This window comes from Moschus berezovskii, chromosome 1 (genome assembly GCF_049115385.1).
Source record: "Moschus berezovskii isolate FMDL1 chromosome 1, NW_MosBer_1.0, whole genome shotgun sequence".
Lineage (NCBI taxonomy): Eukaryota > Metazoa > Chordata > Mammalia > Artiodactyla > Moschidae > Moschus > Moschus berezovskii.
In genome coordinates this window covers 17,141,813-17,285,991 of record NC_142460.1, presented here as the reverse complement: position 1 = coordinate 17,285,991, position 144,179 = coordinate 17,141,813, and the positions used below count along the sequence as shown (strand labels likewise).

Sequence of the window (144,179 nt, the reverse complement as noted above, 5' to 3'; positions counted from 1 at the left end):
TCCCTCTGTGACTACTGCAAAAACCATAGCTTTGACTGTACAGACCTTTGTCGGCAAAGTGATGTCTTTGCTTTTTAATACATTGTCTTGGTTTGTACCATTAATTAAGGTAGTACCATTCATTTGAAGTGTTTTTAAAACCATGGTCTCTAGAACACACAATATTGCCATGCACAATTAAATGTAAAATAAATGCCATAAATGTTGTTAATAAAATATTTGTATGTTGATGAAAAATAATTATTAATAAAGTTCTTATGGAATACAGAATATGTAATAGAGATTGAGTGAATCAAAGTAAGTAATACTAGAAAATTAGCAAGTAGGAAAAATGAGACACTAGTTAAGGTCCCTTCATGAATGGCAATGAAGTGTAAGATATAATAAACTCTGAAGGACTAGTGAGTTTGAGGGGAGAGGAGGACATGGAACTGATTCTCTGAAGAAAGACTGTACAAGCTAGTTAGAGTAGCATTCTTACTGACATTCTAATAAATGGAAGCTTTGTTTTCAGATTTTTCCGATTCCGATTCTCCTAGTTTGAGCCTCAACAATGAGACTTATCAAAGAGCGGGGCATTTAAAGGTTGATCAGTGTCCACTGGTGTCATAATCAATGACCAAAAATCAGTCAGCATCCACAGAATGTGGACAGATGACTGTAATAGATAAAATATGACTATTGGAGCGGTGTTTCTGGTAGGGAATTACACGCTCCATGACCTGTGCCAGTCTCAGCAGCCAGAAAACAGAAAAAGCAAACAAGGTAATGTAGAGGCCCAGGGCACTCAGCCGTGCGCCACCTGGGCACGGCCTAACCGTTATTCTGGTGGTTCCAGATTAGATTTTGCGGCAAAACCCACCTTGCGCTGACTCCTTTTATGCAACCTACAGCCAAGCAGTAGCTTTTAGCGAGGTGTGTGCAGTCTCCCTCTGACCAAAGTAATACAACAAATACAAAGAGAGTTTGGAGAAAGTAAGTTTGTTTAGCCTAGTATTTAGCATACCCCTGAGAGTGGGTAGCAGGATTATGTTTAGAACTCTGGGACTAGTTGGGAGACCTTGTAGACATCTTCGAGATTGCCTTCTCAACATGTAACTTCATAGCAATACTGAAAGAGTGCTGTATCATTTAAAAGCAGTATATAGAAAGTCAATTCTGATTCTACTAGGATGCCCAGTCTATTGAGTAACCATGTTTAATATGTGTTGTCCATAAATACCAACTAATTTAGCACCTTTAATCAGTCCTATGGCCAGAGATACAGTAAGAAATCATATACTGTTTCTTTTTTTCACTCCTAGATTTTTCTTTTCTTTCCTCACCTATAAGGTTAACTTTGCATTTACAAAAGATTCTGTTATTTCCTAGAATAGTGACTACAAGCTATCAACTTGAAGTGTTTTGTTTTTTTTAATCTATGGAAGTGACTTCTTTGCCCTTATTTCTCCATTAGCTTGGTATGTCCACAAAACACAAATTCAGATAAAACCTATCCAGTCCCTTCGTGAAATAGGAAAACTACAAATAAATAGAAGCAACTTCAGATCATTCATGTAGATCATTTCTCATCTCAGATGATACCTTTTATAAGGTAACCAGCAGAGTCTACTCCTTCGGGGTCCCTGGATTTGTACATTTATTCATTTCATAAAGATTTATTCTATACTGGACTCAGAACATTTTATATCCTAAATATTTCTGGAAACGCTCCCCCAGTTCAGGCCTGCATCACCTTTGTTTTTTTCCATTAATAATGCCTTCAGATTCATCTCCCTCCATTTGTTTGTATGCCCTTGTATACAAGAGTTGATTCCTCTTGTAGCATTTAGAGTCACCTCTCTCAAAAGCAAGTGTGACTGTGAACCACTCTTCAAATCACATTAATGTCCAGGCATCATAAAGTGACACGTGAGGCTTTCATAATCGGACTTCTGCCTGACTCTGCGTCTCTCGCCCTTTCTGTCGTTTGCTATGGAATTCTGAATTGCTGGTGATGCCCTCCTGACCTGTCTCTGTCCTTTCGACAGATATTTACCCTGTTGTGTGTGTGCTTCTCTCTTGTCTTCTGTCTTGTTACAGCCTTGCATGCCTTCCCTCTCCTTCCCTTGAACTGTGTAAGTCTCCGCTCAGGCATTATCTCTAGAAAAGCATTCCCTGACATCTTTTATCTACATTTTTCTTTAAGCTCCAGTGTCTAGTACAGAGCAGAAAGCTGATAAATAATTACTGAATAAAATAAATAAGGACTATTTATACAAAAGTGACTTTTAAGAGCTTGTCCTGTGCAGTTAAGGAGCCAAGAAGAGAGACATGTGAAGAAATGATTTACAATTCAGGTGATGAAGATACACTCGAAAAATCTATAAAGTGCTAAGGTAGCTACAAGGAAAGGGATAGCTGTTTATCTGGGGAAAGAGAGCTGTAATCAAGGACAACTTCCCAAAGCAGGTTGAGTCTTAAAAGATGAAAAGTAATTTGTCAGAAGAGTACAGGGTAGCATTTCAGATTAAGGAATGGATAAAAGCATAAAAAGTAAGAGGAATTTTGTAAGCCATGAATAATGCTGCAGTTGAAGCTTGGCATGTTGTTAAAAAGGTACTGTTATGAAGTGGAGAAGAGAATGCATTGTGACTTTATATGTCTGTCCTGTATTTTGAAAGTTTGTTTGGTTTCTGATTGTTTTGTTCATTGATGTTTGGATGATTTTGTGAATGAATCTTTGAGCTGTTTGTGTGCCTGTATCCTGGTGACATCTGGTATTTTCCAAATTGTTTGTTGACATGTTAGATCATTGGAAGTATTTCTTAAAGAAGTAAATATTCAGCTGAAGATTAAGATTGATTTAAGATGTCACTTGATACAGTGTTTTAAATCTATGTTTTAAATCAAAATTATGTCTTTTATCTAAATATGCTAAGTAATTTTAACTAAACATACAGATTTGTCGGCAGAGCTAGACTTAGAAATGACATTAGAGGAAGAAGAAGAAAGACCTGTTGGAGATGAAAATAACCATTCCCAGGTAGGTAAAAATGTAAATTTAAATTTCTGGTTTCATACTGTTTCCTATGCTTCAACAGCATAATACAGTGTGTAACAGAGGTCATAGCAAATAAAATTACCTTTCAAAATTAGCCGTTTAGAGTCAACAGATAATAATTTAATAGTTTTTATGGCACCTTAACTATAAAACTTCAAATATTGTTAGAATCTATTATATTTATAGTTTGTTTTTGGAATTGAGTGAAAAAAAAATTTCCTGACTATTGTTTACTTCTTCCATTTTTATAACTTCATTACATGATTATGAAGGTGATATCAAATACTGAATTGCAAGAGTAAACAGTTGAAATTATGAACAATATGACAATGATGATCCCTGACCTAGACACATGTAGAGAGAAGTCATTCGCCGTGGTTCAAGGTTTTCCATTGAATTAGCCAGTCACAGTGATGCCAAGATGAAAGATTCATTCTGTCTGTGATCTCGGCGTAATTGATTAGGAATGTACATTCAGGGAGAGAGTGGGGTCATAGAGTCAACCCAGTTACCTATTGAGAGAATCGAAGCTTCCAGGTTGAATCTTTGTTGTTAGGGCACAAATAATAACTTTCTAGTTTATCTCATTTTGGGGTGAGAAATCAGTAAATATTACTAAAAATGCTTTATCCACTTTCATTGGTAGATATTAGAATATAATATAACGGAATGTAGGGGCGTCCTTGGTAGCTCAGCTGGTAAAGAATCCACCTGCAATGCAGGAGAACCCGTTCATTTCCTGAGTCAGGAAATTCCCCTGGAGAAGGGTTCGGCTACCCACTCCAGTATTGTTGGGCTTCCCCAGTGGCTCAGATGGTAAAGAATCCACCTGTAATGTGAGAGACCTAGGTTTAATCCCTGGGTTGGGAAGATTCCCCTGGAGGAAGGCATGGCAACCTACTCCAGGATTCTTGCCTGGAGAATCCCCGTGGACAGAGGAGCCTGGCGGGCTACAGTCCTTAGGGATGGAAAGAGTCAGACATGACTGAGCACACACATAACTGAATGTAAGCAGGTAATATGTGTTGATGAATAACAATCTCATAATATATAATTTACGTTAAAATTTAGGGATTTGTTCCTCTTTCTGATTGTTGTTAATTTGATTTTGGCTCCTGGTAAAAGCAGAGACATTACTTTGCCAACCAAGGTCCGTCTAGTCAAGGCTATGGTTTTTCCTGTGGTCATGTATGGATGTGAGAGTTGGACTGTGAAGAAGGCTGATCGCCGAAGAATTGATGCTTTTGAACTGTGGTGTTGGAGAAGACTCTTGAGAGTCCCTTGGACTGCAAGGAGATCCAACCAGTCCATTCTAAAGGAGATCAATCCTGGGTGTTCATTGGAAGGACTGATGCTAAAGCTGAAGCTCCAATACTTTGGCCACCTCATGCGATGAGTTGACTCACTGGAAAAGAGTCTGATGCTAGGAGAGATTGGGGGTGGGAGGAGATGGGGACGGCAGAGAATGAGATGGCTGGATGGCATCACCGACTCGATGGACATGAGTTTGAGTGGACTCCGGGAGTTGGTGATAGACAGGGAGGCCTGGTGTGCTGTCATACATGGGGTCGAAAAGAGTAGGACGCGACTGAGCGAGTGAACTGAACTGAACTGAATATAAAGTTTGTCTGTTTTGCACGTATTAGTCCTTAAAAAAATCTTACAAACTCCTTATTTGAGATATAGTGAGGTGAACTATTTTTAAGTGAGGACGCCTTTATAACATTAAAAATCATCTAATTAATTTTTAGTAGATTTAACATATATGAATTACTTAATTCAAACAGTGACAAAATTGGGTTTGTGAGTTCATGTTTTTCCCCTATTTTAGGTTATGGCAGAAAGTGAAGAGGAGCTCAAAAGCCTCTTGATGAAAGTGAAAGAGGAGAGTGAAAAGGTTGGCTTGAAGTTCAACATTCAGAAAACAAAGATCACGGCATCTGGTCCCATCACTTCATGGGAAATAGATGGAAAAACAGTGGAGACAGTGTCAGACTTTATTTTGGGGGGCTCCAAAATCACTGCAGATGCTGATTGCAGCCATGAAATTAAAAGATGCTTACTCCTTGGAAGGAAAGTTATGACCAACCTAGATAGTATATTAAAAAGCAGAGACATTACTTTGCCAACCAAGGTCCATCTAGTCAAGGCTATGGTTTTTCCCGTGGTCGTGTATGGATGTGAGAGTTGGACTATGAAGAAGGCTGATCGCCAAAGAATTGATGCTTTTGAACTGTGGTGCTAGAGAAGACTCTTGAGAGTCCCTTGTACTGCAAGGAGATCCACCCAGTCCATTCTAGAGGAGATCAATCCTGGGTGTTCATTGGAAGGACTGATGCTAAAGCTGAAACTCCAATACTTTGGCCACCTCATGCACCGAGTTGACTCACTGGAAAAGACTCTGATGCTGGGAAAGGTTGGGGGTGGGAGGAGAACGGGACAACAGAGAATGAGATGGCTGAATGGCATCACCGACTCGATGGACATGAGTTTGTGTGAACTCCGGGAGTTGGTGATGGACAGGGAGGCCTGGCGTGCTGTGATTCATGGGGTCGCAGAGAGTCGGACACGACTGAGCGACTGAACTGAACTGAACTAGGCTAAGGCAAGTTTTTTTTCACTTCTTACTTGTGATCCGGTCATTGGTGAGTAGCTAAGCATAGATTAAGAAGTTTAAGAGTTAAATTTTAAGAAATTTTAGATTTCCAACATGGACACTTCAGGATATTTTTAATGACAAATACATGTCCTCCCTTCCCTTTATGTATTTAATAACAAATTTAATAACAATACATAAAATAAACAATAGAATAAAGAATACAGAACAAATTAAAAAAATAAAAAATTTAATAACAAATACATGTACTCCCTTCTCAATACATGTATAAGGCTTCCCTGAGGCTCAGCTGGTAAAGAATTTGCCTGCAGTGCAGGAGACCTGGGCTCGATTCCTGGGTTGGGAAGATCCCCTAGAGAAAGAAAAGACTATCCACTCCAGTATTCTGGCCTGGGGAACTCCATGGTCCATATAGACCATAGGGTTGCAAAGAGTTGGACACAACTGAGTGGCTTTCACTTTAACTTTCACATGTACTCCCACATATTCTTTAACCGTCACTTGCAGATGTTTCTTTTGAGACAGACTTTTCCATTATGTTGTTGACTAAAATGTAGTATGTTTTGACACATGTGATTTTGTCACATAGGTAGTATAAACTCCGAGCCCTCAAAAATTAAGTCTTCTCTCCAAAGGAGAAAACTGAGTATTGAGATGCTGTGAGATTTTTCTTCCTTCCAGTAATACATTTTTAAAGTTCTTTGTTTGCTTGTTTGCTCTTTTGTGTAAGAGGTGCCTTGACTGAGTTTTAACAACAGACAAAAATCTGTAGGTATTCTCCTTTAAAAGAAAAAGGAGATCAGCCCTATCCCCAGCTAAGGCATTAAATTACTTGGGCAAAGTCACGCTTTTAACTTATCTGATTGATTTGATGAATTCATTTGGTAATTTATAAGATTCAAGGTTACAGAATTTTATCATCTCTTTTGGTGCGATAAAATGCTAGGGAATGCCACTTTAGGGGCTTTGAAGAAATCATTTAGTTTATCTTTGTGTATGATGTTAATAAGGGTTCTAATTTCATTCTTTTACGTGTAGCTGTCCAGTTTTCCCAGCACCATTTATTGAAGAGGCGGTCTTTGCCCCATTGTATATTCTTGCCTCCTTGGTCAAAAATAAGGTACCTATAGGTGCATGGGTTTATTTCTCAGCTTTCAGTCTTGTTCCATTGGTCTATATTTCTGTTTTTGTGCCAGGACCATACTGTCTTTGTGACTGTAGCTTGGTAGGATAATCTGAAGTCAGGAAGGTTGATTTCTCCAGCTCGATTGGATTAAAATGGATTAAAGACCTAAATGTAAGACTAGAAACTATAGAACTCTTAGAGGAAAACATAGGCAGAACACTTGCTGACAGAAATCAAAGCAAGATCATCTGTGACCCACCTCTTAGAGTATTGGAAATAAAAACAAAAGTAAACAAGTGTGACCTGATTAAACTTAAAAAAGCTTTTGCACAGCAAAGGAAACTATAAGCAAGGTGAAAAGAAACCCTAAGAATGGGAGAAAATAATAGCAAATGAAACAACCGACAAAGGATTAGTTTCCAAAATATACAAGCAACTCATACAACTCAGTAGCAGAAAAACAATCCAATGAAAAAGTGGGAAAAAGACCTAAATAGACATTTCTCCAAAGACAACATACAGATGGCTAACAAACACATGAAAAGATGCTCAACATCGCTCATTATTCAGTTCATTATTAGAGAAACACAAATCAAAACTACAATGAGATATAACCTCCCACCAGTCAGAATGGCCATCATCCAAAAGTCTACAAGCAATAAATGCTGGAGAGGGTGTGGAGAAAAGGGAACACTCTTGCACTGTTGGTGGGAAAGTAAATTGATCCAGTCACTATGGAAGACTGTATGGAGACTCCTTAAAAACTAGGAATAAAACTACCATATGACCTAGCAATCCCACTCCTAGGCATATACCCCGAGGAAACCACAATTGAAAAAGACACATGTATCCCATCATTCACTGCAGCACTGCTGTAATAGTTAGAACATGGAAGCAACTTAGATGTCCATCAATAGAAGAATGGATAAAGAAGTTGTGGTTCCTATACACAATGGAATATTACTCAGCCACGAAAAGGTACGCACTTGAGTCAGTTCTAATGAGGTGGATGAAGCTAGAACCTATTATATAGAGTGAAGTAAGTCAGAAAGAGAAAGATAAATATCGTATTCTAACACATATATATGGAATCTAGGAAAACAGTACTGAAGACTTTATTTACAGGGCAGCAGTGGAGAATCCTATATGCAGGTCAGGAAGCAACAGTTAGAACTGGACACGGGACAACAGACTGGTTCCAAATAGGAAAAGGAGTACGTCAAGGCTGTATATTGTCACCATGCTTATTTAACTTATATGCAGAGTACATCATGAGGAATGCTGAGCTGGAAGAAGCACAAGCTAGAATCAAGATTGCCAGGAGAAATAACAATAACCTCAGATATGCAGATGATACCACCCTTATGGCAGAAAGTGAAGAGGAACTAAAGAGCCTCTTGATGAAAGTGAAAGAGGAAAGTGAAAAAATTGGTTTAAAGCTCAACCTTCAGAAAACTAAGATCATGGCATCTGGTCCCATCACTTCATGGGAAATAGATGGAGAAACAGTGGAAACACTGTCAGCCTTTATTTTGGGGGGCTCCAAGATCACCGCAGATGGTGACTGCAGCCATGAAATTAAAAGACCCTTACTCCTTGGAAGGAAAGTTATGACCAACCTCGATAGCATATTTACCAACGAAGGTCCGTCTAATCAAGGCTATGGTTTTTCCATTGGTCATGTATCGATGTGAGAGTTGGCCTGTGAAGAAAGCTGAGCGCCGAAGAATTGATGCTTTTGAACTGTGGTGTTGGAGAAGACTCTTGAGAGTCCCTTGGACTGCGAGGAGATCCAACAAGTCCATCCTAAAGGACATCAGTCCTGGGTGTTCATTGGAAGGAATGATATTGAAGCTGAAACTCCAATACTTTGGCCACCTGATGTGAAGAGCTGACTCATTGGAAAAGGGCTTGATGCTGGGAAAGATTGAGGGCAGGAGGAGAAGAGGACGACAGAGGATGAGATGGTTGGATGGCATCAGTGACTCAATGGACATGAGTTTGGATAAACTCCAGGAGTTGGTCACGGACAGGGAGGCCTGGCGTGCTGAGGTTAATGGCGTCGCAAAGAGTCAGACGCGACTGAGAAACTGAACTGAACTGAACTGAGCTGAGCTAATGGTTGTGATTATCACATGTTACATTTTGCTAGGGATATAGTTATTTGTATTCTTTTGTCCTTTAGCCATAATACTAAAGTTAATTTCTTAACATACCACCATATTACAGTATTAGAGTATTTTGCATTTGACTGCCTACTTGCCTTTACCAGTGTGTGGTATATTTAAATATATTTTATGTCACTACTTAACATCTTTTCATTTCAGTTTGAGGACTTCCTTCAGCATTTCTTATGAGACAGGTCTAGTGGTGAGGAACTCCCTCAGCTCTGGTTTCTCTGGGAAATTTTTTATTTCTCCTTCATTTCTGAAACATAACTTTTCTGGATAGAGTATTCTTGGTTGGCAGGTGTTTCCCTCATATCGTTTCGAATATGTTCATGGATGGAAGCCAAAATGTTATTGTTGGTGGGGGAACAGATGAGGTACTGGTCTTTCAGCCATAATGCTGAAATCACCCCATCATGTGGGTGGTTTAAAAGTAAGCTGCCTCGCTGCCCCCCCCCCCCGCCACTAAATATTCCCTTGATTTTTTCTTTCATGGTATATGAGCCTCATGTCATTTAAAAAGTCATCCAAATTAAGCGTTACTCTTTTCTTTGAGGTTTTTTTTGTTTGTTTTGTTTTTTTCCTTTTGGCTGTGCTGGTTCTTTGCTGCTGCCATGCTTGGGCTTCTCATCGTGGTGGCTTCTCTTGATGCTGAGCACAGGCTCTAGTGAGCTGGCTTCAGTAGTTGTGCAGCATGGGTTTAGTTGCCCCATGGCATGTGGGATCTTCCTGGACCAGGGATCAAACCAGTGCCCCCTCATTGGCAGGCAGACTCCTAAGGACTGGACCACCAGGGAAATCCCTAAATTAAGCATTATAGTATTTGAAAGCAAAACAGAAAATATAGTGTAAATCTAATTATGACTCCCATGGGTAAGAGTCATTGTGTTTAGGCAGTTAACTCCAGGTTTCCAGTGTAGCCCTTGAGGTTCTTCCCAATGTCTTTCCAAAGATGCATCTCTCTGCTTTCTTTCATGTGTTTCGTATTTTTCCTTCCAGGTTCCTAGGAAATAACCTAGATGCCACGTACCTGATCTTTGTGCTCATATTCTAATCTCCAAGTAGAATGATTTTCTCCCTTTTTTCTTCTTTGTAACCTTCTCTCTTCACTTCTTCTGTAAAGCCTTCCTTATTTCACTGAGAGCTTTCATATATCAACTCTTACATATCACATCATATCATAATTGTATATCTATCTGTCTTTGAGGCAAGAATTTGTGTTTTCTTGCATATGGTTGGTACTTCATAACTATTTTGTGAATTAATCAATGATTTAAGATGGGCAAGAGTTGGAATTTTACAAGAATTGTTTTTTTATTCTTTATCAGTTTAATTATTAGAAAACATTGGCTTTTTTGTGGATTTTTTAAAAGTAGCGTTCCTAGCATGCAGAGGAAGGAAATAAAGAAAAAGGACAATGGCAAATGGACACCAGAAAAATGTGTGATTGCACCAATATTTGAAAAGACCGATTCACTGACTGGTGGTCTGCTGCATTTTCTTGATGACAGCATTTTAAGTGAAGTGGATCGGGATGATGACAGGTAATATCTACAACTTCTTTATTTTCTAGAGGAAGAAATAAGCACTGAATACTTCTTCTGGAAATAGAGCAGCATAATATAGTGTACAGGCCAAGCCAAGAGATTCCTCAACTATAGTGGACAAACACTGCTGGAAGATTAAAGTGAGGACCAGTGCCTTTGGCCAGAAATCGTTTCAGTAAATAGTCTCCTTGAAAGCTGAACTGTAGTGAATACATGTAAACAGCCCTGTAAGGAATATTTGCTGGGACAGACAATAGAAAACTAGATGGTAACTGAAGAGGAATGTGGAGTTCAAAGGAGTTTCTTGTTGTATGTTAAGATGGGAACTTTTAGAGTGTGTATGCTGTTAGAAATGAGCCAGCAGAGGATGTGCTTATTGAGTTTAATCTTTTTTGCATTTCCATTATTAGAAAGCTTATTGATTGTTTGACATTATCTTTAAACTATGACAGTAAACTAATTGTACATAATACTTCTGTTCATATATAGTTTTATGGTAAGGGCTTGTTTGTTGGTGCTGAAGTGTAATATTCCTATGTAACTGCATGTGTCGATGATTAGTTCAGTTAATTCTATCCTACGTAGATTTAAAAAAACTATATAATCATGAACTTACCGGCACTTAGGCTATACTGAATAGGATCTGTTCATTCCTTGGTGATTCTAGTTGATAGTAACATCGTGAGTAGCTATGATTTTGTAAGGTACTCTGAAACATTACATCATATCAGCTTCATAGCTGTTTATAGATTCCAAGGAAAAGGGAAAATTTCTGTTTATATTCAATAGAAAAAAAAAACTACTAAAAATCTTTCACAAATTATTAATTTTGGTTTATAAAGTTCTAAAGTAGACAAACTATGCTTCCCATAGTAAGAGTGTTATTAACACATATCGTGTGCTTAATAAGTGTATATCAGATTCATGAATAAACAGCAGAATGGTTGAATGAATGCCTGCTGATAAATTTCTTTACAAATGCAAGCCTTTAGTGAAAGTAGATTTCCAATATTGCCTACCTCTAAAGTCTTTTTATATTTTGAGAGACGTGTTAAGACTCACAAATTATTATTTATAGTTATAACTGGACATGGAATAATAATATAGATTCATTTGCCATCATATTACTTAAGAAGACTTATTTAAATATTACTTTCTCAGCATATTTTGGAACTGCAGTGTTGAAGCCAGATTTCCTGAGTTTGAACTCTGGGTCTGTTGGTGACCTGCTGTGTGGGCTTGGGCAACTTACTCAGCCTTTCAGTGCTCCATTTCTTCCTATGTAGAGGACCTAATGTATTACCCATCTACCAGAATGTTTGTGAGGATTAAAATGCTGTTAAGACATATAAAGTGCTTATAATAGTGCATAGCATTTGCAAAGGTAGTCCTCAGAAGGCTAATATCATGGTTGTTAAAAATGGGTTTCTTTCTTCAAAGGACTTAAGGAATACTTCCCAGATAGGCTTTATTGCTGTAAAACATAGTTCCTATTGAAAATGACAACTGCAAGAAATCCTGGTATACTGGCTCCCTTCACATAATGCAAGTAATGCTATGTTTTTCCTTTTCTTTGATCTAAATTCAATGCTTTATTATTATAAATATATTTTATTTGTCCTTTAATGTTTTAATCCTTTTATAAAAAAGTACTTACCAATGCAAATGCAAAGGTTTTATATAAAAAACAAAGTTTAGGTATTTGTATTTTTAAGTATTTAATATTAGCCTGAAAAGAATCATTTGCTTTTTTAGGCCTGCAAAGAAAACATCTAATGAAAATAACAGGGTAGAGTCAAAAAGTTAACTATAAAAAATATTTCCCTAGTAAAAAATACTTTGTAAAAGGAATAGTAGCAAAATATAAAATCTTCCTTTGTTGTAGAGACATATACTTTGACAACTTAATTTAGAAACACTACTGATAAGGTTATCCTTTTGATAAAAACATCTGTCCTCTTAAAAAGTGTGTTTTTGCTTTAATGAAGAGATATTTATCACCTTTGTACAATTAGTATGCTCTATAAATATTTTAAGGACATTATGAAATAGTATTATTTACGTGTAGGTCAAAGAACAGATTAATTCTGTGGATGACCTTGATGACTTAACTCAGTCATCTGAAACAGCTTCCGAGGATGGCGAGTTGCTTTACTGTAAGAAGTCCATGTTGCTAATTGAACAACTTGACATGGGGTGTAAAGGTAGGACTGCAGTGTAAATATAAATACAGTGCCTGTTTGTGTATGGTGTACTAGTAATATATGTACACCTTGTCTAGAGCCACGGATAAGTGATACTGCTATGCATCTCAGAAGTAGGTTCTGTATTAAAAGAACATGAAAGTGCGTGTATACTCTGAGCCACCAGCCTATGATCCTTCTCACTCACTGAACCTTCTGTTGACTCTTCTTTCCTGTGTCTTCACCCAAGGTCAGGTTAGCATCACTTTCCTCCTAGAATAACTGAAATAATCTCAGAACTTCTTTCCCTGCCGTTCTACCTCCCGGGACTTCAGTCCACACAGCAACTATAATTATTATCTATTTTTAAAAATTCAGATCTCATCATGTTACCCCTGTGCTTAAAGCCCAGGTGTTGCTTCTCTTTGCTTCATGGTTAAAGGTCATAATTGTCTAGCTTCATCTTGTTTTATTTTTTACCCTTCTTTCCACATGAATTTTAGAATCAGCGTGTCAATTTCCTAAAATGTCTGCTGGTCTTACGTTTTCGTTTTCATTCAGTTCAAAATACTTTGTAATTCTTCTTTTCATTACCTCTTTGATCCAAGGGTTATTTAGATCCGTGTGGTTTCGTTTCCAAATATTGAGAGTTTTCCAGAGATCCTTCTGTGCTCTTGCTTCTTATGATTTGATAGGTGCATCCAGAGGGACCCTGGGGCTAGGGCTGATTATTTCCTGCCTTGGAGGCAAGACGTTACTGACTACCTTGTTCGTTCTACTGTTCAGTTCAGTTCAGTTCAGTCGCTCAGTCGTGTCCGACTCTCCGCGACCCCATGAATCACAGCACGCCAGGCCTCCCTGTCCATCACCAACTCCCGGAGTTCACTCAAACTCATGTCCACAAAATCGGTGATGCCATCCAGCCATCTCATTCTCCGTCGTCCCCTTCTCCTCCCGCCCCCAACCTTTCCCAGCATCAGAGTCTTTTCCAGTGAGTCAACTCGTCTCATGAGGTGGCCAAAGTATTGGAGTTTCAGCTTTAGCATCAGTCCCTCCAATGAACATCCAGGATTGATATCCTTTAGAATGGACTGGTTGGATCTCCTTGCAGTATAAGGGACTCTCAAGAGTCTTCTCCAACACCACAGTTCAAAAGCATCGATTCTTCGGCGATCAGCTTTCTTCACAGTCCAACTCTCACATCCATACATGACCACGGGAAAAACCATTGCCTTGACTACACGGACCTTGGTCGGCAAAGTAATGTCTCTGCTTTTTAATATACTATCAAGGTTGGTCATAACTTTCCTTCCAAGGAGCAAGCGTCTTTTAATTTCATGGCTGCAATCAGCATCTGCAGTGATTTTGGAGCCCAAAAAAACAAAGTCTGACACTGTTTCCACTGTTTTTCCATCTATTTCCCATGAAGTGATGGGACCAGATGCCATGATCTTTGTTTTCTGAATGTTGAGCTTCAAGCCAACCTTTTCACTCTCCTCTTTCACTTTCATCAAGAGGCTTTTGAGTTCCTCTTCACTTTCTGCCAGAAGGGTAGTGTCATCTGCATATCTGAGGTTATTGATATTTCTCCCAGCAATCTTGATTCCAGCTTGTGCTTCTTCCAGCCCAGCGTTCCTCATGATGTACTCTGCATATAAGTTAAATAAGCAAGGTGACAATATACAACCTTGACGTACACCTTTTCCTATTTGGAACCAGTCTGTTGTTCCATGACTGGTTCTAACTGTTGCTTCCTGACCTGCATACAGGTTTCTCAAGAGGCAGGTCAGGTGGTCTGGGATTCCCATCTCTTTCAAAATGTTCCACAGTTTATTGTGATCCACACAGTCAAAGGCTTTGGCATCGTCAATGAAGCAGAAATAGATATTTTTCTGAAACTCTCTTGCTTTCTCCATGATCCAGCGGATGTTGGCAATTTGATCTCTGGTGCCTCTGCCTTTTCTAAAACCTGCTTGAACATCTGGGAGTTCACGGTTTACATACTGCTGAAGCCTGGCTTGGAGAATTTTGAGCATGACTTTACTAGCGTGTGAGATGAGTGCAATTGTGCGGTAGTTTGAGCATTCTTTGGCATTGCCTTTCTTTGGGATTGGAATGAAGACTGACCTCTTCCAGTCCTGTGGCCACTGCTGAGTTTTCCAAATCTGCTGGCATATTGAGTGCAGCACTTTCACAGCATCATCTTTCAAGACTTGAAATAGCTCAACTGGAATTCCATCACCTCCACTAGCTTTGTTCGTAGTGATGCTTTCTAAGGCCCACTTGACTTCACATTCCAAGATGTCTGGCTCTAGGTCAGTGATCACGTTATTGTGACTATCTTGGTCGTGAAGATCTTTTTTGTACAGTTCTTCTGTGTATTCCTGCCACCTCTTCTTAATATCTTCTGCTTCTGTTAGGTCCATATCATTTCTGTCCTTTATCGAGCCCATCTTTGCATGAAAAGTTCCCTTGGAATCTCTAATTTTCTTGAAGAGGTCTCTTGTTTTTCCTATTCTGTTGTTTTCCTCTATTTCTTTGCATTGATCACTGAGGAAGGCTTTCTTATCTCTCCTTGCTATTCTTTGGAACTCTGCATTCAGATGCTTATATCTTTCCTTTTCTCCTTTGCTTTTCGCCTCTCTTCTTTTTACAGCTATTTGTAAGGCCTCCTCAGACAGCCATTTCGCTCTTTTGCATTTCTTTTCCATGGGGATGGTCTTGGTCCCTGTCTCCTGTACAATGTCACGAACCTCCGTCCAGAGTTCATCAGGCACTCTATCAATCAGATCTAGTCCCTTAAATCTATTTCTCACTTCCACTGCATAATCATAATTGATTTGATTGAGGTCATATCTGAATGGTCTAGTGGTTTTCCCTACTTTCTTCAATTTAAGTCTGAACTTCGCAATAAGGAGTTCATGATCTGAGCCACAGTCAGCTCCTGGTCTTGCTTTCGCTAACTGTATACAGCTTCTCCATCTTTGGTTGCAAAGAATATAATCAATCTGATTTCGGTGTTGACCATCTGGTGATGTCCATGTGTAGAGTCTTCTCTTGTGTTGTTGGAAGAGGGTGTTTGCTATGACCAGTGCATTCTCTTGACAAAACTCTATTAGCCTTTGCCCTGCTTCATTCCGTGCTCCAAGGCCAAATTTGCCAGTTACTCCAGGTTTTTCTTGACTTCCTACTTTTGCATTCCAGTCCCCTAGAATGAAAAGGACATCTTTTTTGGGTGTTAGTTCTAAAAGGTCTTGTAGGTCTTCATAGAACCGATTAACTTCGGCTTCTTCAGCATTACTGGTTGGGGCATAGGCCTGGATTACTGTAATATTGAATGGTTTGCTTTGGAAACGAACAGAAATCATCCTGTCGTTTTAAAGATTGCATCCAAGTACTGCATTTCGGACTCTTTTGTTGACCATGATGGCTACTCCATTTCTTCTAAGGGATTCCTGCCCACAGTAGTAGATATAATGGTCATCCGAGTTAAATTCACCCATTCCAGTCCATTTTAATTCACTGATTCCTAGAATGTCGACGTTCACTCTTGCCATCTCCTGTTTGACCACATCCAATTTCTCTTGATTCATGGACCTAACATTCCAGGTTCCTATGCAATATTGCTCTTTACAGCACCGGACCTTGTTTCTATCATTGGTCACATCCACAACTGGGTATTGGTTTTTCTTTTGCTCCATCACTTTATTCCTTCTATAGTTATTTCTCCACTGAGCTCCAGTAGCATACTGGGCACCTACTGACCTGGGGAATTCCTCATTCAGTATCCTATCATTTTGCCCTTTGTTACTGTTCATGGGGTTCTCAAGGCAAGTATACTGAAGTGGTTTGCCATTCCCTTCTCCAGGGGACCACATTCGGCTGTGGTCCATGTGATTAGATCAGCTAGTTTCCTGTGATTATGATTTCAGTTTGTCTGCCCTCTGGTGCCCCCTAGCAATACCTACCGTCTTATTTGGGTTTCTCTTACCTTGGTCGTGGAAAATCTCTTCACAGCCGCTCCAGCAAAGTGCAGCCGCCATACCTTACCTTGGACGAGGGGTATCTCCTCAAGGCCGCCCCTCCTGACCTTGAACGCGGAGTAGCTCCTCTCGGCCCTCCTGCGCCCGCGCAGCCACCGCCTGTTGGACGTGGGGTAGCTCCTCTCGGCCGCCGGCCCTGGCCTCAGGCGTGGGGTAGCTCCTCACGGCCGCACCTCTTTGCGTGGTTCGTTGCTCCCGGGCCTGGCGTCTCTCGCGTCGCGTCTGCGCCGCCGGGGCCGGCGTCTCTCGCGTCGCGTCTGCGCCGCCGGGGCCGGCGTCTCTCGCGTCGCGTCTGCGAGAGACGCCGGCCCCGGCGGCGCAGACGCGACGCGAGAGACGCCGTTCTACTGTAAGGAGATGTTTTTCCAGCCCAGCTCATGAGAATAGATAGAATTCCTGGGACTAAGTGAGCACCAGGCACAGGTTCCTGTAGTCTTTTCAGATGGTCTCAGGTGGTTTCCCCCCAATGGGCGCTGTTCGCTCCTCTGCTGAATACCCGAGGGGCTCCTCCTCAGATCTCCAGGGTCTTTTTTTCTGTTCCACTCTCTCCTCTCCGCGGTTCTGATCTGTGATCTCTGCCCACTTTGGTTTCACCAGACTGTCAGCTTCATCACCTCCTGTCAGGGAGTCTGGCTGACTCAGCTTCTGTTCCTTCTCCCCGTGTTGGGGCCTGGAAATTCTCTCCAGGCAGTGAGCTGGAGCGTTCCTTAGGTTAACCTCCTGTGTTTCCAGGATCATTGTCCTTCAGTCCCTGAAGTCCTTTGTCGTGAAAATCATTGTTTAATGTCTTTTGTCGGCGTTGTGTTTGCTCGCTGCACTCAGGAAGGTAAATCGGTAGCTGTTCCCTCTGTCTTGGTTAGAAACATATGGCAGCTGGAGACTGTCCACAGGGTTGTTCCTCCTGCTCCGCTTACTACTTCCTGCTCCTCCTTCATTTCTCAGTGTGACATCTCTTCCCCAGGGAAATCTTTCCTGGACCCAGTCTGTCAAGTTCTGTTTTGTGATCATAGAACTCTCTTTTCTTGGAGTATCCTTCTGAGTTCATAATTATTTTATTTATCTTTCTCTTCTACTAGACTTCAAGGTAAACAAGAGCCAGGGGCGTCTGTTTATCTGCAGAGCTTAGAATAATGTCTTCCACATTATAGACACTTAATGCTTGTTCAGTGCGTGGGTGCGTGAACGTGAAAGGCACAGTCCTTTATACTAAAATTACTCACATAATTTTTTTGGTTTGTTTTTCTCTTTGTTTTCTTCATCATGTAGATTATGTTAGCTTGTTGAAAATCCAGGATACAGTTCTTTCATATGAAAGATTCAGTTCAGTTCAGTTCAGTTCAGTTCAGTCGCTCAGTCGTGGTTAGTAGAACTTAAAAAAGGCCACTGTGGACTGCTTAGAGGAAAGATTAAAAAAATGGAAAGTAAGGTTAGTGGGCTACAGAAAGAGCGGTCAGAAACAAAAGAAGTGAAATCATAGAGCATCAGAAAGTGGAGTGGGAACGAGAGCTCGGCAGCCTGAGGTACTGTACATCTCGCTTTTAAAGAAATAGTTGAACTGTTACTTACTTTAATACTGCAGCGACATAGATGTGTTATAATTACTAATTTGCCCTCTGGGATTTTACAGGGGAGAAAACGTCATTAGTATCGTGGAGTGTGATTTTCTTGGAAATAGTATAGCAAGTTCTTCACAGTGAATGCTTCTAATAACTTAACGTATAATTTTCAAAATCATCATTTTCATGTCCATACCGAAGTCCACCATAATGGAAACCTTATTAATTATTTAGCAAATTGATTTTCAGTTGTTTTTCACTTTTCTGTATTATAGTGAGTACTACAAGAAACGTTTTTTCTATAAATTCATTTCAAACTTTCTAATTATTTTGAATGCATTTTCTTTAATAATATCGTATTATTTGGTCAAAGTATGAGAACTTAAAAAGGTCTTTGATCTATATTTCTAAACTACTCTTAAAGAAGTTTATATTACTTTACATTCTCACACACAGATGTATAGAGTAGTCATTTTTCTCAAGACAGAAAAAAAAAAAGTTTATGCAGTTTTATTCTTAACCCTCTGCATGAAAACTGTGAGAATTATTAAGTGTTTCTCGTTATATTTTCCCCTATATTACTATTTTAAACATTATGCAGAGGGAATGAAAGTTATTGCATCAGGGAATAATCTCGTGATTTTCTAAGAAGAACTGTATAAATTTTGCAGATTCACCTTAAAGCAAGAAGAAGAGCATTAAGAGATGCTGATATGTTGTATGAAAAAATTAGGGAGCAGTTAAGAAGAAAAGAAGACCAATATAGTAAAGAAGTTGAAATGAAACAGAAACTTTAACTCACTCTCAGAGCACTCGAAATGGAACTGAAGACTGTGGAGTATCCCTTTAATTTAATATGTTTTATTTAGGTTTCTTTTTTAAAATTTTTATTTAATAAATGGTACAAAGCACAATGCCAAAATCATTAACAGTTAAAATTTCACCAAATGAAAAAATGCTATAGAGTACACAGTTGTAAAAAGCTACATTAAGTTATTTTACAACTGCCTCAAGCTGCAAAAAGAAAAAAACCCAGTGCCATACCTAAGTTATCCCTCTCTCAAAACAGTGCCATTTTTGTTATAAACTATGAGCACCCCATCAAAAGACGGGAACTGCTTTTGTTAATTCATATATATACGTATGACTGTATCACTTTATTATACACCTAAAACAAACACAACACTGTAAATAAAATATAGTACACTATAAAATAAAAATAAGTAACAGACCTTTGGGGCTTCATACCGAGTTAGAGTTCCTATCAGAGGGATAACAGCACCACAGCCGCACTGAATCCTCATGAAGGAGGCACACGAATGACTGGATTACAAGAGTTACAGGAATGAGAGCTGCTCACTTCCCAGAAACTACAGCTCACAGAAAACCAACAAAGGCACGAGATACAGACCATTTACTTATGAATGTGTGAAACTCAAGAAAGTCCACATTATTCCTACAACATGTTGAAAGTGCTTCAGAATTCACACAATACTAATTTTCTTTTGGTTCTGGTTAAATTATATATACCAGTTTATAACAAATGGTAAAATCTGTAACTCTGTTCAAAGTTTTAAAAGATTACTTAAGAATAGTTCCTTGTATTTCTCTGCCACCTTTATAGTTCTGGTTTCTCATTTATTAATTAGTAAATTCAGCATGCAGGTTCTATCCCAGGCTAATTTAGACACTTCTGGAAGGAACGGCCTCTTAAATCCACAGAGTGTTGAGGTGGGCAGCCCCCAACCACGACAGATTCGTTTCACATATGATAATGTCCATGTTTCAATCCATTCTCCCAAATTATCCCACCCTCGCCATCTCCCACAGAGTCCAAAAGACTGCTCCACACATCTGTGTCTCTGCTGTTGTCTTGTATACAGGGTTATCATTAACCTCTTGCTATATTCCATATATATGTATTAATATACTGTATTGGTGTTTTTCTTTCTGACTTACTTCACTCTGTATAATAGGCTCCAGTTTCATCCACCGCATTAGAACTAATTCAAATGTATTCTTTTTAATTGCTGATTAGTACTCCATTGTATAAATGTACCACAGCTTTCTTATCCATTCATCTGCAGATGGATATCTAGGTTGCTTCCATGTCCTGGCTATAATAAACACTGCTGCAATGAACATTGGAGTACATGTGTCTCTTTCAATTCTGGTTTCCTCGGTATGTATGCCCAGCAGTGGGATTTCTGTGGGATGCCCAGCAGTGGGATCTCCACACTGTTCTCCATAGTGGTTGTACTAGTTTGCATTCCCACCAACAGTGTAAGAGGGTTCCCTTTTCTCCACACCCTCTCCAGCATTTATTGCTTGCAGACTTTTGGATAGCAGCCATGCTGACTGGCGTGAAATGGTACCTCATTGTGGTTTTAATTTGCATTTCTCTGATGATGAGTGATGTTGAGCATCTTTTCATGTGTTTGTTAGCCATCTTTATGTCTTCTTTGGAGAAATGTCTGTTTAGTTCTTTGGCCCATTTTTTTGATTGGGTCGTTTATTTTTCTGGAATTGAGCTGCAGGAGTTGCTTGTATATTTTTGAGATTAATCCTTTATCAGTTAATTCAATTGCTATTATTTTCTCCCATTCTGAAGGCTGTCTTTTCACCTTGCTTATAGTTTCCTTTGCTGTTCAGAAGCTTTTGATTTTAATTAGATCCCATTTGTTTATTTTTGCTTTTATTTCCAATATTCTGGGAGGTGGGTCATGGAGGATCCTGCTGTGCTTTATGTCGTAGAGTGTTTTGCCCATGTTCTCCTCTAGGAGTTTTATAGTTTTTAGTCTTACATTTAGATCTTTAATCCATTTTGAGTTAATTTTTGTGTATGGTGTTAGGGAGTGTTCTAGTTTCATTCTTTTACAAGTGGTTGACCAGTTTTCCCAGCACCATTTGTTAAAGAGATTGTCTTTTCTCCATTGAATATTTTTGCCTCCCTTATCAAAGATAAGGTGTCAATAGGTGCATGGATTTATCTCTGGGCTTTCTATTTGGTTCCATCGATCTATATTTCTGTCTCTATGCCAGTACCATACTGTCTTGGTGACTGTGGCTTTGTAGTAGAGCCTGAAGTCCGGCAGGTTGATTCCCCCAGTTCCATTTTTCTTTCTCAAGATTGCTTTGGCTATGCGAGGTTTTTTGTATTTCCATACAAATTGTGAAATTATTTGTTCTAGCTCTGTGAAAAACACCGTTGGTAGCTTGATAGTGATTGCATTGAACTTATAAATTACTTTGGGTAGTATACTCATTTTTACAATATTTATTCTTCCAATCCATGAACACAGTATATTTCTCCATCTATTAGTGTCCTCTCCGATTTCTTTCACCAATGTTTTATAGTTTTCTATATATAGGTCTTTTGTTTCTTTAGGTAGATATATTCCTAAGTATTTTATTCTTTTCGTTGCAACGGTGAATGGAATTGTTTTTTTAATTTCTCTATTTTCTCATTATTAGTGTATAGGAATGCAAGGGATTTCTCTGTGTTGATTTTATATCCTACAACTTTACTATATTCATTGATTAGCTCTAGTAGTTTTCTGGTAGAGTCTTTAGGGTTTTCTGTGTAGAGGATCATGTCATCTGCAAACAGTGAGAGTTTTACTTCTTCGTTTCCAATTTGAATTCCTTTTATGTCTTTTTCTGCTCTGACTGCTGTGGCCAAAACTTCCAAAACTATGTTGAATAGTAGTGGTGAGAGTGGGCACCCTTGCCTTGTTCCTGACTTTAGGGGAAACACTTTCAGTTTTTCACCATTGAGGATAATGTTTGCTGTGGGTTTGCTATATATAGCTTTTATTACGTTGAGGAATGTTCCTTTTATTCCCGCCTTCTGGAGGGTTTTGATCATGAATGGATGTTGAATTTTGTCAAAGGCTTTCTCTGCATCTATTGAAATAATCACATGGTTTTTATTTTTCAATTTATTAATGTGGTATATTACATTGATTGATTTGCAGATATTGAAGAATCCTTGCATCCCTGGGATAAAGGCCACTTGGTCATGATGTATGATGTTTTAAATGTGTTGTTAGACTCTGATTGCTAGAATTTTGTTAAGGATTTTTGCATCTATGTTCATCAGTGATATTGGCCTGAAGTTCTCTTTTTTTGTGGCATCATTGTTAGTTCAGTTCAGTTCAGTTCAGTTCAGTCGCTCAGTCGTGTCCGACTCTCTGCGACCCCAAGAACCACAGCACACCAGGCCTCCCTGTCCATCACCAACTCCCGGAGTTCACTCAAACTCATGTCCAAAGAGTCGGTGATGCCATCCAGCCATCTCATTCTCCGTCGTCCCCTTCTCCTCCCGCCCCCAACCTTTCCCAGCATCAGAGTCTTTTCCAGTGAGTAAACTCGTCGCATGAGGTGGCCAAAGTATTGCAGTTTCAGCTTTAGCATCAGTCTCTCTAATGAACATCCAGGATTGATCTCCTTTAGAATCGACTGGTTGGATCTCCTTGCAGTATAAGGGACTCTCAAGAGTCTTCTCCAACACCACAGTTCAAAAGCATCGATTCTTCAGCGATCAGCCTTCTTCACAGTCCAACTCTCACATCCATACATGACCACGGGAAAAACCATTGCCTTGACTAGACGGACCTTGGTTGGCAAAGTAATGTCTCTGCTTTTTAAGATACTATTAAGGTTGGTCATAACTTTCCTTCCAAGGAGCAAGCGTCTTTTAATTTCATGGCTGCAATCAGCATCTGCAGTGATTTTGGAGCCCAAAAAAACAAAGTCTGACACTGTTTCCACTGTTTTTCCATCTATTTCCCATGAAGTGATGGGACCAGATGCCGTGATCTTTGTTTTCTGAATGTTTAGCTTCAAGCCAACCTTTTCACTCTCCTCTTTCACTTTCATCAAGAGGCTTTTGAGTTCCTCTTCACTTTCTGCCAGAAGGGTAGTGTCATCTGCATATCTGAGGTTATTGATATTTCTCTCAGCAATCTTGATTCCAGCTTGTGCTTCTTCCAGCCCAGCGTTCCTCATGATGTACTCTGCATATAAGTTAAATAAGCAAGGTGACAATATACAACCTTGATGTACACCTTTTCCTATTTGGAACCAGTCTGTTGTTCCATGTCCAGTTCTAACTGTTGCTTCCTGACCTGCATACAGGATTCTCAAGAGACAGGTCAGGTGGTCTGGGATTCCCATCTCTTTCAGAATGTTCCACAGTTTATTGTGATCGACACAGTCAAAGGCTTTGGCATAGTCAATGAAGCAGAAATAGATGTTTTTCTGAAACTCTCTTGCTTTCTCCATGATCCAGCGGATGTTGGCAATTTGATCTCTGGTGCCTCTGCTTTTCTAAAACCTGCCTGAACATCTGGGGGTTCACGGTTTACATACTGCTGAAGCCTGGCTTGGAGAATTTTGAGCATGACTTTACTAGCGTGTGAGATGAGTGCAATTGTGCGGTAGTTTGAGCATTCTTTGGCATTGCCTTTCTTTGGGATTGGAATGAAGACTGACCTCTTCCAGTCCTGTGGCCAGCGCTGAGTTTTCCAAATCTGCTGGCATATTGAGTGCAGCACTTTCACAGCATCATCTTTCAAGACTTGAAATAGCTCAACTGGAAATCCATCACCTTCACTAGCTTTGTTCGTCGTGATGCTTTCTAAGGTCCACTTGACTTCACATTCCAAGATGTCTGGCTCTAGGTCAGTGATCACGTTATCGTGACTATCTTGGTCGTGAAGATCTTTTTTGTACAGTTCTTCTGTGTATTCCTGCCACCTCTTCTTAATATCTTCTGCTTCTGTTAGGTCCATACCATTTCTGTCCTTTATCGAGCCCATCTTTGCATGAAATGTTCCCTTGGAATCTCTAATTTTCTTGAAGAGGTCTCTTGTTTTTCCTATTCTGTTGTTTTTCTCTATTTCTTTGCATTGATCACTGAGGAAGTCTTTCTTATCTCTCCTTGCTATTCTTTGGAACTCTGCATTCAGATGCTTATATCTTTCCTTTTCTCCTTTGCTTTTCGCCTCTCTTCTTTTCACAGCTATTTGTAAGGCCTCCTCAGACAGCCATTTCGCTCTTTTGCATTTCTTTTCCATGGGGATGGTCTTGGTCCCTGTCTCCTGTACAATGTCACGAACCTCCGTCCAGAGTTCATCAGGCACTCTATCTATCTAATCTAGTCCCTTAAATCTATTTCTCACTTCCACTGTATAATCATAAGGGATTTGATTGAGGTCATATCTGAATTGACTAGTGGTTTTCCCTACTTTCTTCAATTTAAGTCTGAATTTCGCAATAAGGAGTTCATGATCTGAACCACAGTCAGCTCCTGGTCTTGTTTTCGCTAACTGTATACAGCTTCTCCATCTTTGGTTGAAAAGAACATAATCAACCTGATTTCGGTGTTGACCATCTGGTGATGTCCATGTGTAGAGTCTTCTCTTGTGTTGTTGGAAGTGGGTGTTTGCAATGACCAGTGCATTCTCTTGACAAAACTCTATTAGCCTTTGCCCTGCTTCATTCCGTTCTCCAAGGCCAAATTTGCCAGTTACTCCAGGTGTTTCTTGACTTCCTACTTTTGCATTCCAGTCCCCTATAATGAAAAGGACATCTTTTTTGGGTGTTAGTTCTAAAAGGTCTTGTAGGTCTTCATAGAACCGATTAACTTCGGTATTGAATGGTTTGCCTTGGAAACGAACAGAAATCATTCTGTCGTTTTTAAGATTACATCCGAGTACTGCATTTCAGACTGTTTTGTTGACCATGATGGCTACTCCATTTCTTCTAAGGGATTCCTGCCCACAGTAGTAGATATAATGGTCATCCGAGTTAAATTCACCCATTCCAGTCCATTTTAATTCACTGATTCCTAGAATGTCGACGTTCACTCTTGCCATCTCCTGTTTGACCACTTCCAATTTGCCTTGATTCATGGACCTAACATTCCAGGTTCCTATGCAATATTGTTCTTTACAGCACCGGACCTTGCTTCTATCACTGGTCACATCCACAACTGTGTATTGGTTTTGCTTTTGCTCCATCCCTTTATTCCTTCTATAGTTATTTCTCCACTGAGCTCCAGTAGCATACTGGGCACCTGCCGACCTGGGGAATTCCTCATTCAGTATCCTATCATTTTGCCCTTTGTTACTGTTCATGGGGTTCTCAAGGCAAGTATACTGAAGTGGTTTGCCATTCCCTTCTCCAGTGGACCACATTCGGCTGTGGTCCATGTGATTAGATGGGCTAGTTTCCTGTGATTATGATTTCAGTGTGTCTGCCCTCTGATGCCCCCTATCAATACTTACCGTCTTATTTAGGTTTCTCTTACCTTGGTCGTGGAAAATCTGTTCACAGCCGCTCCAGCAAAGTGCAGCCGCTGTACTTTACCTTGGATGAGGGGTATCTCCTCAAGGCCGCCCCTCCTGACCTTGAATGCGGAGTAGCTCCTCTCGGCCCTCCTGCGCCCCCGCAGCCACCGCCTGTTGGACGTGGGGTAGCTCCTCTTGGCTGCCGGCCCTGGCGTCAGGCGTGGGGTAGCTCCTCTCGGCCGCGCCTCTTTGCGTGGTTCGTTGCGCCGGGGCCGGCGTCTCTCGCGTGGCGTCTGCGCCGCCGGGGCCGGCGTCTCTCGCGTCGCGTCTGCGCCGCTGGGGCCGGCGTCTCTCGCGCCATCTTTGTTAGGTTTGGCTATTAGGGTGATGGTGGCCTCATAGAATGAGTTAGAAAGCTTACCCTCCTCTGCAATTTTCTGCAAGAGTTTGAGTAGGATAGGTGTTAGCTCTTCTCTAAATTTTTGGTAGAATTCAGCTGTGAAGCCGTCTGGACCTGGGCTTTTGTTTGCTGGAAGATTTCTGATTACAGTTTCAATTTCCATGCTTGTGATGGGTCTGTTAAGATTTTCTATATTTCCTGGTTCAGTTTTGGAAAGTTACACTTTTCTAAGAATTTGTCCATTTCTTGCAAGTTGTCCATTTTATTGGCATATAATTGCTGATAGTATTCTCTAATAATCCTTTGTATTTCTGTGTTGTCTGTTGTGATCTCTCCCTTTTCATTTCTAATTTTATTGATTTGTTTTTCTCCCTCTGTTTCTTGATGAGTCTGGCTAGTGGTCTGTCCATTTTATTTACCCTCTCAAAGAACCAGCTTTTGGCTTTGCTGATTTTTGCTATGGTCTCTTTTGTTTGTTTTGTATTTATTTCTGCCCTAATTTTTAAGATCTCTTTCCTTCTACTGACCCTAGGGTTCTTCATTTCTTCCTTTTCTAGTTGCTTTAGGTGTAGAGTTAGGTTATTTAGTTGGCTTTTTTGTTGTTTCTTGAGGTATGCCTGTATTGCTATGAACCTTCCCCTTAGCACTGCTTTTACAGTGTCCCACAGGTTTTGCGTTGTTGTGTTTTCATTCATTTCTATGCATATTTTGATTTCTTTATTTCCTCAATGATTTGTTCGTTATTCAGCCTCCATATGTTGGAATTTTTAATAGTTTTTCTCCTGTAATTGAGACCTAGTCTTACTGCATTGTGGTCAGAAAAGATGCTTGGAATGATTTCAATTTTTTTTGAATTTACCAAGGCTAGATTTATGGCCCAGGATGTGATCTATCCTGGAGAAGGTTCCGTGTGCGCTTGAGAAGAAGGTGAAATTCATTGTTTTGTGGTGAAATGTCCTATAGAGATCTATTAGGTCTAACTGGTCTATTGTATCGTTTAACTTTTGCGTTTCCTTATTAATTCTCTGTTTAGTTGATCTATCCATAGGCCTGAGTGGGGTATTAAAGTCTCCCACTATTATTGTGTTATTGTTGATTTCCCCTTTCATACTTGTTAGCATTAGTCTTACATATTGTGGTGCTCCTATGTTGGGTGCATATATATTTATAATTGTTATATCTTCTTCTTGGATTGAGCCTTTGATCATTATGTAGTGTCCTTCATTGTCTCTTTTCACAGCCTTTGTCTTAAAGTCTATTTTATCAGATATGAGTACTGCTACTCCTGCTTTCTTTTGGTCTCTATTTGTGTGGAATATCTTTTTCCAGCCCTTCACTTTCAATCTGTATGTGTCCCTCGTTTTGAGGTGGGTCTCTTGTAGACAACATATATAGGGGTCTTGTTTTTGTATCCATTCAGCCAGTCTTTGTCTTTTGGTTGGTGCGTTCAACCCATTTACATTTAAGGTAATTATTGATAAAAGTGACCCTGTTGCCATTTTCTTTATTGTTTTGGGTTCAAGTTTATACACTCATTCTGTGTTTCCTGTCTAGAGAAGGTCCTTTAGCATTTGTTGGAGAGCTGGTTTGGTGATGCTGAATTCTCTCAGCTTTTGCCTGTCTGTAAAGCTTTTGATTTCTCCTTCATATTTGAATGAGATCCTTGCTGGGTACAGTAATCTGGGCTGTAGGTTATTTTCTTTCATCACTTTAAGTATGCCCTGCCATTCCCTCCTGGCCTGAAGAGTTTCTATTGAAAGGTCAGCTATTATCCTTATGGGGATCCCCTTGTGTGTTATTTGTTGCTTTTCCCTTGTTGCTTTTAATATTTGTTCTTTGTGTTTGATCTTTGTTAATTCGATTAATATGTGTCTTGGGGTATTTCGCCTTGGGTTTATCCTGTTTGGGACTCTCTGGGATTCTTGGACTTGGGTGATTATTTCCTTCCCCATCTTAGGGGAATTTTCAACTATTATCTCCTCAAATATTTTCTCATGGTCTTTCTTCTTGTCTTCTTCTTCTGGGACTCCTGTGATTCGGATGTTGGGGTGTTTAAAATTGTCCTCTCCTCAGAGAAATAAAACACCACGAGATGCCACTTCATACTTGCTAGGATGGCTGTACTCACAGCGACAAGTAATGACTAGTGTTGACAGGAATGTATAGAAATTGGAACGTTTTACATACTGTGCATAAAAATATAAAATGATGCAGCCATGCTGGAAAACAGTATGGCAGGTGCTCAAAAGGTTAAACAGAGTTGCTGTGCAATACAGCAATTCTATTCATAACTGTATTCCCAAAAGAAATGAAAAAATATATTCACATGAAAACCTAGACATAAATGTTCACAGCAACATTACTGACATAAGCAAAAAGTAGACCCCCGCCCGCAAAGGTCCATCAGAATGAATGGATAAATAAAATGTGGTACACCCATACAATAGAATATTACTGAGCAACAAAAAGCAAGGAAACACTGATACATGTTAGATGGACCTTGAAACTATTATGCTAAATGAAAGAAGGCCGTCACAAAGGATCCCATACTGTGTGATTCATTGACACAAAATGTCCAGAAAAGGGACATCTACACAGTCAGGGAGTAGAGTCATGCTTCCCTCAGGCTGGGAAGATCAGGCAGGGAAAACTGACACAGAGTGATTACGAAAAGCTGTCAGGTTTCTTTGGAGGGTGATGAAAATGTTCTAACGTGGTAATGCCTGTTCAACTCTTTAAACACAGCAGCTACTGAACTGTAGAGTTTAAATGAATGAACCTCATGGTATGTTCATTAGATTTCAACAAACCTGTCACCGAAAACAACGGATGATTTGGGGTCATTAATGCTGTCCTGCTCAGCTTCAGACCACCAGCCAGGGTTCAAGACAGAGAGAGTCAAGAGTGTGCCCTTTTTATCTAAAAATGGTATAGGGAAAAGCTGTCTTTTTCAATAATGTCCAACCTAAAAAATTAGTAGACAAATCTGTGTTTCACTGCTCAAAGCATGGAATGATTTACATTTCCCCAAATTAAGAGACTTGGGGGTTCTAAAACTGATTAAAAATTACCTTATGTTTTCGCATATTAATTTGAATAGCCATTTCAGTTGGACTGGTTTTTAAATCTCCATGGAAACTAAGCTCTCCATTTTCATATTCATGTAACTTTTTTCTTGTCATTTTTAAGAGTTTCTTAAATCTGTAGAAATGTATAGAATGAGTAAGTTCTTTAAGAGCAGATATTTAATAATTAAACAGATATATGTTCTATCAGATAAAACAAATAAATCTATAAATTATAATCCTTTCTCATTGTTCAAATTTAATATTCCTTGAAAGCATAATAACTAAATTCTAATCTTAGATACATATTATGAAGAAAAGTTTTGTCACATTTCAGTATACTGTGTGTGATATATGTAATGTATGAGTTCTTATAAATAAGTTAACGTCAAGTTTTAGTATGCTAGTGTGAAATATTGTTATTAAATATTAGTTATAAACCAGAGAAAAGTATTCAGAAGAGATATGATATATGAATGTTTTTTGAAAAGACACAAGACACGTTTGTTCCTACTGACCACAGCCTCTACAAAAAGAAAAGAAAGCAGATACAAAAAATCCAACAAGATTCTCATTCAAAATTGAAAAAGAAACGAAAAGTCTTTGGAGCCTGAGTTAAGTGGGAAATAACCCAGGATGAGAGTTTTAGAAGGAAGGAAATCAGAAGAGAGAGAGTGTGTCCCAGTCTCTTCAAGACTGTTTTAAGAGATGTAGAAATCTTGCCCAGAACATTGTTAACAAAATGCAAAGCAATGTAGAGAAAATTAAAAGAAAAATATTAATGAGAATCAGAGAAGAACCCTTTGTATAATCATCCCTTGGCATCCACAGAGGATTGGTTCAAAAATCCCCCAACACTCCGTGGATACAAAATCCACGAATGCGCAAGTCTCCCTACGCACATCTTCCCTATACTTTCAGTCATCCCTGGATCACTCACATTAACTAATACAATGTAAACGCTTTGTAAATAGTTATAAATACAATGTAAACACTATGGAAACAGTTGTCAGCTTCAGACCAATCCAAGTTTTGCTTTTTGGAACTTTCTCCAATTTTTTTACCTGAATACTTTTGATCTTGGGTTGGCTGAATCTGTAGAAGATGAGGGTTAACTTACTCAGCAAAAAAACAGAAGCAGTTTTTTATCTTACTGTTCAAAACATGGTCACTAATTTGATTATTCTTTAAGTTACACATAGATTTTTGTATGTACATTTTACAACTAAAATTTGGGGGCAAAAAGAAAATATAAGCCAAATCAAGATACTGTTTAATATTGTTCAACAATAACACAGGTAGGTTTTTAGATAATAAATTACTTGAATGATGAAGGGAAGGAAAACAATTAAAAGAAGGCAGGATTACCAAAAAGAACAAAGATAGTTTGCAGAAGTAAAAATTCAGCATAGATGATGAGGAACACAGTGACATTACTATATGCAGAGGCACGGCTGTTACGGTTTTAGAAACCATTACAGATTTGGAAAACTCAGCAGTGGCCACAGGACTGGAAGAGGTCAGTCTTCATTCCAATCCCAAAGAAAGGCAATGCCAAAGAATGCTCAAAAAACCGCACAATTGCATTGATCTCCCACGCTAGTAAAGTCATGCTCAAAATTCTCCAAGCCAGACTTTAGCAGTATGTAAACCGTGAACTCCCAGATGTTCAAGCAGGTTTTAGAAAAGGCAGAGGCACCAGAGATCAAATTGCCAACATCCGCTGGATCATGGAGAAAGCAAGAGAGTTTCAGAAAAACATCTATTTCTGCTTCATTGACTATGCCAAAGCCTTTGACTGATCACAATAAACAGTGGAACATTCTGAAAGAGATGGGAATCCCAGACCACCTGACCTGCCTCTTGAGAAACCTGTATGCAGGTCAGGAAGCAACAGTTAGAACTGGACATGGAACAACAGACTGGTTCCAAATAGGAAAAGGTGTACATCAAGGTTGTATATTGTCACCTTGCTTATTTAACTTATATGCAGAGTACATCATGAGGAACGCTGGGCTGGAAGAAGCACAAGCAGGAATCAAGATTGCTGGGAGAAATATCAATAACTTCAGATATGCAGATGACACTACCCTTCTGGCAGAAAGTGAAGAGGAACTCAAAAGCCTCTTGATGAAAGCGAAAGAGGAGAGTGAAAAGGTTGGCTTGAAGCTCAACATTCAGAAAACAAAGATCATGGCATCTGGTCCCATCACTTCATGGGAAATAGATGGAAAAACAGTGGAAACAGTGTCAGACTTTATTTTTTGGGCTCCAAAATCACTGCAGATGCTGATTGCAGCCATGAAATTAAAAGACGCTTGCTCCTTGGAAGGAAAGTTATGACCAAGCTTGATAGTATATTAAAAAGCAGAGACATTACTTTGCCAACCAAGGTCCGTCTAGTCAAGGCAATGGTTTTTCCCGTGGTCATGTATGGATGTGAGAGTTGGACTGTGAAGAAAGCTGATCGCCGAAGAATCGATGCTTTTGAACTGTGGTGTTGGAGAAGACTCTTGAGAGTCCCTTATACTGCAAGGAGATCCAACCAGTCGATTCTAAAGGAGATCAATCCTGGATGTTCATTGGAGGGACTGATGCTAAAGCTGAAACTGCAATACTTTTGCCACCTCATGCGACGAGTTTACTCACTGGAAAAGACTCTGATGCTGGGAAAGGTTGGGGGCGGGAGGAAAAGGGCCAACAGAGAATGAGATGGCTGGATGGCATCACCGACTCTGTGGACATGAGTTTGAGTGAACTCCGGGAATTGGTGATGGACAGGGAGGCCTGGCGTGCTATGATTCATGGGATCGCGGAGAGTCGGACACGACTGAGCGACTGAACTGAACTGAACTGAACTGAACAGATAAGTATAACACTGCTGCACTCAAAAACATGTCAGATTGTGCTGACTTTCCACAGTAGACTTTGAAATAGGATGATGTGTTTAATTATGAAAACACACATAAAAAATAAACTTGTGCCTAAGGTTTTAATAAAATAAAATTATACTTTAATTAACAGTTGAGATTATCAGAAGTATTAAAACCTTACCCAGTAATCTCTTTTTCTATACTTACTATTTTTCTTCTTTTCTTGGTCCAAGCTATTTTCCAGTGATTGTTTTAATTCAATATATTTCTCTAATTGTTCCTTTTTGTCTTCAGACTCAGAAGAAAAATTTAAGAAAATTATTTGTAAACACCTAGAGAGACTTATTCTTTCTTAAAAATATTGTTTCTCATGAGTTCACAAGTTAATATGAATTTATAGTAAACATAGTTTTTAAACCTAGTTGATGCCAATAACAGATTTCAAAATGGATGACTTTTCTTAAAACAATTTAAAATGATTTTTCATTTCATCATTTTTCTGGAATTTAAATTCCCAACATTTTTTGGTTTAAAACAGAGACTTTTACACATAAAATACTAAATGTTAATGAAAGTTTTTAAAAGAGGGCCTATATTTACATTTTACTTTCTAGAGATGCTCTAAAATAATTTTCATCAATGGTTCAAGATATTCCAGGTTTTGTTAAGTCATATCTTAGTAAAATAATCTTTGAAAAATTCCCATGCAACCCCCATCTCTTAAAAAAAAAATCCAACAAATGAAAAATACATTCGTTCAGAAAAATGGTTCTGTGCAGATGGAGTATTCATTCTTAATGAGGAGAACAAACTACAATATTTAAAATGATTCATTCTCAAAAATGTCACAGAAAGATTTGGATTACAAAAGAAACTCAAAATTCTCAATCAAATCATTACTCAAATTTCTGGACTCAAATAGATGTCTGTGTACCAATGTTCAAAGCAGCATTATTAACAATAATCAGAAGGTGGAATTCCATTGACAGAGGAGTGAACAAACAAAATGTGGTCTATATAAAATATTGCTTTTGGACTGCCACAATTTTTTAAATTAAAATCTTACTACAAAAATCATTAATTTTATGAATTCAGTCGACTTCTTCTATAAAGAGGAATCACAGTACTAGTAGCAAGCAGTATCAATAAAAATCACTATAAGCTAATCAATGAGACTTGTCATAGTGTCCAAAATAGTCTTATATATTACTAGTAAAAAAATTAAAATCCTTTCTCAGTATGACAGAAATTAAGAGGTTGATTTACCAATCTTGTACTTAACAGGTTTTTCTGAAGCTGTTCAATTTTGCCCTCTTGCTTTTTGACTGTAGTTTCTAACTCGACATTTTCCATTTCAAGCCTAAAATGCAGATTTTAAAATAATTATTTTACACATGGGTTTTTTTTTTAAGATTTTTTTTATATAGACCATTTTTAAAGTCTTTATTGAATTGACTACTATATTGCTTCTGTTTCATGTTTTGGTTTTTTTGGCTGTGAGGCACATGGGGTCCTAGCTCCCTAAGCAGGGATCAAACACACACCGTCTGCCCTGGAAGGCATAGTTTTAACTCTTGGACTGTCATGGCATTCCTTCACACATAGATTTTTAAAATACCACACTGTTTTTGAACAAATGTCTGCTGGTTCAATTACACAGGTTCTTAGCACTTTGAAAAGTAGATGATTTGGCAACTGTACTGTTTTTCTATTTGTGACTAATCGCCTTCCCTGGTGGCTCAGATGGTAAAGAATCTGCTGGCAACACAGGAGACCCAGGTTTGATCCCTGAGTCAGGAAGATCCCCTGGAGAAAGGAATGGCAACCCACTCCAAGATTCTTGCCTGGAGAATTCCATGGACAAAGGAGCCTGGAGTGCTGTAGTCCATGGGGCTGTGAAAAGTCAGACATGACTGAGCAATTAACACCTTCACTTTTCCCTTGTGGATAATGTGCAAAATATGGAAATAATGGGGGGAAATTATCGATCTCAAAACAGCTCAAAGCTGAAACGTTACACAGCTTCACGATAATGTGTCTATTATCACTATTGATCTATTCTCATATTATACTGTTTATCTGCTTTCTACGTACTTTCTACGCTGCTTTAAGTCGTAATTTTCGACGTGATCCTGTGTTTTCTCAGCACATCTCACAGCCTCTGTAAGTTGATCCTGTACTTCTTGCAACTAAAAAAAAAAAAAAAAAATAGAAAAAACAACTGTTTAAACTACTAATAACCTAGTAAATCCACCGTCATTGGTTTTTGTCTCTTTTGTCTGCATATGGTAAACAGCTGCTTTCCTGACATACAGCAGAAATGAGTTGTTACAACAGACACCTTGCAGTTCACAAAGTGAAAATATTTCCTGTCTGCCCTCTACAGGTTACTGACCTCTCCTCTAGCACTCAAACACGATATCATCCATGCTTTAAATCAGAATTTCTCAAATGAACACACACATTTGTAAACTACTCAAATGGGGAAAGACAGAAAACTACCTTATGGTAAACAATTTTTTTTTTTAATCCAGGCTCCACATCTGCCATCACTTTAAATATCCACATATCTAAATGACCACAGATCTTCCAGTGGTTAAGAGAGCTAACACTGCTGTTGGTGACAACCGGATGCTTCAGGAACTAGTGTGAGAGGCAGTAGCTACACAGGAGCCAGAATGCGTGCGCCTGTGTCACAGTTCCATCAGTTCTGAGCTGTGTGTCCTGGAGCTAATCACTTAACCTTTCTGTATCTCAGTTTCTCCATCCATAAAATGGAGATAATGGTAGCAACAATCTCAGTGGAATCTTTGGAAGATTATACTGCGGAGTTTCCATAATGTACTTTGGAGAAGGAAATGGCTCCAGTATTGCCAGAATGAAACCCACTCCAGTATTCTTGCTGGAGAATCCCATGGACAGAGGAGCCTGGTGTGTGGCTGTTCATGAGGTCACAAAGAACTGGACATGACTGAGTGACTAACCACATACATAAACTATTTAGAAGAGGACGTGGCACAGAATAAGAACTGTTTGTAATTGGCCTTATTACAGTCGCTGGATTTTATCTCCAAAACAATCTGATATATCAGGCAGATTTCATGCCAACAGAAGTGGTCTTCAACACAAGTCACACTGAAATCACTCTCCATACCGTTGCAAGTGGCAGTAAGGGGGAGCATGAGGCCCAAAACATATGTATCCAGTACTTAAAAAATGTTCACTGACTCCACCAACCAAGTAGCAGTATTCTCCACTTATAATTTGCAACTTACTTCCTCTACGTATTACTCAGTGGAAAACAACCACGGGTTAATATGCAAATAGCACCTCCTGGATGGAGTGATACAGAACTTACATGACCATCAGAGTGAAGTCACTGCCATGGAAATATTCAGTTCAGTCGCTCAGTCGTGTCCGACTCTGCGATCCCATGAATCCCAGCACGCCAGGCCTCTCTGTCCATCACCAACTCCTGGAGTTCACTCAAACTCATGTCCATCGAGTCGGTGATGCCATCCAGCCATCTCGTTCTCTGTCGCCCCTTCTCCTCCTGCCCCCAATCCCTCCCAGCATCAGAGTCTTTCCCAGTGAGTCAGCTCTTCACGTGAGGTGGCCAAAGTTTTGGAGTTTCAGCTTTAGCATCAGTCCTTCCAATGAACACCCAGAACTGATCTCCTTTAGAATGGACTGGTTGGATCTCCTTGCAGTTCAAGGGGTTCTCAAGAGTCTTCTCCAACACCACAGTTCAAAAGCGTCAATTCTTCGGTGCTCAGCTTTCTTCACAGTCCAACTCTCACATCCATACATGACCACGGGAAAAACCATAGCCTTGACTAGACGGACCTTGGTTGGCAAAGTCATGTCTCTGCTTTTTAATATGCTATCGAGGTTGGTCATAACTTTCCTTCCAAGGAGTAAGCGTCTTTTAATTTCTGGGCTGCAATCAGCATCTGCAGTGATATTGGAGCCCCCAAAAATAAAGTCTGACACTGTTTCCCCATCTATTTGCCATGAAGTGATGGGACCAGATGCCATGATCTTAGTTTTCTGAATGTTGAGCTTCAAGCCAACTTTTTCACTCTCCTCGTTTACTTTCATCAAGAGGCTTAGTGGACAAACCTGTATTCAAATGATACTAATTGATCCTTAAAATGAGAATTATGAGCAAAGTGTTTGTTAAAATGCTCTAAGTAAATAGCATAAATAGCAGTGGAAGATTAAATCAGGAATAATTTGGCTAAAGCTCACCACTTGAGTCCCAAATTATGATTCAGTGACAAATAGATGCCTTTAAAGAGTGGAGAGGCCATAAGAAAAAATGATCAAGGCTGAAATTTTCCCAAATTAATTCAGATTGGCATGAATAAAACTAAAATTATACCAACAAATATGACAAAAAGGTATGACAAGCTACTGAAGCCAAAGTACAATATATAAAATATAGCATCTGGGGAACCTGGAATTGAGTGTCAAGATAATCCATGTAACTTGAAGCTTAACTTCAAAATATTCATTTTAGGTTTGAGCATTTCATTTATCTGCTTCACCATGATACTGAAATGTGATAACATAACGATTAAAATGATTATAATAATAGTAAAAGAGTAAATTACTGACACTATCTATATTAATAATTTGGAACTGAATCTCTTAACATTTCATAAGCAATACGATGTCTCTACTCAAAGTAAAGCATCTCTTGGGTCTAATTTTTATTTGCTGGATACAGGTGTGCTTTTAGGCTGGTTTAAAGACCATAGATTCCCAGCCTATGTAGTTTTATATTCAACTAGATTCAACACTTAGCCAGAATCAAGAATCACTTTGAACTTTCTTTCAGGAAGTCTGAGAATTTCTTCTTTTGGATACTCACTTCTCTTTCTGCTTTCTCATTTTTGTACTGATACGTTCTCTCTTAAATGATTCCATTCCTTGATTAACTCCTTGCTTCTCTCCTGCAGCATCAGACCTTGTCCTCAAAATATTTCTTTTCCTTTTCCTGGTTCAGATTTTTCACTGCATCTATCTCCAGTTTTAGCATGGCAATTTCATCCTGCAGCATGTGGCTTTCGTGCAACAGATCTTTTGCTTCTTCACAACTATCAGAAACCTAAGTGAAACAAAGGAGACTTCTAGCTAGTACTCAATAAAGTGACATTTCATGATTTCCTCTGAAAGACTAACCTCTATGTTTATACAATGAAAAGAGTGCACCAAGAGTGTTTCCAACTGGAAAAAATAAGACTTGATACAAATCTCAGACTTTATACCAGCAGAAATACCCAAAAGTTCAAAAATTTAATTGAAGACAACGAATCCGTGAAAGTAAAAAAGAAACCCCAAGAGACTTTTCAAGAAGCTCAGAACTGGAAAGGCTTTTCTTTGAATTAAAACGACCTTCGGCAGGCTTAAATGAAAGATGTATAGATCTGACTACACTTAAAAATTGCATCCGCTTTTCTTACCACAATGCAGGAAGATTAGATCTCAATTCTGGGAGAAAAACTATTAAAAATGCCAACATATGGAGGCTGAACAACACACTGCGGAATAATGAACAAATCATAGAAGAAATGAAAATATGCATAGAAATGAATGAAAAGAAAAACAAAACAACCCAAAACCTCTGGGACACTGTAAAAGCAGTTCTAAGGGGGAAGTTCATAGCAATACAGACACACCTCAGGGAACAAGACCTAACTCTACATCTAAAGAAACTAGAAAAGGAAGAAATGAAGAACCCCAGGGTTAGTAGAAGGAAAGAAATCGTAAAAATTAGGGCAGAGATAAATGCAAAAGAAACAAGAGACCATACCAAAATCAGCAAAGCCAAAAGCTGGTTCTTTGAGAAGGTAAATAAAATTGACAAACCACTAGCCAGACTCATCAAGAAACAAAGGGAGAAGAACCAAATCAATAAAATTAGAAATGAAAATGGAGAGATCACAACTGACAACACAGAAATACAAAGGATTATTAGAGAATACTATCAGCAATTATATGGCAATAAAATGAATAACCTGGAAGAAATGGACAAATTCCTAGAAAAGTACACCATTCCAAACCTGAACCAGGAAGAAATAGAAAATCTGAACAGACCCATCACAAGCACGGAACTAGAGGCTGTAATCAAGAATCTTCTAGCAAACAAAAGCCCAGGTCCAGACGGCTTCACAGCCGAATTCTACCAAAAATTTAGAGAAGAGCTAACACCGATTCTACTCAAACTCTTCCAGAAAATTGCTGAGGAAGGGAAACTTCCAAACTCATTCTATGAGGCCACCATCACCCTAATCCCAAAACCTGGTAAAGATCCCACAAAAAAAGAAAATTACAGGCCAATATCACTGATGAACATAGATGCAAAAATCCTTAACAAAATTCTAGCAATCAGAATCCAACAACACATTGAGAAGATCATACATCATGACCAAGTGGGCTTTATCCCAGAAATGCAAGGATTCGTCAATATCCACAAATCAATCAACGTAATACAGAACATTAACAAACTGAAAAATAAAAATTATATGATTATCTCAATAGATGCAGAAAAAGCCTTCGACAAAATTCAACAGCCATTTGTGATAAAAACCCTCCAGAAAGTGGGAATAGAAGGGACATATCTCAGCATAATAAAAGCTATATATGACAAACCCACAGCAAACATTATCCTCAACGGTGAAAATCTGAAAGCGTTTCCCCTAAAGTCAGGAACAAGACAAGGGTGCCCACTCTCACCACTACATAGTTTTGGAAGTTTTGGCCACAGCAGTCAGAGCAGAAAAAGACATAAAAGGAATCCAAATTGGAAAAGAAGAAGTAAAACTTTCACTGTTCGCTGATGACATGATCCTCTACACAGAAAACCCTGAAGACTCTACCAGAAAACTACTAGAGCTAATCAATGAATACAGTAAAGTTGCAGGATATAAAATCAACACACAGAAATCCCTCGCATTCCCATACACTAATAATGAGAAAATAGAAAGAGAAATTAAGGAAACTATTCCATTCACTGTTGCAACGAAAAGAATTAAATACTTAGGGATATATCTACCTAAGGAAACAAAGGACTTGTACATAGAAAACTATAAAACACTGGTGAAAGTAATCAAAGAGGACACTAATAGATGGAGAAATATACTGTGTTCATGGATTGGAAGAATAAATATTGTAAAAATGAGTATACTACACAAAGTAATTTATAAGTTCAATGCAATCCCTATCAAGCTACCAACGATATTTTTCACAGAACTAGAACAAATAATCTCACAATTTGTATGGAAATACAAAAAACCTCGAATAGCCAAAGCAATCTTGAGGAAGAAGAATGGAACTGGGGGAATTAACCTGCCGGACTCCAGGCTCTACTACAAAGCCACAGTCATCAAGACAGTATGGTACTGGCATAAAGACAGAAATATAGATCAATGGAACAAAACAGAAAGCCCAGAGATAAATCCACGCACCTATGGATACCTTATCTTTGACAAAGGAGGCAAGAATATAAAATGGAGAAAAGACAGTCTCTTTAACAAGTGGTGCTGGGAAAACTGGTCAGCCACTTGTAAAAGAATGAAACTAGAACACTTCCTAACACCATACACCAAAATAAACTCAAAATGGATTAGAGATCTAAATGTAAGACCAGAAACTATAAAACTCCTAGAGGAGAACATCGGCAAAACACTCTCTGACATAAATGACAGCAGGATCCTCCAAGACCCACCTCCCAGAATATTGGAAATAAAAGCAAAAATAAACAAATGGGACCTAATTAAAATCAAAAGCTTCTGCACAGCAAAGGAAACTATAAGTAAGGTGAAAAGACAGCCTTCAGAATGGGAGAAAATAATAGCAAATGAAGCAACTGATAAAGGATTAATCTCCAAAATATACAAGCAGCTCTAGGCCATGTGGGAGAAGAGACAGGCCCTGCAGATCTTAGAGGAAGCACATGTTTACTAGACTCACTGTACCTCCTTCAGAAACTCCTGAGCAAATACGCAATCTCCCCAGAGCAAGCACCTCTGTCCCAGGGGAGAGGGCAAGGCCAGGAAGCAAGAGCTGCAGGGAGGCCCAGGGGCGGCGGGTGCGTGCGCCCCGGCCCCCCTCGCCCCACAGTGACACCACACAGGCCACCGAGCATCTCTGACGAGGTCAGTCTGGATCGAGGTGTGCAGCATAAACTCTGCAGTGATCTTAAAGACCGGGTTCCCAAAGAGGGATGCAAAATCACTTAACACGTGATTATATTGAGTACATGTTGAAATGGTGACACTGTGAAAGTAATGGAGTAAATAAAATGTTATTAAAATTAACGTCACTCATTTCTTTTCACCTCTTTTTTTCTTTTTACCTTTTTTAATGTGACCACTGGAAAAGTTGGAAGTACACGTGTGACTGTTATTTTTACTGAGCAGTGCTGATATGGCAGGAAACACTGACAGAATCATTTCTACCCAATACCCTGCCCCTCCAGTGGTTCCTTCTGCCCCTCAAACGGCTACTGTAAGACCATACACATGCTCCACAAGTTCAGCAGAGCCAGAAAACAGGTCCTTAAGGTATGATGCTAGGCAGACTTCTCTGTTCTAAGCGCCTAAGGATGACATGCACTGTCCTGGGTCCCAGCCTGTCCATCCAGGGTGCATCCAGCAGGGCTGGGAAGCCATGTACCTGCTTTCGTGTGGGTCGCACGTGAATTTGGGGGTGCGTGTGGATGCTGAAGGAAGTCACAGGGTGTTGCCCCAAGAGCCAGGAAAGGCAGCAAGTCCACTGAACACAGCGAAGCCCTATGTCTGAGGGCTCTGGAACCTTCGAGGCTTCTCTTCGCATGAGCGTCAGCAGGAGAGGTGAGCTCAGCAAGAAAGCAGGAGAGGGTGGGTTTTCAAAAGCAGCTCGGAAAGCACTGCAGAGGAAGGCGGCGCCTGCCACGCTAAGTCAGCACATACAGAGAGGCTGGCTGCCCAGATATTTGCAACTTTGTGTATTAGAAATTATTTTGAAATAAAAAAAATTTTTTTAATATTCTCAATGGTAGTTTGAAACAGCCAAAAATATCCCCCCTAAAGATGGGAATTCTCTAAATAAGTCGCACCAAAATGAAAAATTCTTTTCCCAAAATTTCAAAAAGTAACGTTTCAAGAATCAAAAGTGAAATGAGTAACAACAGTTAGGTGACAGTCATGTGAAGAAAACAAAGGGGTTGCACCGGTATGAAAAAATTCAGGCGCAGCAAATCAACGGATTAACTGCTGCTCAGTCACAGGTGCTCAAAGTGAGGCAGAAAACACAGCAGGAAGGAGAGTTCCTTCCAGAAAGTTAACCACAAACCCCACACACCACTCGGTCTCTGAGAAGGGTTACATAGGTGACCACATACAGGACTGCAGGGGCACCAGGATGCGGGGTGTGGCAGGCAGGAGGCAGGGGTCACGTCACACTGCAGACCAGCACAGGCTCACCTTTATCCTCTGGTGTGGCCAAAGCATCACGTGCAGAGAGACAGTTCTTACATTAATCGGGAAGGAAACCATTAAGAAGCACATGAATACTAGACCCTTACCTCCAAACAATCATGTTTTATCTGCCGAGTCCGGGCCAGTCTCGAGGGAGTAACGGAGTGTGATCTGCTTCCCAGCAGTGACTGTTCACCACCCGCCCCTGCTCTGCACGGTGGCGATGCCAGCTGAGTAGGCTCACATGTAGGTTTGGCCCAGGAAATGCACACACTCAACCACAGGAAACAAGAGGAGGCCCTACACGGTGCCTGGACACAAACGGGGCCTTGGGACTGGGCTGGGCAGCCTGTGTGGGGCCAGGCACAGGTGTTGGGCAGGCAAAGCCCCATCTGCCTCCTTGCAGAACATGAGGCTCGGGAAATTCCCCAGCAGTCCAATACTGAGGACTCCATGCTTTCACTGCCAAGGGTGTGGGTTTGATCCCTGGTCGGGAAACTACGATCCCACAAGCCATGCAACACAGCCAAAAATCTTTGAAAAAACAAAAACACGAGGCTCAGAAGACCTCAACTGAAGAAGGCAGCCCACATCAGAGGACATGCCCGCCTGGGTCACGTAGGGACGCTCCTGTGGACCCGGGCTGGGCCTCCCTCCACGTGGAGGCCAGGAGGTGGGGCCACCCAGTCCTCAGCAGACAGCCCCTGAGGTTCCCTCGGGCAGAGGGCCACTTACCCGGCACTTAAACTCGTATTCCTTTAGGATCTCTGAGAACCGCTCCTCCTGGGCCAGGAGTTCTGTGCTCTGAGGCTCCAGCTGAAAGCCAGAGGCAAGCAGGAAAATGAGGGCCAGAACCTCAGGTCAGGCAGAGGGTGGGCTGTCTCCCCCTCATACTGCCCCAAGACGCTCAGCATCTGCAGGCGCAACCAACTGTCCCGCCTCTTCCTCCCCACCCTTTTGTTTAAGAGGTCTCAGGGCAGAATGATGTTCGGAATGTCAGGAGGGTGGTCATGCTCCCACCGGGACCCTGGGCTGCCTTCTTGCCCCGGCCACCTGGGAGGTCCCTGCACGGAACCTGCACCTCCCACCACTTCCCTCCTCCTCTCAAGGTGATGGAAAGGGCCAGGTCCCAAGTGCTCCTCACCCCAGCACTGGGGTCTGTGCAGAAGTTTCTGACTGCTCCAGGCCTTGTGGAGCAACATGCATGTCAACATGCAGGGCATCACTGGGGTGTCACCTGTACCCCTGCACTGCCTGAAGGGGAGGAAAATACGGGCAAAGTAGCCTTAATAATTTCCTCTCCATTAGAGAAGTTTAGGTTTCCCAGGTGGCACTAGTGCTAAAGAATCTGCCTGCCGATGTAGAAGACGTGAGAGATGCAGGTTCAATCCCTGGGTCGGGAAGATCTCATGGAGTAGGAAATGGCACCCACTCCAGTATTCTTGCCTGGAAGATTCCATGGACAGAGGAGCCTGGCGGGCTACAGCCCATGGGGTCACAAAGATTCGGACACGACTGAGTGACTGAGCAGCACATGGAATTTTAGCAGAAAAACCTAAGTCCGTCTCCTGTGTATTCTCCATCAAGACCCTGATGCCCTTTACCCAGAACCCACAGGCGCTTCTCTGGGGACTCAGAGTCAGCAAGAGGACTTGCCTTGTCCTTCAACACAAACTCCAGGTCATTCTGCAGCTTCAGGACTAGCTTCTCTGAGTCTGAGAGCTTCTCCACGATTTCAGTCATCTTCTTCTGCAATCGACTATTTTCCTAGGAGACAGAGGTCAGTGGTTGGCCAGCTCTGGGGATGGAGGAGGGAGCGAGAGGCAGGGCACTGGAGCAGGATCTCTGGGGGAGGCGCTCCCGCCACCTGAGCTCTCCAGAAGGTCATAAGCAGCACGAGTGGAAGGGGGTGACAAGCCTTCCCGAGCCGTCTTTAAAGGACAGATTTGAAGCTGCACCTCAACAGCCCAGGAGTCCACCGGAAGGAAGGCAGTGTCCACAGACACAGGAAACAATCAGAAGGCAGGCCCGGCTTCGCCTCTTGGGGAGGGAGGCGGGGGTGGCAGGGCAGGTGTGGAAGAACCCACCGTCCTGAGTCAGGGAAGGAGAAGCAGGTGGGGCCAGGGCCACCTCACTGGAGGCGAAGGCAGGCGGGGAGCAGGTCAGGGACGCTCTGCACAGCCCGGAAGAGCGCCCCGCGTCCGGTCACACGGTCAGGGCTGGGGGCAGGTGACGCTTCTGTCTTTGGTCTAGTTCTCTGGGCCCAGGGAGGCAGCCGAGGCGGCAGCTGCTGACCCAGAGAGGGAGAGCCCCGGGGCCCCATCCTGCTGCCCACACGGCTGCAGAGGAGGGCTGGGTCTCTCCTAGGGAAGCCAGGACGTCTCTGCCGGCTGAGAAATGGGCCCTGTGGCTACAGAAAACCTTCTCTGCCATCACGCCCCCAGTGCCACGGCGAGGATTCAGTCCTGGCCCAGGAAGATGTGGGTGTGGGGGACAGACCCCAGGCAACGTGGCCTCCCTCTTTTCGAGTGGGGCGCCCTGATGAGGCACCCTGCAGCACCCGGAACCCCCTACCTTCAGGGCCAGGGCCAGCTTCTCACAGAGGCCGATCTCCTCCGCCTGCAGGCACCGCAGGTCCTCCTCCAGCCAGGCCCTCTGCCGCCGGGCCTGCTCCCGGAACAGCTCACGTTCCACCTCCACTTCGGACCGCAGGAGGCTCCGCCTCCCCCGGTAGCCCTGCTCCAGGCGTCTGCAAGCACACGGCTCGTGGTGCCTTGGGCTCCCCAGGGGCGCCACCTGCACCTCTCCCTCCCCGGGGTCTCCGTCGGCACACTTGGCCTCAGCACTGGGGACTCGTTTGTTCCCTCCTGATAGACACGTGAGTTACAGTGTGGTGGGGCAGCGGAGGCCTCATGAACTGCCCCCCTCGGGGTTGGCAGAGGTGACCCCACACAGACAAGTGAGCCAGCGGGCCCCTCGGCCCATGGGGCGAGCTAGCAGGTGACCTCTGGTTGGGTCTCTGGCACCCCTTGGCCATTCAACCTTCTCCACATCATCAAAAAATGCATGAGTAAATAAAGGCAGCATCAGGGCCCTTAGGGGCTGAAGGCGCAGAGAAGTCAGCCTACACCACAAGCGCTGGAAACCTAGCACACAGCGAATCCCAAGGCAGACAGAGGACAGGGCGGGGGCCCTTCCCCTCAGACTCTGCAGTGATCTTTCGCAACAACCATTTCTATTCTATCAGCAGGGAAAACAGTGCCAAACCTCCGCTTTATCACTAAAGATAGTGGAGCTGAGCTATTTAAAATGCTAAAAGATGATGCTGCTAAAGTGCTGCACTCAATATGCCAGCAAATTTGGAAAACTCAGCAATGGCCACAGGACTGGAAAAAGTCAGTTTTCATTTCAATCCCAAAGGAGGCCAATGCCAAAGAATGTTCAAGCTACCACACAACTGCACTCATTTCACATGCTAGCAAAGTAATGCTCAAAATCATTCAAGCCAGGCTTCAACAGTATGTGAACCGAGAACTTCCAGATGTACAAGCTGGATTTAGAAAAGGCAGAGCAACCAGAGATCAAATTGCCAACATCCACTGGGTCACAGAAAAAGCTAGAGAATTCCCCGAAAAACATATACTTCTGCCTTTAGTTGACTACACTAAAGCCTCTGACTGTGTAGACCACAACAAACTGTGCAAACTTCTTAAAGAGATGGGAATACCAGACCACCTTACCTGCTTCCTGTGAAACCTGTATGCAGGTCAAGAAGCAAAAGTGAGAACTAGACTGAGTACCACAGACTGGTTTACAATCGAGAAAGGAGGACGTCAACGCTGTATACTGTCACCCTGCTTGTTTAACTTATATGCAGAGGACATCATGAGAAATGCCAGGCTGGGTGAAGCACAAGCTGCAATCAAGACTGCCGGGAGAAGTATCAATAACCTCAGATATGCGGATGATAACCACCCTTAAGGCAGAAAAGGAAGAAGAACTAAAGAGCCTCTTGATGAAAGTGAAAGAGGAGAGTGAAAAAGCTGGCTTAAAACTCGACATTCAGAAAACTAAGATCATGGCATCCGGTCCCATCACTTCATGGCAAAGAGACAGGGCAACAGTGGAAACAGTGAGAGACTTTATTTTCTTGGGCTCCAAAATCACTGCAGATGGTGACTGTACCCATGAAATTAAATGATGCTTGATCCTTGTAAGAAAAACTATGACCAACCTAGACAGCACATGAAAAAGCAGAGATATCACTTTGCTGACAAAGGTCCGTCTAGTCAAAGCTACGGTTTTTCCAGTAGTAACGCATGGATGTGAGATTTGGACGATAAAGAAAGTTGAGCACCAAAGAATTGATGCTTTTGAACTGTGGTGCTGGAGAAGACTCTTGAGAGTCCCGTGGACTGCAAGAAGATCAAACCATCATAAAGGAAATCAGTCCTGAATATTCAAGGAAGGACTGATGCTGAAGCTGAAACTCCAGTACCCTGGCCACTTGATGCAAAGAAATGGCTCATTGGAAAAGACCCTGATGCTGGGAAAGATTGAAGGCGAGAGGAGAAGGGGACGACAGAGGATGAGATGGTTGGATGGCATCGCTGATTCGATGGACATGAGGGTGAGCAGGCTCCGGGAGATGGTGGAGGACAGGGAAGCCTTGTGTGCTGCAGTCCATGAGGTCGCTAAGAGTCAGACGTGACTGAGTGACCGAACAACAACATCACTGAAACAGCTGCTTAGCAGGATTCTCAAACCCAGTATATCTAGAGTGAAGATGAGTGGAAACTCTTATTTCAGCAGAGCCTGGCTGGGTCCGCAATCAACTGACTGTGGTGGAAACCAGAAATGACTGGCTCGGCCTCCCTCGGACTCACCGCAGAGCTTTGGGGCACGAGGGCAGCTGTCACTCAGGGAAACAGTTTGATGAGCACGATTAACCTAACAGCCTGCAGACGTTGGGGCAAGTTTTACAAACTTGATCACATCACTTCCCTGTTTAAAGGGGAAAGGTGCAGTAACATATGTCAGAGCCACGTGACGGGTGCTCAGAAAGGATATGCAACATTACAGCAACGACACCTCTCTGAAAGCAACCACGTGCACAGGAAGAAGCGAGCGATTGGTGGAAAAGGTTAGGAGCAACGACCTCTGTGGACCTGAGGGCTTTGCTTTCATTTCTCCCTGTGTGTGTATTTTCTAAGTTTTCTACAATGAACATGTATCCCTCAATACTTTTCTGTTAGAGTGACCTAACACAACTGCAAACGCTATTTCTAAATATGTACCAATGACACCGTGTTACTCACGGAGCAAAATTCCAGCACCCACATGGCCCTCAAGGCCTTGTGTCCCCCAACCAGATTCTTGGGTGGAGATAACGAGTCTCCGGCTCTCTGATGCAGAGAGAACTGAGTCCCTGCGGGGTGGTCGGGAGAATCAGGTCAAACAGGCTGAGACCAACGCAAATCCATTCTCAGCTCCCCGACTGACGGCCTGAAATCAGTCGCCGTCGGCTTGTGGGAACTTGGGGAGGGCAGTGCTGGCCGCAGAGGAAGGGTGTGTGCAGTCAGGCTGCCCCCCAGCGAGGAGCCCCACGGAGCCCCACAGGGCACAGCCCCATGTGTGTCCAGGGGGACCTGGCGCCGCCTCTCCTGTCTGGGATGGGGCTGAACGCGGCCACGGCAAAGGACCACAGGGAGGCAGTGGCACACCGAGAGAGAGGGGAAGACTTTCATAAAGGTCAGAAATGCTTTCCTCTGGTCTGTCCGCAACCAGCCGGGCTGACTCTGTGCGAGTCTGCTCAGCCCACTGCATGGGTGATGCCTGGTCTGCGGGCTCCCTGCTGCGGGCTCAGGTGAGACAGCAGGGCTTCAGCTGGCAACAGCTTGTGTCCACCATCCGCCCCGGCCCCAGCAGGACCCCAGCAGGACCCCAGCAGGACCTACCTGACCTTCTCCTCCGCGAGCTGCTCCAGGGTGGAGTGCAGGTCGTCCGTCTCCTTCAGGTTCCTCTGCTCAGCTTTCTCCAGGTCTTGCCTAGCCTTATCTCGCTCCCTGGCCATCTGCTCCACCTGCTCCCTGCAGGAAGGAGGGCGGGGTCAATGGGGACACTGCTCTGGGCCTAGCGAGCCGGTCTGAAGGAACAAACTCAGCTGGCCTAAGAGTGCTGAGCCGTGGCCAGCCCTGAGCTCTGATCCACCTCCCGTGCATGCGTGCCAAGTCGCTGCAGTCATGTCCGACTCTGCGCAATCCTATGGACTGGAGCCCTCCAGGCTCCTCTGTCCATGGGATTCTCCAGGCAAGAATACTAGAGTGGGCTGTCATGCCCTCCTCCAGGGGATCTTCCTGACACAGGGATTGAACTCGCATTTCTCACACCTCATGCATTGGCAAGCGGGTTGCACTAGCATTGGCAAGTGGCTTCTTTACTGCTAGCGCCACCTGGGAAGCCTGACCCTCCTCCTACCAGGATGGTTTCTGCAGTTATTGAGTCTGTTTTACAGAAGTACATACAGCAAGAGGCCAACTGGCTTGCAATGGGGTTTCTCGCAGGTTTCTGAACCAAGAGGGTCGAGCCTGGGGCGTGAAGTGTTCACCCCTCCAGACGGCCTTAGAAGATGTGGGAAATTATCCATGCTCCCTCTTGCCTGCAGCTGGGCCTCAGGCCCCAGGGATCCCCAGCACGTAACCTGGGACTGGACGCATGAAGGGGAGAAGGCAGACCACCCATTATCCTGCCTGGTCACAGCCTTGCCACCTGTAGCCAGGCGCCTAAGTGCCAGGGAGTTGCCCAGAGCAGAGGAGACGCTTGTCTCTCTCCGATCACCACACGCCCTGCCCAATGCTCAGGGCACCAGCTATCTTGATGCCTGTTTCCCTCACTAGAGAAGCAACAAACTTGTGTCCCTTCGTCATCCTCCAAAGCAGTCTTCCTCTGGGCCCATCTGCAGAGTTGGCTGACGTCAGAGGTCTCACCTGTCGGTACCTAACGAGATGCAAAGTCTTGAGGATGGAGATTGGAATTACTGCCAACCTTTTCTGTAGTTTCAGAGCATCAATAAAAACACAATAACAATCTCTATGCCAACCGGCTCAGTAGACGGATGGCCTGAATATCCAGCTCAACTGGAGCCAAACCCTGTTAAAACGGAGCGCATTCTTGGCCTAATTGCCATGCCGTGCTTTGTGACCGTGCTGGAAGCACCCTTTCTCCTCCTGCAGGCTGCCCACGCCCTGGGCGAGGCGGCCAGCCTGGCCAGCGGCACCCTATGCCCCCCGCCCCCAGCGGGGCCCTTACTGGCAGAAGCTCAGCTCCTGGCGGTAGCAGGCCAAGGCTGCCTGCTGGGTGGCCCCGCCCACCATCATGAGCTCCTTCTCCAGGGCCCAGGTCAGCTCCAAAAGGTTCACCTTCTTGTCCACACTGAAGTCAAGGCTCTGAAAACAGCAAGGCCCATCGGGCAGGTAGGATGAGCGGGTCTTCAGACATTTGCTGGCTCCCTCAGGCCCAGACTTCACTGGCCCAGTCCCTTCCTTTTCTGTCTGCAAAGCCTCCACCTCTTGAGTGGAGCCTCTCCCCTGCTCCCGTCCCTCTGGGGTCCCTCTCCCCAGGTCCCTGTCCACACTGATGTCCCCCTCCCACTGTCAACATACGGCTCCTCCCCTCACTGTCCCTGCCTCGGAGGTGGGCATGACCCAGGCTGGACAGAGTCCCCCTTCCTGGGCAAAGGGACAGACACAGAAGGGGGCATATGCAAGCAGAGGACTTTGGGGATTGATAGGGACGCTGGAGAAGGGCTTTTTCTCTGCCAAATCAAGCGTTGTCCAGGCCACGGGGTCTTGGGGAGCCGCACGAGGGTGCTAGACCTGAAGCCAAGACCCAAAGGCCAGCAGAGTCCTGACAACCCCCAGAGCCGGGACCCCCAAGCCTAAGCATCCTCCTTCTTCCCCCGCTGATCACAAAGACCCCTGATGGCCTCTTGCTCAAGCCAGTTTGAGTGGAGTTTGCACCATTTCAGACACACAGAATCCTTAATATATCTCTAAACAGCACGAACAGACATAGGAACAGTGCGAGTTCTGTTGGGGGAAACATGATCAATAGAGCCATGAGCCACAACCACGCATTTCCGAGCGTCACGGCCACTCCCTCTTGGGGTTGGGCAAGGTAACATGAAAAGAAGAGAAACATCGTGCTTTCTATATTTTACCACCATAAGGAAAAGAGTAAGCTGGGGATGCCCATGCACCTGCCGGCTGCCTAGTGATAACACTGGTGCCCTGGCTTGCTCTCTCAGTGTTTGGTGCTTGTGACTACAAGTTGCAGACACACGGGTGGGGCAGGCACATGGCAGGGCCCACGGGGAAGCCCTTGTGTGACCCGGGAGACGGGGACTCGAATCTCCATGCCTCTCCCGGGCCCCGAGGGCTTCTGGGAGAAAAATGGCAGGACGCTAAAGCATGCGGAGTGACCCGGAAGCGGCCGCCAGGCCATGCTGAGAGCACGCTGCCCAGCAATGAAATCACGCTGGGAGCAGAGGACAAAGAGGTGTGGGCAGCAGCTTCCAGATTAGAAAAACCGCGCGACACGTGTGGGCGCCGCCTGCTGGTGTCCACGCCCGCGTCCTGCAGGCACTAAGGTGCCTTCCTGTCCTCCAGGACCGAGGATCGGCTCGGAGGCCGACACACGCTGCGGGCTGAGTCTGAGTTACTGAAACCTACCCTCAAAAGGATTTGTTCCAGGCTGTGGGCTTTCTCTGCTGTTTACTTATTATGTTTTTAAGTTAAGATGTCCTACACATTGATATCATAAAATAAAGCAAACTGAGGGTGACGGGTCTTCCCTCCACGGGGCCTGTGTCTGCGAGGTGCTCTGTCCAGCCTCCCTCATGGGCAGCGGCTCCCGCTAATCTCCCTGCCCAGACGCCTCTGCTGGGGCAGTCTTGTTACCGTCCACACCTGCAAGACCTCCCTGCCATTGTGAACGCCCTCCTGAGCCCACAAGGAGATGATCTGCTCCGGGAAGGCGAAGCCGCTGCCATCATCCACACTGCAGAAGAGGCGGGGGCCCGAGCACACGGACACGAGGGACGACGTGGTGGTCTGGCCGACACTCTCCTACGGGACCTGCACGCGGGGACCAGTGCCATCAGGACCGTGGCCTCCTCACGCACCTCCCGTGACCTCACCACCTGTGCTCGGTAGTGCGGCCTCCCCAACTCCTGCTGCAGGGAACAGGGTGCCCGGAGGACATGTGGGGACTGCAGGCTCCGCGAAGACAACCCGAGCCCAGGTTCAGGGCCGTCTGCCTGAGGGGCTCCAGCACCTGCGGGGCGCCCGGGGTAACCTTTCTCTGAAAGAGCAACGGCTTCCCGCCTGTCCTCCGAGAGGGAGAGCCTGGGAAGGCACACGCCAGCCGAGGGAAACCCAGTCTGTGCAGAGAAAGCCAGGATGGGCTTCAGAAGAGGCGGGGCGGCCCGAGCGGAGGGCAAATGACCTCAGCATTCAGGGCTGGTGACAAGGGCAGAAAAACCCCTCAGCTGGAAAGCTGACGGGCGAGGCTGAGGTGCGGCCAGGAGGCTGTGCTTCCCACCCCAGGGAGGGCCCCTGGGACATGCATTTGCTGTTGGGACCAGAACAAGGAGGAGCAGTGGCCCCCTCCTCTCTGCTGTCCCCAGACCACCAGACCCAGGGGCTCCCCTGATGGAGCAGGAGAACCTCGGTCTGCTGTGCGAGGCCTCACACCCGCAGCCCGGCCACACCGGTGTCCACACGCACACAGAACATGGCCCCGTGGGCACGTCAGCGCTTCCTGGGCAGCGACGAAGGGCCGAGGCCCCTGGGAGGAACCCTCCTCCGCGGGCTCTGGGCACCGTGCGGTCCCTGCCCTCAGGTGGCTGGGCACTGTCCTCAATTCCCTGACTCCTTCCCTGTCTCAGTAGCTTCAGGGGTAGAAACCTGATTTTTGGACGAGCCCAGCCCAGCAGAGAACAAGGTCACTGTTCCTGCACTGCCGCCCACAAACTACGGGATCAGCCACGTTGCCAAAGAGGTGGCGGCGAGACTCCCCAGGACAACCGTGCCCTGCGGTGGGAGGAGCCCTGACCACCCCGAGACAGAGATGAACCAAACGCACCGACCAACAGCACAGTGTAAATGAAGTCCGCTTGACTCCAACTGGCCTCGTGCAGGATGAGAAATGGGAAGAACACAGCTCCAGGAGAGCCTGGAGGGGAATCCCGGGGAAGGCGCAGCCCTAACAGTGACTGTGCCCCCCAGGGAAGAGGGACCGGGTGCTCCTGGTGGAACGATTGTGCCCCAGGGAATCCATGGAAGACCCCTGTGAGGTGCGTCCACTTTACAGATGAGGACACTGAGGCTCAGATAAGGCGAGCAGCTCACCAGTGGCGCTCAGCCAGGCAGAAGCGGTGTCAGGTGAGGTCACTCCGAACACCTCCCGCCACCCACTCTGGGGACCAGGCAGAGAGCACAGGCCTTCAGGAGAGTGACGGCAGTCACCCTGGGCTTCAAGAGTTAATCGGTCCCACCGTACCTGGTCCGCTGGGTTTGACAAGCGGGGCCAGTTCCAGCGGTCGAGGGGACCCATGATTGAACAGGCCAAGCTGGAACTCCTGCAGACTCACTCTACCATCCCCATCTTGGTCCAGCTTGTTGAACAGGTCTTCAATTTCCTAAAGAAAAGCGCCTCAGGCATCTGCTCAGAGGCTGCTTCCAAGAAGCCTTGACCGCCCCGCCCAGGCCCGGCCCCCACCCCACCAAGCAGGGGGCTTGCTATCGCAGCACCGGCTTCCTGGCTGTGGCTTGTGAAATCCACACGCCTGGTCAGTTTCCACCCGGCTGTGAATGGTCTCCTGAGCATCCCGCATCTCCCAAACACCCACCCCGAGTCTGCTGTGACAGAGTATGCTGGACAGTGGGACATGTATTCGTGGGACACGTGTGTACGGAATCCCAGCGGTTCGGGGTCAGCAAGGCAGGGCCCATCCCATCACACTGCCCCCTCCTCTCCTGGGCCCTGAAGGAGGGAAGGGCTGAACACAGCTGCCGGGGTCAGAGCCAGATGCTATGGGCACCCCCCTTGGGCTGGGCGGTAGGCCTAGGGAGACCAGAGAGGGGAGAGAGCTCCAGGCAGAGGAGGGTCCTGAGTGAAGGTGGCCCGAGTCGGACCATCAGCACTAGCCCTGGGAGTCAGCACAGGATTTTAGGCCGGACAGTGACGACTGAATCTGTGTCTTACGGTGAAGGGGATTTCCAGGCCTGGCACCAACCACAAAGACTCAGCCCTTTGGGGCAGTCCGTCCCATCCCCTCTCACCTCCTTCGCCAGGCCCTGGAGCCCAGTGCTCTGGCAGATCAGGGCCAGCTCCTCCTGGGTGAGGTGGCCGCTGCTGCCCACACCCAGCTCTTCCCAGAGGCCCCGGACCCAGCTCTCGGGGGTGTCAAAGGAGTGGCTGCAGGACTTCCGGGGGCTCCCGAAGACCTCAGAACCCCAGGTTGGCAGCTGGCCTAAAGCAGGGGAAACACACCAAGGTGGTACTTTACTCTGAAATCAGATGGACTGAAAGATGGCCAGAGGGACATGTGTGAGAGTCAAGCTTCCGACGGTGGCTACACGGGGCTCACCATGCATTCTGCCAACTTAATTCTATGCAAAAGTTCACAATACAAGGGGGACTCTGCTGCACGAGGGGAAGGCATGTCTGAAGGGAGCCTCCAGAAGCTGCAGCACTAGGAGCATACCTGCAAGCTTCGTGCTTAGAAGCAAAAGGCCCGGCTTGAAAAATTAATGTCTAGAAGGTCTTCAAACCTGCCCAAAGCGCAGAGAACGTCTCGCAGAGGCCAATGACCTGTCCCTTGGGCAGCCTCTCGCCCTGGCTTCATCTGCCCCTGTGTGTGCTTGCCCACTTCTTTTCTGTTTCTGTGCTATTTATTTGGCTGCTCTGGGGCTTGGTCGCTCGCTGCATGTGAGATCTTTTTAGTTGTGGCATGCAAAAGCTTAGTTACAGCATGGGGGCTCTAGTTCTCAGACAAGGGATGGAACCCGGAACCCTGCAATGGGAGTGCGGAGTCCTAGACAATAAATCACCACAGAAGTCCCCGGCCCAAGTATTTGAAGGCAAATCCCAGCTGCCGTGTTCTCACCCCTGAGTGTTTGGTATGCACTCCTGACCCCAGTGCGACGATGGCCCTACAATCCAACAACGACGTCCCAGTTCTGTCCAAAGTCTCCTGACGGCTGATTTCTTCAACTCAGCATCAATGCAGATTCCTCCCTGTGCGTGTGGCTACTCCCCCAGAGTCGCTGGGTCAGCTCCCGTCCGCCCCCCAGTCCCCGCCCTCCTGCCCTTCCATCCCTAACATCTCCTGGAAACTGGAACTGAGCACCAAAGGCTAGTTTGGATGCAGGTTGAGTGTCATCTTTTTTCTTTTTTTCCCAGCAAAAACGACTCAAGGTGGGCTGTTTTCCATACCGCCTCACATCAGGAGCCACAGGGGTCTTTGAGATGCAGACTCAGCAGCGAGTCCGGGTGACAGACGGCCAGGTTAGCCAGGTGGCTTACTGAGGTTTCTGAAGCTTTGCCAGAGAAACACCCTTTGGGAGAGTGTTTGGGCACCTTAGGGTGCCCACAAAGAGCTCTCCTTAGATAAGCAAGGCTTCAAAGCAGGGCTCCCTCCACGCCCAGACTGCACCACCCTGCCCGACGCAGGACGAGGGTCACCTGCACCTGACCAGACTCCGGCTCACGCGGTCAGTGGTCTGGAGCTCTCCAGAGAGGAGTCATCTTGGCATTTACTGTGATAACCCAACCAATAATCAGAAAGTCCTTTCCTGAGTAAAGCCAGACCTCCATGCTCATGAACGATGCTGTACATCGGGTTGAGGAAAACACAAGCAAAGGGCCATTTCCAACACCCCTTCCAGCTTAAAACATCTGAAAGTTCTATGGAAAAATGGAAAAACAGGGACTTCTCCGATGGTCCCATAGTTAAGAATCCACCTTGCAATGCAGGGGACTCGGGTTCGATCTTTGGCTGGGGAACTCAGATCCCACGTGCCATGGAGCAACTAAGCCTGTGCCCTGCAACTAGACAGAAACCTGCGCACTGCAATCAAAGATCCCAAATGACGTGTGAAGATCCTGCATGCTACAACTGAGACCTGACACAGCCAAATACATACATTTTAAATTAAAAATAAATAAATAAATAAAAGCAGGAACCAGACAAAGGGAAAAGCAATTCTGACAGCAGGGTGTGTGTGTTCTCAGGGCTGGCAGAGAAGGTAAATAAGTCCTGAGAGGTCTGACGTTAGTGTCTGTGCCTGAGTGTCAGTTCTAACCCGGATGGAAAGAAGAACCCAAGCAGTCTCTGGGCAGAGAGCCCAAAATCACTCAGTGAATAACCTCCCCGGAGCCCTTCCTCTCGTCCCCTAGATTGACTCTGAGTCCAGGGAATCTGGGAAGTGATTTTTGGACACAAAGAGGTCCATCTGCTTCATCCAGTAGCACAGACACTTGGCTCATTCGCCTGACGTCCCCACGCTCAGCGCTGAGCCAACAACAGCCTCGGCCCCTAAGGGCCACAGTCTGGACGATGCTCAGCACCAGTGCAGACCTCTCGCTCAGGAGCAGCTCTCGGTGGCGTCTGGTCTCCCGCTGGAGCCATGGTCCTGCACATTCTGCCCTGTGACACACGCTGGTGAGAGGCGTCCTTAAGGAACCCGCACACCCACATGCTGATGCACCCAGCTTGGCTAAGCACACCTGTGACTGCCTTCCGGGTGCTCCGCCAGGTTCCCAGGACCAGAGCCACGTCTCGCCCTCCACTTGGGGCACATGCAGGGCCTCTGCTGAGTGGGGAGGCTGCTGGCCCAGGCCTGGCACATTAGGAAGGAGTCCCCTGGCCCATGCCTGCCGGTCGGGAGGATGACTGTGACCCTAGCCAACTAGCTGCTTTCTTAGCCAGCGGCACCTGCCCAAGGGTCTGACCTCAAGAATCTCAGAGCTGGGACCACCCAGGAGAAGGGCACCCCAGAGAGACCACCCACACTGGGCACCTCCCAGGAAATTCTCTTTCGCTGGCAGCCTGCTGCCTGCCGGCCCAGCACTGACCAAAGGGGGCATTCACCACAAGGCCAGGCTTTACCTTGGGCTTCAAACAATTCATTCTGAGGCTCCTTCGTGCTGTCGGCTTCTTCATCAGACTTGAGACTCTGGAAAAACAGAAAGAGAAGGACGTCAGCCACGATTAAACTGCAGTGGGTGGATCTGCCCCATGGATGTCCTTTCTGACACCAGAGCCTGAAGGCTTCCGCAGTGGACAGCTCAAGGAGTCTCAGAGGGGGCCCCGGAGGCATCATCACGAGCCCGCCAGGTTGTGCAGGGTGAGCCTTGGTCCAAGTGCTGGATGTGGCTGACCGTGGCTGTGGCACACCTGCCCTTTCCGCTCTCAGCCGACTAACCTTCCCCTCCTCCTGCAGGGCCAGGGGAGGGTGGTGGTGAACAGGGGATGCTCCGAGGCCCCCGTTTCTGAAGGCGGATGCTCTGTGGCCAGAGCTGCCCTGAAGACATAGACCCAGAGACCCCTTAAAGCCAAATGTAGGTCCCCGAATAGCCCCTCTGCCAGCGATGAGATGCCCTCTCCCATCTTCCTGTGTCATATCACGTGAGCAGTGACTGGGGAGGTGCCGAGGGGGCCTCCAACCACCTCCATGTGTTCTAGGGACGCCGAGCGGCAGAGCTGGCTCCTTGCACTGGGTCTGGCCGGCTGCTCCGGGAGACCTGGGGCTCCACCTGCAGCGCCACAGGGCTCAGGCTGGCTCCGACGGCCGTACCACTTAGAGCCGCTCATGTACTTTGGGGGCACCGCCCAGGAGGCAACTGGAAAGAAAATGGGAGGCGTGGGGGGCTCTTTAAAACAGACTCTTGGTCCACTTATGCTTACAAAGATGCAGATTGGGGGGTGTGATGTGGCTCTCGGGGACAGACAAGGAAAATGCCAGAAGAACACAGGGAACGGACAACGAGGGGCTGGGGCTGAGACAGCTAGGCTGGGAGACAGAACTTTCCATCCTAAGTTCTCGCTGTTGTTTCAGTGTTTCCAAGCAAAATGTGCTTTTGTTATGTGATAGAAAACTAATTTTAAAAAATAGCTTTTTACACAAAGAAATAACCTTCCAATAATCCAAGTGCTCTAGAGAAAAGAAGGTCATTTCCCACCCTCCCGACCCCACCCCACCTGGACAGGACACAGAGGCAAGGACCTCATCACAGTCAGGGAGGCTCAGACTCCGCATGAGTCTAAAGTCAGGGGCAGAGGCAGGTGTGGACTTCAGCTAGCGATTCATGAGGCTCCCTTAAGCCCTAATACACCCCTGCACTTCCTGCTTCCCTCCTTACCTGCCCACATCTGTAGAGCAATGGGGACTCCCCAAGCAGAGAAGAAATGACGCTGGCTCTGCAGGAATCTGCCTGGCCAGAGAGACTGGGGAGTGGGGGTGCGGCCGGGACTGTGACCAGGAGAGAACACGGGTTCAACGGGAAGGTCCCAGAAGGGGCCAGTTGGAGAGAAAGGCATAGGGTCCCAGGAAGCAAGGCCGGGCCAGGAAAACAGACCGTTTCACACAGGTGGGTCATGCTCCCAGGGAATGAGTACCACCTCCCTTCTCTCCTCTTCACCAGAAACTGGCCCGCCGCCCCTGACCTTGGGAGCATCAGAGGAGGAGGCTGGGTCCAACCGGGCCTCCAGGAGAAACAGGGATGCTGGCAATGCAGAGAACCTGAGGACGAGGGAGGAGTCTGGGGAGGAAGATGCCGAGTTCCCGGTGACAGAGGGCATCTAGGGCAGGCTGACCATGTTCCTGGACCCTGTGAGGTTATCATGGGCAGGGTCTGGCCCTGTAAACTCTCCCCATGTGGGAACTCCCGGGGCTGCTGGAGAGGAGGGGGGCGTTCCCACTGACAGGGAGGAAACGGGAGGCTTGAGCACCCCATGCAGGGAGCAGGGGCCTGCACGCAGGCTCCGCACCTGCTCTGGTTTCTGTCTACACACGGGCTGAGGCTGGTTGCTGAGAGGGGAGCAGTGGGAAGAGAAAGGCCATGTCAGCTGGGAGTGGGCAGCGGGGACACACTCGGGAAACCAGGTGCGCCTGACAGCATGCAGACCCCTGCCTGGGGCTCAGTCACTCGCCGCTCATCGGAGGTCGTGAGCCAGCACCACATCTGCGCCCTTGGCCTGACTGGGCTCCTGCGCCTCAAATCCTGAGATTCCCCCGGCCCGCAACTGGAGGCCCACCTGCCCTTGATGTGGTCCCCACTTTCTTCATTGTATCGGCTTCTCAGCACTTTCCTCAGAGCAACGAGACGCCCAGAAATCACACGCACTAGGACCGGTTCATATTGTTCTCCGAAAGTGTCACCTCCTCCCTCCACCAGGAGGAAATGCGTCTCCAGAAAAAGTGTCCATGCGGCAAATCAGGCCAGGAGGAGTCAGTGTCTCACCACCCACAGAGCACAGAGCTGTGGCCTCTCCCTGGAAAGCTCCGGGGGGGTCACGGCCAGTCCCCACCCGCTGCCCAGATGGCCGGCAGACCTCAAGGTCAGCCGCGCCCTGTGCCTCCTGTGTGTGCGTACTTATTCATACGAACAGAATGCCAAACTCTACAAGCTAAAAATATGTCGGTTTAGGATCTCCCTGGTGGTCCTGTGGTTAGGACTCTGTGCTGCCAGTGCTGGGGGCAAAGGTTCAATCCCCAGTCAGGGAACTAATATCTCAGCATGCTGAGAGGCATGGCCAAAAGATGAAACAAGAAAAAAAACAAACAAACAAAAATAGTTTGGTTATATGTTCTGTGATGGCCTTCACTGAAAGAGCAGAACTACTGAAACGCAGAATGTTCTTCAAAACCCCAGGCATTTGGCCCCAGGGTGCCATGCACTTTCCTGGAGCATCAAAGCACGTATTTTCAATCATGTGGCGTGAGTTGTTGGGAAGGACCAGCAGGCAGAGTAGAAAGCCGGAGACAGGGATGCCGTGGACTGCCCGGGGAAGCAGGGCCTTCTGGGCTCTCACAACAGGGGCCGCCTCTGTGCACCGGCCCTGGCCGAGCCACTTCAGACAGGCCTATGACTGACCACCAATTGCCTAGGTAATTGAGGAAAGCTCTGAAAATTGAAAGAAGAGGAAAACAATACAAAACAAACCCGGGGTTGGAACAGAAAACCACCAGTCACAAAGAGGACACAAGTTGCCGACTCTCAGGAGTTCCAGCACAGAAAAGGGAGCGATGACACGGGCATGGGCTTCCTCAGGCGCCTTCATGCCCAGGGTCACACGATCACACCCCAAGTCGGGAAAGGCAAGTGGCCTTCTTCCCACCTCATGGAAGAGAAACGCCTTGAAGACCCTGGAGAGCATCACAAGGCGTTGGCAGTGAAACCACCTCCTGGGAAAAGCAGGAGGCTCCAGCTCGTGCCTCGCCTCTGCTGCTTGCTGATAGGAAATGAACAAGTGTCTGCCAGGTGCCACTGCTCTGTGATGAAACGGGGGTGTAGACCAGGTCCATTTCCTTTGCTGTGCTGTCTGCAGCACTCCAAACCCACCTACCTGGATGCTCCTCTCTATCTCTGACTGATGGCTTGTAATTAGTCCCCAGCACATTTCTGCAGGGGAGCGAGGCTTCTTGTCAAAACCACCTGGGTTCCAGCGAGTAGAAAATTACAACATCTAAGAGGAAAGAATACAGGGATTGTGTCTTGGGGAAAATGGGATGGTTTTGAGTGAGTCTTCGTGTTGGAAAGGGTGTTGAGAAGGGAAAAGCCATCTGTGCAAATTACTTTGGTCACCCTCTTTAAGAAGACCTGCTTGATGGTTCATCTAGTGGTTAAGAATCTGCCTATGACACAGGTTCCATCCCTGGTCCAGGAATATTCCACACGCTGCCGGGCAACGAAGCCTGTGTACCCCAACCTCTGAGCCTGTGCTCTAGAGCCTGAAAGTTGCAGCGTCTGAAGCCCACGCATCCCAGAGCCAGTGCTGCACAGCCAGAGAAGCCCCCACAATGAGAAGCCTGCACACCACAACCAGAGTGGCCCCCACTTGCCGCAGCCAGAGAAGGCTCATGTGCGGCAGCAGAGACCTGGCACATCCCAAAGTAAGTACGTAAATAATAAGAGTAAAGAAGATAATAAGTCTTAAAGAAAGATTTGAGACCACTGAAAGATCCTTAGAGATTCCAAGGAGACAAAAAATGATTATGAAATAAATGCTTAACCACTGCTTGTTATACTCAACATATTTTAAAATTAATTTTTATTAGAGTAGAATTGCTTTGCAATCTTGCTTTAGTTTCTGCTGTACAGCAAAGTGGATCAGTTATATGTATACATATATCCCCTCTTTTTTCAATTTCTTTTCCTACTTAAGTCACCACAGAGCATTGGATGGAGTTTGCTGAGCTATACAGTACGTTCTCATTAGATATCTCTTTTATACATCAGTAGTGTACATGTGTCAATCCTCAACATTTTTATTTTAGACAAGGTGGCTGATGGTATTGTGTACATTATTTATATCCCTCCCCCGCCCCCCCGACTTTGGATCTACTTCTATTACCTGTTAAGAAACTGATGTTAAAATTTCCATCTGCTTTCTAGCTTTGGTTCCTTCAGTTTTTGCTTTGTTTGTTTGGAGGCTCTGTTGTTAGGCATGTGGATATTTATGACATGGCTTCCTGCTGAATTATCACTATGAGAAGTCTATTCTATCTCTAGAAGTCTAGAGACTTCTTCAATATTCTTATGTTTAAAGTATGCATGAGATGGGTTCTAGCCAGTTACTTTTAAAAAAATTGCAGCTTTACTTAAGAAAATGACAGTTTTATTGAGATCCAATTCACATCCCATCAGTTCACCCATTTAATCTGTATAATTCAGTGGCTTTTAGTATATTCACAGGGTTGTGCAACCATGGCCACAACAACTTTCAGAACATTTTCATCATCTCCAAAGAATCCAACATTAGCAATCATTCCCCATTTCATTTGGACACCCCACCCCCATTAGCCCAAGGTAACTACTAATTTATTTTCTGTCTCTATAGATTTGCCTCTTCTAGACATTTCATATACATGAAATCATACTATATGTGGTTTTCCTGACTGGCTTCTTTCACTTGGTATAATGTTCTCAAGGGTCCTAAGTATTATAGCATGTCTCAGTATTTTATCCAACCATTTTTTCTGTTTTCTTCAAAAAAATTAATAGACTTTATTTTTTAGAGCACTTTAAGGTTTGCATTAAAATTGAATAGACAATGCAGAGAGTTCCCACATATTGGGTTAGCCAACAAGTTCGTTCATGTTTTTCTGTAGTATCTTGTGAAAAAACCCAAACAAATTTTTTAGCCAACCCGATACTTCTCCCACCCCATAGCTTCCACCACCACCATCCCTCACCACTGTGGTTATAGTTGACAACTCTACATTGATACCATGATCACCCACAGTCCAGAGTTTACACTACGGCTCACTCCCTGTTTTACCCTTTATGGGTTTGAGAAATGTATCATAACATGTTTGCACCTTTACAGTATCATGCAGAGAAGTTTCATTTCCTTAAATCCCCTGTGCTCTGTCTGTTCACCCATGCCCTGTCCCCATCCCCAGCAACCACTGATTTTTTCTATTGTCTCAACAGTGTTACTTTTTCCAGAATATCATATATTTGGGGTTATATACTATGTGGCCTTTTTAGATTGTCTTATTTCACTTAGTAATGTGCATTTAAAGTTCTTCCAAGTCTTTTCATGTTTGCCAGCTCATTTTTAAAAAGTGGTGGATAATATTCTGTTGTATGGATGTACTCCAATTTATCTCTTTTTTGGCCATGCTGTGTGGCATACTGGATCCCAGCCAGGGAGTGAACCCATGTCCCATGCATCGGGAGCATGGGGTCTGAAACACTGTACTGCCAGAGAAGTCCCTCTATTCATTTAACGGAGGATATTTAGGTTACTAACAAGTTTTGGCAATTATGAATTGAGCTGCTCTAAAAATTTGTGTGCAGGTGTTTTTGTGGACTTAACTTTTCATAATTTATTTGGAATTAATACTCTGCCACTTCACATGTGATATAGAAATCCTGCAAATGTGACCCCCATCTCACCCATTTTGATAGTATAGATGTTATACATATTGCATCTACATATCTCACAAATTTGACAAGACAGTGTTTTTTTTTTTAACTTTAGTTGTATTTTTTCCCAGTTTACAACTTTTTTCTCTCATTTTAATCAGATATTTGGTGTTTTGGATTCTGTTTATTCCTTGCTAAAAATATAAGTTTCCATCTGGCATAATTTCTCTTCAACTAAAGCATTTCTTTTAGCGTTTCTTTTAGCACAGGGCTACTGGCATTTCTCTCAGTTTGTTTTTTTTAATTGAAAGTGCATTTGGGGACTTCCCTGGTGGTTCAGAGTCTGAAGCTCTGTGCTCCCAATGCAGGGGGCCTGGGTTCCATCCCTGGTCAGGGAACTACATCTCACATGTCATAGCTAAGAGTTCGCAAGCTGCTAAGAAGACAAGATCCCTTGACGGATATTTTTGGTGTACAGAATTATAGTTGGACAGAGTTTTCTTTCTGTTGTTGTTTTTAAGCATGTTAAAGATGAAGTTACACCGTCCTCTGGAGCCAATTATTTCTGAGAAGTCAACAATCATTTTGAATTGTTGTGTCCTTATATGTGATATGTTGTTTTTCTTTGGATGTTTTCAAGATTTTCTCCTTATGTTGCTTTTCATCAGTTTGGCTCTAATGTACCTGGGTGTAGTTTTATTTACTTTTACGCTGAATGGGGTTTTACTGAGTTTCTTGAATCTGTACATTTTTGTTTTTCACCAAATTTGGGATAATCTTTGCCGTTTGTTCTTCAGTCCGTTTTTCTGCCTAATTCCCTCTTCTCCTCCTAGGACGTATGCTAGACTTTTGAAAATTATCTTTTTAATCCCTAAGGCAAATCTTTAAATAGTTTCCTTTTCTCTGTTCTTAAGATTGGATGATTTCTATTCATCTGTCTTCAAGTTCTCTGACTTTTTCCCTCTATCATATACATTCTGCTATTAAGACCCTTATTTGAATTTTAAAATTTCAGATATTATGGGTTTTTTTAGTTCTCAAATTTCCATTTGGCTGTTTTATTGTTTCTGTTTTTCTGCTGAGGTTTTCTATATGTTCATTCATTAGGAGAATCTTTTCTTTCACATTCTTGAGTATAATTTTGCTGGCAAAGGATTTTAAGGCAGCTAATTCCAACATCTCACTCATTTTGAGGTTAATCTCTGGTTTTGATTCCTCTTACTCTTTCCTGGTTCTTCATTTTTGTGAGTGATTTTGAACTACGTCCTGGGCATTGTGAAGGTGTATCATGGAGAAGGAAGTTTCTGTTATATTCCTCTGAAGAGTGTTCATTTGTGTTTGTTTGAGTAGGCAGTGCTATTGGATTCATACTGAAAACTCTGCCTCTGGGCAGCAGCTCAAATCTCATTTCAGTTCTTTTATTCTTTTTTTTTTTTTAAAGTACTTATTTATTTGGCTGTGTTGGTCTTAGTTGTGGCATGCAGGATCTTTCACTGTGGCACACACGCTAAGTTGCCCCATGGCATGTGGGATCTAGTTCCCCGACCAGGGATCGAACCCAAGTCCCCTGCATCGGAAGGATGACTCTTAACTCCTGGACCACCAAGGAAGTCCATTGGTTCTTTTATTCGTGGCTGAGCTGCTTGGAGGCTGCTCCACACACGCATAGTCGGGTTGTCTGGTGAATTAGGTAGCATTTGCAGAATTTGGGGCTTTCTGTCTTTCCTTCTTTTTTTCAGGATTCCTCACTCATTTTTCAGTTGCTGTGGTTGCCCCAAACTCGGCAAGCTATCAAAACTGTTTTTTACTATCAAAGTTTCAGCTGCTCCACCTGGTGTGTGAGTGAACTGGAACAAATTGGCCTTCTTGGGAACCAAACAACATTTGTATTCATCTCAGCCTGTGATTTTGACTTAGGATGTTGTGAGCAAGCTGAACTATTAATATTTGCAAGGCTGTAATAGCTTATGAAAGAATTAATTATAGAAATAAAAGCTGTACTAACTACCGTTAGCTTGGTGGATATGTTTAGCGTAGAATAGGCACCAATGACAAGAACATTAGGTTTTGACGTGAAACATCCAGCCCTTCTCCACTGAGGCACACACGGTCGGGGTGCACAGCCTGTGTTTTTCTTTCAAAGATCGAGGTCTTATCCTGGCTTTCCTCATGACTCATGTTTTCGTGTGAACCCAGCTGGATTTACTTCAGGCCAGTTTGCACCGCCACTGAATCAGAGGCAAATATCTTTGCCATGGGATGATTCTTTTTTTCAAAGTTGTCTCTAACTTGACTTCCCTGGTGGTACAGTGGATGAGAATCTGCCTGCCATTGCAGGGGACACAAGTTTGATTCCTGGTCTGGGAGGATCCCACATGCCGAGGGGCAACTAAGACTGCAAGCTGTAGCTACTGAAACCCGTGAATCTAGAGCCTGTGCTCTGCAACAGGAGAAACCCTGCAATGAAGAGTAGCCCCTGATTGTCATAAAAAGCCCCTGATTGCCATGCTGCATGTGGCATCGAAAACCCAGCACAGCTATCGATTAGTTATATATAAAGTGTCTCTCATTGTAAAGGCAATGAGAAAGTACCTTCCCTGTTGTTGCCCACAGGCCACCAGTTAGGGACACAGATGCTCAGAGCAGTCAGGACACCTGTGGCCCGTCAGTGCACGGGATCCCTTTAAAATGCCATTCCTCAAGCCTCAGATCATGCACGTCTTTTCCCAAAGTACTTCTGAGGCCAGTTTCTGGCGTAGGGATTTCCCAGGTGGTCTAGTGGTTAAGACTGAGCTTCCGATGCAGGGGGCCCAGGTTCGATCCCTGGTCAGGGAACTAGATCCAACATGCCGCAACTAAAGATCCTGAGCACCGCAATGAAGACTGATGATCCCACGTGCCGCAACTAAGACCCAGCACAGCCAAATGAATAATTTAATAATAATAATAATTAAAAAAAAGACATTCTATCATAAATCAAGGATGGGAGATAACATCCGACAGCAGGAAGGCACGGCAGGTGCCCGAGGCCCGCATCCCCCCATGCAAAAGTGGGGAGCTGAGTCAGTGTGGGGCTGCCCTGTTTCAGGGGGCTCTTGTCAGAGGTGAAGGTGCTCATTCGCTGGGTCCCCAGGCTAACAGTGCCCCAGGGGGGCCCTTCCCAAACCTGCCGTCGAAGCTGTGAGGATCGACCAGAGAACTGGTTTGAATTCCTCTGTGCCTCCTTCCTTTTCCCAGGACCTGCTTGTGCCCTGTTCATCTCTCCTGGGCGTAGATATTTCCAGGGAGGCCTCTTCCAGTCTTCTGAGGGGGCTTTGCAGGCTCGGCTGAGTAGACTCCAACACAAAGGCCGTAGCCGGGCGTGGAGGCCTCCTGATTCCCACAGAAGACCGTGGGCAGGCTCTCTTGGGTTGTGCCAACCCAGCTGGAATAAAACCTCTGGCTCCATTCAGTGTTTGATTAGTAGGGTAGAGGAGCAGTCGGCCTTACAAACCCAGAGGATTAGACGTTACATTTTGCATATTACATATTCTTCTGGTAGACTTTTTACTTAAGTGGGAGAGGGAGAAAAGAAAAGGCTTAAGGGCAGTAGCTTTGTACATTCACTTTTCTGTGTCTGTTGGGCAGTCCCTTTTCTTTCTTTCTTCTTTTTAGACTCTTTTCTTTTGAGTAAATGTGATATGTTCCAAAGTGTTTGGAAAAGAGAGACCAGTGCCCTCTGTTACATTATGCCGGATTGTTTATGAATATATGTTCTTTTTCACTGTTCTATCAGCTTTGATTCCATTTCTGATCCACATCATTTTCATCTTTGGCTACGTGTTTGTGGATGGTCACGTGTACGGTGAGCTGGGCTAGAGTCTTATAAATGCTGTTGTTTGTGTCCTGAGACTGTCCTGGCTTTCAACATTTTCCATGTAGGCACATTTTTAAAAACATTTCAGCGCATTTAGGACACTGTGAAGTTGGTTGGAAAGAATGACACAAATGTAGTTGACCAGGCGACTCTGGAGCTCTGACGTGTCAGGGCATTTCCCTATTGCTGTTTAAGACAGGTCTGCTTGGCCACCGTGCACTGTGCTCCAGTACCTCTGGTTATGTAATTGGTTTGCTGCTAATGGTGCATAGTGTACTTCTGCCAACATTTGCGTGGATGTCAAAGAACAATTCATGTTGCCCAGAAAAAGAGAGGGAGAGAGAAAGGGAGACTGAGCAGATGTTGACCGAGACTCCGTGCAAAGGCCAGAGGGAGACAGGAGACAGTGTTCCAGGGTTCTAGGTGTAACAAGTGTGGTCCCTGAGGCCTGTGCCTCTGAGACCTCATTCCCTGGATTCCTGCTCAGTGATGAATGGAGCCCTAAGATGTTGTGATGGACCTGAGAGAACCAGGATGTCAGAAGATGAAGGTGCCTTGGGCCGTGAGGTTTGGCCTCCTTGTTTGATGTCTCAGGAAGCCCAGGCTCCAAGAGCTGAAGCACTTTAACTGAGGCCTCACAGCTGCTTCACGACCAGGCCTACTAGCTGGGTCATCCCAAGAGTGGCAGCAGAACTCCTAAGGACCTTGTGCTTTGGACTTGAAAGGTCCTCTGTCCGATAAACTGTGGATGTCTCCGTCGTTGTATCTGGGGTCTTTCTTTGGTCCCACAGCTGAGCTACAGGGCTTGTTGACCTCCAGGTGCAGCCCAGCAGGTGGCCCTGGTCCAGTGTGACTGTGTCCTTGTAAGAAAAGGAGATTAGGATCCAGACACATACACAGAGGGATGCCCACGTGAGGACACAGCAGGAAGGACAGACATCCCAGAATAAACCAGCTCTGCCAGCACCTTGATCCTGGACCTCTAGCCTCCAGGACTGTGAGAAAATACATTTCTGTTGTTTTAAGTCACCCAATGTATAGTACCTTGTTGTTGTTGTTTTTTGTTGTTGTTGTTCGGCATTTATCTTCTGACTTTATTCTTTTGTTCATAGAAATTTTGACTTTTAAGCAAACTCCCCAAACTTCCCACTCTTTTAAGGATGATGCAGAAGCTGTATTTCCTTCTAGGTGTTTCGTAGATTACTTTTTTTTTTTTTTGGTTAAAATTTCTGATTCTTCTGGAATTTGCTGAAAAGGATGAGATGGTTTTTTTTTTTTTTTATGAGTAGTCAATTTTTTGGATAGCGTTTTCTTCCTGTTTTTTTTGGTCAGCGCTGAGTTTTCATTGCTGCTAGTGGGCTTTCTCTAGTTGTGGTGAGTGGGGGCTATGCTCTCTAGTTTCAGTGCTCAGGTTTCTCGCTGTGGTACCTTCTCTTGTTGCGGATTATGGGCTCTAGGGCATGCAGGCTCAGCAGTTGTGATGCATGGGCTTAGTTGCCCCGTGACATGTGGAATCTTCCTAGATGAGGAACCGAACCCATGTCCCCTGCAAGGAAGTCTCTTCTTCCGTCAGGTTTATGAGATTGAGGTTGTTATGTAGCTCATTCCTTTCCATGGCTTTACAGTTTCCCAGAATATGCCTCAAATTACTTATTTTTACTTTTGTTTGTTTGTTTTTGGCCACATGCCTTGCAGGACCCTAGTTCCTCAACCAGGGATTGAACCCATGGCCCCTGCAGTGGAAGTGCAGAGTCCTAACCACTGGACTACCAGGGAAGTCTCCACTTATATTTTTACTATTGATGGGTGTTTGGATTGCTTCTAGTTTAGGGTACAATGAATAATGTTGCTTAAGAAAGCATGTCTTTTGGTGCACAAATGTATGGTTTCTATTGAGTTGGAACCTCGGTGTTGAGTTGCCATGTTGTAGGGTGGGTATGTGTTTCGCTTTGGAAGATAAAACTGAGCAGGTTTTTAGAGCTGTTGAGCCAGTTATACCCCTACTAACAAGTTCTGAACATTCCAGTTGCTCCACGTCCTATCAAAACTTGATATGATCAGTCTTCACATTTTAGCCAGTGATGTGGTGTGCTAACAAAGCGTTCCCACTGTCCCCCAGAGTCCCACTTTGAAGCATTTTCCAATGACAGTGGTGTAAATAGTCCTCCCAGAGCAGATTTTAACCTACTAACTTGATGCCATTGAGACAGCGAATGGAGCTGTGAATAGTCCGCATGAGCAGCTGCAGCTGCCTGGGTTTAACCTCATTGGTACATCTTGAAAACCATCAAAGTCTAAGACAGGAGAAGAAGACAGAGGGGAACCCATGGGGGCTGCTCCTTGATCACTGAGCTGTGTACACCGTGCATACAGTTATGAGCATCGGCAGGGAGTACCTTAAGGAAGCACCACACACTTGGAATGGCAGGAGATGTTCCCTTCCCAGCCTGCCTTTGCGCCTGTCTGCTCCATCCACGTTCTTCAGCCAACTGAGGAAATCTGCCTCTGTGCTTAAGTGTACAATATCAGGTCCTCATGTGTGAAATGGGGTGATTGAATGGCACTCTTTGGGACCACCCTTTTCTGACTCTGATATTCTGTAACATTATTCTCAGATTGAGGGTCACAGGCAAAGCAGCTTATCCTTGGGAAATCTGGATTGAATAACAAGGTTACAGAAATCACTCATAAAACAGCCAATAAGAGTCCAAGTGAGGAAGACAGCAAGGGTGGACTGTGACTGCCAGACCTGCTCGGTGTTGAAAATTCAAGTTTATACTTATTGAGATAATGAGCTGTTACTTACTACATTGGTTTAATGTCCATCTGCTATAACAAATGTAGCTAGATGACAGATTTCTTTAAAAATTCATTGTGTCCCTGCTGGGGATACACACTGAGGAAACCAGAACTGAAAGAGACACAGGTACCCCAGTGTTCGTTGCAGCGCCGTTTACAATAGCTCGGACATGGAAGTAACCTACATGAATGGACAGGGAAGTCGTGATACATACACACAATGGAATATTACTTAACTATAAAAAGGAGCACATTAGAGTCAGTTCTAATGAGGCAGATGAAACTGGAGTCCATTATACAAAGGGAAGTAAGTCAGAGAAACAGCAATACAGTATACTAATGCACATATATGGAATTTAGAAAGACGGTAATGACGATCCTATATGCAAGGCAGCAAAAGAGACACAGATTAAACAACAGACTTTTGAACTATGTGGAGAAAGGTGAGGGTGGGATGATTTGAGAGAACAGCAATGAAACATGTGCGTTACCGTATGTAAAATAGATGACCAGATAAGTTTGCTGCATGAAGCAGGGCACTCAAAGCCAGTGCTCTGGGACAACCTAGAGGGATGGGATGGGGAGGGAGGTGGGATTGGGGTTCAGGATGGGAGGACACATATGCACCCATGGCTGATTCATGTCTATGTATGGCAAAAACAACCACAATACTGTAAATCCTCCAATTAAAATAAATACTTTTTTGTAAAACCTTGAAAAAAGTCATCATGTTGAGGGAGATTGGGCAGCAATGATTAAACTGTGTAAAAGTTATTTTGGGGGTCTTTAGAATCAGAAGTCTGTTCTAACAAATGCCCTTCCATTGTACTCGTAGTGGTACCTTCAGGAGGAAAATCTATCACTGCTTATTCCATGCAACTGCTGTTTAATATTTGGGTAGAAGTGCAGAGAGTTAAACTTAGAAAATTCTAGTATAGAATCTAGCAGTTAGGACTCTGTGCTTCCATTGCAGTGGGATCAGGTTCTATCCCTGGTCAGGGACCTAAGATCTCACAAGCCGTGAAGTGCAGGCAAAAATAAATTAAGTGGACCATACTGCCTTAAATAAAAAAGGAATTCTACTGTAAAAAAGACTGCAGTATATGTGTGTCTTCGTATGCTCTGTAAGTTTTGATTGAAATCTGGACATTCTGATTCTCCCACACCTCAGACATTAATGATTTTTATTAGTTGACGTGAGAGACACCGGCCCCGGAGCAAGAAACCACGCAAAGAGCTGCGGCCGTGAGGAGCTAGCCCACGCCTGAGGCCAGGGCCGGCGGCCGAGAGGAGCTACCCCACGTCCAACAGGCGGTGGCTGCGCGGGCGCAGGAGGGCCGAGAGGAGCTACTCCGTGTTCAAGGTCAGGAGGGGCGGCCTTGAGGAGATACCCCTCGTCCAAGGTAAGGTACAGCGGCTGCACTTTGCTGGAGTGGCTGTGAAGAGATTTTCCACGATCAAGGTAAGAGAAACCCAAATAAGATGATAGGTATTGCTAGGGGGCATCAGAGGGCTGACACACTGAAATCATAATCACAGGAAACTAGTGGATCTGATCATATGGACCACAGCCGAATGTGGTCCACTGGAGAAGGGAATGGCAAACCACTTCAGTATACTTGCCTTGAGAACCCCATGAACAGTAACAAAGGGCAAAATGATAGGATACTGAATGAGGAATTCCCCAGGTCGGTAGGTGCCCAGTATGCTACTGGAGCTCAGAGGAGAAATAACTATAGAAGGAATAAAGGGATGGAACAAAAGCAAAACCAATACCCAGTTGTGGATGTGACCAGTGATAGAAGCAAGGTCCGGTGCTGTAAAGAGCAATATTGCATAGGAACCTGGAATGTTAGGTCCATGAATCAAGGCAAATTGGAAGTGGTCAAACAGGAGATGGCAAGAGTGAACGTCGACATTCTAGGAATCAGTGAATTAAAATGGACTGGAATGGGTGAATTTAACTCGGATGACCATTATATCTACTACTGTGGGCAGGAATCCCTTAGAAGAAATGGAGTAGCCATCATGGTCAACAAAACATTCCAAAATGCAGTACTCGGATGCAATCTTAAAAATGACAGAATGATTTCTGTTCGTTTCCAAGGCAAACCATTCAATATTACAGTAATCCAGGCCTATGCCCCAACCAGTAATGCTGAAGAAGCCGAAGTTAATCGGTTCTATGAAGACCTACAAGACCTTTTAGAACTAACACCCAAAAAAGATGTCCTTTTCATTATAGGGGACTGGAATGCAAAAGTAGGAAGTTAAGAAAAACCTGGAGTAAGTGGCAAATTTGGCCTTGGAGCACGGAATGAAGCAGGGCAAAGGCTAATAGAATTTCGTCAAGAGAATGCACTGGTCATAGCAAGCACCCTCTTCCAACAACACAAGGGAAGACTCTACACATGGACATCACCAGATGGTCAACACCGAAATCAGATTGATTATATTCTTTGCAACCAAAGATGGAGAAGCTGTATACAGTTAGCAAAAACAAGACCGGGAGCTGACTGTGGCTCAGATCATGAATTCCTTATTGCGAAATTCAGACTTAAATTGAAGAAAGTAGGGAAAACCACTAGACCATTCAGATATGACCTCAATCAAATCCCTTATGATTATACAGTGGAAGTGAGAAATAGATTTAAGGGACTAGATCTTATAGATAGAGTGCCTGATGAACTCTGGACGGAGGTTCGTGACATTGTACAGGAGACAGGGACCAAGAGCATCCCCATGGAAAAGAAATGCAAAAGAGCGAAATGGCTGTCTGAGGAGGCCTTACAAATAGCTGTGAAAAGAAGAGAGGCGAAAAGCAAAGGAGAAAAGGAAAGATATAAGCATCTGAATGCAGAGTTCCAAAGAATAGCAAAGAGAGATAAGAAAGCCTTCCTCAGTGATCAATGCAAAGAAATAGAGGAAAACAACAGAATAGGAAAAACAAGAGACCTCTTCAAGAAAATTAGAGATTCCAAGGGAACATTTCATGCAAAGATGGGCTCGATAAAGGACAGAAATGGTATGGACCTAACAGAAGCAGAAGATATTAAGAAGAGGTGGCAGGAATACACAGAAGAACTGTACAAAAAAGATCTTCACGACCAAGATAGTCACAATAACGTGATCACTGACCTAGAGCCAGACATCTTGGAATGTGAAGTCAAGTGGACCTTAGAAAGCATCACTACGAACAAAGCTAGTGGAGGTGATGGAATTCCAGTTGAGCTATTTCAAGTCTTGAAAGATGATGCTGTGAAAGTGCTGCACTCAATATGCCAGCAGATTTGGAAAACTCAGCGCTGGCCACAGGACTGGAAGAGGTCAGTCTTCATTCCAATCCCAAAGAAAGGCAATGCCAAAGAATGCTCAAACTACCGCACAATTGCACTCATCTCACACGCTAGTAAAGTCATGCTCAAAATTCTCCAAGCCAGGCTTCAGCAGTATGTAAACCGTGAACTCCCAGATGTTCAAGCAGATTTTAGAAAAGGCAGACGAACCAGAGATCAAATTGCCAACATCCGCTGGATCATGGAGAAAGCAAGAGAGTTCCAGAAAAACATCTATTTCTGCTTCATTGACTATGCCAAAGCCTTTGACTGTGTCGATCACAATAAACTGTGGAACATTCTGAAAGAGATGGGAATCCCAGACCACCTGACCTGCCTCTTGAGAAACCTGTATGCAGGTCAGGAAGCAACAGTTAGAACTGGACATGGAACAACAGACTGGTTCCAAATAGGAAAAGGTTTACGTCAAGGTTGTATATTGTCACCTTGCTTATTTAACTTCTATGCAGAGTACATCATGAGGAACGCTGGGCTGGAAGAAGCACAAGCTGGAATCAAGATTGCTGGGAGAAATATCAATAACCTCAGATATGCAGATGACACCACCCTTATGGCAGAAAGTGAAGAGGAACTCAAAAGCCTCTTGATGAAAGTGAAAGAGGAGAGTGAAAAGGTTGGCTTGAAGCTCAACATTCTGAAAACAAAGATCATGGCATCTGGTCCCATCACTTCATGGGAAATAGATGGAAAAACAGTGTAAACAGTGTCAGACTTTATGTTTTTGGGGCTCCAAAATCACTGCAGATGCTGATTGCAGCCATGAAATTAAAAGACGCTTGCTCCTTGGAAGGAAAGTTATGACCAACCTTGATAGTATCTTAAAAGGCAGAGACATTACTTTGCCAACCAAGGTCCGTCTAGTCAAGGCAATGGTTTTTCCCGTGGTCATGTATGGATGTGAGAGTTGGACTGTGAAGAAAGCTGATCGCCGAAAAATCGATGCTTTTGAGCTGTGGTGTTGGAGAAGACTCTTGAGAGTCCCTTATACTGCAAGGAGATCCAACCAGTCCATTCTAAAGGAGATCAATCCTGGGTGTTCATTGGAAGGACTGATGCTGAAGCTGAAACTGCAATACTTTGGCCACCTCATGCGACGAGTTGACTCACTGGAAAAGACTCTGATGCTGGGAAAGTTTGGGGGCGGGAGGAGAAGGGGATGATGGAGAATGAGATGGCTGGATGGCATCACCGACTCTGTGGACATGAGTTTGAGTGTACTCCGGGAGTTGGTGACTGACAGCGAGGCCTGGCGTGCTGTAATTCATGGGGTCGCGGAGAGTCGGACACGACTGAGCGACTGAACTGAACTGAACTGAACCGTTATCTTTGTGACTTTTCTAAGCTATTTTTGCAAAGTGTGTTCTGTTTTGTGCATGGTGACTGAAGTTTCCATCCTGCTATGTCTGCAGTCAGTCAGTGACCTGACAAATGTCTCCCCCACAACGTCTTGCAGTTTGTCTTAGCCTTCGAGATGCTCTTAGGGCTTCCCTTGTGACTCAGTGATAAAGAACCCGCCTGCCAATGAAGGAGACACAGGTCCCCTGGGTCAGGAAGATCCCCTGGAGAGGGAAATGGCGACCCAGTCTAGTATTCTTGCCAGTAAAATCCCATAGGCAGAAGAGCCTGGCAGACTACAGTCCACGGGGTCACAAAGAGTCGGACATGCTGCCAAGTTGCTGCCAAGTCACTTCAGTCGTGTCCGACTCTGTGTGACCCCACAGACGTAAGCCCACCAGGCTCCCCTGTCCCTGGGATTCTCCAGGCAAGAACACTGGAGTGGGTTGCCATTTCCTTCTCCAATGTGTGAAAGTGAAGTGTGATAGTGAAAAGTGAAAATGAAGTTGCTCAGTCGTGTCCGACCCTTAGCGGCCCCATGGACTACAGCCTACCAAGCTCCTCCATCCATGGGATTTTCTAGGCAAGAGTACTGGAGTGGCTTGCCATTGCCTTCTCCCCTGGGTCAGGAAGATCCCCTGGAGAGGGAAATGGCGACCCACTCTAGTATTCTTGCCAGTAAAATCCCATAGGCAGAAGAGCCTGGCAGACTACAGCCCATGGGGTCACAAAGAGTCGGACATGACTGAGTGACAAAACAGCAATAACAGAGATGCTCTGAGGGAAGCTATTGTAGCCCAAGGAAGCCGGCCCCAAGGCCAGAATCTGCTCCAGGTCCTCAGTCACCAACAAAACACACAGTCCCAGATTTTGGGTGACATGGTCCAGATAGCCCGCTCTGGCTCCAGCCAAAGGACTCTGGGCCGCTGTCCTCATGGCTTCGGTCCCCACGGCGTCGAGAGTAGTGACTGGCTCCTGCTCTCTTACAAAGATCAGCAGCCTGTTTTCATCACGTTGCTGTGTCTGATCTGGTTCTAGAGTTACAAATAGTTCCTTCCAGTCCCTCTTTATGGCTGAATTTTGCACTGGTGGAGTTTCCTCCCTGCCACTTTGCATGACATCACCGTTCCCCACTGTTTCTCATTTAAACGTCTTTTTTTTTTTTTTTTGGCCTTGCTATGTGGCTTGTGCCCCCTGCATTAGGAGTCTTAGCCCCTGGACCACCAGGGAAGTCCCCCCTCAACTGTTTTTAATCATACATTGGTGATCTGTACCCTATCCGCTATGACACGAGGGATTCAAAGTTGTATTCCAGTTCTGTCATTTCTTTTACACTGTTACTGGCTATTTTTAGTAAAGAAGAGAAACTATTGCTTTCTTTATGGTAGAATTTTCCAGTAGAATCTAAGGTAGAAGCTGATACTGATACTGAGAGTAAGGTCTTCTGTATTTGCATACATACAGTGATGCACATAGAGAAGCTCATTTTTATATGTGGGACCTTATGTGGATAACCTCATGTATATAACCAACTAATCATGTAGATGTTGTATAACCACTGGGCCTATGGCTATAATCCCAGCACGAATATAAGTACATGTGATTATAAAAATCTTTAGGGAGACTTCCCTGGTGGTCCAGTGGCTAAGACTCTGCTCCCAGGTCCAGGGTGCCTGAGTTCGATCCCTGGTCAGGGAACTAGATCCCAAATGCTGCAATTAACAGTTCCCACGTGCCACAACTAATACCTGGTCCAGCATTAAAAAAAAAATCTTGAGGAAGCACGAAGGTTTTGCCCAGTCTAAATGCCTCCTTTGTAGGAAGAGCAGAGACTACGTTAATCGCCAGTTAAACGATGCATCAGCCTATTTTTATATTGTTGGGATTGGAAAATCCCTTTGATACAAGTGATGGCCTCTCAAGCTTTATCACTGAGATAGGGCTGACCTTGGCAAAGTAAGTGAATAGTATACGTTTTGAAAAATAAGGAAAAAAATCCATGAAAACAGCTAATGCAGAGATTAATCCTTAAAGCTCAGAACTGCTGAATTGTGAAGTTTGATTACCAATCCCGAGGCTATTTGGCATGGTGCCCAAACCTGCTCTTCTGGAACCCAAGGCTGGGCTTCAGTACTTAGTCAGAGTTGTAACATCTTTCCAGATACAGAACATACCATCTAGAATGCGACCTCGGTGCTGCTTGTTCTGGGTCAGCATGCTTTTACAGGGTGGAAAACCTTGTTTTACAGGGTGGAGGACCTTGTTTGGAGTTGTTCTGGGTTGCGGTGCTCTGGTTCCACACAGCACACCCAGTTGCTTGTGAGAGGCCATAGTTCTTCTCCCAGTCTTGATACCCAGCAGGTTTCCAGGGCCATGGATTAAATTCCTTCATCGCTAGGCATCAGTTAAATGCAAACCTACACCTTCCCTTGTGGCCTCCAGAGGGCTACATGGTCCTGCAGAGCACTGGTCAACCACGTTTGTTTCTTTCTTTTTTTTTGTTAATTAATTTATTTTTTATTGGACGCAAATTATTTTACAATATTATATTGGTTGGTTTTGCCATACATTGACATGAATTCGCCCCGGGTTCACATAAGTTCCCCCTCCTGAACCCCCCTCCCACCTCCCTCCTCCCTTTATCCTCCCTCTGGGTCATCCCCGCATGCCAGCCCCGGGCATCCTATAACATGCATTGACCCTGAACTAGTGATTCGCTTCACATATGACAACATACGCGTTTCAATGCCATTCTCCCAAATCATCCCACCCTCACCCTCTCCCATAGAGTCCCAAAGACTGTCCTATACATCTGTGTCTCCTTTGCTGTCTCGTATACGGGTTATCATTTGCATCTTTCTAAATTCCATATATATGCGTTAGTATACTGTATTGGTGTTTTTCTTTCTGGCTTACTTCACTCTGTATAATAGGCTCCAGTTTCATCCAGCTCATTAGAACTGATTCAAATGTATTCTTTTTAATGGCTGAATAATACTCCATATGTACCAAAACTTTCTTATCCATTCGTCTGCAGATGGACATCTAGGTTGCTTCCATGTCCTGGCTATTATAAACAGTGCCGCAATAAACATTGGAGTACATGTGTCTTTTTCAATTCTGGTTTCCTTGGTGTGTATGCCCAGGAGTGCGATTGCTGGATCATATGGCAGTTCTATTTCCAGTTTTTTGAGGAATCTCCACACTGTTCTCCATAGTGGCTGTACTAGTTTGCATTCCCACCAACAGTGTAAGAGGGTTCCTTTCTCTCCACACCCTCTCCAGCATTTATTGCATGTAGACTTTTGGATAGCAGCCATTCTGATTGGTATGAAATGGTATCTCATTGTGGTTTTGATTTGCATCTCTCTGATTATGAGGGATGTTGAGCATTTTTTCATGTGTTTGTTAGCCATCTTTATGTCTTCTTTGGAGAAATGTCTGTTTAGTTCTTTGGCCCATTTTTTGATTGGGTCATTTATTTTTCTGGAATTGAGCTGCAGGAGCTGCTTGTATATTTTGGAGATTAATCCTTTCTCCGTTGCTTCATTTGCTATTATTTTCTCCCATTCTGAAGGCTGTCTTTTCACCTTACTTATAGTTTCCTTTGCTGTGCAGAAGCTTTTGATTTTAATTAGGTCCCATTTGTTTATTTTTGCTTTTATTTCCAATATTCTGGGAGGTGGGTCATGGAGGATCCTGCTGTGATTTATGTCGGAGAGGGTTTTGCCTACGTTCTTCTCTAGGAGTCTTATAGTTTCTGGTCTTACATTTAGCTCTCTAATCCATTTTGAATTTATTTTTGTGTATGGTGTTAGGAAGTGTTCTAGTTTCATTCTTTTACAAGTGGCTGACCAGTTTTCCCAGCACCACTTGTTAAAGAGACTGTCTTTTCTCCATTTTATATTCTTGCCTCCTTTGTCAAAGATGAGGTGTCCATAGGTGTGTGGATTTATCTCTGGGCTTTCTCTTTGGTTCCATTGATCTATATTTCTGTCTTTATGCCAGTACCATACTGTCTTGATGATTGTGGCTTTGTAGTAGAGCCTGAAGTCCGGCAGGTTAATTCCCCCAGTTCCATTTTTCTTCCTCAAGATTTCTTTGGCTATTCGAGGTTTTTTTGTATTTCCATATAAATTGTGAGATTATTTGTTCTAGTTCTGTGAAAAATATCGTTGGTAGCTTGATAGGGATTGCATTGAACTTATAAATTACTTTGTGTAGTATACTCATTTTTACAATATTTATTCTTCCAATCCATGAACATGGTATATTTCTCCATCTATTAGTGTCCTCTTTGATTGCTTTCAGTAGTGTTTTATAGTTTTCTATGTACAAGTCTTTTGTTTCCTTAGGTAGATATATCCCTAAGTATTTAATTCTTTTCGTTGCAACAGTGAATGGAATAGTTTCCTTAATTTCTCTTTCTATTTTCTCATTATTAGTGTATAGGAATGCAAGTGATTTCTGTGTGTTGATTTTATATCCTGCAACGTTACTGTAATCATTGATTAGCTCTAGTAGCTTTCTGGTAGAGTCTCTAGGGTTTTCTGTGTAGAGGATCATGTCATCAGCGAACAGTGAAAGTTTTACTTCTTCTTTTCCAATTTGGATTCCTTTTATGTCTTTTTCTGCTCTGATTGCTGTGGCCAAAACTTCCAAAACTATGTTGAATAGTAGTGGTGAGAGTGGCACCCTTGTCTTGTTCCTGACTTTAGGGGAAACGCTTTCAGATTTTCACCGTTGAGGATAATGTTTGCTGTGGGTTTGTCATATATAGCTTTTATTATGTTGAGGTATGTCCCTTCTATTCCCACTTTCTGGAGGGTTTTTATCATAAATGGATGTTGAATTTTGTCGAAGGCTTTCTCTGCATCTATTGAGATAATCATATGATTTTTATTTTTCAGTTTGTTAATGTGGTGTATTACGTTGATTGATTTGTGGATATTGAAGAATCCTTGCATTCCTTGGATAAAGCCCACTTGGTCATGATGTATGATCTTCTTAATGTGTTGTTGGATTCTGATTGCTAGAATTTTGTTAAGGATTTTTTCATCTATGTTCATCAGTGATATTGGCCTGTAGTTTTCTTTTTTTGTGGGATCTTTAGCAGGTTTTGGGATTAGGGTGATGGTGGCTTCATAGAATGAGTTTGGAAGTTTCCCTTCCTCAGCAATTTTCTGGAAGAATTTGAGTAGAATAGGTGTTAGCTCTTCTCTAAATTTTTGGTAGAATTCGACTGTGAAGCCGTATGGACCTGGGCTTTTGTTTGCTGGAAGATTCTTGATTACAGCCTCTAGTTCCGTGCTTGTGATGGGTCTGTTCAGATTTTCTATTTCTTCCTGGTTCAGTTTTGGAAAGTTGTACTTTTCTAGAAATTTGTCCATTTCTTCCAGGTTATTCATTTTATTGCCATATAATTGCTGATAGTATTCTCTAATAATCCTTTGTATTTCTGTGTTGTCAGTTGTGATCTCTCCATTTTCATTTCTAATTTTATTGATTTGGTTCTTCTCCCTTTGTTTCTTGATAAGTCTGGCTAGTGGTTTGTCAATTTTATTTACCTTCTCAAAGAACCAGCTTTTGGCTTTGTTGATTTTTGTTATGGTCTCTTTTGTTTCTTTTGCATTTATCTCTGCCCTAATTTTTACCATTTCTTTCCTTCTACTGACCCTGGGGTTCTTCATTTCTTCCTTTTCCAGTTGCTTTAGATGTTGAGTTAGGTTATTTAGTTGACTTTTTTCTTGTTTCTTGAGGTGTGCCTGTATTGCTATGAACTTCCCCCTTAGTACTGCTTTTACAGTGTCCCAGAGGTTTTGGGTTGTTGTGTTTTCATTTTCATTCATTTCTATGAATATTTTGATTTCTCTTTTGATTTCTTCTATGATTTGTTCATTATTCAGCAGTGTGTTGTTCAGCCTCCATATGTTGGCATTTTTAATAGTTTTTCTCCCATAATTGAGATCTAATCTTACTGCATTGTGGTCAGAAAAGATGCATGGAATGATTTCAACTTTTTTGAATTTACCAAGGCTAGATTTATGGCCCAGGATGTGATCTATCCTGGAAAAGGTTCCGTGTGCACTTGAGAAAAAGGTGAAATTCATTGTTTTGGGGTGAAATGTCCTATAGATATCTATTAGGTCTAACTGGTCTATTGTATCATTTAAAGTTTGTGTTTCCTTGCTAATTTTCTGTTTAGTTGATCTATCCATAGATGTAAGTGGGGTATTAAAATCTCCCACTATTATTGCATTATTGTTAATTTCCCCTTTCATACTTGTTAGTACTTGTCTTACATATTGTGGTGCTCCTATGTTGGGTGCATAAATATTTATAATTGTTATATCTTCTTCTTGGATTGATCCTTTGATCATTATGTAGTTTCCTTCTTTGTCTCTTTTCACAGCCTTTGTTTTAAAGTCTATTTTATCTGATATGAGTATTGCTACTCCTGCTTTCTTTTGGTCTCTATTTGCATGGAATGTCTTTTTCCAGCCCTTTACTTTCAGTCTGTATGTGTCCCTCGTTTTGAGGTGGGTCTCTTGCAGACAACATATATGGGGGTCTTGTTTTTGTATCCATTCAGCCAGCCTTTGTCTTTTGGTTGGGACATTCAACCCATTTACGTTTAAGGTAATTATTGATAAGTACGATCCCGTAGCCATTTTCTTTATTGCCTTGGGTTTGAGTTTATATACCCTTTCTGTGTTTCCTGTCTAGAAAAGATCCTTTAGCATTTGTTGGAGAGCTGGTTTGGTAATGCTGAATTCTCTCAGCTTTTGCTTGTCTGTAAAGCTTTTAATTTCTCCTTCATATTTGAATGAGATCCTTGCTGGGTACAGTAGCCTGGGCTGTAGGTTATTTTCTTTCATCACTTTAAGTATGTCTTGCCATTCCCTCCTGGCCTGAAGAGTTTCTGTTGAAAGATCGGCTGTTATCCTTATGGGAATCCTCTTGTGTGTTATTTGCTGTTTTTCCCTTGCTGCTTTTAATATTTGTTCTTTGTGTTTGATCTTTGTTAATTTGATTAATATGTGTCTTGGAGTATTTCGCCTTGGGTTTATCCTGTTGGGGACTCTCTGGGTTTCTTGGACTTGGGTGATTATTTCTTTCCCTATTTTAGGGAAGTTTTCAACTATTATCTCCTCAAGTATTCTCTCATGGTCTTTCTTTTTGTCTTCTTCTTCTGGGACTCCTATGATTCGAATGTTGGAGCGTTTAACATTGTCCCAGAGGTCTCTAATATTGTTCTCATTTCTTTTAATTTGTTTTTCTTTTTTCCTCTCTGTTTCATTTATTTCTACAATTCTATCTTCTAGCTCGCTTATCCTGTCTTCTGCCTCTGTTATTCTACTGTTTGTTCCCTCCAGAGTGTTTCTGATCTCATCTATTGCATTATTCATTGTATACTGACTCTTTTTTATTTCCTCTAAGTCCTTCTTAAACCTTTCTTCCATCTTCTCAATCCTTTTCTCCAGGTTATTTATCTGTAACTCCATTTTGCTTTCAAGATTTTGAATCATTTTCACCACCAAAATTCGAAATTCTTTATCAGGTAGATTCCCTATATCTTCCTCTTTTGTTTGTGTTGGTGGGCATTTATCTTGTTCCTTTACTTGCTGGGTATTTCTCTGCCTCTTCATCTTGCTTATAATGCTTTGCTTGGAGTGGCCTTTCCCTCTTCTGGCCGTTTGTGGAGATCTCTTTATTATGTAGTTTCCTCTCTGTGTGTGGGGTTGGACAGGTGACTTGTCAAAGTTCCCTGGTTATGGAAGCTTGTGTCGGTGTTCTGGTGGGTGCAGCTGGATTTCTTCTCTCTGGAGTGCAATGAAGTGTCCAGCAATGAGTTATGAGATGTCAGTGGGTTTGGATTGACTTTGGGCAGCCTGTATATTGAAGCTCAGGGCTAGTTTCCTGTGTTACTGGAGAATTTGCGTGGTATGTCTTGCTCTGGAACTTGTTGACCCTTGGGTGGTGCTTGGTTTAGTGTAGGTATGGAGACGTTTGATGAGCTCCTATCGATTAATGCTCCCTGGAGTCAGGAGTTCTCTGGTGTTCTCAGGATTCGGCCTTAAGCCTCTTGCCTCTGGTTTTTGGTCTTATTCTTGGAGTAGTCTCTATCTGTCATTTCCAAGGTGGTTCCCTCTGTTTTAGCTTCTGTTTGCTGGTCTCTTCAGTGTCTAATTTCCGCCCTGATACTAGGGGGTGGGTGGACACTTTTTAAGGCTCAGTTGTTCAGTCCTGTTCTGGGAAGGGAGGAATGCTGCAGTCGAATATCTCTGGCGTCTGTGGGGAGTGCTCGCAGCGTCTCGGCCACACTGGGTTTGCCCCCGCTCACAGCGCGTGTGCTGTCGCAGTCTACACTGCACAGGCTCTAGGTTGCTCTGCCGGGAACTGTCTGAGCCCGGTGCCGGGTTGTATGCACTTCCCAGGTCTGAGCGGCTCAAGTTCAGGTTCTCAGGTACTCCACAAAGGCGCAGACTTGGTTGGGCCTGCGTTTTGTGCCTTCCCCGGTCTGAGCAGCTCAGGGGACCAGGTGTTTGGCGAGCACGGTCTCTGCGACTTATCGCCTCCCCAGTCCCCGCCACTCAGTTTTCTGTGTGTACAACCGGTGCACCTTCTCAGGGGGATATCGACCAGCCCGAGCCCAAGAAGTCTTGAATAGCAACAAGCCTGCCTGCAGTTTGTATCAGATGCCTTTCTGGGGCCGCGGTTGCCCGCTCCGGCTCTGGCTGCACTCCCTGCCTGTCTCGGCGGGGCATGGGGGATGGGCCAGCCGCAGCCGGCTCACTCTGCTCAGTCCTTTATTCTGTGAGCGCGGCTGGCCGAGTCGTAGGTTAGAGCTTTCCGCCTTTTCGTGGGGAAGCTATCCCACAGTCTGCTTTGCTCTCCCCAGTTCTCTCAAATTGTTCTCGCGGCATTCAAGCCCAGTCTTCTCTCTAAGCAGTTCAGCCGGCTCCTCCCTGCCCAGCCCCCGCTTGCTAATGGCGTATGCAGGCGTCTGAGCTGCTTCTCTGCTGGGAGTTACCGTTTGGCAGGTAATCTGTGGGTTTTTAAAAGATGTTAAAAAAAAAAGAGGGTTATGTGGTCCTCTGAGCTTCCAAGGCTCGCCACAGATTCACCAGTGAGAGTGTTTCCTGGTGTTTGGAAAGTTCTCTCTTTTTAAAGCCTCCCTTCCTGGGACGGAGCTCCGTCCTTACTTCTTTTGTCTCGCTTTTTATCTTTTATGTTTTTTCCTACCTCCTTTCTAAGACAATGGGCTGCTTTTCTGGGTGCCTGATGTCCTCTGCCAGCATTCAGAAGTTGTTTTGTGGACTTTACTCCATGTTCAAATGTTCTTTTGATGAATTTGTGGGGGAGAGAGTGGTCTCGCCATCCTATTCCTCCGCCATCTTGTTCCTTCCTCCCCACGTTTGTTTCTTGACCGGTAATTCAGTTTGTTTGAGGGCAGAATGAAAACAGGGTTTTGCCTCACCTGATAGCAAAGTTTATGCTCCAATTTTAAAGTTTTATAGCATTCAAATTACTGAGAATCTACAGATTCCAACTTCAAAAGAATCAAACCATGATAAGCCAAGGGCTCCTCTTCATCTGGAGCATTGAATGTGGCTGGGCTTTCTGGCGGTTTCCATGTGCGGACCTTTATGTATTTGTAGACTCCAGAAAGGATTAAATACTTTAATTTGGGTGAAGAGAGAAACTGAAGAGGGCCTTGGACGTTCTATTATTTATAATGACCACTTGCCTGTGAGGCCTACACTTCACGGGTGAGTAGGTCCAGGTGCCAAGGGTGGGCAGTGCAGGACAGCGGACCCTGAGGGTTCCCTCTGTCTCCCTCCCAGGGTCCTGCGTGGGGATTCTAGGGGACAGCGTTCTCTGCCCCCATACACAGGCTGGGGAGTTGGAACAGAATTGGGGTTAACATACTCCTGGCTCCCTGCTGGGAGGGACAGGGTAAAGCCCTTCTCCTCACCTTCTTGTTCTGTGTTTGGATTGATCCCTTTTCCCCATCGGGAGGGAGGGAGTGGAAACATTACTGGAAATAGGATTTGAGCACCTGGGAACCTGGGGAGCCATGTGCAGGATGGTGATTCTGCTGTCATTCATGATGTGATGAGCACAGTAGAAAAGATGTCATAGTTCCAAGGTGTTCAGAGTGTCCAGTGACTTGTCCAGCCATTTTCTGGGACTCGTGAGTCCTGGGCAGGCCAGGGGCATCAGCGTGGTTGTGGTGCAGACCTGATCCCCAGTGTATATCCCAGGTGGAGGCACTCTTTCAGTTTTTCCAAACCTTCCTGGCCCATCTCAGCACTGAGGTTTGCCATATTGAATCTTGGCTGAAAAATGACCCCCATTCTGGGGCGGAAGGAAGGCTCCCATGACCAGAAGCAGCGACTCCTTTCTGCCAGTATTTTCCCCAGCGTTTTGAAAGCAGTATTGTGCTGTGCTTAAGTCACTTCAGTTCTGTCTGACTCTTTGTGACCCCTTGGACTGTATGTAGCATGCCAGGCTCCTCTGTCCATGGGGATTCTCCAGGCAAGAATGATGGAGTGGGTAGCCATTTCCTTCTCCAGGGGATCTCCTCAATCCAGGGATCCAATACGCATCTCATAATTATATCTCCTGCATTGGCAGGCGGGTTCTTTACCACTAGCCTCACCTGGGAAGCCTAAAGCGAGCATAAGGAGCCGGGCAGCGGCACCCCACGAAGAGAGGAAGCAGGGAGGCGATCACCAGGAACCCAGCTGACATTCCCGGCCTGAAACGAAGACAGTTGATCGCCCACGCTCGGTCCCTCGAGGGGCGCAGCACGCCGTGGGGGTGTGGAGGGACGAGGAGGTGTCCCCCTTCATGGGTCCCCTCCCCGGCAGCTGGGGAGCAGGGCCAGGACACCAGCCGGTCTGGCCCTTATCTTGGGTGGAGGTTAGGAAGTGTCCTAGCAGAGGGCACCTGGAAGACCTTTTGTGCCTGACCTGTAGAATGATGGTCTGAATCGCACCGCTGGTGTATGCCTGGAGGGCGGAAGACAAAGCACCTGCTCTTTTGGGTCAGGGTCTCAGTTTCCTAGGGATGAGGGAAAGGAGAGGAAAAGAAGTGTTTCTGAATGGCCAGGACTCAACTCTGACGGGCAAAGCTGGCATGACCAGGGTGGCAGTGGGCCAAGGGTGGGGGCCCTCGCCCCTGAATCAGCCTTTGAGTGGAACTGGGAGGGGGCTGCAGTCCAGCAAGCTCTCCCAGGATGGGGCTTGCCTGTCACTGCTCTTGAGAGGGCCTTCGGTGCCCTCTGACCTCCAGCCCCACACCTGAGTTCTTCCCAAGACTGGAATCCTAGGGCAGGAGTGGCAGGCATCCAGAAGGTCCTGTGTGTAAGTGCATAGAGAAAAAAATAGAGTGACTATTTGCCAAAATAGTAATAATGATATTTTTTTAGGTGATGAAATTTTGGATGACTTTGGCCCTCTTTATACTTACCTGTTTTTTTTTTTCTGATTATTCTATATCAGGTACTTTCTTTTTTTAAAACAGAACAAAGCAATTCTGGTTTTTCAAGCCAATAAAGGAGGACGGGTTCCCTGTGAACACGTTTCTAGCCTCACTGACTTCCTCCAGCCTCACATACCCTGAGAGGACCCTGGTGCCCACACCCCAGCTCCTACCCTGCCCTGGACCACACCGCCCGGCGCCTCAGGACAGTGCAGGGAGGCCAGGGTCAGTCCGACGGTGCGGCGTCTCCCTGTCCTGCACGCGGTCTGTGATGGGATGGACACAGAGGAGGAGGACCACTACGTTTCGCAACTTAAGGACATCTACAGCAGCTGTGACGTCATGGGGACAGGCCTCCTGGACCGGGAGGAGCTGACCCAGCTCTGCCTGAAGCTCCATCTGGAAAAACAGCTGCCTGTCCTTCTGCACACACTTCTCGGAAGCAACCAGTTTGCCAGGGTGGGTACTGGACTTCATTCTCGCAGAGAAAAGCATGAGAGCCTGTGGTGACAGCTGTGGGCACCTGAGAAACACCAGTTGACTAGAGATACTCATCAAAGGAAAGTTAGGAGGAAATGGGATGCTGTTTTTCCTTTTATGGAACTCCTGTGTTGTAGAAAGAGGTTTCTTGAGATTGCCCTTTTTTAAGCATAGTAACTTCCAGAGATTTGTTTTTGTTCCGTTTTTCCAGAAAGATGTTTAACGGCTGATTTGTCCGGGGAGTGGAAGGTTGGTGTGGATGGTTCAAAAAACACAGGGCTCTGTGTAGCTCACGTGCTGGGTCATTCAGCGGCAGCTTCGAAGTACCTCGAAGGCAGATTGTCTCGTAATATTGCCCAGCATGAATTTCGTCCAGCAGCTGGACAAAACATCACACATTGTTGTTGCAGGAACCAAGGATCCCTGCCTTCAGAGGTGCCCTCTGAGTGCATCTGTCCCAGATAGGAAGAAAAGTGTGCACAGAGTTCTTTTCTCTAGGAAGTTCAAGGTAGCCTCGAAAGGTCATCTGGAGTCTGGACCACGTCTTGCTTTCCTGACAGGAACACTGAGAAGCTTCTTAGTGTTCCTGTTTCTTAAATGTGTCCAGATGTAAGATATTCATTCAGTGCTTTCAGTTAATGAAGATTTTTAGGGGGGTGCCCTCAGTCGTTGCTGCGTGTAGGCCTTCTCCAGCTGCAGCAAGTGGGGGCTGTTCTCCGCTCCTCACTGCAGGGACTTCCCTGTGGCAGAGGCCGGGCTCGAGGGCGCAGGCTGAGGAGTCGTGCTGGTTGGGCTTATCGCTCCACAGCCTGAGGGGTCTACCCAGACCAGGGATCGAACCCCATGTCCATTCCATTGGCAGACGGATTCTTAACCACTAGACCACCAGGGAGGTACACATGTTCACTTTAAACACAGTGCCTGGGAATTCCCTAGTGGTCCAGTAGTTAGGAATCTGGGCTTTCACTGCCAGGGGCCCGGGTTCAATCACTGGTTTGGAAATTAAGATCCCACAAACTGCAAAAAGAAACAGAAACAAAAAAGCAGTGCCCATAATTGTCTTGGTCATCTTACCTTTGAAGGAAGAGTATTTTTCCCCCCACAGAACTCAATAAAACTGGTCTCATTTTGAATGAGAAAAAATAAAACCTATCCTGGAAAGATTCCTGAGTTGGTTCTTCAGTTCAGTCGCTTAGTCGTGTCTGACTCTTTGCGACCCCATGAATCACAACATGCCAGGCCTCCCTGTCCATCACCAACTCCCAGAGTTCACTCACACTCATGTCCATTGAGTTGGTGATGCCATCCACCATCTCATCCTCTGTCGTTCCCTTCTCCTCCTGCCCCCAATCCCTCCCAGCATCAGGGTCTTTTCCAGTGAGTCAGCTCTTCGCATGAGGTGGCCAAAGTATTGGAGTTTCAGCTTTAGCATCAGTCCTTCCAGTGAACACCCAGGACTGATTAATGGACTGGTTGGTTCTTGGGCAGAAACAAATGAAGAAGAACTTAAAACCCCTCCATGCTGGCCCCTGGGGAGCTTCTCTGTGAATCTGACTCCTGTTACTTCCCCCAGAACCCATGTGGCCGGTGCTGTCAGCAGAGCTGCTTCTGCAGCGAGGAAGACTCTGCCTCACACACCCACCTCACCCAGCTCTGTCACTGTCCCCTCTACTGAGTTTTCTCTATAGACCTAAGACTCAGGTGTGGGAACTTCCCTCATGGTCCAGTGGTTAAGACTCCATGCTTCCACTGCAGGGGGAACTTGTTGCATCCCTGGCTGGTGAACTAAGATGCCACATGCCATTCGTGGTGTGGCCAGAAAAAAAATAGGGTGTGATTTTGATCATTCATGTCCTAGCCCCTCTTGATATCACCTGGAATTGTATTTGAGGGATAGGTGAGCAAAAGACACATTTGTGAAAATCAACACTGGTTAAAACAGCTTAAACAGGATATCTGGTTTCCTTGATGTTTTTTATCCTGGCCCTTCCTCCTTCTGTGAGCTGTGATGGGAGAGGACATAGAGACACAGTCAAATGGTATCAGATAAAACAGCAGCACACTCAGCCATCAGATTCCCTCCTGGTTTTGTTTTGTTTTGTTTTTGGTAACGCTACACAGCTTGTGGGATCTTAGTTCCCCAGCCAGGGATTGAACCTGGGCTCTTGGCTGTGAGAGTGCAGAGTCCTAACCACTGAACCACCACACAATTCTCAAATCCCCTCCTGTTTGATGGCTCAGAAGAAAGCTGGTAAGTATTATTAAAGACACAAAAGAAATCTGAAATTGGATCAAACAAAATGGCCATTTCATTCTGCTCCCATATAGTCAACAAGTTTGGTTTTTTTTTTTAGTATTTATTTATTTAGCTGCACCAGTCTTCCCTGCGACTTGTGGCATCTTTAGTTGGGGCGTTCGAACTCTTAGCCGCGGCACGTGGGATCTAGTTCGCTGACCAGCAGTGGAGCTGGATCCCCTGCATCGGGAGCTTGGAGTCTTAGCCACTGGGCTACCAGGGAAGTCCCTCAATAAGTATTTTTGAGCACTTATTATGTGCTAGGCAACATCTAGAAACTTGGAATGTAAAATGAAAGCAGTACAATATCTCTGTGAAATGAAAGCTATGCAAGAATATTTTTTCTAGTATTGATCCACATGGCAAAAGTCTGGACACAGCCTTTTCAATATAAGATTAGTTAAGGTCCATATAGTCAAAGCAGTGGTTTTTCCAGCAGACATGTATGGATGTGAGAGTTGGATCATAAAGAAGACTGAGTGCCAAAGAATTGATGCTTTTGAATTGTGCTGGAGAAGATTTTTGAGTCAAAAGGAGATCAAACCAGTCAATCCTAAAGGAAATCAACCTGGAGTATTCATTGGAAGGACTGATGCTGAAGCTGAAGCTCCAATACTCTGGCCACTGATGGGAAGAGCCAACTCATTGGAAAAGGCTCCGATGCTGGGTAAGGGTGGGGAGGAGAAGCGGACAACAGAGAATGAGATGGTTAGATGTCGTCACCGACATGACATGAACTAGGGCAAACTCTGGGAGATGGTGAGGGACAGGGGAAGCCTGGTGTGTTGCAGTCCATGGGGTCGCAAAAAGTTGGATATGACTTGTGACTGAACAACAACAAATTACTAGATCCACCTGATTGAAATTGATGCATCATCCTAAAAAAGAGAGAAGAGGCTTCAGACATTGTCCTATGAGCAGTTTAGCAAATTCACGCCCATCTTCCAGTGAGGGCTAGTAGAATGGTAAGCCCATACAGCACAAGGAAGAGTAGCCCCCACTGGCCACAAATAGAGAAAGCGTGCATGCAGCAATGAAGACCCAGCACAGCAAAAAATAAAGAAGTAGGTTTTTTTTTTTTTTTTAAAGAAGAAAGGTGAGAGAATGTCTCCTTGAGAAGGTGATCTGCTCAGTTTTGAAAGGACATGGAGGCCAACATATCCAATAGACATTTGTTGAGTATTTACAATGTGTCAGCTGTGAGACCACGTGCTAGCTGGGAGCCAGAAGGTAAACACACATGTTAGTAGTCCACCTCCAAGCCTGACGCATGTGTTACTCAGGCAGAGGTGTTCCACAGGCCGCAGCTGCGTTCAGTGCTCAGAGGCTGCACTAGAAACTTGCTCATTCACGTCCTGTGCCAGTTGTGGGAAGCACAGTTGGACCTACAGCCCCAGGCCTGCTTTCCTGGCACATACCGGTGACATTTTCACCTACAAGGATCTCTTGCGCTGATTTCTTTCTGTGTGCCGCTCAGTGAACATCCATTCCAAGCATACCTGGGCCCCCAGCATCCTGCGTCCCTCCTCAGGTGTCCCTGTGGTCCCTCTGGCTCCAACAGTTACCACTATCTTGATGAGAACAGCATAGGTTTGTTTGCCTGTTTCTGCACTTCATGCAGGTGGATATATACAGCACATGCTCAGTGCATACTCTGGTTCTTTCACTCAGAACTATGTCTGCAGTCTGCATTCAGATAGTGTAGGTCAGTGTCAATCTTTTGTCTCTGTCAGTGTTTACTTTCCCCTGTTGTCATCTTTCATTGTCTGACTGAATCACAGTTTCTTTACCCGTTTTCTTTACGTACATCTGGGTCATTTCCAATATTCTTTTAATAAGTAATGTCTTTGCTGAAAAATAGAATCAAAGTGAAATTAAAACATTTCAGACATCAGACTAAAAGAGCTTCAGTTCAGTTCAGTTCAGTCGCTCAGTCGTGTCCGACTCTTTGCGACCCCATGAATCACAGCAGGCCAGGCCTCCCTGTCCATTACCAACTCCCGGAGTTCACTCAAACTCGTGTCCATCGAGTCGGTGATGCCATCCAGCCATCTCACTCTCTGTCGTCCCCTTCTCCTCCTGCCCGCAGTCCTTCCCAGCATCAGACTCTTTTCCAGTGAGTCAACTCATCGCATGAGATGGCCAAAGTATTGGAGTTTCAGTTTTAGCATCAGTCCTTCCAATGAACACCCAGGATTGATCTCCTTTAGAATGGACTGGTTGGATCTCCTTGCAGTCCAAGGGACTCTCAAGAGTCTTCTCCAGCACCACAGTTCAAAAGCATCAATTCTTCGGTGATCAGCTTTCTTCACAGTCCAACTCTCACATCCATACATGACCACAGGAAAAACCATAGCCTTGACTAGACAGACCTTTGTCGGCAAAGTAATGTCTCTGCGTTTTAATATGCTATCTAGGTTGGTCATAACTTTCCTTCCAAGGAGTAAGCGTCTTTTAATTTCTGGGCTGCACTCAGCATCTGCAGTGATTTTGGAGTCCCCCAAAATAAAGTCTGACACTGTTTCCACTGCTTCCCCATCTATTTCCCATGAAGTAATGGGACCAAATGCCATGATCTTTGTCTTCTGAATGTTGAGCTTCAAGGCAACCTTTTCACTCTCCTCTTTCACGTTCATCAAGAGGCTTTTGAGTTCCTCTTCACTTTCTGCCATAAGGGTGGTGTCATCTGCATATCTGAGACTATTAATATTTCTCCAGGCAATCTTGATTCCAGCTTGTGCTTCTTCCAGCCCAGCGTTCCTCATGATGTACTCTGCATGTAAGTTAAATAAGCAGGGTGACAATATACAGCCTTGACGTACTCAAGAGCTTAGCACCAGCATACTTAAGAAAAATGTAAGTCTCAAAGATCTATCTCAAATAGATGGAAAATTATCCCAGGCAGAAGATCAGAAATGAAGGAAGAAATGAAAAACGAAGTGGCAAATATTTGAATAATTCTAAATGAACATTGGCTATATAAATGATAACAAAGGCACAAAGTATCAGACAGGCTTTGTGTTGTGCTTGAAGAGGGTAAAACTGGTTGATATGAAACTTTTAAGCTCCATAAGAAAGCTAGTCTCTAGGGTAAAAAGCATTACTGAACTGAGGAGGGTCAGCATTGTATAGTGACAAAAGATTCAGTTTACCAAGAGGATATAAATGTATATTCTGTGACCCAGCAATCCTATTCTTAGGAACGTATACTCCAGAGAAACTCTTAGGACATATGTGAGACTGTTCATAGCTTTTTTTCCCCCCAGTGTAGGGGCGGGGTATTTAATCAGGAAAGGAACCTTGGTGGAGGACTAGCCTAGGTGCTGGCATGTTCTTTCTTGGTGGGTAGTAAAGGCATGGATATTTCTTTATGTGTTAATGTTTGTGGTCATCAGACACCTCTTTTCTGCACTGTTTTCTACTATGTTGTCTAACTTCCTTTTATGGAGTTGTTACTAGTGTTTTTTGGTGAAGGGCTTATGATTCACTCTTCATTGCCTTACTATATCTTCCGTGTTTTAAAACCTTAAGTAAATATTTGAAAAAATAAATGTCCTCAGTGCTGAAGGCAACATAAGATCTTCCATCTGAGAAAACCCCAAAGGACAGTGTGTTACGTATGTGGCCTGTAGAAAGCAGTGTTGACCGCTTTTCTCAAATTCACAGGTTAACTTCAAGGAATTTAAGGACGGTTTCGTGGCTGCGTTGTCATCACAAGCTGGTCTTGCCTCCTCAGATGAGGACAGTGGGTCTTTGGAGTCAGTTACGAGGCCTTTCTGGTCTTCTTTTCGTCTCTTTCCGTGATTCTGTGACTTCTGGAGTATGGTGTTGTCCCTGAACAACGCAGCAGGTCTGTGTTCCCCAGCTGCATGGCCTGGGACCAGCACCTGGGTTTCCCTTCTCTGGCCTCCTTATTTGTTCAGTGGCTCTGGGGAAACTCTTGTATTCTCCTCTGCGGTGCACAGAATCCTCTGAATACCCTGCACTTCTGGTCACTCGATCTGTCTAGTTTCCCCCGCACCAGGCCAGTTTGCAGCACCAGCTGGGTGTCCTGCAGTTCAACTCCATTCTGACACTGTCTGCCTGGACACAGCTGCAGACCCCACAGGCTAAGACCGCACTGCCTTCAGACAACAATCTCAAGTCCAGCTTCTTGTCCTTGTGCTTCTGTCCCACTGGCTAAAGATCGGAGGTGCCCACGGCCTCCTCAGGTTCAGTTAATTTGCGAGAGCAGCTCAGGGAAACCCATTACTGGATCAGTGGTTTATTCCAAAAGGATGTGACTCAGGGTGAGTGATGCATTGGCTTGTGGCAAGAGGCTCAGAGCCCCCACGCCCTCTCCAGGCCTCAGTCTTCCCCAGTCTCCCCGTGTTCACCAACCCAGAAGCTCTCTGAATGCCATCCTTTTGGGGTTTATGGAGGCTTTATTACACAATCATGACTGATCCAGTGATGGGGCATCAGTGATTGAACTCAGCATCCAGCCTCTGACCTCCCTAGAGGTCAGGGGTAGGGCTGAAAGTTCCAAGGTCTAATCACATCCTTGGTTTCCCGGGCAACCGTCCCATTTCAAGGTGTGGTTCTCAAAGTCACCTTATCAGCATAAACTTGGGTGTGGTTGCTCTCATCACTTAGGAAATTCCAGGGTTTTAGAACCTGTGTAAGGGATGGGAGGAAGACCAAATTCACATTTATTATAAGTCACAATCTCACAAATGTCAAGTCATATCTAGTGCTGTCCTTCCACGGAAGGGTGTAGACAAGATAAAGTGGGTGTGGAGAGGTGGAAGAATTTGATCTTCCAAAGCGCAGTGCAGGTGTCAGGTGCGGGCCAGGCTGGGAGGCTGGTGGAGCAAGCAGGATGCACATGCTGAGGCAGCCCTCTGCCTGTCTTCTGTCTCAGGCAATAGTGCTCTGTGCTCCTCGGACTTGTTAGAATCCTGGTTTCCAGTGGGGCCAGTGGAACAAAGGTACTATTTCAAAGCAAGTGAAGAGGGGCTTTGAAACTGGTCAGGAGGTGGAGGGAGAATTGTGGAGGGAGGCCCGCTTGGAGGTATGGACTGTGGGTCCAGTGGAAGGTGATAGCGGACGTGCTCCTTAGAAGATGGGCCAACTCCCTGGCTGGCAGCGCCTGCCGTGCTCTGGCCGGGTGACCGTTCGGGGCTGCATCTGAGGAGTGCTAGGAGGGATAGTGCAGTGGCCAGCGGGTCCCTCCCTCCCCCACAGGCCAGGGGTTCGAGGCGTCTGCCCCACACAGGCCCCTGGTCTGCTCCCACACACCGGGTGGGGCCTTGGTCAGGAGCAGGTGCGTGACTGGGGCAGTGGGTGCCATTGGGAGGTTTGGGGGTTATGTACCTTTCATGTAGATTCCAGTGAGCACCCCCCCACCCGCAGCTGCCCCCGCCCCCGAAATCCTGTGGCTGATCGTAGCCATTACTCAGGTGAGATTTTCTAATCTGGAGCTAGGCCCTTGGGGAAGTCCTTGCGGCCTCCCCCGGGGGTGAAATTGGTTGGAGTCCCACCGCCTCCTGCTGGAGCCACGTGGGAGCCCTGACCTGGGAGAGAGGAGCTTGACGGGGGTGGAGTCTGGTCAGGTGGAGGAGCCTGATGGGTGGAGTCTGACCAGGGGGAGGAGTCCAGCCAGGGGGAGGAGCCAGCTTCTCAAAGGCCACCCTGGGACCTGAAGAGTCGGGTCGTTGGTTGCTTTGTCTCACGTTTCTCTTCCATGAGGTGGGAAGGCAGCCACTTGCCTTTCGCGACTTGGGGTGTGATCGTGTGACCCTGGGCATGAAGGCGCCTGAGAAAGGCCATGACCATGTCATCGCTCCCTTTTCTGTGCTGGAACTCCTGAGAGTCGGCAACTTGTGTCCTCTTCGTGACTGGTGCTTTTCTGTTCCAACCCCGGGTTTGTTTTGTATTGTTTTCCTCTTCTTTCAATTTTCAGAGCTTTCCTCAATTACCTAGGCAGTTGGTGGTCAGTCATAGGTCTGCCCGAGGTGGCTTGGCCAGGGCCAGTGCACAGAGGCAGCCCCTGTTGTGAGAGCCCAGCAGGCCCTGCTTCCCCGACCAGTCCACGGCATCCCTGTCTCCGGGTTTCTAATCTGCCTGCTGGTCCTTCCCACCAACTCACCCCACATGACTGAAAATATGTGCTTTGATGTTCCAGGAATGTGCATGGCACCCTGGGGCCAAATGCCTGGGGTTTTGAAGAACATTCTGGGTTTCAGTAGTTCTGCTCTTTCAGTGAAGGCCGTCACAGAACACATAACCAAACTATTTTTGTTTGTTTGTTTTTTGTTGTTGTTTAATCTTTTGGTCATGCCTCTCAGCAAGCTGAGATATTAGTTTCCTGACTGGGGATTGAACCTTTACCCCAGCATTGGCAGCACAGAGTCCTAACCACAGGACCACCAGGGAGATCCTAAACCGACGTATTTTTAGCTTGTAGAGTTTGGCATTCTGTTCGTATGAATAAGTACGCACACACAGGAGGCACAGGGCGTGGCTGACCTTGAGGTCTGCCGGCCATCTGGGCAGCGGGTGGGGACTGGCCGTGACCCCCCCGGAGCTTTCCAGGGAGAGGCCACAGCTCTGTGCTCTGTGGGTGGTGAGACACTGACTCCTCCTGGCCTGATTTGCCGCATGGACACTTTTTCTGGAGATGCATTTCCTCCTGGTGGAGGGAGGAGGTGACACTTTCGGAGAACATTATGAACCGGTCCTAGTGTGTGTGATTTCTGGGCGTCTCGTTGCTCTGAGGAAAGTGCTGAGAAGCCGATACAATGAAGAAAGTGGGGACCACATCAAGGGCAGGTGGGCCTCCAGTTGCGGGCCGGGGGAATCTCAGGATTTGAGGCGCAGGAGCCCAGTCAGGCCAAGGGCGCAGATGTGGTGCTGGCTCACGACCTCCGATGAGCGGCGAGTGACTGAGCCCCAGGCAGGGGTCTGCGTGCTGTCAGGCGCACCTGGTTTCCCGAGTGTGTCCCCGCTGCCCACTCCCAGCTGACATGGCCTTTCTCTTCCCACTGCTCCCCTCTCAGCAACCAGCCTCAGCCCGTGTGTAGACAGAAACCAGAGCAGGTGCGGAGCCTGCGTGCAGGCCCCTGCTCCCTGCATGGGGTGCTCAAGCCTCCCGTTTCCTCCCTGTCAGTGGGAACGCCCCCCTCCTCTCCAGCAGCCCCGGGAGTTCCCACATGGGGAGAGTTTACAGGGCCAGACCCTGCCCATGATAACCTCACAGGGTCCAGGAACATGGTCAGCCTGCCCTAGATGCCCTCTGTCACCGGGAACTCGGCATCTTCCTCCCCAGACTCCTCCCTCGTCCTCAGGTTCTCTGCATCGCCAGCATCCCTGTTTCTCCTGGAGGCCCGGTTGGACCCAGCCTCCTCCTCTGATGCTCCCAAGGTCAGGGGCGGCGGGCCAGTTTCTGGTGAAGAGGAGAGAAGGGAGGTGGTACTCGGTCCCTGGGAGCATGACCCACCTGTGTGAAACGGTCTGTTTACCTGGCCCGGCCTTGCTTCCTGGGACCCTATGCCTTTCTCTCCAACTGGCCCCTTCTGGGAGCTTCCCGTCGAACCCGTGTTCTCTCCTGGTCACAGTCCCGGCCGCGCCCCCACTCCCCAGTCTCTCTGGCCAGGCAGATTCCTGCAGAGCCAGTGTCATTTCTTCTCTGCTTGGGGAGTCCCCATTGCTCCACAGATGTGGGCAGGTAAGGAGGGAAGCAGGAAGTGCAGGGGTGTATTAGGGCTTAAGGGAGCCTCATGAATCGCTAGCTGAAGTCCACACCTGCCTCTGCCCCTGACTTTAGACTCATGCGGAGTCTGAGCCTCCCTGACTGTGCTGAGGTCCTTGCCTCTGTGTCCTGTCCAGGTGGGGTGGGGTCGGGAGGGTGGGAAATGACCTTCTTTTCTCTAGAGCACTTGGATTATTGGAAGGTTATTTCTTTGTGTAAAAAGCTATTTTTTAAAATTAGTTTTCTATCACATAACAAAAGCACATTTTGCTTGGAAACAGTGAAACAACAGCGAGAACTTAGGATGGAAAGTTCTGTCTCCCAGCCTAGCTGTCTCAGCCCCAGCCCCTCGTTGTCCGTTCCCTGTGTTCTTCTGGCATTTTCCTTGTCTGTCCCCGAGAGCCACATCACACCTCCCAATCTGCATCTTTGTAAGCATAAGTGGACCAAGAGTCTGTTTTAAAGACCCCCCACGCCTCCCATTTTCTTTCCAGTTGCCTCCCGGGCGGTGCCCCCAAAGTACATGAGCGGCTCTAAGTGGTACGGCCGTCGGAGCCAGCCTGAGCCCTGTGGCGCTGCAAGTGGAGCCCCAGGTCTCCCGGAGCAGCCGGCCAGACCCAGTGCAAGGAGCCAGCTCTGCCGCTCGGCGTCCCTAGAACACGTGGAGGTGGGTGGAACCCCCTCGGCACCTCCCCAGTCACTGCTCACGTGATATGACACAGGAAGATGGGAGAGGGCATCTCATCGCTGGCAGAGGGGCTATTCGGGGACCTACATTTGGCTTTAAGGGGTCTCTGGGTCTATGTCTTCAGGGCAGCTCTGGCCACAGAGCATCCGCCTTCAGAAACGGGGGCCTCGGAGCATCCCCTGTTCACCACCACCCTCCCCTGGCCCTGCAGGAGGAGGGGAAGGTTAGTCGGCTGAGAGCGGAAAGGGCAGGTGTGCCACAGCCACGGTCAGCCACATCCAGCACTTGGACCAAGGCTCACCCTGCACAACCTGGCGGGCTCGTGATGATGCCTCCGGGGCCCCCTCTGAGACTCCTTGAGCTGTCCACTGCGGAAGCCTTCAGGCTCTGGTGTCAGAAAGGACATCCATGGGGCAGATCCACCCACTGCAGTTTAATCGTGGCTGACGTCCTTCTCTTTCTGTTTTTCCAGAGTCTCAAGTCTGATGAAGAAGCCGACAGCACGAAGGAGCCTCAGAATGAATTGTTTGAAGCCCAAGGTAAAGCCTGGCCTTGTGGTGAATGCCCCCTTTGGTCAGTGCTGGGCCGGCAGGCAGCAGGCTGCCAGCGAAAGAGAATTTCCTGGGAGGTGCCCAGTGTGGGTGGTCTCTCTGGGGTGCCCTTCTCCTGGGTGGTCCCAGCTCTGAGATTCTTGAGGTCAGACCCTTGGGCAGGTGCCGCTGGCTAAGAAAGCAGCTAGTTGGCTAGGGTCACAGTCATCCTCCCGACCGGCAGGCATGGGCCAGGGGACTCCTTCCTAATGTGCCAGGCCTGGGCCAGCAGCCTCCCCACTCAGCAGAGGCCCTGCATGTGCCCCAAGTGGAGGGCGAGACGTGGCTCTGGTCCTGGGAACCTGGCGGAGCACCCGGAAGGCAGTCACAGGTGTGCTTAGCCAAGCTGGGTGCATCAGCATGTGGGTGTGCGGGTTCCTTAAGGACGCCTCTCACCAGCGTGTGTCACAGGGCAGAATGTGCAGGACCATGGCTCCAGCGGGAGACCAGACGCCACCGAGAGCTGCTCCTGAGTGAGAGGTCTGCACTGGTGCTGAGCATCGTCCAGACTGTGGCCCTTAGGGGCCGAGGCTGTTGTTGGCTCAGCGCTGAGCGTGGGGATGTCAGGCGAATGAGCCAAGTGTCTGTGCTACTGGATGAAGCAGATGGACCTCTTTGTGTCCAAAAATCACTTCCCAGATTCCCTGGACTCAGAGTCAATCTAGGGGACGAGAGGAAGGGCTCCGGGGAGGTTATTCACTGAGTGATTTTGGGCTCTCTGCCCAGAGACTGCTTGGGTTCTTCTTTCCATCCGGGTTAGAACTGACACTCAGGCACAGACACTAACGTCAGACCTCTCAGGACTTATTTACCTTCTCTGCCAGCCCTGAGAACACACACACCCTGCTGTCAGAATTGCTTTTCCCTTTGTCTGGTTCCTGCTTTTATTTATTTATTTATTTTTAATTTAAAATGTATGTATTTGGCTGTGTCAGGTCTCAGTTGTAGCATGCAGGATCTTCACACGTCATTTGGGATCTTTGATTGCAGTGCGCAGGTTTCTGTCTAGTTGCAGGGCACAGGCTTAGTTGCTCCATGGCACGTGGGATCTGAGTTCCCCAGCCAAGGATCGAACCCGAGTCCCCTGCATTGCAAGGTGGATTCTTAACTATGGGACCATCGGAGAATTCCTTGTTTTTCCATTTTTCCATAGAACTTTCAGATGTTTTAAGCTTGAAGCGATGTTGGAAGTGGCCCTTAAGTTGTGTTTTCCTCAACCCGATATACAGCATCGTTCATGAGCATGGAGGCCTGGCTTTCCTCCGGAAAGGACTTTCTGATTATTGGTTGGGTTATCACCTTGCTTATTTAACTTATATGCAGAGTACATCATGAGGAACGCTGGGCTGGAAGAAGCAGAAGCTGGAATCAAGATTGCTGGGAGAAATATCAATAACCTCAGATATGCAGATGACACTACCCTTATGGCAGAAAGTGAAGAGGAACTCAAAAGCCTCTTGATGAAAGTGAAAGAGGAGAGTGAAAAGGTTGGCTTGAAGCTCAACGTTCAGAAAACAAAGATCATGGCATCTGGTCCCATCACTTCATGGGAAATAGATGGAAAAACAGTAGAAACAGTGTCAGACTTTGTTTTTTTGGGCTCCAAAATCACTGCAGATGCTGATTGCAGCCATGAAATTAAAAGACTCTTGCTCCTTGGAAGGAAAGTTATGACCAACCTTGATAGTATATTAAAAAGCAGAGACATTACTTTGCCAACCAAGGTCCGTCTAGTCAAGGCAATGGTTTTTCCCGTGGTCATGTATGGATGTGAGAGTTGGACTGTGAAGAAAGCTGATCGCCGAAAAATCGATGCTTTTGAGCTGTGGTGTTGGAGAAGACTCTTGAGAGTCCCTTATACTGCAAGGCGATCCAACCAGTCCATTCTAAAGGAGATCATTCCTGGGTGTTCATTGGAAGGACTGATGCTGAAGCTGAAACTTCAATACTTTGGCCACCTCATGCGACGAGTTGACTCACTGGAAAAGACTCTGATGCTGGGAAAGGTTGGGGGCGGGAGGAGAAGGGGACGACGGTGAATGAGATGGCTGGATGGCATCACCGAGTCTGTGGACATGAGTTTGAGTGTACTCCGGGAGTTGGTGATGGACAGGGAGGCCTGGCGTACTGTGATTCATGGGGTCGCGGAGAGTCGGACACGACTGAGCGACTGAACTGAACTGAACTGAACTATCACAGTAAACGCCAAGATGACTCCTCTCTGGATAGCTCCAGACCACTGACCGCGCGAGCCGGAGTCTGGTCAGGTGCAGGTGACCCTCGTCCTGCATCGGGCAGGGTGGTGCAGTCTGGGCGTGGAGGGAGCTCTGCTTTGAAGCCTTGCTTATCTAAAGAGAGCTCTTTGTGGGCACCCCAAGGTGCCCAAACACTCTCCCAAAAGGTGTTTCTCTGGCAAAGCTTCAGAAACCTCAGTAAGCCACCTGGCTAACCTGGCCGTCTGTCACCCGGACTCGCTGCTGAGTCTGCATCTCAAAGACCCCTGTGGCTCCTGATGTGAGGCGGTATGGAAAACAGCCCACCTTGAGTCGTTTTTGCTGGGAAAAAAAGAAAAAAGATGACACTCAACCTGCATCCAAACTAGCCTTTGGTGCTCAGTTCCAGTTTCCAGGAGATATTAGGGATGGAAGGGCAGGAGGGCGGGGACTGGGGGGCGGACGGGAGCTGACCCAGCGACTCTGGGGGAGTAGCCACACGCACAGGGAGGAATCTGCATTGATGCTGAGTTGAAGAAATCAGCCGTCAGGAGACTTTGGACAGAACTGGGACGTCGTTGTTGGATTGTAGGGCCATCGTCGCACTGGGGTCAGGAGTGCATACCAAACACTCAGGGGTGAGAACACGGCAGCTGGGATTTGCCTTCAAATACTTGGGCCGGGGACTTCTGTGGTGATTTATTGTCTAGGACTCCGCACTCCCATTGCAGGGTTCCGGGTTCCATCCCTTGTCTGAGAACTAGAGCCCCCATGCTGTAACTAAGCTTTTGCATGCCACAACTAAAAAGATCTCACATGCAGCGAGCGACCAAGCCCCAGAGCAGCCAAATAAATAGCACAGAAACAGAAAAGAAGTGGGCAAGCACACACAGGGGCAGATGAAGCCAGGGCGAGAGGCTGCCCAAGGGACAGGTCATTGGCCTCTGCGAGACGTTCTCTGCGCTTTGGGCAGGTTTGAAGACCTTCTAGACATTAATTTTTCAAGCCGGGCCTTTTGCTTCTAAGCACGAAGCTTGCAGGTATGCTCCTAGTGCTGCAGCTTCTGGAGGCTCCCTTCAGACATGCCTTCCCCTCGTGCAGCAGAGTCCCCCTTGTATTGTGAACTTTTGCATAGAATTAAGTTGGCAGAATGCATGGTGAGCCCCGTGTAGCCACCGTCGGAAGCTTGACTCTCACACATGTCCCTCTGGCCATCTTTCAGTCCATCTGATTTCAGAGTAAAGTACCACCTTGGTGTGTTTCCCCTGCTTTAGGCCAGCTGCCAACCTGGGGTCCTGAGGTCTTCGGGAGCCCCCGGAAGTCCTGCAGCCACTCCTTTGACACCCCCGAGAGCTGGGTCCGGGGCCTCTGGGAAGAGCTGGGTGTGGGCAGCAGCGGCCACCTCACCCAGGAGGAGCTGGCCCTGATCTGCCAGAGCACTGGGCTCCAGGGCCTGGCGAAGGAGGTGAGAGGGGATGGGACGGACTGCCCCAAAGGGCTGAGTCTTTGTGGTTGGTGCCAGGCCTGGAAATCCCCTTCACCGTAAGACACAGATTCAGTCGTCACTGTCCGGCCTAAAATCCTGTGCTGACTCCCAGGGCTAGTGCTGATGGTCCGACTCGGGCCACCTTCACTCAGGACCCTCCTCTGCCTGGAGCTCTCTCCCCTCTCTGGTCTCCCTAGGCCTACCGCCCAGCCCAAGGGGGGTGCCCATAGCATCTGGCTCTGACCCCGGCAGCTGTGTTCAGCCCTTCCCTCCTTCAGGGCCCAGGAGAGGAGGGGGCAGTGTGATGGGATGGGCCCTGCCTTGCTGACCCCGAACCGCTGGGATTCCGTACACACGTGTCCCACGAATACATGTCCCACTGTCCAGCATACTCTGTCACAGCAGACTCGGGGTGGGTGTTTGGGAGATGCGGGATGCTCAGGAGACCATTCACAGCCGGGTGGAAACTGACCAGGCGTGTGGATTTCACAAGCCACAGCCAGGAAGCCGGTGCTGCGATAGCAAGCCCCCTGCTTGGTGGGGTGGGGGCCGGGCCTGGGCGGGGCGGTCAAGGCTTCTTGGAAGCAGCCTCTGAGCAGATGCCTGAGGCGCTTTTCTTTAGGAAATTGAAGACCTGTTCAACAAGCTGGACCAAGATGGGGATGGTAGAGTGAGTCTGCAGGAGTTCCAGCTTGGCCTGTTCAATCATGGGTCCCCTCGACCGCTGGAACTGGCCCCGCTTGTCAAACCCAGCGGACCAGGTACGGTGGGACCGATTAACTCTTGAAGCCCAGGGTGACTGCCGTCACTCTCCTGAAGGCCTGTGCTCTCTGCCTGGTCCCCAGAGTGGGTGGCGGGAGGTGTTCGGAGTGACCTCACCTGACACCGCTTCTGCCTGGCTGAGCGCCACTGGTGAGCTGCTCGCCTTATCTGAGCCTCAGTGTCCTCATCTGTAAAGTGGACGCACCTCACAGGGGTCTTCCATGGATTCCCTGGGGCACAATCGTTCCACCAGGAGCACCCGGTCCCTCTTCCCTGGGGGGCACAGTCACTGTTAGGGCTGCGCCTTCCCCGGGATTCCCCTCCAGGCTCTCCTGGAGCTGTGTTCTTCCCATTTCTCATCCTGCACGAGGCCAGTTGGAGTCAAGCGGACTTCATTTACACTGTGCTGTTGGTCGGTGCGTTTGGTTCATCTCTGTCTCGGGGTGGTCAGGGCTCCTCCCACCGCAGGGCACGGTTGTCCTGGGGAGTCTCGCCGCCACCTCTTTGGCAACGTGGCTGATCCCGTAGTTTGTGGGCGGCAGTGCAGGAACAGTGACCTTGTTCTCTGCTGGGCTGGGCTCGTCCAAAAATCAGGTTTCTACCCCTGAAGCTACTGAGACAGGGAAGGAGTCAGGGAATTGAGGACAGTGCCCAGCCACCTGAGGGCAGGGACCGCACGGTGCCCAGAGCCCGCGGAGGAGGGTTCCTCCCAGGGGCCTCGGCCCTTCGTCGCTGCCCAGGAAGCGCTGACGTGCCCACGGGGCCATGTTCTGTGTGCGTGTGGACACCGGTGTGGCCGGGCTGCGGGTGTGAGGCCTCGCACAGCAGACCGAGGTTCTCCTGCTCCATCAGGGGAGCCCCTGGGTCTGGTGGTCTGGGGACAGCAGAGAGGAGGGGGCCACTGCTCCTCCTTGTTCTGGTCCCAACAGCAAATGCATGTCCCAGGGGCCCTCCCTGGGGTGGGAAGCACAGCCTCCTGGCCGCACCTCAGCCTCGCCCGTCAGCTTTCCAGCTGAGGGGTTTTTCTGCCCTTGTCACCAGCCCTGAATGCTGAGGTCATTTGCCCTCCGCTCGGGCCGCCCCGCCTCTTCTGAAGCCCATCCTGGCTTTCTCTGCACAGACTGGGTTTCCCTCGGCTGGCGTGTGCCTTCCCAGGCTCTCCCTCTCGGAGGACAGGCGGGAAGCCGTTGCTCTTTCAGAGAAAGGTTACCCCGGGCGCCCCGCAGGTGCTGGGGCCCCTCAGGCAGACGGCCCTGAACCTGGGCTCGGGTTGTCTTCGCGGAGCCTGCAGTCCCCACATGTCCTCCGGGCACCCTGTTCCCTGCAGCAGGAGTTGGGGAGGCCGCACTACCGAGCACAGGTGGTGAGGTCACGGGAGGTGCGTGAGGAGGCCACGGTCCTGATGGCACTGGTCCCCGCGTGCAGGTCCCGTAGGAGAGTGTCGGCCAGACCACCACGTCGTCCCTCGTGTCCGTGTGCTCGGGCCCCCGCCTCTTCTGCAGTGTGGATGATGGCAGCGGCTTCGCCTTCCCGGAGCAGATCATCTCCTTGTGGGCTCAGGAGGGCGTTCACAATGGCAGGGAGGTCTTGCAGGTGTGGACGGTAACAAGACTGCCCCAGCAGAGGCGTCTGGGCAGGGAGATTAGCGGGAGCCGCTGCCCATGAGGGAGGCTGGACAGAGCACCTCGCAGACACAGGCCCCGTGGAGGGAAGACCCGTCACCCTCAGTTTGCTTTATTTTATGATATCAATGTGTAGGACATCTTAACTTAAAAACATAATAAGTAAACAGCAGAGAAAGCCCACAGCCTGGAACAAATCCTTTTGAGGGTAGGTTTCAGTAACTCAGACTCAGCCCGCAGCGTGTGTCGGCCTCCGAGCCGATCCTCGGTCCTGGAGGACAGGAAGGCACCTTAGTGCCTGCAGGACGCGGGCGTGGACACCAGCAGGCGGCGCCCACACGTGTCGCGCGGTTTTTCTAATCTGGAAGCTGCTGCCCACACCTCTTTGTCCTCTGCTCCCAGCGTGATTTCATTGCTGGGCAGCGTGCTCTCAGCATGGCCTGGCGGCCGCTTCCGGGTCACTCCGCATGCTTTAGCGTCCTGCCATTTTTCTCCCAGAAGCCCTCGGGGCCCGGGAGAGGCATGGAGATTCGAGTCCCCGTCTCCCGGGTCACACAAGGGCTTCCCCGTGGGCCCTGCCATGTGCCTGCCCCACCCGTGTGTCTGCAACTTGTAGTCACAAGCACCAAACACTGAGAGAGCAAGCCAGGGCACCAGTGTTATCACTAGGCAGCCGGCAGGTGCATGGGCATCCCCAGCTTACTCTTTTCCTTATGGTGGTAAAATATAGAAAGCACGATGTTTCTCTTCTTTTCATGTTACCTTGCCCAACCCCAAGAGGGAGTGGCCGTGACGCTCGGAAATGCGTGGTTGTGGCTCATGGCTCTATTGATCATGTTTCCCCCAACAGAACTCGCACTGTTCCTATGTCTGTTCGTGCTGTTTAGAGATATATTAAGGATTCTGTGTGTCTGAAATGGTGCAAACTCCACTCAAACTGGCTTGAGCAAGAGGCCATCAGGGGTCTTTGTGATCAGCGGGGGAAGAAGGAGGATGCTTAGGCTTGGGGGTCCCGGCTCTGGGGGTTGTCAGGACTCTGCTGGCCTTTGGGTCTTGGCTTCAGGTCTAGCACCCTCGTGCGGCTCCCCAAGACCCCGTGGCCTGGACAACGCTTGATTTGGCAGAGAAAAAGCCCTTCTCCAGCGTCCCTATCAATCCCCAAAGTCCTCTGCTTGCATATGCCCCCTTCTGTGTCTGTCCCTTTGCCCAGGAAGGGGGACTCTGTCCAGCCTGGGTCATGCCCACCTCCGAGGCAGGGACAGTGAGGGGAGGAGCCGTATGTTGACAGTGGGAGGGGGACATCAGTGTGGACAGGGACCTGGGGAGAGGGACCCCAGAGGGACGGGAGCAGGGGAGAGGCTCCACTCAAGAGGTGGAGGCTTTGCAGACAGAAAAGGAAGGGACTGGGCCAGTGAAGTCTGGGCCTGAGGGAGCCAGCAAATGTCTGAAGACCCGCTCATCCTACCTGCCCGATGGGCCTTGCTGTTTTCAGAGCCTTGACTTCAGTGTGGACAAGAAGGTGAACCTTTTGGAGCTGACCTGGGCCCTGGAGAAGGAGCTCATGATGGTGGGCGGGGCCACCCAGCAGGCAGCCTTGGCCTGCTACCGCCAGGAGCTGAGCTTCTGCCAGTAAGGGCCCCGCTGGGGGCGGGGGGCATAGGGTGCCGCTGGCCAGGCTGGCCGCCTCGCCCAGGGCGTGGGCAGCCTGCAGGAGGAGAAAGGGTGCTTCCAGCACGGTCACAAAGCACGGCATGGCAATTAGGCCAAGAATGCGCTCCGTTTTAACAGGGTTTGGCTCCAGTTGAGCTGGATATTCAGGCCATCCGTCTACTGAGCCGGTTGGCATAGAGATTGTTATTGTGTTTTTATTGATGCTCTGAAACTACAGAAAAGGTTGGCAGTAATTCCAATCTCCATCCTCAAGACTTTGCATCTCGTTAGGTACCGACAGGTGAGACCTCTGACGTCAGCCAACTCTGCAGATGGGCCCAGAGGAAGACTGCTTTGGAGGATGACGAAGGGACACAAGTTTGTTGCTTCTCTAGTGAGGGAAACAGGCATCAAGATAGCTGGTGCCCTGAGCATTGGGCAGGGCGTGTGGTGATCGGAGAGAGACAAGCGTCTCCTCTGCTCTGGGCAACTCCCTGGCACTTAGGCGCCTGGCTACAGGTGGCAAGGCTGTGACCAGGCAGGATAATGGGTGGTCTGCCTTCTCCCCTTCATGCGTCCAGTCCCAGGTTACGTGCTGGGGATCCCTGGGGCCTGAGGCCCAGCTGCAGGCAAGAGGGAGCATGGATAATTTCCCACATCTTCTAAGGCCGTCTGGAGGGGTGAACACTTCACGCCCCAGGCTCGACCCTCTTGGTTCAGAAACCTGCGAGAAACCCCATTGCAAGCCAGTTGGCCTCTTGCTGTATGTACTTCTGTAAAACAGACTCAATAACTGCAGAAACCATCCTGGTAGGAGGAGGGTCAGGCTTCCCAGGTGGCGCTAGCAGTAAAGAAGCCACTTGCCAATGCTAGTGCAACCCGCTTGCCAATGCATGAGGTGTGAGAAATGCGAGTTCAATCCCTGTGTCAGGAAGATCCCCTGGAGGAGGGCATGACAGCCCACTCTAGTATTCTTGCCTGGAGAATCCCATGGACAGAGGAGCCTGGAGGGCTCCAGTCCATAGGATTGCGCAGAGTCGGACATGACTGCAGCGACTTGGCACGCATGCACGGGAGGTGGATCAGAGCTCAGGGCTGGCCACGGCTCAGCACTCTTAGGCCAGCTGAGTTTGTTCCTTCAGACCGGCTCGCTAGGCCCAGAGCAGTGTCCCCATTGACCCCGCCCTCCTTCCTGCAGGGAGCAGGTGGAGCAGATGGCCAGGGAGCGAGATAAGGCTAGGCAAGACCTGGAGAAAGCTGAGCAGAGGAACCTGAAGGAGACGGACGACCTGCACTCCACCCTGGAGCAGCTCGCGGAGGAGAAGGTCAGGTAGGTCCTGCTGGGGTCCTGCTGGGGTCCTGCTGGGGCCGGGGCGGATGGTGGACACAAGCTGTTGCCAGCTGAAGCCCTGCTGTCTCACCTGAGCCCGCAGCAGGGAGCCCGCAGACCAGGCATCACCCATGCAGTGGGCTGAGCAGACTCGCACAGAGTCAGCCCGGCTGGTTGCGGACAGACCAGAGGAAAGCATTTCTGACCTTTATGAAAGTCTTCCCCTCTCTCTCGGTGTGCCACTGCCTCCCTGTGGTCCTTTGCCGTGGCCGCGTTCAGCCCCATCCCAGACAGGAGAGGCGGCGCCAGGTCCCCCTGGACACACATGGGGCTGTGCCCTGTGGGGCTCCGTGGGGCTCCTCGCTGGGGGGCAGCCTGACTGCACACACCCTTCCTCTGCGGCCAGCACTGCCCTCCCCAAGTTCCCACAAGCCGACGGCGACTGATTTCAGGCCGTCAGTCGGGGAGCTGAGAATGGATTTGCGTTGGTCTCAGCCTGTTTGACCTGATTCTCCCGACCACCCCGCAGGGACTCAGTTCTCTCTGCATCAGAGAGCCGGAGACTCGTTATCTCCACCCAAGAATCTGGTTGGGGGACACAAGGCCTTGAGGGCCATGTGGGTGCTGGAATTTTGCTCCGTGAGTAACACGGTGTCATTGGTACATATTTAGAAATAGCGTTTGCAGTTGTGTTAGGTCACTCTAACAGAAAAGTATTGAGGGATACATGTTCATTGTAGAAAACTTAGAAAATACACACACAGGGAGAAATGAAAGCAAAGCCCTCAGGTCCACAGAGGTCGTTGCTCCTAACCTTTTCCACCAATCGCTCGCTTCTTCCTGTGCACGTGGTTGCTTTCAGAGAGGTGTCGTTGCTGTAATGTTGCATATCCTTTCTGAGCACCCGTCACGTGGCTCTGACATATGTTACTGCACCTTTCCCCTTTAAACAGGGAAGTGATGTGATCAAGTTTGTAAAACTTGCCCCAACGTCTGCAGGCTGTTAGGTTAATCGTGCTCATCAAACTGTTTCCCTGAGTGACAGCTGCCCTCGTGCCCCAAAGCTCTGCGGTGAGTCCGAGGGAGGCCGAGCCAGTCATTTCTGGTTTCCACCACAGTCAGTTGATTGCGGACCCAGCCAGGCTCTGCTGAAATAAGAGTTTCCACTCATCTTCACTCTAGATATACTGGGTTTGAGAATCCTGCTAAGCAGCTGTTTCAGTGATGTTGTTGTTCGGTCACTCAGTCACGTCTGACTCTTAGCGACCTCATGGACTGCAGCACACAAGGCTTCCCTGTCCTCCACCATCTCCCGGAGCCTGCTCACCCTCATGTCCATCGAATCAGCGATGCCATCCAACCATCTCATCCTCTGTCGTCCCCTTCTCCTCTCGCCTTCAATCTTTCCCAGCATCAGGGTCTTTTCCAATGAGCCATTTCTTTGCATCAAGTGGCCAGGGTACTGGAGTTTCAGCTTCAGCATCAGTCCTTCCTTGAATATTCAGGACTGATTTCCTTTATGATGGTTTGATCTTCTTGCAGTCCACGGGACTCTCAAGAGTCTTCTCCAGCACCACAGTTCAAAAGCATCAATTCTTTGGTGCTCAACTTTCTTTATCGTCCAAATCTCACATCCATGCGTTACTACTGGAAAAACCGTAGCTTTGACTAGACGGACCTTTGTCAGCAAAGTGATATCTCTGCTTTTTCATGTGCTGTCTAGGTTGGTCATAGTTTTTCTTACAAGGATCAAGCATCATTTAATTTCATGGGTACAGTCACCATCTGCAGTGATTTTGGAGCCCAAGAAAATAAAGTCTCTCACTGTTTCCACTGTTGCCCTGTCTCTTTGCCATGAAGTGATGGGACCGGATGCCATGATCTTAGTTTTCTGAATGTCGAGTTTTAAGCCAGCTTTTTCACTCTCCTCTTTCACTTTCATCAAGAGGCTCTTTAGTTCTTCTTCCTTTTCTGCCTTAAGGGTGGTTATCATCCGCATATCTGAGGTTATTGATACTTCTCCCGGCAGTCTTGATTGCAGCTTGTGCTTCACCCAGCCTGGCATTTCTCATGATGTCCTCTGCATATAAGTTAAACAAGCAGGGTGACAGTATACAGCGTTGACGTCCTCCTTTCTCGATTGTAAACCAGTCTGTGGTACTCAGTCTAGTTCTCACTTTTGCTTCTTGACCTGCATACAGGTTTCACAGGAAGCAGGTAAGGTGGTCTGGTATTCCCATCTCTTTAAGAAGTTTGCACAGTTTGTTGTGGTCTACACAGTCAGAGGCTTTAGTGTAGTCAACTAAAGGCAGAAGTATATGTTTTTCGGGGAATTCTCTAGCTTTTTCTGTGACCCAGTGGATGTTGGCAATTTGATCTCTGGTTGCTCTGCCTTTTCTAAATCCAGCTTGTACATCTGGAAGTTCTCGGTTCACATACTGTTGAAGCCTGGCTTGAATGATTTTGAGCATTACTTTGCTAGCATGTGAAATGAGTGCAGTTGTGTGGTAGCTTGAACATTCTTTGGCATTGGCCTCCTTTGGGATTGAAATGAAAACTGACTTTTTCCAGTCCTGTGGCCATTGCTGAGTTTTCCAAATTTGCTGGCATATTGAGTGCAGCACTTTAGCAGCATCATCTTTTAGCATTTTAAATAGCTCAGCTCCACTATCTTTAGTGATAAAGCGGAGGTTTGGCACTGTTTTCCCTGCTGATAGAATAGAAATGGTTGTTGTGAAAGATCACTGCAGAGTCTGAGGGGAAGGGCCCCCGCCCTGTCCTCTGTCTGCCTTGGGATTCGCTGTGTGCTAGGTTTCCAGCGCTTGTGGTGTAGGCTGACTTCTCTGCGCCTTCAGCCCCTAAGGGCCCTGATGCTGCCTTTATTTACTCATGCATTTTTTGATGATGTGGAGAAGGTTGAATGGCCAAGGGGTGCCAGAGACCCAACCAGAGGTCACCTGCTAGCTCGCCCCATGGGCCGAGGGGCCCGCTGGCTCACTTGTCTGTGTGGGGTCACCTCTGCCAACCCCGAGGGGGGCAGTTCATGAGGCCTCCGCTGCCCCACCACACTGTAACTCACGTGTCTATCAGGAGGGAACAAACGAGTCCCCAGTGCTGAGGCCAAGTGTGCCGACGGAGACCCCGGGGAGGGAGAGGTGCAGGTGGCGCCCCTGGGGAGCCCAAGGCACCACGAGCCGTGTGCTTGCAGACGCCTGGAGCAGGGCTACCGGGGGAGGCGGAGCCTCCTGCGGTCCGAAGTGGAGGTGGAACGTGAGCTGTTCCGGGAGCAGGCCCGGCGGCAGAGGGCCTGGCTGGAGGAGGACCTGCGGTGCCTGCAGGCGGAGGAGATCGGCCTCTGTGAGAAGCTGGCCCTGGCCCTGAAGGTAGGGGGTTCCGGGTGCTGCAGGGTGCCTCATCAGGGCGCCCCACTCGAAAAGAGGGAGGCCACGTTGCCTGGGGTCTGTCCCCCACACCCACATCTTCCTGGGCCAGGACTGAATCCTCGCCGTGGCACTGGGGGCGTGATGGCAGAGAAGGTTTTCTGTAGCCACAGGGCCCATTTCTCAGCCGGCAGAGACGTCCTGGCTTCCCTAGGAGAGACCCAGCCCTCCTCTGCAGCCGTGTGGGCAGCAGGATGGGGCCCCGGGGCTCTCCCTCTCTGGGTCAGCAGCTGCCGCCTCGGCTGCCTCCCTGGGCCCAGAGAACTAGACCAAAGACAGAAGCGTCACCTGCCCCCAGCCCTGACCGTGTGACCGGACGCGGGGCGCTCTTCCGGGCTGTGCAGAGCGTCCCTGACCTGCTCCCCGCCTGCCTTCGCCTCCAGTGAGGTGGCCCTGGCCCCACCTGCTTCTCCTTCCCTGACTCAGGACGGTGGGTTCTTCCACACCTGCCCTGCCACCCCCGCCTCCCTCCCCAAGAGGCGAAGCCGGGCCTGCCTTCTGATTGTTTCCTGTGTCTGTGGACACTGCCTTCCTTCCGGTGGACTCCTGGGCTGTTGAGGTGCAGCTTCAAATCTGTCCTTTAAAGACGGCTCGGGAAGGCTTGTCACCCCCTTCCACTCGTGCTGCTTATGACCTTCTGGAGAGCTCAGGTGGCGGGAGCGCCTCCCCCAGAGATCCTGCTCCAGTGCCCTGCCTCTCGCTCCCTCCTCCATCCCCAGAGCTGGCCAACCACTGACCTCTGTCTCCTAGGAAAATAGTCGATTGCAGAAGAAGATGACTGAAATCGTGGAGAAGCTCTCAGACTCAGAGAAGCTAGTCCTGAAGCTGCAGAATGACCTGGAGTTTGTGTTGAAGGACAAGGCAAGTCCTCTTGCTGACTCTGAGTCCCCAGAGAAGCGCCTGTGGGTTCTGGGTAAAGGGCATCAGGGTCTTGATGGAGAATACACAGGAGACGGACTTAGGTTTTTCTGCTAAAATTCCATGTGCTGCTCAGTCACTCAGTCGTGTCCGAATCTTTGTGACCCCATGGGCTGTAGCCCGCCAGGCTCCTCTGTCCATGGAATCTTCCAGGCAAGAATACTGGAGTGGGTGCCATTTCCTACTCCATGAGATCTTCCCGACCCAGGGATTGAACCTGCATCTCTCACGTCTTCTACATCGGCAGGCAGATTCTTTAGCACTAGTGCCACCTGGGAAACCTAAACTTCTCTAATGGAGAGGAAATTATTAAGGCTACTTTGCCCGTATTTTCCTCCCCTTCAGGCAGTGCAGGGGTACAGGTGACACCCCAGTGATGCCCTGCATGTTGACATGCATGTTGCTCCACAAGGCCTGGAGCAGTCAGAAACTTCTGCACAGACCCCAGTGCTGGGGTGAGGAGCACTTGGGACCTGGCCCTTTCCATCACCTTGAGAGGAGGAGGGAAGTGGTGGGAGGTGCAGGTTCCGTGCAGGGACCTCCCAGGTGGCCGGGGCAAGAAGGCAGCCCAGGGTCCCGGTGGGAGCATGACCACCCTCCTGACATTCCGAACATCATTCTGCCCTGAGACCTCTTAAACAAAAGGGTGGGGAGGAAGAGGCGGGACAGTTGGTTGCGCCTGCAGATGCTGAGCGTCTTGGGGCAGTATGAGGGGGAGACAGCCCACCCTCTGCCTGACCTGAGGTTCTGGCCCTCATTTTCCTGCTTGCCTCTGGCTTTCAGCTGGAGCCTCAGAGCACAGAACTCCTGGCCCAGGAGGAGCGGTTCTCAGAGATCCTAAAGGAATACGAGTTTAAGTGCCGGGTAAGTGGCCCTCTGCCCGAGGGAACCTCAGGGGCTGTCTGCTGAGGACTGGGTGGCCCCACCTCCTGGCCTCCACGTGGAGGGAGGCCCAGCCCGGGTCCACAGGAGCGTCCCTACGTGACCCAGGCGGGCATGTCCTCTGATGTGGGCTGCCTTCTTCAGTTGAGGTCTTCTGAGCCTCGTGTTTTTGTTTTTTCAAAGATTTTTGGCTGTGTTGCATGGCTTGTGGGATCGTAGTTTCCCGACCAGGGATCAAACCCACACCCTTGGCAGTGAAAGCATGGAGTCCTCAGTATTGGACTGCTGGGGAATTTCCCGAGCCTCATGTTCTGCAAGGAGGCAGATGGGGCTTTGCCTGCCCAACACCTGTGCCTGGCCCCACACAGGCTGCCCAGCCCAGTCCCAAGGCCCCGTTTGTGTCCAGGCACCGTGTAGGGCCTCCTCTTGTTTCCTGTGGTTGAGTGTGTGCATTTCCTGGGCCAAACCTACATGTGAGCCTACTCAGCTGGCATCGCCACCGTGCAGAGCAGGGGCGGGTGGTGAACAGTCACTGCTGGGAAGCAGATCACACTCCGTTACTCCCTCGAGACTGGCCCGGACTCGGCAGATAAAACATGATTGTTTGGAGGTAAGGGTCTAGTATTCATGTGCTTCTTAATGGTTTCCTTCCCGATTAATGTAAGAACTGTCTCTCTGCACGTGATGCTTTGGCCACACCAGAGGATAAAGGTGAGCCTGTGCTGGTCTGCAGTGTGACGTGACCCCTGCCTCCTGCCTGCCACACCCCGCATCCTGGTGCCCCTGCAGTCCTGTATGTGGTCACCTATGTAACCCTTCTCAGAGACCGAGTGGTGTGTGGGGTTTGTGGTTAACTTTCTGGAAGGAACTCTCCTTCCTGCTGTGTTTTCTGCCTCACTTTGAGCACCTGTGACTGAGCAGCAGTTAATCCGTTGATTTGCTGCGCCTGAATTTTTTCATACCGGTGCAACCCCTTTGTTTTCTTCACATGACTGTCACCTAACTGTTGTTACTCATTTCACTTTTGATTCTTGAAACGTTACTTTTTGAAATTTTGGGAAAAGAATTTTTCATTTTGGTGCGACTTATTTAGAGAATTCCCATCTTTAGGGGGGATATTTTTGGCTGTTTCAAACTACCATTGAGAATATTAAAAAAATTTTTTTTATTTCAAAATAATTTCTAATACACAAAGTTGCAAATATCTGGGCAGCCAGCCTCTCTGTATGTGCTGACTTAGCGTGGCAGGCGCCGCCTTCCTCTGCAGTGCTTTCCGAGCTGCTTTTGAAAACCCACCCTCTCCTGCTTTCTTGCTGAGCTCACCTCTCCTGCTGACGCTCATGCGAAGAGAAGCCTCGAAGGTTCCAGAGCCCTCAGACATAGGGCTTCGCTGTGTTCAGTGGACTTGCTGCCTTTCCTGGCTCTTGGGGCAACACCCTGTGACTTCCTTCAGCATCCACACGCACCCCCAAATTCACGTGCGACCCACACGAAAGCAGGTACATGGCTTCCCAGCCCTGCTGGATGCACCCTGGATGGACAGGCTGGGACCCAGGACAGTGCATGTCATCCTTAGGCGCTTAGAACAGAGAAGTCTGCCTAGCATCATACCTTAAGGACCTGTTTTCTGGCTCTGCTGAACTTGTGGAGCATGTGTATGGTCTTACAGTAGCCGTTTGAGGGGCAGAAGGAACCACTGGAGGGGCAGGGTATTGGGTAGAAATGATTCTGTCAGTGTTTCCTGCCATATCAGCACTGCTCAGTAAAAATAACAGTCACACGTGTACTTCCAACTTTTCCAGTGGTCACATTAAAAAAGGTAAAAAGAAAAAAAGAGGTGAAAAGAAATGAGTGACGTTAATTTTAATAACATTTTATTTACTCCATTACTTTCACAGTGTCACCATTTCAACATGTACTCAATATAATCACGTGTTAAGTGATTTTGCATCCCTCTTTGGGAACCCGGTCTTTAAGATCACTGCAGAGTTTATGCTGCACACCTCGATCCAGACTGACCTCGTCAGAGATGCTCGGTGGCCTGTGTGGTGTCACTGTGGGGCGAGGGGGGCCGGGGCGCACGCACCCGCCGCCCCTGGGCCTCCCTGCAGCTCTTGCTTCCTGGCCTTGCCCTCTCCCCTGGGACAGAGGTGCTTGCTCTGGGGAGATTGCGTATTTGCTCAGGAGTTTCTGAAGGAGGTACAGTGAGTCTAGTAAACATGTGCTTCCTCTAAGATCTGCAGGGCCTGTCTCTTCTCCCACATGGCCTAGAGCTGCTTGTATATTTTGGAGATTAATCCTTTATCAGTTGCTTCATTTGCTATTATTTTCTCCCATTCTGAAGGCTGTCTTTTCACCTTACTTATAGTTTCCTTTGCTGTGCAGAAGCTTTTGATTTTAATTAGGTCCCATTTGTTTATTTTTGCTTTTATTTCCAATATTCTGGGAGGTGGGTCTTGGAGGATCCTGCTGTCATTTATGTCAGAGAGTGTTTTGCCGATGTTCTCCTCTAGGAGTTTTATAGTTTCTGGTCTTACATTTAGATCTCTAATCCATTTTGAGTTTATTTTGGTGTATGGTGTTAGGAAGTGTTCTAGTTTCATTCTTTTACAAGTGGCTGACCAGTTTTCCCAGCACCACTTGTTAAAGAGACTGTCTTTTCTCCATTTTATATTCTTGCCTCCTTTGTCAAAGATAAGGTATCCATAGGTGCGTGGATTTATCTCTGGGCTTTCTGTTTTGTTCCATTGATCTATATTTCTGTCTTTATGCCAGTACCATACTGTCTTGATGACTGTGGCTTTGTAGTAGAGCCTGGAGTCCGGCAGGTTAATTCCCCCAGTTCCATTCTTCTTCCTCAAGATTGCTTTGGCTATTCGAGGTTTTTTGTATTTCCATACAAATTGTGAGATTATTTGTTCTAGTTCTGTGAAAAATATCGTTGGTAGCTTGATAGGGATTGCATTGAACTTATAAATTACTTTGTGTAGTATACTCATTTTTACAATATTTATTCTTCCAATCCATGAACACAGTATATTTCTCCATCTATTAGTGTCCTCTTTGATTACTTTCACCAGTGTTTTATAGTTTTCTATGTACAAGTCCTTTGTTTCCTTAGGTAGATATATCCCTAAGTATTTAATTCTTTTCGTTGCAACAGTGAATGGAATAGTTTCCTTAATTTCTCTTTCTATTTTCTCATTATTAGTGTATGGGAATGCGAGGGATTTCTGTGTGTTGATTTTATATCCTGCAACTTTACTGTATTCATTGATTAGCTCTAGTAGTTTTCTGGTAGAGTCTTCAGGGTTTTCTGTGTAGAGGATCATGTCATCAGCGAACAGTGAAAGTTTTACTTCTTCTTTTCCAATTTGGATTCCTTTTATGTCTTTTTCTGCTCTGACTGCTGTGGCCAAAACTTCCAAAACTATGTAGTGGTGAGAGTGGGCACCCTTGTCTTGTTCCTGACTTTAGGGGAAACGCTTTCAGATTTTCACCGTTGAGGATAATGTTTGCTGTGGGTTTGTCATATATAGCTTTTATTATGCTGAGATATGTCCCTTCTATTCCCACTTTCTGGAGGGTTTTTATCACAAATGGCTGTTGAATTTTGTCGAAGGCTTTTTCTGCATCTATTGAGATAATCATATAATTTTTATTTTTCAGTTTGTTAATGTTCTGTATTACGTTGATTGATTTGTGGATATTGACGAATCCTTGCATTTCTGGGATAAAGCCCACTTGGTCATGATGTATGATCTTCTCAATGTGTTGTTGGATTCTGATTGCTAGAATTTTGTTAAGGATTTTTGCATCTATGTTCATCAGTGATATTGGCCTGTAATTTTCTTTTTTTGTGGGATCTTTACCAGGTTTTGGGATTAGGGTGATGGTGGCCTCATAGAATGAGTTTGGAAGTTTCCCTTCCTCAGCAATTTTCTGGAAGAGTTTGAGTAGAATCGGTGTTAGCTCTTCTCTAAATTTTTGGTAGAATTCGGCTGTGAAGCCGTCTGGACCTGGGCTTTTGTTTGCTAGAAGATTCTTGATTACAGCCTCTAGTTCCGTGCTTGTGATGGGTCTGTTCAGATTTTCTATTTCTTCCTGGTTCAGGTTTGGAATGGTGTACTTTTCTAGGAATTTGTCCATTTCTTCCAGGTTATTCATTTTATTGCCATATAATTGCTGATAGTATTCTCTAATAATCCTTTGTATTTCTGTGTTGTCAGTTGTGATCTCTCCATTTTCATTTCTAATTTTATTGATTTGGTTCTTCTCCCTTTGTTTCTTGATGAGTCTGGCTAGTGGTTTGTCAATTTTATTTACCTTCTCAAAGAACCAGCTTTTGGCTTTGCTGATTTTGGTATGGTCTCTTGTTTCTTTTGCATTTATCTCTGCCCTAATTTTTACGATTTCTTTCCTTCTACTAACCCTGGGGTTCTTCATTTCTTCCTTTTCTAGTTTCTTTAGATGTAGAGTTAGGTCTTGTTCCCTGAGGTGTGTCTGTATTGCTATGAACTTCCCCCTTAGAACTGCTTTTACAGTGTCCCAGAGGTTTTGGGTTGTTTTGTTTTTCTTTTCATTCATTTCTATGCATATTTTCATTTCTTCTATGATTTGTTCATTATTCCGCAGTGTGTTGTTCAGCCTCCATATGTTGGCATTTTTAATAGTTTTTCTCCCAGAATTGAGATCTAATCTTCCTGCATTGTGGTAAGAAAAGCGGATGCAATTTTTAAGTGTAGTCAGATCTATACATCTTTCATTTAAGCCTGCCGAAGGTCGTTTTAATTCAAAGAAAAGCCTTTCCAGTTCTGAGCTTCTTGAAAAGTCTCTTGGGGTTTCTTTTTTACTTTCACGGATTCGTTGTCTTCAATTAAATTTTTGAACTTTTGGGTATTTCTGCTGGTATAAAGTCTGAGATTTGTATCAAGTCTTATTTTTTCCAGTTGGAAACACTCTTGGTGCACTCTTTTCATTGTATAAACATAGAGGTTAGTCTTTCAGAGGAAATCATGAAATGTCACTTTATTGAGTACTAGCTAGAAGTCTCCTTTGTTTCACTTAGGTTTCTGATAGTTGTGAAGAAGCAAAAGATCTGTTGCACGAAAGCCACATGCTGCAGGATGAAATTGCCATGCTAAAACTGGAGATAGATGCAGTGAAAAATCTGAACCAGGAAAAGGAAAAGAAATATTTTGAGGACAAGGTCTGATGCTGCAGGAGAGAAGCAAGGAGTTAATCAAGGAATGGAATCATTTAAGAGAGAACGTATCAGTACAAAAATGAGAAAGCAGAAAGAGAAGTGAGTATCCAAAAGAAGAAATTCTCAGACTTCCTGAAAGAAAGTTCAAAGTGATTCTTGATTCTGGCTAAGTGTTGAATCTAGTTGAATATAAAACTACATAGGCTGGGAATCTATGGTCTTTAAACCAGCCTAAAAGCACACCTGTATCCAGCAAATAAAAATTAGACCCAAGAGATGCTTTACTTTGAGTAGAGACATCGTATTGCTTATGAAATGTTAAGAGATTCAGTTCCAAATTATTAATATAGATAGTGTCAGTAATTTACTCTTTTACTATTATTATAATCATTTTAATCGTTATGTTATCACATTTCAGTATCATGGTGAAGCAGATAAATGAAATGCTCAAACCTAAAATGAATATTTTGAAGTTAAGCTTCAAGTTACATGGATTATCTTGACACTCAATTCCAGGTTCCCCAGATGCTATATTTTATATATTGTACTTTGGCTTCAGTAGCTTGTCATACCTTTTTGTCATATTTGTTGGTATAATTTTAGTTTTATTCATGCCAATCTGAATTAATTTGGGAAAATTTCAGCCTTGATCATTTTTTCTTATGGCCTCTCCACTCTTTAAAGGCATCTATTTGTCACTGAATCATAATTTGGGACTCAAGTGGTGAGCTTTAGCCAAATTATTCCTGATTTAATCTTCCACTGCTATTTATGCTATTTACTTAGAGCATTTTAACAAACACTTTGCTCATAATTCTCATTTTAAGGATCAATTAGTATCATTTGAATACAGGTTTGTCCACTAAGCCTCTTGATGAAAGTAAACGAGGAGAGTGAAAAAGTTGGCTTGAAGCTCAACATTCAGAAAACTAAGATCATGGCATCTGGTCCCATCACTTCATGGCAAATAGATGGGGAAACAGTGTCAGACTTTATTTTTGGGGGCTCCAATATCACTGCAGATGCTGATTGCAGCCCAGAAATTAAAAGACGCTTACTCCTTGGAAGGAAAGTTATGACCAACCTCGATAGCATATTAAAAAGCAGAGACATGACTTTGCCAACCAAGGTCCGTCTAGTCAAGGCTATGGTTTTTCCCGTGGTCATGTATGGATGTGAGAGTTGGACTGTGAAGAAAGCTGAGCACCGAAGAATTGACGCTTTTGAACTGTGGTGTTGGAGAAGACTCTTGAGAACCCCTTGAACTGCAAGGAGATCCAACCAGTCCATTCTAAAGGAGATCAGTTCTGGGTGTTCATTGGAAGGACTGATGCTAAAGCTGAAACTCCAAAACTTTGGCCACCTCACGTGAAGAGCTGACTCACTGGGAAAGACTCTGATGCTGGGAGGGATTGGGGGCAGGAGGAGAAGGGGCGACAGAGAACGAGATGGCTGGATGGCATCACCGACTCGATGGACATGAGTTTGAGTGAACTCCAGGAGTTGGTGATGGACAGAGAGGCCTGGCGTGCTGGGATTCATGGGATCGCAGAGTCGGACACGACTGAGCGACTGAACTGAATATTTCCATGGCAGTGACTTCACTCTGATGGTCATGTAAGTTCTGTATCACTCCATCCAGGAGGTGCTATTTGCATATTAACCCGTGGTTGTTTTCCACTGAGTAATACGTAGAGGAAGTAAGTTGCAAATTATAAGTGGAGAATACTGCTACTTGGTTGGTGGAGTCAGTGAACATTTTTTAAGTACTGGATACATATGTTTTGGGCCTCATGCTCCCCCTTACTGCCACTTGCAACGGTATGGAGAGTGATTTCAGTGTGACTTGTGTTGAAGACCACTTCTGTTGGCATGAAATCTGCCTGATATATCAGATTGTTTTGGAGATAAAATCCAGCGACTGTAATAAGGCCAATTACAAACAGTTCTTATTCTGTGCCACGTCCTCTTCTAAATAGTTTATGTATGTGGTTAGTCACTCAGTCATGTCCAGTTCTTTGTGACCTCATGAACAGCCACACACCAGGCTCCTCTGTCCATGGGATTCTCCAGCAAGAATACTGGAGTGGGTTTCATTCTGGCAATACTGGAGCCATTTCCTTCTCCAAAGTACATTATGGAAACTCCGCAGTATAATCTTCCAAAGATTCCACTGAGATTGTTGCTACCATTATCTCCATTTTATGGATGGAGAAACTGAGATACAGAAAGGTTAAGTGATTAGCTCCAGGACACACAGCTCAGAACTGATGGAACTGTGACACAGGCGCACGCATTCTGGCTCCTGTGTAGCTACTGCCTCTCACACTAGTTCCTGAAGCATCCGGTTGTCACCAACAGCAGTGTTAGCTCTCTTAACCACTGGAAGATCTGTGGTCATTTAGATATGTGGATATTTAAAGTGATGGCAGATGTGGAGCCTGGATTAAAAAAAAAAATTGTTTACCATAAGGTAGTTTTCTGTCTTTCCCCATTTGAGTAGTTTACAAATGTGTGTGTTCATTTGAGAAATTCTGATTTAAAGCATGGATGATATCGTGTTTGAGTGCTAGAGGAGAGGTCAGTAACCTGTAGAGGGCAGACAGGAAATATTTTCACTTTGTGAACTGCAAGGTGTCTGTTGTAACAACTCATTTCTGCTGTATGTCAGGAAAGCAGCTGTTTACCATATGCAGACAAAAGAGACAAAAACCAATGACGGTGGATTTACTAGGTTATTAGTAGTTTAAACAGTTGTTTTTTCTATTTTTTTTTTTTTTTTTAGTTGCAAGAAGTACAGGATCAACTTACAGAGGCTGTGAGATGTGCTGAGAAAACACAGGATCACGTCGAAAATTACGACTTAAAGCAGCGTAGAAAGTACGTAGAAAGCAGATAAACAGTATAATATGAGAATAGATCAATAGTGATAATAGACACATTATCGTGAAGCTGTGTAACGTTTCAGCTTTGAGCTGTTTTGAGATCGATAATTTCCCCCCATTATTTCCATATTTTGCACATTATCCACAAGGGAAAAGTGAAGGTGTTAATTGCTCAGTCATGTCTGACTTTTCACAGCCCCATGGACTACAGCACTCCAGGCTCCTTTGTCCATGGAATTCTCCAGGCAAGAATCTTGGAGTGGGTTGCCATTCCTTTCTCCAGGGGATCTTCCTGACTCAGGGATCAAACCTGGGTCTCCTGTGTTGCCAGCAGATTCTTTACCATCTGAGCCACCAGGGAAGGCGATTAGTCACAAATAGAAAAGCAGTACAGTTGCCAAATCATCTACTTTTCAAAGTGCTAAGAACCTGTGTAATTGAACCAGCAGACATTTGTTCAAAAACAGTGTGGTATTTTAAAAATCTATGTGTGAAGGAATGCCATGACAGTCCAAGAGTTAAAACTATGCCTTCCAGGGCAGACGGTGTGTGTTTGATCCCTGCTTAGGGAGCTAGGACCCCATGTGCCTCACAGCCAAAAAAACCAAAACATGAAACAGAAGCAATATAGTAGTCAATTCAATAAAGACTTTAAAAATGGTCTATATAAAAAAAATCTTAAAAAAAAAACCCATGTGTAAAATAATTATTTTAAAATCTGCATTTTAGGCTTGAAATGGAAAATGTCGAGTTAGAAACTACAGTCAAAAAGCAAGAGGGCAAAATTGAACAGCTTCAGAAAAACCTGTTAAGTACAAGATTGGTAAATCAACCTCTTAATTTCTGTCATACTGAGAAAGGATTTTAATTTTTTTACTAGTAATATATAAGACTATTTTGGACACTATGACAAGTCTCATTGATTAGCTTATAGTGATTTTTATTGATACTGCTTGCTACTAGTACTGTGATTCCTCTTTATAGAAGAAGTCGACTGAATTCATAAAATTAATGATTTTTGTAGTAAGATTTTAATTTAAAAAATTGTGGCAGTCCAAAAGCAATATTTTATATAGACCACATTTTGTTTGTTCACTCCTCTGTCAATGGAATTCCACCTTCTGATTATTGTTAATAATGCTGCTTTGAACATTGGTACACAGACATCTATTTGAGTCCAGAAATTTGAGTAATGATTTGATTGAGAATTTTGAGTTTCTTTTGTAATCCAAATCTTTCTGTGACATTTTTGAGAATGAATCATTTTAAATATTGTAGTTTGTTCTCCTCATTAAGAATGAATACTCCATCTGCACAGAACCATTTTTCTGAACGAATGTATTTTTCATTTGTTGGATTTTTTTTTTAAGAGATGGGGGTTGCATGGGAATTTTTCAAAGATTATTTTACTAAGATATGACTTAACAAAACCTGGAATATCTTGAACCATTGATGAAAATTATTTTAGAGCATCTCTAGAAAGTAAAATGTAAATATAGGCCCTCTTTTAAAAACTTTCATTAACATTTAGTATTTTATGTGTAAAAGTCTCTGTTTTAAACCAAAAAATGTTGGGAATTTAAATTCCAGAAAAATGATGAAATGAAAAATCATTTTAAATTGTTTTAAGAAAAGTCATCCATTTTGAAATCTGTTATTGGCATCAACTAGGTTTAAAAACTATGTTTACTATAAATTCATATTAACTTGTGAACTCATGAGAAACAATATTTTTAAGAAAGAATAAGTCTCTCTAGGTGTTTACAAATAATTTTCTTAAATTTTTCTTCTGAGTCTGAAGACAAAAAGGAACAATTAGAGAAATATATTGAATTAAAACAATCACTGGAAAATAGCTTGGACCAAGAAAAGAAGAAAAATAGTAAGTATAGAAAAAGAGATTACTGGGTAAGGTTTTAATACTTCTGATAATCTCAACTGTTAATTAAAGTATAATTTTATTTTATTAAAACCTTAGGCACAAGTTTATTTTTTATGTGTGTTTTCATAATTAAACACATCATCCTATTTCAAAGTCTACTGTGGAAAGTCAGCACAATCTGACATGTTTTTGAGTGCAGCAGTGTTATACTTATCTGTTCAGTTCAGTTCAGTTCAGTTCAGTCGCTCAGTCGTGTCCGACTCTCCGCGATCCCATGAATCATAGCACGCCAGGCCTCCCTGTCCATCACCAATTCCCGGAGTTCACTCAAACTCATGTCCACAGAGTCGGTGATGCCATCCAGCCATCTCATTCTCTGTTGGCCCTTTTCCTCCCGCCCCCAACCTTTCCCAGCATCAGAGTCTTTTCCAGTGAGTAAACTCGTCGCATGAGGTGGCAAAAGTATTGCAGTTTCAGCTTTAGCATCAGTCCCTCCAATGAACATCCAGGATTGATCTCCTTTAGAATCGACTGGTTGGATCTCCTTGCAGTATAAGGGACTCTCAAGAGTCTTCTCCAACACCACAGTTCAAAAGCATCGATTCTTCGGCGATCAGCTTTCTTCACAGTCCAACTCTCACATCCATACATGACCACGGGAAAAACCATTGCCTTGACTAGACGGACCTTGGTTGGCAAAGTAATGTCTCTGCTTTTTAATATACTATCAAGCTTGGTCATAACTTTCCTTCCAAGGAGCAAGCGTCTTTTAATTTCATGGCTGCAATCAGCATCTGCAGTGATTTTGGAGCCCAAAAAATAAAGTCTGACACTGTTTCCACTGTTTTTCCATCTATTTCCCATGAAGTGATGGGACCAGATGCCATGATCTTTGTTTTCTGAATGTTGAGCTTCAAGCCAACCTTTTCACTCTCCTCTTTCGCTTTCATCAAGAGGCTTTTGAGTTCCTCTTCACTTTCTGCCAGAAGGGTAGTGTCATCTGCATATCTGAAGTTATTGATATTTCTCCCAGCAATCTTGATTCCTGCTTGTGCTTCTTCCAGCCCAGCGTTCCTCATGATGTACTCTGCATATAAGTTAAATAAGCAAGGTGACAATATACAACCTTGATGTACACCTTTTCCTATTTGGAACCAGTCTGTTGTTCCATGTCCAGTTCTAACTGTTGCTTCCTGACCTGCATACAGGTTTCTCAAGAGGCAGGTCAGGTGGTCTGGGATTCCCATCTCTTTCAGAATGTTCCACTGTTTATTGTGATCAGTCAAAGGCTTTGGCATAGTCAATGAAGCAGAAATAGATGTTTTTCTGAAACTCTCTTGCTTTCTCCATGATCCAGCGGATGTTGGCAATTTGATCTCTGGTGCCTCTGCCTTTTCTAAAACCTGCTTGAACATCTGGGAGTTCACGGTTTACATACTGCTAAAGTCTGGCTTGGAGAATTTTGAGCATGACTTTACTAGCGTGGGAGATCAATGCAATTGTGCGGTTTTTTGAGCATTCTTTGGCATTGCCTTTCTTTGGGATTGGAATGAAGACTGACCTCTTCCAGTCCTGTGGCCACTGCTGAGTTTTCCAAATCTGTAATGGTTTCTAAAACCGTAACAGCCGTGCCTCTGCATATAGTAATGTCACTGTGTTCCTCATCATCTATGCTGAATTTTTACTTCTGCAAACTATCTTTGTTCTTTTTGGTAATCCTGCCTTCTTTTAATTGTTTTCCTTCCCTTCATCATTCAAGTAATTTATTATCTAAAAACCTACCTGTGTTATTGTTGAACAATATTAAACAGTATCTTGATTTGGCTTATATTTTCTTTTTGCCCCCAAATTTTAGTTGTAAAATGTACATACAAAAATCTATGTGTAACTTAAAGAATAATCAAATTAGTGACCATGTTTTGAACAGTAAGATAAAAAACTGCTTCTGTTTTTTTGCTGAGTAAGTTAACCCTCATCTTCTACAGATTCAGCCAACCCAAGATCAAAAGTATTCAGGTAAAAAAATTGGAGAAAGTTCCAAAAAGCAAAACTTGGATTGGTCTGAAGCTGACAACTGTTTCCATAGTGTTTACATTGTATTTATAACTATTTACAAAGCGTTTACATTGTATTAGTTAATGTGAGTGATCCAGGGATGACTGAAAGTATAGGGAAGATGTGCGTAGGGAGACTTGCGCATTCGTGGATTTTGTATCCACGGAGTGTTGGGGGATTTTTGAACCAATCCTCTGTGGATGCCAAGGGATGATTATACAAAGGGTTCTTCTCTGATTCTCATTAATATTTTTCTTTTAATTTTCTCTACATTGCTTTGCATTTTGTTAACAATGTTCTGGGCAAGATTTCTACATCTCTTAAAACAGTCTTGAAGAGACTGGGACACACTCTCTCTCTTCTGATTTCCTTCCTTCTAAAACTCTCATCCTGGGTTATTTCCCACTTAACTCAGGCTCCAAAGACTTTTCGTTTCTTTTTCAATTTTGAATGAGAATCTTGTTGGATTTTTTGTATCTGCTTTCTTTTCTTTTTGTAGAGGCTGTGGTCAGTAGGAACAAACGTGTCTTGTGTCTTTTCAAAAAACATTCATATATCATATCTCTTCTGAATACTTTTCTCTGGTTTATAACTAATATTTAATAACAATATTTCACACTAGCATACTAAAACTTGACGTTAACTTATTTATAAGAACTCATACATTACATATATCACACACAGTATACTGAAATGTGACAAAACTTTTCTTCATAATATGTATCTAAGATTAGAATTTAGTTATTATGCTTTCAAGGAATATTAAATTTGAACAATGAGAAAGGATTATAATTTATAGATTTATTTGTTTTATCTGATAGAACATATATCTGTTTAATTATTAAATATCTGCTCTTAAAGAACTTACTCATTCTATACATTTCTACAGATTTAAGAAACTCTTAAAAATGACAAGAAAAAAGTTACATGAATATGAAAATGGAGAGCTTAGTTTCCATGGAGATTTAAAAACCAGTCCAACTGAAATGGCTATTCAAATTAATATGCGAAAACATAAGGTAATTTTTAATCAGTTTTAGAACCCCCAAGTCTCTTAATTTGGGGAAATGTAAATCATTCCATGCTTTGAGCAGTGAAACACAGATTTGTCTACTAATTTTTTAGGTTGGACATTATTGAAAAAGACAGCTTTTCCCTATACCATTTTTAGATAAAAAGGGCACACTCTTGACTCTCTCTGTCTTGAACCCTGGCTGGTGGTCTGAAGCTGAGCAGGACAGCATTAATGACCCCAAATCATCCGTTGTTTTCGGTGACAGGTTTGTTGAAATCTAATGAACATACCATGAGGTTCATTCATTTAAACTCTACAGTTCAGTAGCTGCTGTGTTTAAAGAGTTGAACAGGCATTACCACGTTAGAACATTTTCATCACCCTCCAAAGAAACCTGACAGCTTTTCGTAATCACTCTGTGTCAGTTTTCCCTGCCTGATCTTCCCAGCCTGAGGGAAGCATGACTCTACTCCCTGACTGTGTAGATGTCCCTTTTCTGGACATTTTGTGTCAATGAATCACACAGTATGGGATCCTTTGTGACGGCCTTCTTTCATTTAGCATAATAGTTTCAAGGTCCATCTAACATGTATCAGTGTTTCCTTGCTTTTTGTTGCTCAGTAATATTCTATTGTATGGGTGTACCACATTTTATTTATCCATTCATTCTGATGGACCTTTGCGGGCGGGGGTCTACTTTTTGCTTATGTCAGTAATGTTGCTGTGAACATTTATGTCTAGGTTTTCATGTGAATATATTTTTTCATTTCTTTTGGGAATACAGTTATGAATAGAATTGCTGTATTGCACAGCAACTCTGTTTAACCTTTTGAGCACCTGCCATACTGTTTTCCAGCATGGCTGCATCATTTTATATTTTTATGCACAGTATGTAAAACGTTCCAATTTCTATACATTCCTGTCAACACTAGTCATTACTTGTCGCTGTGAGTACAGCCATCCTAGCAAGTATGAAGTGGCATCTCGTGGTGTTTTATTTCTCTGAGGAGAGGACAATTTTAAACACCCCAACATCCGAATCACAGGAGTCCCAGAAGAAGAAGACAAGAAGAAAGACCATGAGAAAATATTTGAGGAGATAATAGTTGAAAATTCCCCTAAGATGGGGAAGGAAATAATCACCCAAGTCCAAGAATCCCAGAGAGTCCCAAACAGGATAAACCCAAGGCGAAATACCCCAAGACACATATTAATCGAATTAACAAAGATCAAACACAAAGAACAAATATTAAAAGCAACAAGGGAAAAGCAACAAATAACACACAAGGGGATCCCCATAAGGATAATAGCTGACCTTTCAATAGAAACTCTTCAGGCCAGGAGGGAATGGCAGGGCATACTTAAAGTGATGAAAGAAAATAACCTACAGCCCAGATTACTGTACCCAGCAAGGATCTCATTCAAATATGAAGGAGAAATCAAAAGCTTTACAGACAGGCAAAAGCTGAGAGAATTCAGCATCACCAAACCAGCTCTCCAACAAATGCTAAAGGACCTTCTCTAGACAGGAAACACAGAATGAGTGTATAAACTTGAACCCAAAACAATAAAGAAAATGGCAACAGGGTCACTTTTATCAATAATTACCTTAAATGTAAATGGGTTGAACGCACCAACCAAAAGACAAAGACTGGCTGAATGGATACAAAAACAAGACCCCTATATATGTTGTCTACAAGAGACCCACCTCAAAACGAGGGACACATACAGATTGAAAGTGAAGGGCTGGAAAAAGATATTCCACACAAATAGAGACCAAAAGAAAGCAGGAGTAGCAGTACTCATATCTGATAAAATAGACTTTAAGACAAAGGCTGTGAAAAGAGACAATGAAGGACACTACATAATGATCAAAGGCTCAATCCAAGAAGAAGATATAACAATTATAAATATATATGCACCCAACATAGGAGCACCACAATATGTAAGACTAATGCTAACAAGTATGAAAGGGGAAATCAACAATAACACAATAATAGTGGGAGACTTTAATACCCCACTCAGGCCTATGGATAGATCAACTAAACAGAGAATTAATAAGGAAACGCAAAAGTTAAACGATACAATAGACCAGTTAGACCTAATAGATCTCTATAGGACATTTCACCACAAAACAATGAATTTCACCTTCTTCTCAAGCGCACACGGAACCTTCTCCAGGATAGATCACATCCTGGGCCATAAATCTAGCCTTGGTAAATTCAAAAAAAATTGAAATCATTCCAAGCATCTTTTCTGACCACAATGCAGTAAGACTAGGTCTCAATTACAGGAGAAAAACTATTAAAAATTCCAACATATGGAGGCTGAATAACGAACAAATCATTGAGGAAATAAAGAAATCAAAATATGCATAGAAATGAATGAAAACACAACAACGCAAAACCTGTGGGACACTGTAAAAGCAGTGCTAAGGGGAAGGTTCATAGCAATACAGGCATACCTCAAGAAACAACAAAAAAGCCAACTAAATAACCTAACTCTACACCTAAAGCAACTAGAAAAGGAAGAAATGAAGAACCCTAGGGTCAGTAGAAGGAAAGAGATCTTAAAAATTAGGGCAGAAATAAATACAAAACAAACAAAAGAGACCATAGCAAAAATCAGCAAAGCCAAAAGCTGGTTCTTTGAGAGGGTAAATAAAATGGACAGACCACTAGCCAGACTCATCAAGAAACAGAGGGAGAAAAACAAATCAATAAAATTAGAAATGAAAAGGGAGAGATCACAACAGACAACACAGAAATACAAAGGATTATTAGAGAATACTATCAGCAATTATATGCCAATAAAATGGACAACTTGCAAGAAATGGACAAATTCTTAGAAAAGTGTAACTTTCCAAAACTGAACCAGGAAATATAGAAAATCTTAACAGACCCATCACAAGCATGGAAATTGAAACTGTAATCAGAAATCTTCCAGCAAACAAAAGCCCAGGTCCAGACGGCTTCACAGCTGAATTCTACCAAAAATTTAGAGAAGAGCTAACACCTATCCTACTCAAACTCTTGCAGAAAATTGCAGAGGAGGGTAAGCTTTCTAACTCATTCTATGAGGCCACCATCACCCTAATAGCCAAACCTAACAAAGATGGCGCGAGAGACGCCGGCCCCAGCGGCGCAGACGCGACGCGAGAGACGCCGGCCCCGGCGGCGCAGACGCCACGCGAGAGACGCCGGCCCCGGCGCAACGAACCACGCAAAGAGGCGCGGCTGAGAGGAGCTACCCCACGCCTGACGCCAGGGCCGGCGGCCAAGAGGAGCTACCCCACGTCCAACAGGCGGTGGCTGCGGGGGCGCAGGAGGGCCGAGAGGAGCTACTCCGCATTCAAGGTCAGGAGGGGCGGCCTTGAGGAGATACCCCTCATCCAAGGTAAAGTACAGCGGCTGCACTTTGCTGGAGCCGCTGTGAACAGATTTTCCACGACCAAGGTAAGAGAAACCTAAATAAGACGGTAAGTATTGATAGGGGGCATCAGAGGGCAGACACACTGAAATCATAATCACAGGAAACTAGCCCATCTAATCACATGGACCACAGCCGAATGTGGTCCACTGGAGAAGGGAATGGCAAACCACTTCAGTATACTTGCCTTGAGAACCCCATGAACAGTAACAAAGGGCAAAATGATAGGATACTGAATGAGGAATTCCCCAGGTCGGCAGGTGCCCAGTATGCTACTGGAGCTCAGTGGAGAAATAACTATAGAAGGAATAAAGGGATGGAGCAAAAGCAAAACCAATACACAGTTGTGGATGTGACCAGTGATAGAAGCAAGGTCCGGTGCTGTAAAGAACAATATTGCATAGGAACCTGGAATGTTAGGTCCATGAATCAAGGCAAATTGGAAGTGGTCAAACAGGAGATGGCAAGAGTGAACGTCGACATTCTAGGAATCAGTGAATTAAAATGGACTGGAATGGGTGAATTTAACTCGGATGACCATTATATCTACTACTGTGGGCAGGAATCCCTTAGAAGAAATGGAGTAGCCATCATGGTCAACAAAACAGTCTGAAATGCAGTACTCGGATGTAATCTTAAAAACGACAGAATGATTTCTGTTCGTTTCCAAGGCAAACCATTCAATACCGAAGTTAATCGGTTCTATGAAGACCTACAAGACCTTTTAGAACTAACACCCAAAAAAGATGTCCTTTTCATTATAGGGGACTGGAATGCAAAAGTAGGAAGTCAAGAAACACCTGGAGTAACTGGCAAATTTGGCCTTGGAGCACGGAATGAAGCAGGGCAAAGGCTAATAGAGTTCTGTCAAGAGAATGCACTGGTCATTGCAAACACCCACTTCCAACAACACAAGAGAAGACTCTACACATGGACATCACCAGATGGTCAACACCAAAATCAGGTTGATTATGTTCTTTGCAACCAAAGATGGAGAAGCTGTATACAGTTAGCGAAAACAAGACCAGGAGCTGACTGTGGTTAAGATCATGAACTCCTTATTGCGAAATTCAGACTTAAATTGAAGAAAGTAGGGAAAACCACTAGACCATTCAGATATGACCTCAATCAAATCCCTTATGATTATACAGTGGAAGTGAGAAATAGATTTAAGGGACTAGATTTGACAGATAGAGTGCCTGATGAACTCTGGACGGAGGTTCGTGACATTGTACAGGAGACAGGGACCAAGACCATCCCCATGGAAAAGAAATGAAAAAGAGCGAAATGGCTGTCTGAGGAGGCCTTACAAATAGCTGTGAAAAGAAGAGAGGCGAAAAGCAAAGGAGAAAAGGAAAGATATAAGCATCTGAATGCAGAGTTCCAAAGAATAGCAAGGAGAGATAAGAAAGACTTCCTCAGTGATCAATGCAAAGAAATAGAGAAAAACAACAGAATAGGAAAAACAAGAGACCTCTTCAAGAAAATTAGAGATTCCAAGGGAACATTTCATGCAAAGATGGGCTCGATAAAGGACAGAAATGGTATGGACCTAACAGAAGCAGAAGATATTAAGAAGAGGTGGCAGGAATACACAGAAGAACTGTACAAAAAAGATCTTCACGACCAAGATAGTCACGATAACGTGATCACTGACCTAGAGCCAGACATCTTGGAATGTGAAGTCAAGTGGACCTTAGAAAGCATCACGACGAACAAAGCTAGTGGAGGTGATGGATTTCCAGTTGAGCTATTTCAAGTCTTGAAAGATGATGCTGTGAAAGTGCTGCACTCAATATGCCAGCAGATTTGGAAAACTCAGCGCTGGCCACAGGACTGGAAGAGGTCAGTCTTCATTCCAATCCCAAAGAAAGGCAATGCCAAAGAATGCTCAAACTACCGCACAATTGCACTCATCTCACACGCTAGTAAAGTCATGCTCAAAATTCTCCAAGCCAGGCTTCAGCAGTATGTAAACCGTGAACCCCCAGATGTTCAGGCAGGTTTTAGAAAAGCAGAGGCACCAGAAATCAAATTGCCAACATCCGCTGGATCATGGAGAAAGCAAGAGAGTTTCAGAAAAACATCTATTTCTGCTTCATTGACTATGCCAAAGCCTTTGACTGTGTCGATCACAATAAACTGTGGAACATTCTGAAAGAGATGGGAATCCCAGACCACCTGACCTGTCTCTTGAGAATCCTGTATGCAGGTCAGGAAGCAACAGTTAGAACTGGACATGGAACAACAGACTGGTTCCAAATAGGAAAAGGTGTACATCAAGGTTGTATATTGTCACCTTGCTTATTTAACTTATATGCAGAGTACATCATGAGGAACGCTGGGCTGGAAGAAGCACAAGCTGGAATCAAGATTGCTGAGAGAAATATCAATAACCTCAGATATGCAGATGACACTACCCTTCTGGCAGAAAGTGAAGAGGAACTCAAAAGCCTCTTGATGAAAGTGAAAGAGGAGAGTGAAAAGGTTGGCTTGAAGCTAAACATTCAGAAAACAAAGATCACGGCATCTGGTCCCATCACTTCATGGGAAATAGATGGAAAAACAGTGGAAACAGTGTCAGACTTTGTTTTTTTGGGCTCCAAAATCACAGCAGATGCTGATTGCAACCATGAAATTAAAAGACGCTTGCTCCTTGGAAGGAAAGTTATGACCAACCTTAATAGTATCTTAAAAAGCAGAGACATTACTTTGCCAACCAAGGTCCGTCTAGTCAAGGCAATGGTTTTTCCCGTGGTCATGTATGGATGTGAGAGTTGGACTGTGAAGAAGGCTGATCGCCGAAGAATCGATGCTTTTGAACTGTGGTGTTGGAGAAGACTCTTGAGAGTCCCTTATACTGCAAGGAGATCCAACCAGTCGATTCTAAAGGAGATCAATCCTGGATGTTCATTGGAGGGACTGATGCTAAAGCTGAAACTGCAATACTTTGGCCACCTCATGCGACGAGTTTACTCACTGGAAAAGACTCTGATGCTGGGAAAAGTTGGGGGCGGGAGGAGAAGGGGACGACGGAGAATGAGATGGCTGGATGGCATCACCGACTCTGTGGACATGAGTTTGAGTGAACTCCGGGAATTGGTGATGGACAGGGAGGCCTGGTGTGCTGTGGTTCTTGGGGTCGCAGAGAGTCGGACACGACTGAGCGACTGAACTGAACTGAACTGAACTGAACTAACAATGATGCCACAAAAAAAGAGAACTTCAGGCCAATATCACTGATGAACATAGATGCAAAAATCCTTAACAAAATTCTAGCAATCAGAGTCTAACAACACATTTAAAACATCATACATCATGACCAAGTGGCCTTTATCCCAGGGATGCAAGGATTCTTCAATATCTGCAAATCAATCAATGTAATACACCACATTAATAAATTGAAAAATAAAAACCATGTGATTATTTCAATAGATGCAGAGAAAGCCTTTGACAAAATTCAACATCCATTCATGATCAAAACCCTCCAGAAGGCGGGAATAGAAGGAACATTCCTCAACGTAATAAAAGCTATATATAACAAACCCACAGCAAACATTATCCTCAATGGTGAAAAACTGAAAGTGTTTCCCCTAAAGTCAGGAACAAGGCAAGGGTGCCCACTCTCACCACTACTATTCAACATAGTTTTGGAAGTTTTGGCCACAGCAGTCAGAGCAGAAAAAGACATAAAAGGAATTCAAATTGGAAACGAAGAAGTAAAACTCTCACTGTTTGCAGATGACATGATCCTCTACACAGAAAACCCTAAAGACTCTACCAGAAAACTACTAGAGCTAATCAATGAATATAGTAAAGTTGTAGGATATAAAATCAACACAGAGAAATCCCTTGCATTCCTATACACTAATAATGAGAAAATAGAGAAATTAAAAAAACAATTCCATTCACCGTTGCAACGAAAAGAATAAAATACTTAGGAATATATCTACCTAAAGAAACAAAAGACCTATATATAGAAAACTATAAAACATTGGTGAAAGAAATCGGAGAGGACACTAATAGATGGAGAAATATACTGTGTTCATGGATTGGAAGAATAAATATTGTAAAAATGAGTATACTACCCAAAGTAATTTATAAGTTCAATGCAATCACTATCAAGCTACCAACGGTGTTTTTCACAGAGCTAGAACAAATAATTTCACAATTTGTATGGAAATACAAAAAACCTCGCATAGCCAAAGCAATCTTGAGAAAGAAAAATGGAACTGGGGGAATCAACCTGCCGGACTTCAGGCTCTACTACAAAGCCACAGTCACCAAGACAGTATGGTACTGGCATAGAGACAGAAATATAGATCGATGGAACCAAATAGAAAGCCCAGAGATAAATCCATGCACCTATTGACACCTTATCTTTGATAAGGGAGGCAAAAATATTCAATGGAGAAAAGACAATCTCTTTAACAAATGGTGCTGGGAAAACTGGTCAACCACTTGTAAAAGAATGAAACTAGAACACTCCCTAACACCATACACAAAAATTAACTCAAAATGGATTAAAGATCTAAATGTAAGACTAAAAACTATAAAACTCCTAGAGGAGAACATGGGCAAAACACTCTACGACATAAAGCACAGCAGGATCCTCCATGACCCACCTCCCAGAATATTGGAAATAAAAGCAAAAATAAACAAATGGGATCTAATTAAAATCAAAAGCTTCTGAACAGCAAAGGAAACTATAAGCAAGGTGAAAAGACAGCCTTCAGAATGGGAGAAAATAATAGCAATTGAATTAACTGATAAAGGATTAATCTCAAAAATATACAAGCAACTCCTGCAGCTCAATTCCAGAAAAATAAACGACCCAATCAAAAAAATGGGCCAAAGAACTAAACAGACATTTCTCCAAAGAAGACATAAAGATGGCTAACAAACACATGAAAAGATGCTCAACATCACTCATCATCAGAGAAATGCAAATTAAAACCACAATGAGGTACCATTTCACGCCAGTCAGCATGGCTGCTATCCAAAAGTCTGCAAGCAATAAATGCTGGAGAGGGTGTGGAGAAAAGGGAACCCTCTTACACTGTTGGTGGGAATGCAAACTAGTACAACCACTATGGAGAACAGTGTGGAGATCCCACTGCTGGGCATCCCACAGAAATCCCACTGCTGGGCATACATACCGAGGAAACCAGAATTGAAAGAGACACATGTACTCCAATGTTCATTGCAGCAGTGTTTATTATAGCCAGGACATGGAAGCAACCTAGATATCCATCTGCAGATGAATGGATAAGAAAGCTGTGGTACATTTATACAATGGAGTACTAATCAGCAATTAAAAAGAATACATTTGAATTAGTTCTAATGCGGTGGATGAAACTGGAGCCTATTATACAGAGTGAAGTAAGTCAGAAAGAAAAACACCAATACAGTATATTAATACATATATATGGAATATAGCAAGAGGTTAATGATAACCCTGTATACAAGACAACAGCAGAGACACAGATGTGTGGAGCAGTCTTTTGGACTCTGTGGGAGATGGCGAGGGTGGGATAATTTGGGAGAATGGATTGAAACATGGACATTATCATATGTGAAACGAATCTGTCGTGGTTGGGGGCTGCCCACCTCAACACTCTGTGGATTTAAGAGGCCGTTCCTTCCAGAAGTGTCTAAATTAGCCTGGGATAGAACCTGCATGCTGAATTTACTAATTAATAAATGAGAAACCAGAACTATAAAGGTGGCAGAGAAATACAAGGAACTATTCTTAAGTAATCTTTTAAAACTTTGAACAGAGTTACAGATTTTACCATTTGTTATAAACTGGTATATATAATTTAACCAGAACCAAAAGAAAATTAGTATTGTGTGAATTCTGAAGCACTTTCAACATGTTGTAGGAATAATGTGGACTTTCTTGAGTTTCACACATTCATAAGTAAATGGTCTGTATCTCGTGCCTTTGTTGGTTTTCTGTGAGCTGTAGTTTCTGGGAAGTGAGCAGCTCTCATTCCTGTAACTCTTGTAATCCAGTCATTCGTGTGCCTCCTTCATGAGGATTCAGTGCGGCTGTGGTGCTGTTATCCCTCTGATAGGAACTCTAACTCGGTATGAAGCCCCAAAGGTCTGTTACTTATTTTTATTTTATAGTGTACTATATTTTATTTACAGTGTTGTGTTTGTTTTAGGTGTATAATAAAGTGATACAGTCATACGTATATATATGAATTAACAAAAGCAGTTCCCGTCTTTTGATGGGGTGCTCATAGTTTATAACAAAAATGGCACTGTTTTGAGAGAGGGATAACTTAGGTATGGCACTGGGTTTTTTTCTTTTTGCAGCTTGAGGCAGTTGTAAAATAACTTAATGTAGCTTTTTACAACTGTGTACTCTATAGCATTTTTTCATTTGGTGAAATTTTAACTGTTAATGATTTTGGCATTGTGCTTTGTACCATTTATTAAATAAAAATTTTAAAAAAGAAACCTAAATAAAACATATTAAATTAAAGGGATACTCCACAGTCTTCAGTTCCATTTCGAGTGCTCTGAGAGTGAGTTAAAGTTTCTGTTTCATTTCAACTTCTTTACTATATTGGTCTTCTTTTCTTCTTAACTGCTCCCTAATTTTTTCATACAACATATCAGCATCTCTTAATGCTCTTCTTCTTGCTTTAAGGTGAATCTGCAAAATTTATACAGTTCTTCTTAGAAAATCACGAGATTATTCCCTGATGCAATAACTTTCATTCCCTCTGCATAATGTTTAAAATAGTAATATAGGGGAAAATATAACGAGAAACACTTAATAATTCTCACAGTTTTCATGCAGAGGGTTAAGAATAAAACTGCATAAACTTTTTTTTTTTCTGTCTTGAGAAAAATGACTACTCTATACATCTGTGTGTGAGAATGTAAAGTAATATAAACTTCTTTAAGAGTAGTTTAGAAATATAGATCAAAGACCTTTTTAAGTTCTCATACTTTGACCAAATAATACGATATTATTAAAGAAAATGCATTCAAAATAATTAGAAAGTTTGAAATGAATTTATAGAAAAAACGTTTCTTGTAGTACTCACTATAATACAGAAAAGTGAAAAACAACTGAAAATCAATTTGCTAAATAATTAATAAGGTTTCCATTATGGTGGACTTCGGTATGGACATGAAAATGATGATTTTGAAAATTATACGTTAAGTTATTAGAAGCATTCACTGTGAAGAACTTGCTATACTATTTCCAAGAAAATCACACTCCACGATACTAATGACGTTTTCTCCCCTGTAAAATCCCAGAGGGCAAATTAGTAATTATAACACATCTATGTCGCTGCAGTATTAAAGTAAGTAACAGTTCAACTATTTCTTTAAAAGCGAGATGTACAGTACCTCAGGCTGCCGAGCTCTCGTTCCCACTCCACTTTCTGATGCTCTATGATTTCACTTCTTTTGTTTCTGACCGCTCTTTCTGTAGCCCACTAACCTTACTTTCCATTTTTTTAATCTTTCCTCTAAGCAGTCCACAGTGGCCTTTTTTAAGTTCTACTAACCACGACTGAGCGACTGAACTGAACTGAACTGAACTGAACTGAATCTTTCATATGAAAGAACTGTATCCTGGATTTTCAACAAGCTAACATAATCTACATGATGAAGAAAACAAAGAGAAAAACAAACCAAAAAAATTATGTGAGTAATTTTAGTATAAAGGACTGTGCCTTTCACGTTCACGCACCCACGCACTGAACAAGCATTAAGTGTCTATAATGTGGAAGACATTATTCTAAGCTCTGCAGATAAACAGACGCCCCTGGCTCTTGTTTACCTTGAAGTCTAGTAGAAGAGAAAGATAAATAAAATAATTATGAACTCAGAAGGATACTCCAAGAAAAGAGAGTTCTATGATCACAAAACAGAACTTGACAGACTGGGTCCAGGAAAGATTTCCCTGGGGAAGAGATGTCACACTGAGAAATGAAGGAGGAGCAGGAAGTAGTAAGCGGAGCAGGAGGAACAACCCTGTGGACAGTCTCCAGCTGCCATATGTTTCTAACCAAGACAGAGGGAACAGCTACCGATTTACCTTCCTGAGTGCAGCGAGCAAACACAACGCCGACAAAAGACATTAAACAATGATTTTCACGACAAAGGACTTCAGGGACTGAAGGACAATGATCCTGGAAACACAGGAGGTTAACCTAAGGAACGCTCCAGCTCACTGCCTGGAGAGAATTTCCAGGCCCCAACACGGGGAGAAGGAACAGAAGCTGAGTCAGCCAGACTCCCTGACAGGAGGTGATGAAGCTGACAGTCTGGTGAAACCAAAGTGGGCAGAGATCACAGATCAGAACCGCGGAGAGGAGAGAGTGGAACAGAAAAAAAGACCCTGGAGATCTGAGGAGGAGCCCCTCGGGTATTCAGCAGAGGAGCGAACAGCGCCCATTGGGGGGAAACCACCTGAGACCATCTGAAAAGACTACAGGAACCTGTGCCTGGTGCTCACTTAGTCCCAGGAATTCTATCTATTCTCATGAGCTGGGCTGGAAAAACATCTCCTTACAGTAGAACGGCGTCTCTCGCGTCGCGTCTGCGCCGCCGGGGCCGGCGTCTCTCGCAGACGCGACGCGAGAGACGCCGGCCCCGGCGGCGCAGACGCGACGCGAGAGACGCCGGCCCCGGCGGCGCAGACGCGACGCGAGAGACGCCAGGCCCGGGAGCAACGAACCACGCAAAGAGGTGCGGCCGTGAGGAGCTACCCCACGCCTGAGGCCAGGGCCGGCGGCCGAGAGGAGCTACCCCACGTCCAACAGGCGGTGGCTGCGCGGGCGCAGGAGGGCCGAGAGGAGCTACTCCGCGTTCAAGGTCAGGAGGGGCGGCCTTGAGGAGATACCCCTCGTCCAAGGTAAGGTATGGCGGCTGCACTTTGCTGGAGCGGCTGTGAAGAGATTTTCCACGACCAAGGTAAGAGAAACCCAAATAAGACGGTAGGTATTGCTAGGGGGCACCAGAGGGCAGACAAACTGAAATCATAATCACAGGAAACTAGCTGATCTAATCACATGGACCACAGCCGAATGTGGTCCCCTGGAGAAGGGAATGGCAAACCACTTCAGTATACTTGCCTTGAGAACCCCATGAACAGTAACAAAGGGCAAAATGATAGGATACTGAATGAGGAATTCCCCAGGTCAGTAGGTGCCCAGTATGCTACTGGAGCTCAGTGGAGAAATAACTATAGAAGGAATAAAGTGATGGAGCAAAAGAAAAACCAATACCCAGTTGTGGATGTGACCAATGATAGAAACAAGGTCCGGTGCTGTAAAGAGCAATATTGCATAGGAACCTGGAATGTTAGGTCCATGAATCAAGGGAAATTGGATGTGGTCAAACAGGAGATGGCAAGAGTGAACGTCGACATTCTAGGAATCAGTGAATTAAAATGGACTGGAATGGGTGAATTTAACTCGGATGACCATTATATCTACTACTGTGGGCAGGAATCCCTTAGAAGAAATGGAGTAGCCATCATGGTCAACAAAAGAGTCCGAAATGCAGTACTTGGATGCAATCTTTAAAATGACAGGATGATTTCTGTTCGTTTCCAAAGCAAACCATTCAATATTACAGTAATCCAGGCCTATGCCCCAACCAGTAATGCTGAAGAAGCCGAAGTTAATCGGTTCTATGAAGACCTACAAGACCTTTTAGAACTAACACCCAAAAAAGATGTCCTTTTCATTCTAGGGGACTGGAATGCAAAAGTAGGAAGTCAAGAAACACCTGGAGTAACTGGCAAATTTGGCCTTGGAGCACGGAATGAAGCAGGGCAAAGGCTAATAGAGTTTTGTCAAGAGAATGCACTGGTCATAGCAAACACCCTCTTCCAACAACACAAGAGAAGACTCTACACATGGACATCACCAGATGGTCAACACCGAAATCAGATTGATTATATTCTTTGCAACCAAAGATGGAGAAGCTGTATACAGTTAGCGAAAGCAAGACCAGGAGCTGACTGTGGCTCAGATCATGAACTCCTTATTGCGAAGTTCAGACTTAAATTAAAGAAAGTAGGGAAAACCACTAGACCATTCAGATATGACCTCAATCAAATCAATTATGATTATGCAGTGGAAGTGAGAAATAGATTTAAGGGACTAGATCTGATTGATAGAGTGCCTGATGAACTCTGGACGGAGGTTCGTGACATTGTACAGGAGACAGGGACCAAGACCATCCCCATGGAAAAGAAATGCAAAAGAGCGAAATGGCTGTCTGAGGAGGCCTTACAAATAGCTGTAAAAAGAAGAGAGGCGAAAAGCAAAGGAGAAAAGGAAAGATATAAGCATCTGAATGCAGAGTTCCAAAGAATAGCAAGGAGAGATAAGAAAGCCTTCCTCAGTGATCAATGCAAAGAAATAGAGGAAAACAACAGAATAGGAAAAACAAGAGACCTCTTCAAGAAAATTAGAGATTCCAAGGGAACTTTTCATGCAAAGATGGGCTCGATAAAGGACAGAAATGATATGGACCTAACAGAAGCAGAAGATATTAAGAAGAGGTGGCAGGAATACACAGAAGAACTGTACAAAAAAGATCTTCACGACCAAGATAGTCACAATAACGTGATCACTGACCTAGAGCCAGACATCTTGGAATGTGAAGTCAAGTGGGCCTTAGAAAGCATCACTACGAACAAAGCTAGTGGAGGTGATGGAATTCCAGTTGAGCTATTTCAAGTCTTGAAAGATGATGCTGTGAAAGTGCTGCACTCAATATGCCAGCAGATTTGGAAAACTCAGCAGTGGCCACAGGACTGGAAGAGGTCAGTCTTCATTCCAATCCCAAAGAAAGGCAATGCCAAAGAATGCTCAAACTACCGCACAATTGCACTCATCTCACACGCTAGTAAAGTCATGCTCAAAATTCTCCAAGCCAGGCTTCAGCAATATGTAAACCGTGAACTCCCAGATGTTCAAGCAGGTTTTAGAAAAGGCAGAGGCACCAGAGATCAAATTGCCAACATCCGCTGGATCATGGAGAAAGCAAGAGAGTTTCAGAAAAATATCTATTTCTGCTTCATTGACGATGCCAAAGCCTTTGACTGTGTGGATCACAATAAACTGTGGAACATTTTGAAAGAGATGGGAATCCCAGACCACCTGACCTGCCTCTTGAGAAACCTGTATGCAGGTCAGGAAGCAACAGTTAGAACCAGTCATGGAACAACAGACTGGTTCCAAATAGGAAAAGGTGTACGTCAAGGTTGTATATTGTCACCTTGCTTATTTAACTTATATGCAGAGTACATCATGAGGAACGCTGGGCTGGAAGAAGCACAAGCTGGAATCAAGATTGCTGGGAGAAATATCAATAACCTCAGATATGCAGATGACACTACCCTTCTGGCAGAAAGTGAAGAGGAACTCAAAAGCCTCTTGATGAAAGTGAAAGAGGAGAGTGAAAAGGTTGGCTTGAAGCTCAACATTCAGAAAACAAAGATCATGGCATCTGGTCCCATCACTTCATGGGAAATAGATGGAAAAACAGTGGAAACAGTGTCAGACTTTGTTTTTTTGGGCTCCAAAATCACTGCAGATGCTGATTGCAGCCATGAAATTAAAAGACGCTTGCTCCTTGGAAGGAAAGTTATGACCAACCTTGATAGTATATTAAAAAGCAGAGACATTACTTTGCCGACCAAGGTCCGTGTAGTCAAGGCAATGGTTTTTCCCGTGGTCATGTATGGATGTGAGAGTTGGACTGTGAAGAAAGCTGATCGCCGAAGAATCGATGCTTTTGAACTGTGGTGTTGGAGAAGACTCTTGAGAGTCCCTTATACTGCAAGGAGATCCAACCAGTCCATTCTAAAGGATATCAATCCTGGATGTTCATTGGAGGGACTGATGCTAAAGCTGAAACTCCAATACTTTGGCCACCTCATGAGACGAGTTGACTCACTGGAAAAGACTCTGATGCTGGGAAAGGTTGGGGGCGGGAGGAGAAGGGGACGACGGAGAATGAGATGGCTGGATGGCATCACCGATTTTGTGGACATGAGTTTGAGTGAACTCCGGGAGTTGGTGATGGACAGGGAGGCCTGGCGTGCTGTGATTCATGGGGTCGCGGAGAGTCGGACACGACTGAGCGACTGAACTGAACTGAACTGAACAGTAGAACGAACAAGGTAGTCAGTAACGTCTTGCCTCCAAGGCAGGAAATAATCAGCCCTAGCCCCAGGGTCCCTCTGGATGCACCTATCAAATCATAAGAAGCAAGAGCACAGAAGGATCTCTGGAAAACTCTCAATATTTGGAAACGAAACCACACGGATCTAAATAACCCTTGGATCAAAGAGGTAATGAAAAGAAGAATTACAAAGTATTTTGAACTGAATGAAAACGAAAACGTAAGACCAGCAGACATTTTAGGAAATTGACACGCTGATTCTAAAATTCATGTGGAAAGAAGGGTAAAAAATAAAACAAGATGAAGCTAGACAATTATGACCTTTAACCATGAAGCAAAGAGAAGCAACACCTGGGCTTTAAGCACAGGGGTAACATGATGAGATCTGAATTTTTAAAAATAGATAATAATTATAGTTGCTGTGTAGACTGAAGTCCCGGGAGGTAGAACGGCAGGGAAAGAAGTTCTGAGATTATTTCAGTTATTCTAGGAGGAAAGTGATGCTAACCTGACCTTGGGTGAAGACACAGGAAAGAAGAGTCAACAGAAGGTTCAGTGAGTGAGAAGGATCATAGGCTGGTGGCTCAGAGTATACACGCACTTTCATGTTCTTTTAATACAGAACCTACTTCTGAGATGCATAGCAGTATCACTTATCCGTGGCTCTAGACAAGGTGTACATATATTACTAGTACACCATACACAAACAGGCACTGTATTTATATTTACACTGCAGTCCTACCTTTACACCCCATGTCAAGTTGTTCAATTAGCAACATGGACTTCTTACAGTAAAGCAACTCGCCATCCTCGGAAGCTGTTTCAGATGACTGAGTTAAGTCATCAAGGTCATCCACAGAATTAATCTGTTCTTTGACCTACACGTAAATAATACTATTTCATAATGTCCTTAAAATATTTATAGAGCATACTAATTGTACAAAGGTGATAAATATCTCTTCATTAAAGCAAAAACACACTTTTTAAGAGGACAGATGTTTTTATCAAAAGGATAACCTTATCAGTAGTGTTTCTAAATTAAGTTGTCAAAGTATATGTCTCTACAACAAAGGAAGATTTTATATTTTGCTACTATTCCTTTTACAAAGTATTTTTTACTAGGGAAATATTTTTTATAGTTAACTTTTTGACTCTACCCTGTTATTTTCATTAGATGTTTTCTTTGCAGGCCTAAAAAAGCAAATGATTCTTTTCAGGCTAATATTAAATACTTAAAAATACAAATACCTAAACTTTGTTTTTTATATAAAACCTTTGCATTTGCATTGGTAAGTACTTTTTTATAAAAGGATTAAAACATTAAAGGACAAATAAAATATATTTATAATAATAAAGCATTGAATTTAGATCAAAGAAAAGGAAAAACATAGCATTACTTGCATTATGTGAAGGGAGCCAGTATACCAGGATTTCTTGCAGTTGTCATTTTCAATAGGAACTATGTTTTACAGCAATAAAACCTATCTGGGAAGTATTCCTTAAGTCCTTTGAAGAAAGAAACCCATTTTTAACAACCATGATATTAGCCTTCTGAGGACTACCTTTGCAAATGCTATGCACTATTATAAGCACTTTATATGTCTTAACAGCATTTTAATCCTCACAAACATTCTGGTAGATGGGTAATACATTAGGTCCTCTACATAGGAAGAAATGGAGCACTGAAAGGCTGAGTAAGTTGCCCAAGCCCACACAGCAGGTCACCAACAGACCCAGAGTTCAAACTCAGGAAATCTGGCTTCAACACTGCAGTTCCAAAATATGCTGAGAAAGTAATATTTAAATAAGTCTTCTTAAGTAATATGATGGCAAATGAATCTATATTATTATTCCATGTCCAGTTATAACTATAAATAATAATTTGTGAGTCTTAACACGTCTCTCAAAATATAAAAAGACTTTAGAGGTAGGCAATATTGGAAATCTACTTTCACTAAAGGCTTGCATTTGTAAAGAAATTTATCAGCAGGCATTCATTCAACCATTCTGCTGCTTATTCATGAATCTGATATACACTTATTAAGCACACGATATGTGTTAATAACACTCTTACTATGGGAAGCATAGTTTGTCTACTTTAGAACTTTATAAACCAAAATTAATAATTTGTGAAAGATTTTTAGTAGTTTTTTTTTTCTATTGAATATAAACAGAAATTTTCCCTTTTCCTTGGAATCTATAAACAGCTATGAAGCTGATATGATGTAATGTTTCAGAGTACCTTACAAAATCATAGCTACTCACGATGTTACTATCAACTAGAATCACCAAGGAATGAACAGATCCTATTCAGTATAGCCTAAGTGCCGGTAAGTTCATGATTATATAGTTTTTTTAAATCTACGTAGGATAGAATTAACTGAACTAATCATCGACACATGCAGTTACATAGGAATATTACACTTCAGCACCAACAAACAAGCCCTTACCATAAAACTATATATGAACAGAAGTATTATGTACAATTAGTTTACTGTCATAGTTTAAAGATAATGTCAAACAATCAATAAGCTTTCTAATAATGGAAATGCAAAAAAGATTAAACTCAATAAGCACATCCTCTGCTGGCTCATTTCTAACAGCATACACACTCTAAAAGTTCCCATCTTAACATACAACAAGAAACTCCTTTGAACTCCACATTCCTCTTCAGTTACCATCTAGTTCTCTATTGTCTGTCCCAGCAAATATTCCTTACAGGGCTGTTTACATGTATTCACTACAGTTCAGCTTTCAAGGAGACTATTTACTGAAACGATTTCTGGCCAAAGGCACTGGTCCTCACTTTAATCTTCCAGCAGTGTTTGTCCACTATAGTTGAGGAATCTCTTGGCTTGGCCTGTACACTATATTATGCTGCTCTATTTCCAGAAGAAGTATTCAGTGCTTATTTCTTCCTCTAGAAAATAAAGAAGTTGTAGATATTACCTGTCATCATCCCGATCCACTTCACTTAAAATGCTGTCATCAAGAAAATGCAGCAGACCACCAGTCAGTGAATCGGTCTTTTCAAATATTGGTGCAATCACACATTTTTCTGGTGTCCATTTGCCATTGTCCTTTTTCTTTATTTCCTTCCTCTGCATGCTAGGAACGCTACTTTTAAAAAATCCACAAAAAAGCCAATGTTTTCTAATAATTAAACTGATAAAGAATAAAAAAACAATTCTTGTAAAATTCCAACTCTTGCCCATCTTAAATCATTGATTAATTCACAAAATAGTTATGAAGTACCAACCATATGCAAGAAAACACAAATTCTTGCCTCAAAGACAGATAGATATACAATTATGATATGATGTGATATGTAAGAGTTGATATATGAAAGCTCTCAGTGAAATAAGGAAGGCTTTACAGAAGAAGTGAAGAGAGAAGGTTACAAAGAAGAAAAAAGGGAGAAAATCATTCTACTTGGAGATTAGAATATGAGCACAAAGATCAGGTACGTGGCATCTAGGTTATTTCCTAGGAACCTGGAAGGAAAAATACGAAACACATGAAAGAAAGCAGAGAGATGCATCTTTGGAAAGACATTGGGAAGAACCTCAAGGGCTACACTGGAAACCTGGAGTTAACTGCCTAAACACAATGACTCTTACCCATGGGAGTCATAATTAGATTTACACTATATTTTCTGTTTTGCTTTCAAATACTATAATGCTTAATTTAGGGATTTCCCTGGTGGTCCAGTCCTTAGGAGTCTGCCTGCCAATGAGGGGGCACTGGTTTGATCCCTGGTCCAGGAAGATCCCACATGCCATGGGGCAACTAAACCCATGCTGCACAACTACTGAAGCCAGCTCACTAGAGCCTGTGCTCAGCATCAAGAGAAGCCACCACGATGAGAAGCCCAAGCATGGCAGCAGCAAAGAACCAGCACAGCCAAAAGGAAAAAAACAAAACAAACAAAAAAAACCTCAAAGAAAAGAGTAACGCTTAATTTGGATGACTTTTTAAATGACATGAGGCTCATATACCATGAAAGAAAAAATCAAGGGAATATTTAGTGGCGGGGGGGGGGGCAGCGAGGCAGCTTACTTTTAAACCACCCACATGATGGGGTGATTTCAGCATTATGGCTGAAAGACCAGTACCTCATCTGTTCCCCCACCAACAATAACATTTTGGCTTCCATCCATGAACATATTCGAAACGATATGAGGGAAACACCTGCCAACCAAGAATACTCTATCCAGAAAAGTTATGTTTCAGAAATGAAGGAGAAATAAAAAATTTCCCAGAGAAACCAGAGCTGAGGGAGTTCCTCACCACTAGACCTGTCTCATAAGAAATGCTGAAGGAAGTCCTCAAACTGAAATGAAAAGATGTTAAGTAGTGACATAAAATATATTTAAATATACCACACACTGGTAAAGGCAAGTAGGCAGTCAAATGCAAAATACTCTAATACTGTAATATGGTGGTATGTTAAGAAATTAACTTTAGTATTATGGCTAAAGGACAAAAGAATACAAATAACTATATCCCTAGCAAAATGTAACATGTGATAATCACAACCATTAGCTCAGCTCAGTTCAGTTCAGTTCAGTTTCTCAGTCGCGTCTGACTCTTTGCGACGCCATTAACCTCAGCACGCCAGGCCTCCCTGTCCGTGACCAACTCCTGGAGTTTATCCAAACTCATGTCCATTGAATCACTGATGCCATCCAACCATCTCATCCTCTGTCGTCCTCTTCTCCTCCTGCCCTCAATCTTTCCCAGCATCAAGCCCTTTTCCAATGAGTCAGCTCTTCACATCAGGTGGCCAAAGTATTGGAGTTTCAGCTTCAATATCATTCCTTCCAATGAACACCCAGGACTGATGTCCTTTAGGATGGACTTGTTGGATCTCCTCGCAGTCCAAGGGACTCTCAAGAGTCTTCTCCAACACCACAGTTCAAAAGCATCAATTCTTCGGCGCTCAGCTTTCTTCACAGGCCAACTCTCACATCGATACATGACCAATGGAAAAACCATAGCCTTGATTAGACGGACCTTCGTTGGTAAATATGCTATCGAGGTTGGTCATAACTTTCCTTCCAAG

The 144,179-nt window shown here is 45.0% G+C and overlaps 2 protein-coding genes across 2 annotated transcripts; one reads left to right on the top strand and one right to left on the bottom strand.

Moving 5' to 3' along the window:
- Positions 1-41,972: 41,972 nt before the first annotated feature.
- Positions 41,973-83,745, bottom strand: LOC148778673 (ninein-like protein). Its single transcript, XM_088829327.1, is given in 12 exon segments — positions 41,973-42,196; positions 43,037-43,147; positions 43,955-44,129; positions 47,338-47,469; positions 48,689-48,825; positions 50,347-50,552; positions 51,941-52,079; positions 52,723-52,913; positions 55,554-55,620; positions 56,115-56,287; positions 83,553-83,561; positions 83,643-83,745. Coding segments are annotated over 12 exon segments (1,569 nt in total). The 3' UTR covers positions 41,973-42,070.
- A 907-nt stretch (positions 83,746-84,652) lies between these two features.
- Positions 84,653-110,590, top strand: LOC148778672 (ninein-like protein). Its single transcript, XM_088829269.1, is given in 14 exon segments — positions 84,653-84,835; positions 90,819-90,910; positions 92,379-92,457; positions 93,690-93,759; positions 95,379-95,551; positions 96,045-96,111; positions 99,650-99,840; positions 100,484-100,622; positions 102,011-102,216; positions 103,738-103,874; positions 105,094-105,225; positions 108,434-108,608; positions 109,416-109,526; positions 110,367-110,590. Coding segments are annotated over 14 exon segments (1,881 nt in total). The 3' UTR covers positions 110,493-110,590.
- Positions 110,591-144,179: the final 33,589 nt, after the last annotated feature.